The following is a 116,518-nucleotide window of genomic DNA, read 5'->3' as shown; positions in this document are numbered from 1 at the left end:
CCCCCCCCCCCCCCCCCCCCCCCCCCCCCCCCCCCCCTCCCCCCCCCCCCCCCCCCCCCCCCCCCCCCCCCCCCCCCCCCCTCCTCCGCTTATTCAGCGGCTGGCTGAGTCGTTGCGAAATTTTCGGCCCGATTTATAAATGTTAACCCCCCCCCCCCCTGCGTACGCGCCTGATATCAGTCTCATCTCTACCTTCTTTCTCCTTTTTCTTATTAATATTCTTTTACCTAATAAGGTCCCATCTTCTGTGGGATTTCTGTCGTGAATACATCATTCTTCATTCACTCAAAAACACAAAATATTCAGAACATCATTTTTGTAAAGAATATTTGTTCGTTCTTCGCGCGGGAATAGTTCTGAATCAGTTCTGCCATTGAACTTACTGTACTTTAACCTTTTGCACTTTATTTCAAAAGTGCTAACCTTTTACAAAGAAGGGGCATCACTATTCCAAAAGTATGTCATATTCAAATGACACAATCGTAAAAGTTTAAACTATAAACATTCAAAGATGCTATAGATTAAACTTATTTTTAGAAAGGAGGCTTGTATAAGGAGAAAGAATAAAACCAGAGACGTATTGTAGTGATAGCACTCAAATTGTTAGGTACAAGGTTTTATTCTTTTTCAACCATCAAAAACGGCACTTGATATCTGTATTCATAAAACGTCAACCACGATCTTCCCATGCACGCAAATTGCTAAAATACACGCCATTATGTAATTTCATAAAGAGCATGTACCCAATGTTCTGCCCGTACAATATCAGATCGTAAAAGTCTAAATTTGAAGGATAGAGAAAAAGGTTCGTTTCATTTGTCTTCATTTTGTGGTGGAGCGGATGTGATATTATTGAGATGAGGAAAGTGCTGAGAGATGGGCGGAGAAGGATTATCTTAATGCTGCATTTATTGATTTTCAAGTTTTATTGACATGTACTTTTGACGTTCTCATCTTTCGTCGAGTGTACACTCCTCTGTCCTCACAGTCGTAAAATAGAATATAGTGCTGCTGATAGTCCAAATGCAAGCAAGAAAATACTTACATTTAAAAGTACATTTTGTTTAGTATATGATAAATAAACTAGAATAGAATTTTAAAAAAAGAATAAAACATAATAGAATTGAATAGAAAATAAACGAATAGAATAAAATAGAATAAAAGAAAACAAAAAGAAATGAATAGCAAAGCATAAAATAGCAAAGCATAGCATAGAAAAGAATAGAATAGAAAATAAAGTAACATAATACTATTGAATAGAATAGAACAGAAATCAGAATAGAATATATTTCAATGTTTGGAAACGGATTAGATTGAGGTAGATTGTTCGATTGTAAGTAAGGAGTGGATATAGGTGACGAAGAGAGGGGGAGAGAAGGGGAGAGTGGAAATGAACAGTCTGATGACACAGGACGGGGGGGGGGGGGGGGGAAGAGAAGGAGAGTTGAGCAGAAAACCAGGACAGGGGACTGAGATGGGAGAGGAACTATGACAGTGAACTTGTAGCGACATTTTAAACTCTTTGTAAAATCACCAAATTGAATCGAGTCACATAATTCCGATGCAAAGTCTGGCATAGGACGTATTACTCAAGGCATCTCATGGACTTGGGAGGAAATCAAAGGGGACTTGAGCATGTTTATTGTCGCCTATAGACCCGCCTCTATACCAGCTGTCTTTCCGCTTCTACAATTCAAATTGTCTGACGAGTAGAATTCGAATTGACATGTTTGGAAAGTACACGTACATGGAGATAAACTTTTAAAAAGTAATGTGTGAACATTTCGTCTCTTCGTAAGAATAAATTAAAGATGATTTGAGGGGGGTAGTAGCAACATGTGCTGGCATGTTAGATGATCATGTCTGGACTACCACACTACCCGGATATCAGACAGTGGTTATCCGGGTAATTGTTAGGGGAAGGGGGTGGGCCAGGCGCCCTACTCTCTAAAAAAAAGTCGAGTGATCACTGACGTGATTCCTCTGGAGAGTGAAAATGTCGTGAAAATAAAGTTAACATTAACTCTTTTCTTCTTAGAGAGCACTCTAAAATCGATCGATATTCACTCCTAAACAAGTGATCACTGACGTGACTCCCAGGGGAGTGGAAATAGAGTGAACATTCCCTTTTTTCATAGAAATTAGAGGTTCTTATCTATGGAGTACTTAAAACGGGTGATTGTCCTGTTTTCTGTTGGTTACTCATGTAGTAGATCGGGACAGTTTCGGGAGAGGGTTGTTGTCCGGGATAGAAGCCCGGGGGTATAGCCCAATCATCCCATGATCTCACAACCATGTAAGGAAGTATGATTAAAAAATTAGGGGGTAGTTTGAGATATCCAAACGGAATGATTATCTTGCATCATCAATCATGCATCATTTCAGAAGGAAACCTATTTTATTTTATTTATTTATTTATTTTCCACATATGGAAAGAATCATCCTTTTCAGCTAAAAGCTGGTCTTCAAAGGGGTCCATTTGCCTTGATATACCGCTGTATAGTTGTAATTTTATCAGCATTGGGCAGTAACCTGAATCGGCTAAAGATTACTTTACAATAAATTGGTGAGAAAAACATTGCATTTTGCATGAATTGATGAAAAAGAAAAAAGAATACTCTCAAAGATGTCAACAAAATGATTAACAAATCATTACTATATAGGAAGAAACAGATTCGAAACAGATTTGACGTTTGCTAAGAAATGAATCATAATTCCTTCATAGATGGAATGGCTGACACAATCATTATACCACATATTTCAGCATGACTAATTATCATTTATAAGATTTATCCATAAGCAATGGAAAATGAATTCCTCAAAGACTTAGCGATAAATGTTCAGTTAACAACTAAATTATTCATACCCTTACCAAGCCTTTTGGACTCATTTAAAGTTCCAACTACAATTTCTCACAATTTAATCAGTAACTTTCATATAGGCCCATATCCCCGTCAAAACGCTTCATTTAGAAACGGGTAAGCCCAATCTATTTGTCCTTTCATGTCGACCTCAACTGCTTGTTTGATATAATGCAGTCATGCAGTTCATAGCCTTGTTAGAGCTTGACTCTGGACTTTGAATGAGTCCAAAAGACTTGTGGAAAACAAAAGATATCAGAGTCCGTGGAAGGTGATAATCAACACCTACAATAACAACTAAAATATTCATACCCCTTTTAAATTTGATATTTTTGTGTTTTTCGTAACTCAAGAATGAAAGGTGGACTGTTTGAATAAGGGCCTTTTTGAATAGTTTTAGATGTATGCTTAAAATAGGTCACATTCTCAAGAAACATAAATCAGGACGAATCAATTGTTAACATATTTAAAACGAAATGCAAAACTTGGTTAGGGTATAGGACTGTTTTTGTTGTTAATTGTAAATATACAAAGCAAACACTTAAACAATCCATATATATTTTATCAATCATTATCTAAAATTGTGTGATCTGAAATAACAAACTACATACCCTCGATCTTTTTTATCACGATTTTACCTTCAATAAAAACATTATACCCTAACTGATTTTTCTGATCTGAAACCCAAAACACCTTTCTAGTCCTTTGCCAAAAGAATAAATTCATAAAAACATTGGCTGAAACAATGTCCTAATAAATGTTACCCTTTTGTTCTTTTTTCCATTCTTTTCTACGAAAGCTGATTACATCACTTCGTTGTCTATTGTTCATCAATTATGAAGCAAACATAATGTCACATATAATCATGATTCACTTCGTTAGAAGTCAAAGTGACAGCTTTGTGCATGAACTGAACGGATGCCAATTTTATTTGTTGATGTCAACCATTATGATGGGATGAAGAACGAGACATCTTTCTTTTGTATAATAATTTATGTTTTTATCCGATAACTGTTCGCTGGTTTGTTGTATGTCAGTCTAACATAGGACTATGTAGATCCTGGCCGAGTTTGTAAATAACTTCCGTCCTCTCATTTGTTTAGTATTTCACTATTGAAGAGACATAAAATCAGCTCAGATTAGACGCTATTTCCGCTAACACAAAGAAATTTGACAAAGGGTTTGAAGGCTTTATTTGCTTATCAAACTGTGCATGCAGCGGTTTTTAAAAATATACTTCTAACACGAATAAGATTCATAATCCAGCTATGTCACATTTTGTATATATCCAGAGATGTATCTATTAGAGTACACTTCCCTCAAACAATAGTCTGCCATGTTCAAGTTATTAGTCTTCCCGTCCGTGTACCTTTAATAAGATATGTTTGAAAATTCATCTTGGAAATTGATGGGGAACGTGAGTCTAAATGATAGTCAAGGTATAGGCTCGATTTAAAGGATGCAAGAACAAAACAAAACGCACTGAGCCAAAATAACACATGAGAGAAACATTATCGGTGAGCAATAAATCAGATCTCTAGACAGACAGGAATTGAAATATATGAGAGCAGGCGAAGAGTTGCTTTGATTTTTCATAAGCAACTGTTAAAGTACTATGCACTTTTCCACGTCACATTGAACAAAATGCGCAATTTCAAAATGGCTGGAATAAATAAATAAAATGTGCTGATGATATTTCCCCACGGCAAAACTCACTGATAGATAATCATAGTTTAGGAGTGTATAACCATCCTTCTTGGTATAAAAGGTTACCACAGTTTTTGTCATCTTATGACTTGATTATTCTTCTTTTTCGTGGTCTCTTTTGATACAATGCTGGCTTTCTGAACCATTATTTACAATACGCCTATGATTGCAAAGGCATTCGAGAAGTCTGCATTCGACAAATTAAATCAAGGGTAATTTCAATTCCCTTTTGGCCCGTAGATATCATACTCGAATTACGTAATGCGTAATTACAATGATCGCACATGACTGTCTCTAGGTGGTGAACAGGGATAGTGAAATTGCCGTAGGTTGATTTTGTTGAGAAAGTCGTTGCGATTGTATTGATTTTTCAATTATTTAATTTCTGATTTAACTCTTTCATCATTATAATTTTATTCATTTATTTTTGTTTTCGTCTTTAGAAGTATAGAAGCAAAAGGTAGAGAGATATTTCATTTGAAGTAAATATGAGAGGTCTTGTTTATCTCAGTTTGTTTTATATACTTATTTTTCTTTATCAATTGTTTTGCCCTAACATGCTGAACATTCCATCAAGTTTGTGATCACAGTTCCGTTCCGCTATTGAGAAGTGTTTCAAGGAATACTCCCGCTATCTTCCGCTCGTATTAATATCAGTCTCACTGTGGTATAGCTAGGATCATGCCGAGCTAATGGTTACAGTTTGTAACAGGTGTAATGAGGAAAGACTACCATCTCGTCTCTCGTGGTTACACCTACCCCCCCCCCCCCCCTCCCCGCCTGCTTGCTTCTTCTCCCGAGACTCATTAAAGATGAAGTTGAGTTCTGGTCATGCGATTACATTGTGAAAGAAATGGTGTGGAACCGACCAGAAAAGGTTGATCATCTAGCATATAAGAATTTGTGTGTATTGCAAGGTTCTGGAATCATCAAAATGATAAGAAATTTGGCCAAGTCTTGGTAAAGTTACAAACACTGCACAGAAAGAATTATGGGACTACACGAGCACGTGGCGTAATAAGCCGGCCCCCCGATTTTTACGATGTTACATGTATATTTAGAATATGAAGGCATTTGAAGAGCCATGCTTTTCAGGGAACATGTCTTAACTGATGTTCTTCCACACTTGCATAATAAGAATGAGTAATGCTCACAATTTATTTTTCACCTCTTCCCAGAACTCAACCTTCTCTTTAAGTCATCTATTACTCTCATCATAACATGACGAAATATTTTTCTGAGTACCTTTTCTTCTCATGGAACTATACAAGTATGTTATTGGCCTCTTTCCTTGTACTGCTCTTTCCCATTTTTTTCACGTTGTGGTGAAATAGCGTGACAATAAAAACGACTAAAATGTATTTCCCAAATTCATAACCCATGGCAAGGAAATGCATTCCTTCATAATTTTATTAGTTTTAAAGACACGTGGCGTGCTTAACAACTTTTGCAAGAGAGAGAATGAGAGACAGAGAGAGAAAGATAGAGAAACAGAGAAAGAGAGAGAGAGAGAGAGAGAGAGCGAGAGAGAGACAGAGAGAGAGAATGCCATAAAGGCAATTCATAAGGCTGATGAAATATATTTGCAAAAATTACACGTATAACTGTGAAATTATACTCTGCCCCCTCCGGGCCCCCTCTCATTAAACTGCTCTGTTCACTGCTATTAAAATTTTGCTTATTTATTGGGGATTTAAGTCATTCATAGACACATTATTTGTACACGATCCTAACTAAATATTTTATGAGGTTCATTCTCATTTTGGTTTAAGATCGTGGCCTGTAGACGCCTCAGAAACAAGTTTTCACCAAAGCCATGACCTTGATTAAGATTTGTATTTCTTTTAAGATATGACACAACTTGATTGCTAGATGAGACTTTTGCTTTCGTTTAAACTTTCCGACAACGAAAACTTCATTAACGTCATTGCATTTCTTAAAAGTATTTAAAGTATCTAGTAGTGTGTAGAAAAAAGAAGAAAATTGCTTTATCGGCTCTTTTCATTTTATACGAATTTTGATCATGTGCAAGCAAACATCTTTCTTCTTTTTGATGTTTTCTCTTTTCTCATGAAAAAAAAGCATCTTAAAAACAAATGTCAGAAAAAACTGTCTGGTGGTATCAATATGATGTCAATGGTCAAAGTAATAAACTGGTAATGCCAGTCATTCCTGTATCCTTTCGAAACTAAACTTCACACATACTACAGTGCATCTAGCGGTCAAAATCCCAGCCTTAAGAATCGACATGGAATCTAAACTCCATTCCCTAATCCTTCTGAGAATTCTACTATGACGCATTCAATCTCATTCAACATAATTTAAACGAAAATTTATAAATCAAAATTCTTTATATTACTTGCTCTTTATTTCAATTTCGGTTCATGTTAACGATCACATTACTAATACAGTCTGAATCCCAAATTAATGTAATCATTATTTCAAATGTGAGGAGCAAGAGTAGTTATAGTGATGAAAATGTTTGCTGTACAGACACACAACTGAGACGTTTAGCTGAAATGCTGGAGGTAGGAAGCAATCATAATACTCATTGTATATTAAACAACGCTTTTCGCCTTTCGCTACTTTAAAATCACAACAATCGAATCCTCTTAAAAATATCATGTTTGCTGCAAGAATACATAGTTTACATGGTTGACCAGTGAGATTATATTAACAAACAAGAGAATTGAAGCCAACCGGGTGCGTAAACTCAAACAAATTGGATTTGATAGCTAGTCAATTTTCTAAATTCATCCCGTTCTTACGGTTGAGCAAATCTTGCCTGACATGAAGAGTAGCAAATTGAACATGACTCCGTAAATGATGGCTTATTTATCATTGGGATGATATTTGTGAACAGGTGTATGAGATGTGATGTTAAAGATGCAGTCTGATGCGTGTATGGAGAGTTGAAGGTGAGCATCAAGATGAGAAGAATGGACTCTGTGTCATTCATATCTCATACAATCTCAAGTTTGAAGTGTGTAACAAGATAGAGAGAGAGAGAGAGAGAGAGAGAGATGGAGAGAGAGAGAGAGAGACTGGGAGAGAGACTGGAGAGAGAGAGAGAGAGAGAGAGAGAGAGAGAGAGAGAGAGAGAGAGAGGGAGAGAGAGAAAGAAAGAGAGAGAAGGGGGCACTGGTCCGTTCACATCGAAACCGGGCTGACCAAAACTTTAAAAAAAAGCAGAAACACGAAGTTGCAAACCATCCAGAGACTCCTAATAAATTGCGTTACTGATTAATTAATTATATCATTACACATCTTTATTCTCAGTTTTCTTATGTATAACTGATTTTCTTATAAAATTGAAGATATGGCGTATATATACCAACAACAACAACAAGAACGTTCACATCGGTTTGGTGCAGTCTGATAGTTGAAGGTTCACATCAAGATGAGAGAAAGGACATGGGTACGTTCACATCAGGCAAAATTACAGATTATAAATCCTGTTGGATATACCAGTGTTGCTTATTTAAAGCATGAATGATGATGATGATGATGATAACTTCTTGTATAGCGCCGGTGTCCCCCTTCGATGGGTGCTCTAGGTGGTTGCTCTTGAATGTCTCACAAATTCAACGGTCTTAGTCAGTGTTTCAAAATAAGATCATTTTCCATTAGTATCATTCTTGATATGTTGTCGTAGCTGGGAATGCTGACATGAACGTTGACATAGACTCGGCGATCCTGATAGATTGTGGAAGGCTTTTCCACATCTTTGATCCAGAGAAGAACTTAGCTAGGCTCTGTCATCCCAAATGCAATATAGTATTGAGCATGTAGATGGGGGGGGGGGGGGGATCTCCATTGCTTAATTTGGTGGGAGGGGGTGTTTTGGTGTAAAGGCTTTACGTCACAACGAATATCGTAGTCTTAATTGCACTTGTTTGACGGAAGCGTAATACGAATTTACTCTTAATAACAAAAATAGGTGAAAAATAAGTGATTAAAAAAAAAATCGAATATAAATTGATATCGAAAATGTTCGCGATGTATATTCAGTAGATCGGAGCGTTTGATGTTTATTGATTGAAAGAAAATTGCTTCGGTGACCACCTGTACGAAGGGCTTTACTTAGAATTACACGACCACATTTGTTTTATTCTATTGAAACCTGCACAAAAGGAACCTGTCTATAAAGACCACTTTTATTATGTCCTTTGAGCGGTCTTTATATAGGTTTTACTGCATCTTGTCTTTTGCATGGGTATGACTTTAAAAGCAGTGAAAGACTATTCTTGCCATTTGATCGGACTGTGATGTGTAATGCTTGGCGGAAAGAAAATGCATTGTGACGTTTCTCCGTTACCGCAAACTGTGGCATCTCAAGGTTGGAGTAAAATAGGATAACTAATTAGGAAGTTATGATTTTTTTTTCTATGGAAAGCTATGGAACTTAGATAATCACTGCACAAATTGCCAAGATGGTTATCAGTTTGTGACGTCATGTCCTCACTATTTATCAATTACTTTTTATATTTTTATCCCATTAATTTCATTTTTATCCCCAAAACTTGATTTCCCCTTGCCTTTGCCCACGTTACATGATTTGGATTATATTGCGTGCATGACATTTCACAAAATCTTTTATGAATTTGAAGAATAATACTCTTTTCTGAATATTGTATATTCATAATCATTGATTTTTTAATAAATAGTTTATCAAAATTCACATTTCCCATGATTTAACTGAAAGAAATTACTCTATATTAGTGCATCCACACAAAAACATATTACTATCAATATAGCTTGGATGCTGGTGTGAGGAATTTTTTAGGGGGATAATTGGAAATTAAAATTATCAATATAAAGAAAACAGTTGATGAATTTTTGAGTGAGGCGATGACATCACAGACTCATAAGTGAGTTGCTAATTTGTCATATGATTTTCAAAGTTTTTCATGTCATTAAAAATGTTTAACTTTCTTATTATAGTTATCCGATTTCGCTCAAACTTTGTTTTGATTGGTTTGTCTGATTTTTCTGCTTCTATTGAAAATATTTTATTTTTGAGTGGACTTGCCCTTTAAAAGCCTAAAGAGAAACCCCTTCTCCGTCCATCCTTTGCTTCTCTTCTTGATTTTCTTTTTACTGGTGTATATTTAAAAAAATCTTCCCATATTTATCACTCCATCATTATCATCATCACCACCACCACCACCACCACCATCATTATATACATATAATGTACTTAGAAGTGTTTTACTTTTGTTTTAAGTGGCCCAAACATTGTGGAGCGTGTGTGCAGCGCTTTGTAACTGCAAGGAAAAGGCGCTATATCAAATATCTTTTGGATTGGATTTAATCATCATCATCATCATCAAAATTACCATGTCATTACTATCATCGTGTACTTTCTAAGATGGTAGGGAAGGGGCGGGTTTGTCCTTTTTAATACGCTATTGTTATCAACTATATTTTTACTCTGTTGGTGGAGAATACTCTTCAATTTCCATTCGTATTTTTGTGATAATTTGTCAATTTTTTTTGTTGCATTTATAATGTTTTGTTTTTCCTCATATATGTTCCTGCATATTTGATGATAATTCTTAAATGGGTTTTAGTATTACACATAATTTGATTTGGTTTGATTAGTATAGTTGATGAGGGTTTTACGGTACCCCAGGACCTCAAAAACTTGAAGATGTGTTTCTTTGTAAGCTAATCTGCTACAAGATTCTAAGTCTACTCAGTACCCTGCGATATGTCATTGTGACATGTCATATTGAATGTCGCCCCCTGCTGGTTGATGTCTTCCAGGCATTGTTAGATAGCTGCAACCACTGGTCGCTCACTGGACGCGTGCGATCGAGGCGGCGCGTTGACGAGATGACGAAGAGTGACGAGATTCCGCTTAACCCCTTCATTACTTCAAAATACATGAACACCTGTTGAAAAAAATGTCCTTCTATCGATGACTGTAATAAATCATTACAACGAGAAAGGGGAAATAATGATTTTAATGAATAAATCATAGGATACGCATGTGTTTGATTATTTTAAATAGACAGTATATGTTGCCATCCAGCAACAATTGTTTTCCTTCTTCAAATTTTACAAAAATTTTATTCACATGTGATACATTCTTAATACATTAAACATCCCCGTAAAAATAGTTCAACAACAGCAATAAAGAATGATACTTGTAATTACAATTTCTAGTTTAACATATGTCGTCATTGTAATATTCAGAATACTTTATTTAATAGCCTACAATCATATCTCCGTTTCTTCTTACTTGGCCAACCGATTTATTTGTTTTGATTCTGCGAGACAAGTGTCCGATTGTGATGGCAACCTGCCTCTTCCATTAAATAATCAATGTCTGTTTAATCCCAACAATCCAACCTTAAAAGGCTCCTAAAGTCTATTTGACAGAATGAAGAAATCGGCATTCCTTCACGACTGACCTGAACGCAGAACAAAATTACATTATAACCAAGGCATTTAAATCTAATCTCCTTATACTGGCTGAAAATACAATCGGAAATTGGTTGTTCTCAGGCGAAATTATGAGCGTGTTATTAGTACCTTGTGATGTGAGATCTAAGAGAAGTAGCAGAAACAAAACAAATGTCTGAGAGCGACATCGCCATCCGATTATCCCGGGGGCTCGTCGGCGTGTGGATGTCGCTATCGCCGCTTATCAAATTCTATTCGCTGCTGGATATATCGAGGGAGGGATGTTATTTGGGGGAATCTACAGTTACGAATTTCATGAGCATTTTTCTTACTGTCGGTATAAACAAAAAAGATGGTGGTCACCTGTCGAGTTTGAGCGCCTATGGTAATGGAATGACCGTCAGCAGAAGTACCAGGCTAAGAGATGCCGACGGTCTCTATTTTGTTTCTTAGCGGGAACTAAACTATCGTCTGTCTTGTTAGTAAGTGACCTCTGTGACCCCAGTCACATGATTTGTCCTTTTATTTGAATGGATATGGTTATTCATAAATGACCGTAATGATGTGTTCGGAGTTCATTCAGTAGAGGTAAATTTGTATATGATTTCAGGTGAAGGAATATAATTAATTATGATATTTAAAAAAAAAAATTTTAAAGCCGAACCTGACCAATTGCTCCATGATAACTACGAGATTTGTGATGTGAGATGTTAGAGAAGTACCAAAAACAAAACAAGTGTCTAGGAGCGACATTGCCATTCGATTTTCCCGGGGGCTCGTCGGCGAGCATTATAATGGTAGAAATGAGAGAGAAACAGGATTCCTAAAACTTCATCATAGATGATGGACCCTATACCTCTTATTGTAATCAATAACTACATTTGAATCCAGTATATTACTATCAACATTAAATTTGGATAAAGGAAAACAATTACTAATTGCTAGATAACAGCAATAATCGCAATAACATGGGATATCTTTGTTTATAGTCTTCCTTCCCTTTTCTATTTTCTATATGTCGTTTTCGTTTTCGTTTTTTTAAGGGGGGAGGGGTAGCCATTTGATGTGGGGGCGCATGTCCTCAATGCCGCCGCCCCCTAGTTACACCTCTGCTCTCAGAGATCCCAAGTCATAAGAGAACTACATGAGTATGGCTATATGATTTCATTTATATATAAAGATAAACCTATTAACCAAAAATCTTTCAAGTCTAGTGAAAACTTCATCACTAAAAATCCGGAAACATAGTTGAATAACTCGATTTTCTATGGATTGTTAGCTACGACACCCAGGGGAAATACCCGTCGCAGCCAGTGGGAGGTGCCACGTTCTCAGGAAACACGGGTCATGGGAGCAGAGACATGACAGTAACGATTTAAAGAGACAAGAAACACACTATTTATCTTCTTTGGTGATCCATGGCAAGACGGATAACACGCACATTTTTACCACACCTGACAGATCAATGCCATGACATCTGATTCATTTCATATCTTATGAGACCTTGCATGTTTATTGAAATCGGAAGTATAAATCTTTGAAGTGTGGAATCCTTAAAAATCAAACTGACAAATAATAATAATAATAATAATGATAATAGTGTAAACTTATAGAGCGCACACACCGTCCAGGGACGCTCATGGCGCTAGCTCAGCAACAGTTCTCTTTGATACAAGTAAAGTAAACAATTTTGCAATATTCATTTATATAACCCATTTCAATCCTTAGCTCTGCCCGGTGGGGCCCGGTAACAATAACAAGAAAAATTGGTTATTGTCACCATGTAACTCGTTTTTTCTTTCCCTTGCAGATCATATTGATGTCACGATGTGCTGGTCAATGTGAGATGGCTTCATCGGCTGACCCTGTGGTCAGCTTCAAGAGCCATCTACGCCATCCGTTCAAGTACCGATGTCAAAGCTGCCAGGATCATATCTCTATCATGAAAGCTGTTCTGCTCCGTTGCCAGGGTAACGAACGAGTTTACGCCACCTACCGTTACATCCTGTCATGCGAGTGCGCAAGTTGTAAAAGATAGGTAGGCTATTCAGGCTATGTTTTTTTGTTTTTTTTACCACAGTACAGCGATTTTATTATTTCTGGTATGTTAACTCAGTCACACCAACAGACCAACTCCACACCGACTAAAAACCGACGAGATATTTGCCATGCAGGTAACATAACAATTTGTTGTGTCGCTTGACTGTTTGGTATCGATCTTGTCGGTGTGACTGACGTATCATATACTTTGTCGGATATTCCCTTCTTTCCTCCCGACAGAAAGTGACCCATGCAGGACGATAACAATCAATGTTTGACAATCGTCTTGATTCGTGGATGCCTATAGTAGACCAGTTCACGGTTAGCACATTTACTGCAATGACCCTGAATATCCACAGATCTTCAAAACATGAAGAGGTCCCACTTTGTACATTTTGAAATAATCACTCCTACAGCGAAGGAGGTGCTATATAAATAGCCGTTGTTTCCCCTTTTCAAAGAATACTTCTACCTGTTTATCATGGAGTGCACTGAATGTGCATGAATAAATAATGTTACATAACTTCCATGAGCACGTATCCAGTATTTCGACTCCGTGTATTTCAAAATTTGTTCTGCAATTATCTGTATCTGCTCTTGTCCAGACTGCAACCGTGAACTGGCTTATAGTAGTAGCGCCTCCGTGAATCCAGACGCGACGCATATTGCACAAGGACAAAATGTCCAAACCAATCCCCCAAAACAAACAAAAGCAAAAACAAAAACAATTCAAAACGTTTCAAAGCAATTTTTGCTATAGCCATATTGCAAGGATTTGATTCAACTTCTACCGCGAATATGAGAGGAGAAATAACAAAACAATATATTAAGACTGTCAACATGGTTGACTGAAAGAGATTGTCACAGTGGTTTTGGGTGCCAATTAAGAAATGCACTTAGTTAGAATTATTGGTGACATTATGAGACCATGAAACTGTTATCGAAGGCCTGTATTTCTTGGAGAATCGACCTTTTTGTGAGCTTTCAAGAAAAGTTGATGCATTATCTGCATAAAGGTAGATGAAGATGGGGGGGGGGGGAGGATACAAACTATGGATTACTTGAAAGCCAAAGTAATCGACTTTCAGTTCGTGTTTGATGCCTGGTTCCGAAAGCATTTGTGACTGTAATATCATCGAATAAAAACGTTTAAACCTATAGTATTTCGTCGTTTTCTGCATGTTTCGATGAATGCTTATAATTTTCACGTATTCTACCGTTTTCATTTTCAGATACGCCATACGGGAAACGGACACCCTTGGAGGATCAGTGGTATATGAACTTGGAAAGATTGAGTCTGTTATACTCTACGCTTTGTTTGCTTCTTATTAACAATGATCCAGGCATCGTAATCGATATGAGCCCTCCTCTTTCTTTCGGTCTGCCTGTATATTTTCTCCTATTTCCATTCTCTCTACCTTCCTCTCTCTCTCTCTGTCCATCTCACCCACCCCTAATTCTCTCCGCCAATATATATCTCCCTCCTTCTCTCATCCATGTATACATGCCCCCTTCTCTCTCTCTCTCTCTCTCTCTCTCTCTCTTCATCTATCTTTCTCTTCAAATCATATCCTTCTCTTCTCCTGTTCACTTTCCACATCTCTTTGATTTTCATCTGCTGCCACCAATCCTCCCCGTAGGCCAATCATTCTCTCCGTCACTCAGTTCTTCTGATGCCCGTATCATTAATTTTGTACAAAATCTTGGATTAAGTGACATACAAAATAATTTGTTATGATATGATATTTGTTTATGATATTATTGATAAGATTCGTGGAACTGTATTTGACGCCAACCTGCCCTTTTACGATTTAATCGTCACCGCAGCGGAGATGGATGGACGAACGAGGCAATATTGAACTTATTTGTCACATGACTGATCATGTGACTATGTTTGCACTGATCATCTAAAGTGTGCTGAAGGAACATTTGAAGCAGTGACAGAAGAGAAAAGGAGCGACATTAAGAACCATAATAACTTCATAATTATGTGTTGTAGATGGTTATCTGTGACGTCGTTTTCGAATGTTTGAAACCAACCGGGCAAACCGACAAGAACCGATGGAAGTTCTAAATGAGATATTCTTATCTCATTGATTATTTTCTAAATGCATATTAAATTAAAACGTGATTATATCATACACAATGCATGCTATATTTCAATAAAAATCAACGTGTGTTTACAAACCATTTTATTCATGTTCGTGTAATGGAAGACCAGTAGTGTCGTACCTGGCACAGCTGAATATGGGTTATACAGCCGTTTCATTCATACTTATGTATATACTTGTATTGTATGTTTGTTTTTTAACAAACGGAAAATAATGCTACTATTACTACTGAACAGGGGCGGATCTAGCTTTTTGCTAAGGGGGGGTTGACCAATAATGACGATGCAGAGCATCGTCCACGAGCCGCGAAGCGGCGAGCCGATTTTTTTTGGGGTGTTTATTTGAACCCCGTAAGTGATGTTTTCCTGGCATCTATTAACACAATGGAGACCATAAAAAGCAGTGCATGAACACGTCCGTATTACACCCCATGTATGGTAAGTTACCCTGTATGCCAACTTTTTTGCATGATTCAAACATACCTTCCAGTAAAAAAAGATGCGAGACTGGATTGCCGCAACTTCTTTGCCCTGTTTGCTTCCATATTGCTTGTCACTACACTCAGACCAGATTGATAAAAAAGTGAGCAACTTGAACAAGTAATCCAGGAAATGAGCAGCCCAGCTCAGCGTGCGTTGCCAGGTTAAATCTTCACAAAATCCCCACCCAAACGACACTTAAAATATCCCCAAAGTTGCCAAATTTTGACAGAAAATCCCCAAATTCGTTTTTCATAAAACTCAATATTATTTTCATTCCCAAATATTTATTTTTCATCCCCAAAGACTTCAACAATCCCCCAATTTTTTTTTTTTTTTTAATGTGGGGATTTTGGGGATGAGAATCGGCAACGCTGGCCTAGCTTGTCACTTCGGCGGTGGCCCGTGTCCTCAAAAAAGCTGATGGGGGGGGGGGGGGGCAAGGGACTCTGTGACATTTGTTCGCCCAACCCCCCCCCCCCTCCCCCCAAAAAGAAATAATAATAATAATAATAATAATAATAATAATAATAATAATAATAATAATAATAATAATAATAATAATAATAATAAATGAAATAAATACATAGAAATAGAATAAAATAAAATTACAAGTTTAAAAAAAAAGATAAGATTTACAAAAATGGTCCCCGGATTTTTTTTTGGGGGGGTTGCAACCCCCCCCCCCCCCCCAACCCCCCCTCTAGATCCGCTTCTGCTGAATACGCATGTTTGGTAATGAAAAGTGAATTTATTATTTCATTGTTCCGATAGACGATCGAATCAATGTTTGTGTAAAAGTAAAATGTTGCTAGAGGCACGTGACCCCAAATCGAATGTCACACCCCCCCCCCCCCAAAAAAGGGAGGGGGTACAAAAGTGGATCGGCGAGAAGAGGATGACAAGACCTCCCCTAATCGATGGCATTGTTAATTTGCATTTTAATCATGGAGCTAGACTGGTGCCCCCTTCCTTATACATTTTTTGAAAACCAATAAAGTCCAGCTTTGGAGCACAATCATGATTTGATTTTTTTTCTTTTGCTCTTTGTTTTTTTTGGTGTTTGTTTTGCTTTGATGTCTTTCTCCATGGTTCATTGGGATGCAAATTTATTGGAATAGACCATCAAATGTAATCAAATTAACTTCACAAATCTTTGTTAAAGTGCCTCTTTACAATTTATTTCATTCACCTGTTTACGAATAATTGTATTTCAATAGTCAAAATTCGAATTGCATACATCAGTTGTTGCTAAGCAGAACATCTAACAACACGTAATGTATGCAAATCGCATTCTGACTAGTGTTGTCAAATTTGACTGATTCAGCTAGTTGAAGAGAAATACGAGTGTGTGTAAGTGTATGATGATGAGAATGGAAAAGGGGCACTTATCAGAGGTGAAAGGGGGGCTTTTCATCAGAGGTGAAAAGGGGCAGTTGTTAAAATGGGAAGGGGCACTTATTAATAGGGGCAATTCTCAAAGTAAAAGGGCACCTTTACATGTAAAAGGGGCAGCGCCCCGGGAGGGCCCCCTCTGCTGTCGGTTCTTGCTGAAAAGTTGTTAGACAGTTTTCATGTTATTTTTGTCTTCTTAATATACATCCACATCCCTTCCCAGATAGCAAAATATCTGGGGCCCATCTGGGTTTTGTATGGGATGGCTAAAGCCCACGTGGCCCATACAAAAACCAGATGGGCCTTCCCACCCAGAACCCAAGCATATGGGCCCCATGTGGGCTCCATGTGGGTTTTTGGTGGTGAAAATCGCACGTCAAGCATTGGCTGAGCCCAGCTAAAAACCAGGTGTATACCAGATGGGCCTTCCCACCCATAACCCACAACTACCGACACATATGGGCCCCATGTGGGCCCCATGTGGGTTTTTGGTGGTGAAAATCGCACATCGAACACCGGCTATATAGGCCCTGCTAAAAACCAGTTGTATACCAGATGGGCCTTCCCACCAAGAACCCACAAGTACCAACACATATGTGCCCCATGTGGGCCCCATGTGGGTTTTTGGTGGTGAAAATCGCACGTCGAACATCGGCTGGGCCCAGCTAAAAACCAGGTGTATACCAGATGGGCCTTCCCACCAAGAACCCACAAGTACCAACACATATGTGCCCCATGTGGGCCCCATGTGGGTTTTTGGTGGTGAAAATTGCACGTCGAACATCGGCTGGACCCAGCTAAAAACCAAATGTATACCAGATGGGCCTTCCCACCAAAAACCCACAAGTACCAACACATATGTGCCCCTTGTGGGCCCCATGTGGGTTTTTGGTGGTGAAAATCGCGAGTCGAACATTGTCTTTGCCCAGCTGAAAACCAGATGTATACCAGATGGGCCTTCCCACCCAAAACCCACAAAATATACCCAGAATTTGCATAATGAATATGGGGTGCGTGCATATCTATGTTTTTTTTACAATTTATCTGAATTTACAGGATATTTCCTAATTGCTGATGATTTAGTTATAAGCAATTCATTTCGAAAATACTATTAAATGTAAATTGCTAATTATTAGGACATTTCACTACTTTGTATACATTACATTTAATTAAACATGAATTAGGAAAAACACTAACTATGACCTAAAACAGATTCAATAAAATACAAGTATATGGAAATGTCTCATCACCGCAAAATAACCAAATCTTCTTAATACCAATGCCTTTAGATTGGAAATTTTAGACGATGTGTTGTTAATTGCCAATGGCAAAATTAATTAGTACAAGTGCTACATAAATTACTAATTAAGTCTGCTAATTGGAGCTAACAACTGGTTGAAAGTTGTGCCAAATGGTACGACTGGTCCAGTTAAACCCAACTGGTAACCCTGGAAATAGAAATGGGATAAATGAATTCAGCAACTGGGTAAAAATAGAACCCATTTAAACAATGAAGCCCATTTAGAACCACATTGGCCCATACGGGACCATATCAAACCCACTTGGCCCATATGGATCCCATATAAAGACCCGCTTATAGCCCATATGGGGCCCATATAGAACCCACTTGACCCATATATAGAATGTGGTAGGTCCCACATAAAACCCACATGGCCCATCTGGTGCCCAATAGGTAACCCTTGTGTATATTGATGGGCCAATTGTGGGGCCCATCTGGGTTCTACGTGGGCCCATCTGGGCCAAGTGGGTCCAATCTGGGCCGCCCATCTGGGGCCCTTCTATAACCCGGGTGCAGATTGCTGGGCCCCAGGACCCAAATGGGCTAAATGGGCCAAGTGGGCAATAGATGGGCTGGCCCATCTGGGCCAAGTGGGCCAGCCCAGTTGTAACCAGATAAAACCCAGATGGGCCCCACAACATTTTGCTATCTGGGTTAGGTTTATTCCGACCCCCCCCCCCCCCCCCCCCCACTCCGGGAACGGAGGGACCGTCATAGTGTTCCCAAAATCTCAGACTCGTAACAAAGAAAAAGATCTGCCCCTATTGACTTTACACACCGGACTTATGGGGGGGGGGGGGGGCGGGGGTTGCTGAAAAGGGAGGGAACATGCATATGCGTACCCTAAGGGGGGGGGGGGTACTATAGATTTTGTCGGTCAATTGACGTTTGAGTCATTGCATGACCCAAAACAAACAAATACACAAAAAGGAAATTCACCCACCTTCTACCCCACAAACGCACATAATATGGGTGCAACAAAATGCAAGATGCAAGACATGTCAAAGTAACTTTTGCGCTAATTTTTCTATTGCGCAAGGAAGTGCAACTTAAAAAGTAGGCCGAGATACCTTTACAAATTCTTGGCACAGTGTCAGGTATATGATTAAAGAATAAAGGAGTTGATATATATGTAGAGTGGATACCTGGACATTGTGGAATAAAAGGGAACGAGATGGCGGATTTCCACGCAAAGGCCGCATTAGTAAAGAAAATAGAAGTCAATAATAACCTAAATATGTCAGAAATGAAAAGCTTAATTACTACAAGTTCCAAACTCCTTTGGCAAGAAAGGTGGAACAAAACCAACTCGTATTTGAAAACATATCAAAAAGATGTTAATAAACCATATATATGCTCATTAGAGAGACAACATTCAACAATAATACATCGACTCCGCTTTGGAGTCCTTGGACTTAACCAGGATCTCCTCAGATTGGGAATTCATGCTACTGGTTTCTGTAATAGATGCCCCAGTGAAATAGAGACTGTAAAACATTTTTTAGTACATTGCCCTAACTATATTATAGAAAGGGCTATGTTTCTAACAGAAATTAACGAATCCCAACCTGAAAAAATTATGGAATACTTAAAAAAGAGTGAGTCCAGTATACAAAAAGCTATTGTACGGTTCTTTCTCAGAACGAAACGGTTCCCTATCAGGAAGTAATACCTCCCTTGATGAACAGTAAAATATAATACAATATTATAAATATGCTAAATTACACTCAGTACATTAAAAATATAATAACATAATGTAATAAGAAAATAAAATAAGAACAGTAAAACATAATACAATATTATAAATATGTTAAATTACACTCAGTACATTAAAAATATAATAACATAATGTAATAAGAAAATAAAATAAGAATAGTAAAACATTATACGATATTATAAATATGTTAAATTACACTCAGTACATTAAAAATATAATAACATAATGTAATAAGAAAAGAAAATAAGAACAGTAAAACATAATACAATATTATAAATATGCTAAATTACACTCAGTACATTAAAAATATAATAACAATCATAATGTAATAAGAAAATAAAATAAGAACAGTAAAACATAATACGATATTATAAATATGTTAAATTACACTCAGTACATTAAAAATATAATAACATAATGTATTAAGAAAATAAAATAAGAAAAAGTAACAACAATGATAAAAGGTATGATAAGATTACTGAATATAGAAGCTTGTGTAGGTGCTATCTTATATACATATTTATGTATGGTGTGTATGTGATATAACAAATAATCTGCACGTACTGTTAAGAAACACTAACAAAGCCCATGAATGTTTTGCTTACGATATTATTTTACGATACTATCTTAAAAGATAGATAAATATAAAACGAAATAAATGTATTTTTAAAAAAATCCAAAATTGAGAGATATAACACGTGCCGTAAAGTAATTTGGCGACAATAGTCAAATCACTGACTAATCGCCAATAACTCAAAACACAACAACAACAACAACATTACGTGCATGTAGTACACATCAAAGAGTATTATTGGCAAAGAGTCGTTACTCCTGAAACTAAACGTGTGAGCATATTGTGGTACAAGCATCGAAGCGTGGCACGTACAGCCTAACGTAACTTTTTTAGTCTTATTCTCAGCAATCCCCGCCTGCCACCGCACGCCTTGAACCGGTACTTACTACCGAAGTAAGGCAGAGTAGATTGTCTTGACTGTTAAGTCTTGTTGCCCCATTTGCCGCTGAGCTGAGTGAGCTGACTTTCGTAAACCCACAGCCACAGGTAAATAGATGCTAACTCTTTATTTACTGTTGTACGTTTTATTTGGATAATATAAATATTTTTTCTGAGCAAAATCAATGTGTAGCACCAAAACTTCCTCGTTTGCATTATTTGCATGTCTAAATCTTTATGTTAAGTCTAGTCGTGATCTCGCGTCGTCTACTCTGGAACCCACTACCACCACCACCACTCCATTGCCACCTTCGTACCCGGCCTGAGCGGGCTGGAAGTTCAAACAGTTACCGTTCAACGAGTAATACATGCACTAGCCGTTCGAATGCGAATCACGATAGTACTAGTACAAGCTTTATTACTAACTGTTAGTAGCTAACAGTAACTGTTGATTCTGGTTTAAACGTGTGTACTATCAGGTTATGCTGCAGTGTAGATTTCGTTTGAATATTTCATTTGAGAAGATTTTGGGGCCTAAAACACTTTGGGATCCGGTAACTTTGTTTGTCTCAGATTCTGAAACAAAATTCTGGATTTAGCTCATGATGCAATGATAATTATAAACCTTTAGGTCAGTCAGGAATCCCATGACTTTTACAAGCCGATCGCCTGTCTGATTGTCAAGATATTTATGATTGGAATTACAAATTTTGAAAACCGTTCACCTGACGGTTTTCATAACATTGGCGTAACCGGGCTCTGCCGGGGTAGCGTTCTGCCTTGCAGTCTCTCAAAACCCGGTCCACGCTCTCGACAATCAATTATCTCTCTCAGTGGGCTCTCACAAAAGTATATCGTGTAAGAATTAACGTGGACAGCTCTCATTTTACTCACTCCCGCAATCACTGAATGTCTGACAGGAACTCAAGAAACAACACTTGCACAGTATATCTGCAGTTCAAGTAACTTTACTCGTTCCTGGTAACGGATCGACCTGTCGCAACGATCGACAGGTCAACACCAAACTGACTGACATCTCACGATGTCCACATATATATTTCACAATTAACTATAACGCCCTCTACGTCTTACTAAACCATTGGACTAGTTATGCTACAACACTTTTCATAACACTACAGTCTATTGGGGAAAAAGAGTATGGTAAAACCGGTCACTCAAAGATTTTTACTTTTTTGAGGCACTTCTTGATCATTTTGAAGTGCAATTTTTTTAGGGCTTCGATATTACACCATATCACAGACACTGATAACACGTAGGGCCGTGTATCTCAGATTTAACATTGTTAAACGATCCCTTTAAAACAATATTCTCTTAGACTAAGAATAGCCTAGGTCAACAATTCAATATCAACACCATAATTTCTGCAGTCATGACAGTTTTTTGCTGTTTGGAGTGTCCATACGTAACAGAGTTTGTTATTTAATGAGATGTTGAACATGCTGACGGATGCTAAAAAGTTCCCACATAATCCCACATAGTTCTAGGTTTTATTTAAATTGCAATTGTAAATGTTTTAAAGACCTTCTTATTTTCATATATATCTTTCCTAAAAGCAACTTCTTGGCACAATTTCTTTACTACTGGACGCTTCAAAAGACCCATCCCAAAGAAGGCTCTACTCTAAGATACCATCATGGGAGTGCAGGGATTGTGGAGATTGGTAGAATCTACAGGACGACCTGTGAACCTGGAATCTCTAGAGGGCAAAGTGATTGCTGTTGGTATCCTTTCTCAGATGGCACAGTGGTTTGTTATTATAAGCCTGTTCAATCTACACATCATGATCAGACAAGGGGCATTTGTATCAACTTTGTGAAACCAAAGAAATTGATACTGACCAGTTACTGATTAAAGTTATGTAAGCATTATAATTTGTTATACTAAAGGAGCATTCCATGTTACACACGTTGAAGTAATATTTTCAAAACTGCAAAATTAATCATGAAGCATACCTTTCTCGTTGGTAGTGATTTTTATAAATGTGCAAAGAGGCATCTCTCCGTGTTTAATAGATCTGTGGATATTTGGAGTCATTGGTAGGGATCAAGAGGTTTGGCCTAGGGATGTTAACCTAAACCTAACTGCAACCATAACTTTAAATTCACAAAAATTCAAGTTTAATCAAGAGCCTAATTACAATGATGGGGGCTCAATATGCCACATAGCACTGAAATAACCAGTGTCCAAACCTGCAAGCCAGGCAAACAGTTGTAGCTAGATTCCACACATAACATACATGTAAGACCGCTCATGGTTTAAAAACATCAGGGGAACATACAGAATGTCAAGTGAACTTAAGTTAAAGTTTTAAAACAACAAATGCATCCACAAAGCAAAGAAAAATTTTAAGTAATTAAGACCACAGGCTAAACTTAGTTCATCACTTTTTCCTGTGTGAACCTACTTATATCTGTGTTTTAAAAGACCCAAAGAAAATTCTTGATGTTTATCTTTCCTTGACACACTTCCTTTGAGATGTGAGTATCTGGTTGAATCAGGCTGTTCTTGGTGTCCATGGTAACAGCCTGTCTAATCCTCATCTTCAAGTCTTGTTCAATCGTATCTGTAAACTCCTCTTCTATCGTATCAAACCAATCTTTGTCTTTGATGGTGCTCCGCCTCAGCTCAAGAAACAAACATTGGTGAGAAGAACTTTACTTAATTAATGCATGGATGAAAAGGTCTTGATGGTTTTAGTCTGCTACATGATATCCAGCTTTGTTATTTGTTTATATGCATAACGATGCAAGCTGGACAAATAAGTTTTAAAGGGTAACAGATTTAGCTTCAAATGAAGAAATTTCAGATAGTTCTAATATAAATTAGATGAAATGAGTTTGATTGAATTAAAGAGCTTTTTTTTAGTAAAAAAATAAAATGAAATATTAGTAGTCAGTGGCGAAATTGCCATTATTTTTTCTAAATTTAAAATGCAATGCAATTATAAAGTAGTTACATAAATGATAAATTGAAAGAAATCGTTTTGTTAATAGTAAATGGAACGTTGAGCTAAAAAGAAATTTTAATGTACGGTAACATGTGTATATGCTAATTGTTTCATGACTGCCCATATAATACATGACATTCTTTGATTTGTTTGAACTATTAGGCTGCTAGACGTCAAAGAAAAAATCTTGCTGCCGCTAGGACGGAGAAGACCACTGAGAGGATCGTTAAGAACTACATGAAATCACATGCTATCCAGGCTGTGATAGGAGAGAATGGGTAAGGATTCATCATAAGTTTCGTATGTCCACTAGAGACAGACAAATTTAAAATAAACATTACAGGCCAGGGCCCTGTAAAACAAAGCTTAGCAATTGATTGTACAATCAAGTTTTGTGATTGATTGCACATAGGGATCAATGCAATCAATTGCAAGAATCAATCTTACAATCGATTGCCAAGCTTTTTGTAATGTGGCCTAGGTCCTATAAGTCGTGCCTCACCTCATAACCAAAGCTACATACATCAGCAGAAGAGACCACACACTCAAGCTCTCTGTTCCTGAGGCAACAACAATAGACTCCTACAAGTACTCATTTTACCCCCGCACCATTCGCATCTGGAATCAACTACCAGCCACTGCAGTTACTGCCCCAACAGTTGCTGCTTTCCAGATGACCGCCCTCCCTGTCATCAGAGGGTTGGAATCTCCTGTAGGATCCAGAATGCTGTAAACCATATAGCAGCATGATTTTTTTTTTTTTTTTTACTTGCACGTCACTGTTTTACTGTATAAAGAAATTGTACACCCTTTGTTGTCTGCATCTTCACCTGTTGTCACAACACATCCCATCCCAGTATAGCTTGGAAAAGCTGCTTCATGGATTACCTCATCAAGTATCAAGTATGTCTCTGTTATGTGAAAAAGGTATTGAATAATAGTGTTGCAGATTTCAATGCAATCACCTCAAGAGAATCAGATCTGAATGCACAGCTTCCACTTCTTAGCATGAATCATTAAGGTTAGACGTACAACCGAGACATCCAATAGCTTTTAGTTTTACCTATATAATTTGGGACACTAATTTTTAAACAATTTATAGTTGTATTTTCTGTAATCATTATATCGTCGCCTGGCTGGCAGAAGGGCGTTGGCTCGAATTTCAGGTAATAAATGAAGCATTAAGCAGAAGGGCGTTAGCAATAAATCGTGTCAAACTTTCATGAAACTGACTTATTTTCAAGAAAAAAATTGTAGCCGTGTTCTACTATAACATTTCTATTAGTCTTTTTAAGTTTTAAACCAATTTTCGGGACAGAAAGCAGTTTAAATTTAAAACAAATCTTTAAATGCGAATAATTCGGAAAGTAGTTTTCGAGTCGCACGCGCTCTAACGCCCTTCTGCCAGCCGGCAGATGATATGTCAAATGAGACCGAACCAGCCCTTTACTCTAATTCATTTATTTCTCTGTTTGTTTTGCTACAGGGAGGGAACCTCACAGGATCTTCCTCCCCTCTATATTCCAAGGAAGAATGAAACTGATTTATATGAACTTCCTCCATTACCATCAAATGATCTTCATGAGAAGAACAGGTGAGTAGACAAGCTTCTTTTTCATCTTCTTCGTGTTGGTTGTCTTCTTCCTTTTTACTTTTCTTCTCCCTCTTCCTCTTCTCCTTACTCTTCTTCTTCTCCTTACTCTTCTTCCTTTTCATGTTCTTATTATTATTGTTGTTGTTATTGTTCATGTTTTACTTGGAATGTCAACCTCCATCTGACATACCTTCATAATGATAATAATAATAATATTCTGTTTTTTATATAGCGCTCAATACATTGATCCAACGATGTGCCTAAGCGCTTTACAGATATATTATTACCCTGGAAATCGGATTCAAACTTACCCACACACAACGTGTGCACATTTTCCACTCCCTGGGGAGCATTCCAGCCAGTCACCATTTTATAAGCGCACACTTCATGCTGTTACCCTGTAATACAATTCTTGGTAAAAAAAATGTCCTCTTGTGATGCAACTGAACAACAATTTATATAAATTCAAGCTAACGATCATGATCCATTCAACCCCCCCCCCCCCCACTTTATGTGGTCTTTATTACCACTATAGAGATCATGACCCAATGTTCGAACCACTCATATATGTGGTTTGAAGGGATTGTTTAGCAAAGTTCAATCTGAGATGCACGGCCCTACGTGTTATCAGTGTTTGTGATATGGAGTTATATTGAAGCCCTAAAAAAAATTGCGCTTCAAAATGATCAAGAAGTGCCTCAAAAAAGTAAAAACCTTTGAGTGACCAGTTTTACCATACTCGTTTTCCCCAACAGACTTTAGTGTTGTGAAAACCGTTTGGCAAACGCAAAAATTGATCTCGATTTTCAATCATAAATATCTTGAAAATCAGATAGGTGATCGACTTGTGAAAATCATGGGGTTCCTGACTGACCTAAAGGTTTATAGTTATCATTGCAGCATGAGCTAAATCAAGGATTTTTTTAAAGACAAAGTTACTGGATCCCTTTAAGTTAATCACATTTTTCCATTCTCAGTGGATCAGAGGATGAGGAGGAAGAAGACCATATATCCATTGCCATGGCAGCTCATCAGGCCGAGATGGAATCGAGATATCAAGACTTGGGAGAGTTAGACATTGAGTCTGAATCATTCAAGGCTCTACCTGTGGAAGTCCAACATGAACTCATCACAGAGCTCCAGGAATCATCCAAGAAAAACTCCTGGGCTAGGATGCATCAGCTACCTAAGGTAGGCTAACTTCTGGTCCTACAAGCCTAAACCTAATCCTAACCCTAACCCTAGGATGTATCAGCTACCTAAGGTAGGCTAACTTCTGGAGGGGGGGGGGGGTGTTTCACAATTCAAACACAACTGCAACTTGGAAAATTATCAAAGAGGTAATGGGAAAAAAAACGAATCCCCCACCCACGGATAATATCACATTAAATGGCACTAAAATACATGATCCTAGTCTTCATGCAAATTCATTTAACTCATTTTTTATGAATATCGGCCCTGAACTCGCCAGCAAAATTAATAGAACTCACGCTCACTTTAAAGACTATCTTTCCAATCAAAACCAAGAGTCTCTCTTTTTAAATCCGACAAATCCTAGCGAAATTATTAACATTACCCAATCTCTTAACAACTCAAAATCGCACGGTTTTGATAAAATAAGTATGTCTCTCCTAAAAGAAATAATGTATCCACTTGCAAAGCCTTTAACTCACATATTTAATCACTCGTTATCGCAAGGTGTTTTCCCTGATCTATTAAAACTAGCTAAAGTCAACCCCATTCTCAAAAAAGATGATCCTCACGAAATTAGTAACTATCGTCCAATTTCCCTACTTCCAAGAATATCCAAAGTCTTAGAAAAGATTGTTCATAATAGGCTACACAAATTTATCACTAAACACAAAATACTCAATTCAAATCAATATGGCTTCAGAAAAAATTACTCAACTGACTAAGCATTAATTCAAATTTATGACAAAATTACAAGTGCCATAGCTAACATAGAGCATGTTATAGGTATATTCTGTGACTTGAGTAAAGCATTTGATACGCTCAATCACGCTATTCTACTCTCCAAACTCAGTCATTACGGAATTCGGGGTCAGCCACTCTTATGGTTTAAAGATTATTTAACAAACAGAAGACAATATGTTACATTTAATAGTTATGATTCTGATCCTTTTTTAATTCAATGCGGTGTTCCTCAAGGCTCCATCTTAGGTCCACTGTTATTTCTTCTTTATGTAAATGATATTATCAATACATCCCCCCTTCTTTCTTTTATCTTATTTGCCGATGATACAAATATCTTTTATTCCCATAAAGACCTTAATTCGTTAAAAAATACTTTGAATTATGAAATTAACAAAGTATCAGATTGGTTTAAATCCAATAAACTTTCACTTAATACAAAAAAGACTAATTTCATGTATTTTAAACAGAATACAGAAACACCTATATATATTAAAATCGATGGTATGCTACTAGAGAAGAAAACTAATTCCAAGTTTTTGGGTGTTCTTAAAGATGAAACCTTGACTTGGAATGATCATTTACACCAAGTTACAATGTGCATTTCCAAAAGTATTGGAATAATCTCCAAGTTAAAGTTTCTTCTACCCCATGCAACCTTATTCCTACTATATAATTCGCTAGTTCTCCCGTATATAACATATTGTAATAGTGTATGGGCAAATTGTGGTTCGACAAAAATTAATTCTATTATCAAACTGCAAAAGAAAGCCATACGTATTTGTACAGGTTCGCATTTCTTAGCTCACACTGATCCTTTATTCTATAAACTTAAAACACTAAAAAATTTCGATCTGAACACTACTCAAGTAGCAGTTATTATGTTTAAGTACATTAATAATCTGCTTCCACCATCCTTTGATATCATGTTTAGGTTTAATAATTCCGTTCATTCATACTCTACTCGCATATCTGGAAACTTCCATCTTACAAACCCCAAATTATCAATAACACACAAATCTGTTAGACATTCTGGCCCGGACATTTGGAATGATTTACCCGACAACATAAAGTCTTGTTCAACCATCCACTCCTTAAAAGCTACACTTAAACGACAAATAATACAATCATATGCTCCCCTCTCTTTAAATTAGTATAACAAAACTGTGACTTATTTATTCTTTATCATGCAACTGCTCACTGCACCTGCACTTGCACCGCACCCTCTTGATCACTCAGTTTTTCGAAGAGAGTTATGTCGCCAATTCTTTTTTACGAGGCCGCCATCCATCTCCAGCCTAACCGCTCACGATGGTGGTCTCCTGCGTTCCAAATTACCTCTCTAATTTATTGAAAATATTTCATATTTCTTATGTTATTGTATGCTTCGTACATGTTTATCGAATGATATAATTGTACATGATTTTTCATTTAATTACTTTTGTAAACATTGTATTCATTGTATTTGTTATTGTTCGAAATTTTGTACTTTGACTTTGAATTTGTATATTTTTGAATGCAGAAATAAAATCAATCAAACAATCAAACAAACAAACAAAGATTCTAAGTCAAACTTAACTCTAAGTTGGACTTAGACATTATGGAGAGCCATTTGTAGCCTTAAAATAAAATATATTCAAAAGCAAAAAATTAAAGGATTTTAGACTTTTTTCTATAAATCCCTCATCAAGAACATGAAATCTCCTTGATAATAGAAGATAAGAATGATTTAAATCATCATTTTATGCCTTTTGAAATAACTTTTATAAAATATTTTCCTAGATGCTAACTGCTTTCCATAATTGTTAAGTCCATCTTAGGATCTTTGTGAAACACCCCCTAGTCCTGCAAGCTACATCATCTGAAGGGCTAGACTAGCAAATGCTTGGGACACATGGGTGGTTATCAAACTCAATGTCCTTGCCCCTAAAAGTTTAAAAGAAAGGCTGATACATATTATATCAAATTAAGTCGCTGAGAAACAAAAAACATTTTTGTAAAATATTCCCTTTGCATCTCTATCATATCTTCCTATGTATTGTAGAATAATTCTGGATTCCATCATTGAGCATGCACACAAAAAATGTAATGAAAAACACATTTCATAATCCCATATATATGCATTGAGGTATGTCTATGTTGGGTTACACAATCTGCTTCAATCTGTTAACAAACCTGTACTGTTTTATCCTTCAAGGTATCTCAAGATTTCTCCCAGTACCAACTCAAGAAGCTTCTTAATAAGGGCAAGCTGCGTTTGAGACTAGACAATCTCAGGAAAGAAATGAGGACTAAGATGTCACTCTCTATGACTGCTTTACTTGATGCTCAGAGTATGTCAGGTAGTCAGGTATGTGATACTTTTTTTCTCTCTATCTCTCTCTCTCTCTCTCTCTCTCTCTGTCTCTCTCATTTCTACTCTCTATGACTGCCTTCCATAAGAGAAGTTTTCTTCTGTTTTCTCTTTTATTCCATCCATCATAGATTTTTATTCTGTTTTCATGTAATCCTTTTATCTTTTCTTTTCCCTTTCCTTCATTTTTCGTTGTCCTTCTTGAATAACGAATCATATGTGAGTAAGTAATTAGTTGTTGTTATTGTTGTTTCTATGTTATTTCTAGGTAGATGCAGGTCGAGTAGCATCAGAAGACACACAGCACTACATCCTGATGAAGAAAGGAACCAAACCAGATGAAGAGTCTGAAGATGAGAGTGGTGATGACATCGTCGTTGCGTCCTACGCCGAGAGGGCAGGCTTCGCAACTAGTATGGATCTTAAGATGCAGAAGGTGATGAGGAAACGAGGTTCTGCTCCCATGGCAACAACACCATCAACATCGTCAAAGGATGACATAGAGATTGTACTTCTCGAGGACGATTCCACTCCTGCTAGGAAGAAGAGGAGAAGAGACCTTGGAGGTCAGGAAATGGATGAGAGTGAAGCAGTAAGATTGGATGACAAGGCAAGCAAGGATGAGGCAGTCAAAGCAGAATTGAAGAAGTTCTTTGATCAGCTGGATGCCAAGATATCACCATCACAGAAGCAAGAAGGTAGTTCATATGCACCCATCCCTGATGATGTAGTGTGTCTGGACAGAGTACATACCTCAAAAGAAGCCTTGTTAGAAATACAGTCTGCCCAATCTGGGTCAGCAAGTACAATTCAGAGTGTTAGAACGTTAATGGACAATGTAATTGTGGATGAGGGTTCCACTGAGCATGATTTAACTATGAATATAGGAACAGAGAAGGGAAATACAAGTGAGCCTTTGAAGACTGAGATGAGTGATGCTACTATCAGAGATCATCTTCCTAAAGAACCCTCAAAGGCAACAGAAAATTATAGGACTACAGAAGGTACAAACGAAGAGCTCCAAACAAAAGAAGAGAAATGTGAAATGCTCTCAGTGAGGGATGAGAGTAGGACTAGGACCTTAAGGCAAGTTGGAAGAACTGTAGAAATCATTACCAACATAGATCCAAAGACTGTAGAGAGAACTACCACAGATGATTCACCAACTGCTGATGCAAGAAAGGTGTTCAAGGAAGAAGACAGGGCCACGACCCAGAGGCAAGATATCCTGAAGAAACTCATGAAGAAGAAGGAGGATATGAAGATCATAGAGCCAAAGACTGTAGAGAGAACTACCACAGATGATCCATCAATTGCTGATGCAGGAAAGGTGGTGAAGGAAGATGATAGGGCCACAACCCAGAGGCAAGATATCCTGAAGGAACTCCAGAAGAAGAAGGAAGATATGAAAAACATGATGAAAGCCTTTGAGAGTCGGATGGACAACTTCGATATACTAGATGTTCCTGATGATGATTTAGCATTTGATGCTGAATTCACTTCAGGGATTGGCACAGAAAGTAGTAATCCTGTAGAGATAAGTGCAGAGACTCCTGAAACAGATGTTGGCACAAAGACTCTTGATGATGAGGTGAAAGACACCAAGATTGTTCCAGGTTCAAACATTGGTAAAAAGGAAATTCCCGATGCAGAAGTTGGTGCAAAGACTGTCCATGATGAAGACGTTGGTGCAAAGAATACTATTGATGCATTGATTGCTGCTAAGGCTGGTACTGATGCAGAGGTCAACATGAAGAATGATGTTGATCCAGGAAAGAGGGTTGTTGTAGAGATCACTCTTGATGAGCCTATCCAGGTGGATGGACAGAAAGCAGACTCTGGTGAGTGCATCAATAGATGAGGATACACACTTGATTTAATGACAGAAAATAGGCCAGTCAGTCACTCACTAGTGTCTGACAGTGAAGTCTAGCAACTAGCAAGTAAACGGGTTTCCTTGCATAATTTGAATATTGGGACACTAACGTTTAAATTTTACAGATAGGACATACATGACATATTTATGATTCCTGCAAAGTTCTACAGAATTTGATGTGGGCTGCAAAAGGGACATAGACACATTAAGGTAGATAACCATAATTTAATTGTCTTTTCCATCGGTTGCTGCAAAACTGTGGAACCAACTACCTACTGCTGTGCAGACGGCCTCATCTGTGGACCAGTTCAAAAAACTATTTCAGTCACATCTATTCTGCTAGAAATTACTTATTACCAGCCTACATATACTTTACTGATCTCTGAGAAGTGTCTAACTTTTGTTTTTAAGTGGCCCAAACATTGTGGAGCGTGTGTGCAGCACTTTGTAACTGCAAGGAAAAGGCGCTATATCAAATATCTTGAGTGAACATAGAAATTTTTGACAATTAGAAATGTGGTGATTGAGACATTTGGATTTATAAAAAAAATGACCAATGAACAGATGAATTTAAAGCCTGTTTTATACCTGAATTGATAAACTGTCAACCCCCTCCCCCCCCCCCCCCATAAAAAGGGGGTGTTAAAAGAAAGGGAAGAAATGGTGATTAATGTCTTTAACTCTTTGTTTGCTTTGTTCGCCGATTTGCACGGACGTAGGCGTGCCAACTTCGCATTTTTGCACAGATGTATACGAGTCAATTAGACATTCATAATACCGCTCGCAGTGTGTAGCCACGCGTTGCGTTTACTATTGTTTACATTGTATACATCGCACACTTTCCGGTAAACTGTTTTTCTTCATAGTGTTACATTCGAAATTACCGTGTATTTAGCGGTTTTCTTTGGATTTTTTTTACTGATGTTACGATGGCACCTGCTGGAAAACGTCAACGTGTGTTTAGTGTAGAGGAGGCTCGAGATCTTGTTACTATGGAAGCATGGAGCATGGACTCTGATTCCGACGAATCGAGCAGTGACGAAGACTCTAGTGATAAAAGTGTTCCCTGAGAGTAGACTGATAGAATAAGAATGAATAAAAATTAATGAAAGAGCTAGAGATGACAGCAAGAAAGAGAGTAGACTGATAGAATAAGAATGAATAAAAAAAAATGAAAGAAGGAGATAGAGATGACAGCAAGAAAGAGAGTAGACAGTGATAGAATAAGAATGAATAAAAATAATGAAAGAAAGAGATAGAGATGACAGCAAGAAAGAGAGTAGACTGATAGAATAAGAATGAATAAAAATTAATGAAAGAGCTAGAGATGACAGCAAGAAAGAGAGTAGACAGTGATAGAATAAGAATGAATAAAACTAATGAAAGAAAGATGTATCCTGTCTTGCCGTCATCTTTATATCTTTCTTTTATTATCTTTATTCATTCTTATGCTATCAGTGTTTACTCTCTTTCTTTCCGTCATCTCTATCTTATTATTATTATCATTTTCCTATCTATATGTACCCTATGTCTTGCCGTCATCTGTATATCTTTTTCTTATTATCTTTATTCATTATTATGCTATGAGTGTAATACTCTCTTTCTTGCCGTCATCTCTATCTCATTATTATTATCATTTTCCTATCTATATGTACCCTATGTCTTGCCGTCATCTCTATATCTTTCTCTTATTATCTTTATTCATTCTTATGCTATCAGTGTTTACTCTCTTTCTTTCCGTCATCTCTATCTTATTATTATTATCATTTTCCTATCTATAATTATGTACCCTATGTCTTGCCGTCATCTCTATATCTTTCTCTTATTATCTTTATTCATTCTTATGCTATCAGTGTTTACTCTCTTTCTTGCCGTCATCTCTATCTTATTATTATTATCATTTTCCTATCTATATGTACCCTATGTCTTGCCGTCATCTGTATATCTTTCTCTTATTATCTTTATTCATTCTTATGCTATCAGTGTTTACTCTCTTTCTTGCCGTCATCTCTATCTTATTATTATTATTATTTTCCTATCAATATGTATCCTATGTCTTGCCGTCATCTCTATATATTTCTCTTATTATCTTTATTCATTCTTGTGCTATCAGTGTTTACTCTCTTTCTTTCCGTCATCTCTATCTTTTTATTATTATCATTTTCCTATCTATATGTACCCTATGTCTTGCCGTCATCTCTATATCTTTCTCTTATTATCTTTATTCATTCTTATGCTATCAGTGTTTACTCTCTTTCTTTCCGTCATCTCTATCTTATTATTATTATCATTTTCCTATCTATATGTACCCTATGTCTTGCCGTCATCTCTATATCTTTCTCTTATTATCTTTATTCATTCTTATGCTATCAGTGTTTACTCTCTTTCTTTCCGTCATCTCTATCTCATTATTATTGTTATTTTCGTATCAATATGTATCCTGTCTTGCCGTCATCTTTATCTCTTTCTCTTATAATCTTTATTCACAGTAAAGTCCTTTCATTTCATATCACTATTTCTCTCTCATAATGTCTCTCACGTCCGTTCTCCATATTTTATTCATTGCATACTCCACTCGTCAATCATTTCTGATAATAAGCTCTCTCACAATAAAGTAAATGGAAAACAATGCAATATAGTTTATATTTTAAGATTGATTCATTCTTTCTTTGTATATCTATGGCTGTGATAAATGTACTTGAAATCAATTTTATTGAGGGGTAAAGAAGGTGAGAGAACAGATGCGGTGAACATTCATAATGAGACATTTCAATAAGATGCTGATTATGTCATGTATATCACATATAATATATTATGCCTATACCATTTTTACATGCTCATACCAGTGGGCAAAATCAATAACATTCTCTTATTTCTTATTGACTTATCATGGCACAACAAAGAAAAACATCCCCACGACGTCCCTTTTCATGCCCCGCTAAACCGGACATTGACAATAACCTGGGGTAATAGGGATTTCAATGGGCAGATTAGCCCATTGTCAAGGGTGGCTGAGCGGGGTACTTTCAAGTCTCTCCCTATTGAACTTCTTTTCTTCAACAACCTAAATACTAACCTTCTGAATTGTTAGAATACTTGAGCAAGGTATGTAAAGAAAGGTAAGAAGTCCACCTTTCTAATAGATTCGATTTGAAGATGTCTTATCATTGCTAAATAAGAAATTCTAGAGGGATAAAAAACTGCCGTAAATAAGAAAAATTAAACATTATATAATTATGATTATTATAAAAATGATAATTCAAAATATAACAAATGACGGTTCATCGAAAAGCACGTTTTCCGGTCTACAACTTTGCTGCACAATATTTTTCATCATGATCATCCAGTGAAGAGTTATAGCCTCTTGATTCAGCAGAGTCAATAAAGATTCCCTCGAAATGTGTGACCCTAAAAGAATGTGGCACAGGGGGGTTTTTTAAGTGGCGCATAAAGAGTTAATGTTCACGATTTGCAAGAGGCAGTATTTTCAAGGGGAAAGGGGCTGATTTTACATCTGTCAACAATTTACAAAATATACATTTTAGTGAATGGACCATTTTCTTTCGCATTTTTGTCAACTGCTCTAATATCATTCTTGATGCAGAAGATCCTGTCAATACATCTGACCTGTCTTTCATGACACGAACCTCACTGGACTCGGAGTGGACCTCAACACCATACCAGGTTGATAGTGATGATGATGTCCAGCGTGTCTAGTGAGTAATTCTCTGCATTTTATCGTGCAGCAAAGTCTGTTTTGGGGATTGTTAAACTATTAAAAAGTAATGGTGATACATAGTTACTATATTTACTATAGGACTTCAGAAGTCAGGAAAGAAATAGTATGGAGGTAAAATCATTGTTGAATCAATTTTTAACTTGTATGAAATCGGGGGGATGAATTTCAAATGTAAAGTAAGTATCAATTTCTCATCCTACATGACAGTTCAAGATCACATTGTCGTACATGTACAGCCCCAATAAAAAATGTCCATATTTATCACTCATGGCAAAAGAATGCTTTATTGACATGTGATCTTTGTACATAATATAAATAGTTACAATGACTGGTCTTTGTTTTAATAGAAGTTTCACTGAAGTGGGGGTATGCTGTATTTTGACATCAAAACCTTATGCACAAGCTTGCTGTCTCTGTTGACCCCTAGGCTAATATTAGCTGATAGTTTCTTGTCTCTATGTGCCTCCTATTCTTTGTTCAATTGTTATCATTTCGTGTTTCTGAAGATTGGAATTATTGTAAAAAGTCTCATATTGAAGTTTTCTTTTTTTGTGTAGCATGCAAGAATCTGATCAAGAGCCTGAGATAGATGAATGGCATGGAGTATACGTAGTAAGTATTCAAGATTACAGTCCATTTTATTCACCGTGTAAACAAAAAAGAAAAAAGGGGGGGGGGGGTTCGTTAATACCTCAGTTACACCTCAAGCCTGACTCATAACCGACCCCAAACTGAATCCAAACTGACCCCAAACTGACCCCACATCGAATCCAAGCCTACTGAACGGACTTTGGGCCATTGTTCATGTTGTCGTCTAGCGACAGTTTCATCAGTGCGACTGAGTTATAAATGCTGCTGAGTCAACGAACGACGAGGACTTCATTTACAAAGTGTGACTGTGCCCATTTTTAATTTCAAATGGAACTCTGTAGACAAATTACTCAGAGTATTTGATCACATTCAATATGTGTCATTGAATGAAGGATGTATTAGCACTCAGTATCTGCTAATATTCCTGCTATATTTTTTTGAAAATGATATGTCGCAACAAGGGTAGAGCATACTAATACAGGTTGTCAAATGTATGCTCGCATGCTATCTTTACATCTATAAGGATTGCTATCTGTATATTCTCAACTTTTGCTGTTCCAACTTGTAGTCTCTGTTCTTCTGGTAAGAACCTCCTTGTAGCCCAGAGGACAAGGTCATCTCTTGGAGACAGAGCTTTCTCAGCTGTTGCACCATGTTTATGGAATCAGTTACCAGCTCAAATACATTCCTTAGAAACTCTTGATTCTTTTAAGTCTAACCTAAAGACAGTTCTGTTTTTGAATGCATTCAGTACGTGAATGTTATGATAAACACATTTTGTTCTATCCTATCTTCTTCCTAACTTGTTTAATTTCATAATGCGCCTTGGAATAGTTTACTAGATAGATGGCGCAGTATGATTGCATTATATTATTATTATTATGTGATTGTCTTGGTAGGATAAGATGAACGAGATGGAAAAGAAGTTACATACAGAGAGACTTGCTCTGGAGAAAGAGAGGAGGAAGCAACAGAAGAAATCATATTCTATTACAGACACCATGTATGCAGACAGTAAGGTAAGAACAGTAAACAGTCAAGATGATTTGTGGTATACAATCAAACCTGTCTGTAAAGGCCAAGCAAGAGAAATAGGAAAGGTGGATATTGTAGACAGGTTGCCATTCTAGACAGATGGCCAGTTAAGACACGTTCTTGCAAGAAAGTGACAAGGAATGGGATAGATGGCCTTTGTATAATGGTGGAAATTGTTTGGTTTTACCGTATTTGAAATGGTATCAATTTATCATATGGGGTGTAATGCCTCAAAAGTGCTAAGGATAGACATTCATTCAATGCTATTCTCTAATGGATTAAGGTGAGCAGTATTAAACATAACATCGGACTTAATGGCTCAGAGAGAAAGTACATCTGTCAGTTTGGCCGACATGTAGGTTATTGCTGAAGTATGTGTATTTTCTATTTTATTGTCTTATCCATATATTTGTAAGAAATGTTATAACCATATTCTTTGACTTTTCATTTTTTTTTGTATGAATGTGGTGAAGAAATTCAATTAAATTCTGTTTGTTATTTCTCTATCCTTTCATGATGCCACAAATGAATTAAAAAAATTTTGTGGCGACCAAACTACAAAATGATGGTAATGTTTCCATGTACAGGAGATGCTACAGTGCTTCGGTATCCCTTACATAGAGAGCCCCCAGGAGGCTGAAGCTCAGTGTGCTTTCTTAGATCTGACCAATCAGACGGAAGGTACCATAACAGATGATGGTGATATCTGGCTGTTTGGTGGTCGACGAGTCTTCAGACATTTCTTCTCTAAGAAGAAGGACCCAGAATACTTCAGGGTGGGAGACATTGAAAGGCATCTGTGTGAGTAGCTTTTAAATTTCTACAAATCTGACATGCACTCTATATGAAGGAAAGGCATTCATTAGTTTTATGAAAGGATTTTTAATTGTCATAATAATTTAAGTGATATTGCCTTCAGGGCAATACAAAATCTATCGCCCGAACCAAAGGTGAGGGTGATATATGACAAGTCGTATTACCCTGAATTAGGCAGTCAATATTATTATTATCAACCACATCAGACATCTAGAGCAAACAAGAAACAAGAAATAGATGCGCAATGAAAATTACAAAATACCCCGGATGTTGGCTTTACATTATCGCCCACTAGTTTAACACACATTTTACCATTGACTTATCTGATCAGGCAATAATATTCGTTCATTGGTTTACTGTGTATTATTGACCAGCAAACAACACACAAAATCCCATTGAGTTTGCTGAGCGGTCAATATATATTTCACCCGTAGTTTTGTTGGCTTTTTAATTAAACTTGGAGGGTAACAACATTTGAAAATTGCCCTGCTCAGATGTCTGATACGGTTAATAATTGGGAATAGTAAATACAGGTCAAATTCAATACATGCAAATATTCATAAATGATAGTAATAAAATATGAAATTAGTTTAGAAATAATTTAGATGAAGATCATCATTTTTTGGTTTTGCACAATGGTGAAACACCTGTAGAGGTTTTATCAAGATAGTTTCCTTCTTGGATTATGTATGTTGATTTGTGACTTAATACTTCGTGTTACCTAACTGCACCATAAGAAACTGTTCACTCATTTATGTTTCTTTACAATCCTAGTCAATATATGAATTAAATATTTAATTGTTAGAGTAATAAACCGTAAGAAGCGATTGAACTTTGTGTATCTGTACAAACATTTTTGACATAAGTATTGATATTTGAATGTTGCAGTGTTGGACTGGATCTAGCAGGCTAATGCACCTAACCTATATGTACAAGTATAATTAATAGTGACTCCATATTTTTTACTGTTACAGTATTGGACCGCAAGAAGCTAATCAACCTGGCCTATCTGGTCGGGAGTGATTACACCCTGGGTATCCAAGGCATTGGGTCGGTGGGTGCTATGGAAATACTGGCAGAGTTCAAAGGTCATGGGTTGAAGACACTCAAGGATTTCAAGTGAGTTAAGACCCTTTTATTTTAGCCGTGCTTACGAAAACATGGTATTAGAAGCCACTTCAGGGATATCACTTGGTCAAATGACCCACAAACATCCACAGATATTTTACATATGGAGATGTCTCACTTTGTGCATTTAAAAATAATCACTCCAAAGTGATGGAATTGCTTCATGATTACCATTTGTTTGCCATTTTGCTTGTGGAAGAACACTTCCACCTGTATATCATAGAATATACTGCCTGTGCGTAAATGAATAATGATTACATAACTTTCATGAACATGTATCTAGCAGTCGTCCCGATGGGTTTTTCAGTTTTGATCAAATAACCTTTATCTGCCCATGTTCAGATAGTATCTTCTAAGTGGCTAATTGCAAAGAAATATTGATACCACATTGATGTTTTTGTACTTATCACTACTGTAGCATCTCTATGCATGAGGAATGATAAATGACAGCCTTCTATCTATTTATCAGGCTTTAGTTCATCCAGACATTGGACAAAGCCCTCCTCATAACACTTCCATTCTCTTCTGTCTCTAGCTATCCCAGTCCAAGCGGCCATTCTCATGTATGATGTTAGGTCATCTCTCCATCTTCTCTTCTGCCTTCCTCTTCTTCTCTTTCCCATCCTTGGTTGCCATTCTGTTAAACGATTTGTCCATCTATTGTCCTGAAGTCTTGCTACATGCCCAGCCCATCTCCACTTTGATTCTCTGACTTTCTCCATGATGTCTTTACCCTTTGTTTTCTGGTGTTTGACTTTGTGATTGAATGAATAAATAAATAAGTAAGCTTGTAAGATTGAATACCTTGGATTCATTCTTTGAAAAATAATCAAGAAAGTGGATCAAAACCATGAGAATGAAAACCATTGGAGGAGCTTGCAGCTAATGGCAGAGCTTATTGTCACTTTTGAAGCTGACTCATCTCTTTGAAAGATTTTTTTTTTATTAACCCAACAATTTAAATCCTCACTGTTAGGTCATGGTGGACACAGACCCAAACAGAATGAAGGCTAATAGAGGATCTTACAAAAGAGCTAAGCTGAGCATGTCAGCCCTCCTTTTAAGTTGTCTCATATCTTCGAAAGAATAAAATTAGTGTACACCTAACAATTTTGTCTGACAAACTTTCCCATATGACTTTGTTACTAAGAAAGTGGATCAAAACGATGAGAATGAAGGCTAATAGAGGATCTTACAAAGGAGCTAAGCAGAACATATCAGCCCTCTTTTTCAGTTGTCTCATATCTTCGAAAGAATAAAATTAGTGTACACCTAACAATTTTGTCTGACAAACTTTCCCATATGACTTTGCTAAATTAAGAGGGACTTCAAAATACATATAGACTATTTACAAAACAAATAAAATGAAACATATGAATTATATACAAGATCAACATAATTTCTTAATATGATCATTATAAATTTTCTAATATTTTCTTAACTTCTTCATTATCGCAGTATCTTATATTTCTTTGTGTTTCAAATAACATTTCAATGATGAAATAAAATTATTTATACAACACCTACGTGGATCCTTGTCATTTGATTGGAGGATTGTTAGTCACATGATATTCAATAGATGGTATATTGCACGGTCGTGCATTTTTGGTTATATGCGCCGTGCATTTTTGGTTATATGCAGGCTGCTTACCTCTCAGTCGTGCGCGCGCGTATCCCTGCGTGTATCTGACGCCAAGGCAATCCCAATGTAATCGAGAAGGCTTGACTCCAACTTTAATTTATCTTTAATATAAGGAGTATGAAGGGGTGACCAAAGTTCGCGGACATTTTAGAACATATTACAAAATGTGATATTCGAATTACGATTTCTCATATTCTACACAAATTTATTGATTTCAATTATAACCAAAGGGACGGCGAAGTTTTTAACTACAGATTAGTTCAACTAGAAAATTTTATCGTCGAAGGATTTCGGAGATATCGCGATCTAAAAATTCGATGTCCGATCGTTCGTGCGCGCTGCATCTAAAAAAGTCATAAAAACAACGAGACCTAACTTCACGCACGGGGGTTTACAGTTGATTTATCAAAAAGTGTGATCCATCAAAAATAAGGTAATATCATAATTTGCAAGGCAAGATATCATACAATCAGTTAGTACCACTCTTTACTTACAATTTTGAGGAAATCTGCTCTCAAATTGAAGATTTTCAGACCCTTATCGGTAAGTTGATCATTTTTCGGAACGGATGACGCAAAATATTGCAAAATTTGCCGATCTTTTGTCAATATTTTCACAATTTCGTACCCAATTCCAAAGAAAATTTCAATTCTGGGTGATTTTATGTTCCTCTTTCCATTGGTGATATCAGATTTTCGTAATCTTACTGATTTTTTGAGATAGCGAACTTAGGTCACGCGCGAACTTTGGTCACACCACCATAAAGCATAATTTGTTGATTAACGTTCTATTAGATCTTCTTCGATGTTGTATAAAACAAATAATGAATGTTTTTCATTCGTTCAATAGTGCAAATATTTTCATTCGTTGAAAGATTAACGTTAATTCTATTCAACTCGGCTGACGCCTCGTTGAATAGAATGTTAATCTTTCAACTCATGAAAATATTCGCACTATTGAACTCATAACCATTCATTATTTGTATATTATTAACCCCTTTGGATTGGTTGGTACTTCCCCAAAGTTCCGCTTTACGTAATCTCTGTATATCTTTGTTACTATAGATCGTGGTGGTCTAGGACCCAGGACCAAGGTGTGCCATCATTGAATGCCACCAGGTCTAAATGGTGCAAGTTGGTCCTACCAGATGAATTTCCCAATCCCCTGATAGCCAAGGCCTACACAAATCCAGCCATCGATGAGTCTGAAGAAGGTTTCCAGTGGGGATTGCCTGATCTTGGTCTACTCAGAGAATATCCTTTCAAGTTTTCTCACAAAGAAACGTAAAAAGATACCTTTGATTAGCTAGTTTACAGATTTGACAGTCTATACAAAAACGTTTTATAAAGCTTTTGTGAAAGGTTGGTTAAAGAGCAAAGAAACTTTTAGTGCAAAGTATCATTGTTTAAGGTACCAAAGTCTGTTAGAAGATTATTTGTATTAAAAACATTTATATACCTCACTTAAGTAATCCAGCCATCTGATTGGTCGAAATTGCATTCATAAACTTCAACTGTTCCTGTAAAATTCCCGGTAACCATGCATAAAACATTTAATATTTTTAATAACCATGGTTATTAAAAAAAATAGGTCAGCCTCCATGGTTACCCCATAGGTTTACATGTTAAAAAATGGTTTGAGCGATCGAGGATACCGTATGTGTGCGAAGATTGGTCGGTAATTTCAATACAATTGAATCTCGATCGATCTTACCGACAATTTTATCTTGCATTGTTGACATGAAGACGAAAATAAACTTCCAAAAACAAAAAAACAACATCTGCCGATAGATCTTGATCTCAGTTCGTGCCAATATGCATTGCAAAAGTAAAAGAAGGGTGCTTTTGCGAAGCATTCATCACGCCGAAGCCGGTTTCAATCCATTTTAATGTATATATTGTACAAAACTGCCAAGCATGTGAACAGCGCGCGATGGCGGAGTGGTGTAAGGCGTTGGTGTAAGATTCATCACTCATTGTACGCAAGAGTTCGACTCTCACCTTCGACAAAAAAAAAAGTATTTTTTATTTTTTATTTTTTAGTCTATTTTTTTTCGGCATATAAAAGTATTAATGACTGCTTTAATATTCGAGAAATAGTTGTTTTTATACGCTCTCGGGAAGGTTACAATTGGGCTATTCCCCTCGGCACGCCTCGGGTAATAGCACAATTCTAACCTTCCCTTGAGCGTATAAAAACAACTATTTCTCTCAAAGCAGTCATTAATACTATACTGTTTGACAAGTGCATGCAAAAGTGATGTGAAACTTGCTACTGCCTACAAGTTTTACTAATCCTTGTTTTCATAGTTATTTTGCAGATTTGAATATTAACTGTGGTTTTAGTTTTAATCACTTCTGTGACAACTAGCTCTCTAGATTATCACAGTGGACAGCTATTCCAAGCAGAAAACTATTACTGGAAAACTAGTCAAATTACCTATTAAATAGTTGTCAAAGGGTAATTTAAGTAAAGTTCAGGGGTTAGATTTGAGACAGATTAAGGCGAAATATCCAAACTTTGACAGCACTGTTATATGTAGTAAATAGAGTTCTATTCCTTGACTGTGACATTGTACGTTTGCTCGTGAGCGGTTCGGTTGGATGAAGACAAAGTTAGATGAGCAGCTTCTCCCGGTCTTGCAAAGGCTTAATGAGAAACAGGTAAGACATGTGTGTAAGAGAGAAATATCCAGTCACACTGGCTTTAGCAACTACCTGTGTAGAAAGACCACCTGTTACAAAGACCACCTGTTACAACGACAAATATGTTTCCCTTGTCCATTGTTTCTCATTAGGGGGTTTTCGTTTGTCACGTCGACATAGTCGACGTCTAATATGTGACGTCATTTCCGCGATCTGCGCATGCGTCGGGTCGTCTGGCGTCGTCAGGCCACATTTGCGAACCCGTTCATCGATGATTTGAGGTTCGTCAGAAAACTAGTGACCCGTCGTCAGAATGACGTCATCTTGCTACATCGCAGCGTAAATCAGAAAGTAAAAACAGAAAGAGAAAGTAATAGAATGATTAAGAAAACAAAGAATAACATAAGAAAAGGTGATAGAAGGAAGAAACAAAGAATAACATAAGAAAAGATGATAGAAGGAAAAAACAAAGGCTAACATAAGGAAAGACAGAAAGAGAAGGTGAAAGAAGGGAAAAAACAAAGAATAACATAAGGAAAGACTGAAGAGAAAGTGTAAGAAGGAAAAAAACAAAGAATAACATAAGGAAAGACAGAAAGAGAAGGTGAAAGAAGGAAAAAAAACAAAGAATAACATAAGGAAAGACAGAAAGAGAAGGTGAAAGAAGGGAAAACAAAGAATAACATAAGAAAGGACAGAAAGAGAAAGTGAAGGAAGGAAAAAACAAAGAATAACATAAGGAAAGACAGAAAGAGAAGTGAAAGAAGGAAAAAAACAAAGAATAACATAAGGAAAGACAGAAAGAGAAGGTGAAAGAAGGGAAAACAAAGAATAACATAAGAAAAGACAGAAAGAGAAAGTGAAGGAAGGAAAAAACAAAGAATAACATAAGGAAAGACAGAAAGAGAAGTGATAGAATGATAAAAACAAAGAATAACATAAGAGAAGATGATAGAAGGAAAAAACAAAGGCTAACATAAGGAAAGACAGAAAGAGAAGGTGAAAGAAGGAAAAAAACAAAGAATAACATAAGAAAAGACAGAAAGAGAAGGTGAAAGAAGGAAAAAAAACAAAGAATAACATAAGGAAAGACAGAAAGAGAAGGTGAAAGAAGGGAAAACAAAGAATAACATAAGAAAAGACAGAAAGAGAAAGTGAAGGAAGGAAAAAACAAAGAATAACATAAGGAAAGACAGAAAGAGAAGTGAAAGAAGGAAAAAAACAAAGAATAACATAAGGAAAGACAGAAAGAGAAGGTGAAAGAAGGAAAAAAACAAAGAATAACATAAGGAAAGACAGAAAGAGAAGGTGAAAGAAGGGAAAAAAACAAAGAATAACATAAGGAAAGACAGAAAGAGAAGGTGAAAGAAGGAAAAAACAAAGAATAACATAAGGAAAGACAGAAAGAGAAGGTGAAAGAAGGAAAAAACAAAGAACAACATAAGGAAAGACTGTAGAGAAAGTGAAAGAAGGATAAAACAAAGAATAACATAAGGAAAGACAGAAAGAGAAGGTGAAAGAAGGAAAAAAACAAAGAATAACATAAGGAAAGACAGAAAGAGAAGGTGAAAGAAGGGAAAAAACAAAGAATAACATAAGGAAAGACAGAAAGAGAAGGTGAAAGAAGGAAAAAACAAAGAATAACATAAGGAAATACAAAAAGAGAAAGTGATAGAATGATAAAAACAAAGAATAACTTAAGAGAAGATCATAGAAGGAAGAAACAAAGAATAATATGAGGAAAGATAGAAAGAAAAATGATAGAATGATAACAACAACAATAACATTAGGAAAGACAGAAAGAGAAAATGATAAAGAATAGACAATGGAAAGATAGAAGAGAAGATGGAAGAAGGAAAAACAAAGAATATCATAAGAAAAATAGAGAGAGTATAATAGAATAATAAACAAAGAACAAAATAAGAAGTGAAAGAAGGAGAAAGTGAATAAGCGCGTGCGGGGCCATTACGTCATCGTGTAGAGAACGTGTGTCGACTTAAAACGAAAAGGGTTATAAGGTAGTGAACAGGACGGGTGTCTGACGTCAATTCGCATCGTTAGAGGACGTGAACGCCGTCCTCATCCACACAAACAAAAAGCCCCTATTGTAACAATGTTAAAAAAAACAATGCATAAAGACCTGGCTTTGAACAAATGAAATCCTAACACACCGCACGATGAGGAATTCTGGGAAGTGCTTTCTGCCTGGCATCTAATGGTTTTTCCTTGTCACGTTGATAAACAAGGCTGTGTATTTAAGTCATGGTTCATGTGATTGAGCCCATAGACAGCATATTGTGTATGTAGCCTACTAAGATGTGTTTCATATATATGTTTAATCAATGCATTATTTTACTATATATGTAGGTCCAAAGCAAGATGACATCATTCTTTGGTGTTGCTCACCTTGGCAATAGGAAGAAGATTGCCAGCAAACGAATGAGGAATGCATTGATGCAGATGGAGAGATCATCGGATGAAGAGGAGGAAGAAAGCGAGGAGGAGGAGGAAGAGAGCGAGGAGGAGGAGGAGGAAAGGCCAAGGAAAAAGAAAAGGGTTTCTACAGGTTCTGTGAAGAAGAGAGTGAGAAGGAAAAAGAAACTTGTGCAGAAACCTACCCAAGAAGGAGGAGAGGAAAAGAATAAATGTAAGCAGAAAGTGAAGAAGAGAGTAAAGAGGAAGAAGAAAGTGGTACTGAACCAGAACAATAATGACACACCACAAGAGCCCAAACAAGGAGCAGGACAGACAAAGAATGCTCCGAAGATTCAAATGAATGAAGAGGAGAGCGCTTTTGCAGAAAGGACTGAAGTCAAGAAAAGTAAGGCGCAGAATGGAAAACTGAAACCAAAACCCAACCCAAACAAGAGACAAAAGCGTAGAGTTCCTACGGTAGATTACGCTGCGATGATGGAGGACAATGATGAGGACATCCCTGATGAAGTTCTCTTGGATGTTGCGGAAGACATGGAGATGGCAGCATTGATGGAAGCAGGAAGCGGGCATAACGTGACCCATGACCTCAGGAACATCAGCAGCTCCGACTCACAACCAAAGACAGGATCTCTCAACTCTAGCATAGATACAGACTTTGTAGAGGAGAGGAGGGGTAAAGGGAGTGGTGGTCAGAGGGGCGGGGTTGTACCTAGACTCGTTGGTGGTGGTGGTGGTGGTGGTGGTAGAAGAGGGAAAGGTAAGAGGGGAGGTCCAAATAAGGGAAAAGCCATCATGAAGAAGAGACCAGGCCAGGGGGATGGGCCAAAATTGTCTTCCAGTGGAACTGACTCAGATTGATTCCAATTGGATGGATATTCCTCTGAATTGATGAAATGCAGATTTCTTCTGTACAAAGTACTTATTTTCAACAGCCTTTTATCAAACATACCTCAACGTTCACCTTTCTGTGAAAACCATGTTCTTGCTGTCATTATGCTCTCTCTCTCTCTCTCTTGACCTAGCATGCCTATGTTTTAGAATGAATATTAGATCATCACTCCGGTACTTCGCAAATTGCATTGGTTGCTGGTGATGTACCGCATTATGTACAAAATCTTGGTTTTAACTTATAAATCCATTCATAAATTGGCACCAATTTTTCTGCAAGAACTTATCCAGGAATACAAACCCTCACGCAATCCACTGTCATCTTTACAATTAAACCTTTTGTCTAATTTGGTGTCAATTTTTTCTTAATATGGTCAGCGCTCTTTTTGCAAAGCTTCTGCTGAACTTTGGCACATACTACCTTTAAATGTCAAAAACTGTCAAACTGTTAACAAATTCAAAACTTGCCTTAAGACACATTTATTCAAAATTACTTTTGATGATTAACTTGCTCAGTTCACATTGATGTATATTTTATATGTATTTTAATTTGTAGGTTTATTTGCATTTTGTTCAAATCGCATGACCATAACTGGTCTTTATCTTCAAGCATTACAGAAACTTTATTTTCATAAACAAATTATTTGTTGTTGTTGTATTTTCATGCTAGGCATTTACTGGCTCCATGTACTGCTTAATTATTGCATTGTGAAAGAAACGTTGTGGAATCGATCAGAAAAGGTTGATCATCTAGCATATAAGTATTGGTGTGTACTGCAAGGTTCTGGAATTATCAAAATGATAAGAAATTTGACCCAGTCTTCGTAAAGTTACAAGCACTGTACACAGACAGATGTATATGGGACTACGCACACGTGCGCGACACATGCGTTTATCGCTCACACACCAATAGATAAACTAATTTACCAAATATATCAATTAGTAGGCGGTTTCCCGGCAAAAGTTTAATCATCATGTATTAGTCAAAACATACTCTTTCACATGAGTGGTAATAAAAGCTTCCATTTCATTTTTTTTTAAATTGGGGCATTTCCAATACTGGTCTTTACTTTTAATATGTAATTGTGTATCAATGTATTTTTGTTTGTTATAGCGCTTAGAGACTTCGGTGGTAAACGCTTTATAAGCACCGTTTTTTATTATTATTATTTTTATTATGAAATAAGATTTTTTTTTTTTTCTAAATCATTGATAAGCAGATAAAGGAAAGGAATGTAATAAACTGAGCTTTTAAGTTACAAAATCAAAAATTTGGATATACCCTTACTCTTCTTTATCTCATTGCTGTATTTTCAGTGTGTTATGAATATAATTAAGATGACAGAATGGAGTGCAATAATGTGATAACCAAAATACTGCAGCCATATTTATTTTCTATTATATGGAGAATTGTATGACATTTTAGCAATAAATTTGAAATTGAAATATACTTTATTTATGTTTGGTACTTTATTTTCTTATTCTTGCATTGATAAACTGCTATGCGCCCCTACATATTTTCAAATGTAGTAACTGAAGTATTTAGAGAGATGAGGATTGTATCTCAGGAAATTTTCATTGTTTTATTTTGAGTCATTTCAGAAAATATGTCAACAGCACTAACAAATTATATCTAGTTACTCTTGGTTGGTCCTCCAAAATAATCGTCTGAGTTTTAACTGGAGGTGTGGGTAGGGTGTATTAATTTGTAGATGGGGGGGGGGGGGACGTCTGGGCAATTTTTAATTTGACAGGGTCAGTGTGGGCGACAGTCTCCGGTTTAAGCTGGTTCCAATCACGCACTGTTCTCATGAAGAAGGAGTTCGATAAGGTGTCCGTTCTTGAGTGGGTCTGTTGGAATTGCCTGTTATGCCCTCTTCTATCTCTGGTCGTTTTAGGTTGGGTGTAGTCTTGATAGTCTACGTCCAGTTGCCCGTACATCCTTTATAACTGGCCTGTCAGAAAACGTCTTTCAGAAAAATTGCTTTAGCTAGAAGAAGTTGAGGTGAAGACTGAGTGTGGAAGAGAGAGAGAGAGAGAGAGAAACGGGTAAAAAGGGGGGGGGGGGGAATAGTGGGTAAGAATACAAGAAGAGCGTGAGAGGGGGATAGAGAAGAGATGATGAGAAAGGGTGGGGATGGAAAGTGACAGAGAGGAGACAAGGAAGAAAATAAAGGGCGTGAGGGGAGAAAAGCCTAAAAGGTTAGAGATTAACAGAATAGTCTAGTCAGAGGAGAGGTTATTTGTATGCAGTTTAATTTGAAATACGAATCTCTCACTCTCTCTCTCAACCCCCCCCCCCCCCCCCACTCACCCTCCTTTTCTCTTTATCTCTCTCTCTCAAAACACTTGATCTAAATTCCTCATTCCCCTCTTCTCGAAAATTAAATCCTTCTATTCTCTTACTCAAGCATTCTTTCTCGAATGTTCCCTTTCTTTAGCAACATATAAACTGAAATTGGAACATGGGATTAATGTGGCTTTCTAATCCTTCTTTGAGTACACTGTACATTATGTTGACACCCCGGTGGGCAGATAATCCCTACCTTGAGAGTCAGTCCTTTCATGCCTTTTAATGGATCTATTTAAGACCTCTAAACTCTCGACCCACTGCCGTTTGAATATGTTAATCGATTCTCCAACAATAGGGTTTTATCCTGGACTCGATTGTGCTGATCCTGATTCTCAATGAATGCGGGGTGGAAATCGTACAATGGCGCGTCGAGAGTTGTCAAGGAGACGCACTGGTGGATTCTAATCACAAAGTTTCAGATCAGACAGGAAGATTGATAGAGCTTGGTCAAAAATTGTATGAAATGTGTCTAGCCATTGAGGGGGCGCTGATGTCAGGAGGGGGGGGGGGGGGGGGGGGGGGGGGGGTAAACTCTGTGAACTCTGTGAAATGCAAAATAATAAGACTCGAGAGAGGGAAAGGGACATGTTCCGGGTATAATATATTGCTTTACTCTACTATACCCCGCCTCTTCTCTATCTCCCTCTCTTCCCTTAAGTCTCCCCCTCTCTCTATTTTTCTCTCAGTTTTTTTGCCTCTCTCTCTTAATTTTTCTTCAATGGGATGGGGGAGGAACTTATACTCCGTATACCCGCCCACTGCGAATTTCCTTCCTTTAAAAAAAAGTGTTATTCTTTCGAGAACAAGGCAAGAGTCAATAAGCCAATGATGCATATAGTTTTAATGGGTGGATTCTAAACCTAATCACGGTCCGGCCTACATGTTCCGGGTATCATATCGTTTTCCTTTCATATTGCTTTATACCGGCCCCGCCTCTTCTCTCTCTCTCTCTCTCTCTCTCTCTCTCTCTCTCTTCCTCTCTTCCCTTAAATCTCCTCCTTTCTCTATTTTCTCTCAGTTTCTTTTCCTCTCTCTCTCTCTTAATTTTCTTCAATTCGATGGGAGAGGAACATATACTCCTTACCATCCTACTGCAAATTGTCTTCCTTTAAAAAAAGTGTTATTCTTTCGAGAACAAGGCAAGAGTCAATAAGCCAATGATGCATATTATTTTAATGGGTGTAACCTAATCACGGTCCTAGTCTTCTTTGAAGTTGGTTACATTATCGACCCGGAAGCAATGAAGAAAACTTTGGAAACACAATGAATATACATGTACCAGTAAAGGGAATGATCTGTAAAGAAAGAGGATTGACTAACAAGCCGTGTGAAAATATAATGTTACACTATATCTTATCGTTACTCAATAATACGAGTGTAAGCACAAGAAATCAAACTCGAATTTGCTTTAATTTGGTAGTCAACTTTATTTAACTGTATTGATCGTAAACTAAATGAATTCAATTTGTTCTGAAATGAAGGACTAAGATGAATGCTATCTTCAAAGTAATTGTTATACTGTCTGTACGATCGTACATACAGTTATAAATACATTGTTGCCCTTAAAGTTTGAGTAATTTTTCTTATCTTTTTTTTTCTTCATGGAATGATTGAGACAATATGATTTATTTTTGGTAGACAAACTTTATATCTTATCAGAACTTTACAGATCAATGTCTGTGAATCTCGAGATTGATCAATAAAGTTCTAAGAACATGAAAAGTTTATTTATCAAGAATAAATCATATTGTCACAACCATTTCATGAAAGAAGGTATGCCTAATTATTCCAACTAAATGGGTAACAGTGTATATCTCAATGCAAAAAATTATCTTGAGCTTGTAAAAAAATAGCCAAGTAATAAAGCGCCTAAACTATATACCTTAAACATTTACATGAATCCGAAAGCCAAGTTGCCATGGGAATCATATATTTTATTATTTTACTATTATTACTTTATTGTCTCCAAAGCTTATTGGGCATAATAACTTTAGATGTAACGGTTGTTGTAATATATATATATATATATATATATATGTATCCACCTAAAAATCGGACTCTACATTATTTAAAACTCACTTTTTGGTGTTTACGATCATGGGCTTTCCGTTTCTAAGGTATGATGTAATTTGTAAAAGGATTCTAAACTACCTACACTGTATATTCATAGGTCGATAAGTTCGATAGATGACACAATAACAACCAGACACGGGATAATCGGCTGACCGCACTCCAACTATAGCTTTGAAGGATGTAGTGGCTGTAGCAGAACAAATAATAAAAGTACTAGACATTTCAGTACAAACAGAAACTTATTTGTCCGTGTGTGCTCTATCATCAAAACAATTTCTCATACACAAATTTGTTTGCAAATGATTGACGTCTCTAATTATTGAAGTTTCTTTTGTGAAGATGTTGAAGTCTATACAGGATACTGTGTGAATGAAACGTGAATTCTCTTTCTCAAGAGAAGGAATGACACAAGGTCAATATTGTGGCTTGGACATTATTGAAAAGTTAATTGCTTGCGGCCAAGCTATACGTATAGTGGACATTACACATTGATTTCTTTGCTTCTGCATGATGATGTTCATCGTTTCGTCTTCTTCATGTTCTGGGAGCGATAATTCACAGATTATTCATCACTACTGATGTGACAGTTTGGGTTATTTCGTGGATATTTATCAAGTATTCTGAGGTAAGTAACTATGTCAGCAACTTCTGTAAATTGATTTAAGAACATACTAGACAAATACTGGTCTAAAAACCATGATCTTGTCTATTAGCCTGTATTATAGCTGTACAAGCTGTTAATCATTTAAGTATTTAATTTGAAATGATAATGTATAACCGCTTAAGAAGACATTACCGACCAAAGAACAGGCATAGTCCTATACCATCGCTGGAATAAAGTAAAGTAAGTATTGATGTCTAAGCAAACATTATGTGCAAATATTGTCAAACTAGCCATTCATTTCCACACTGAGCGGATAACGCTTGAATGTAACCACTTTCTAATCTTTCTAAACCTTCCCAAGTTTTAACTTAAATTCTGGACGCTTTAAAATAGGCTTGCGTTTAAATTTTGGAGGAGATGGTTGTTGTTGTTGCTGTTGGTAATAGTTCATTCAGTATTGCATATATACGCCATATCTTCATGGTACATGTGTATTTGTATTTTTATAAAACAATTCTTAATGTGACATAAAATCGTTGTTTATGTGTCAAAGATATAAACTGTATACTTATAGTATTTAAGATCCGCATTCCACGGATTGCTGAATCCGCCTCATATCGAAAACAGGTGTATAATGCCATATAATGTTTATGTATTAAAACCACATGATAAAAGACGTTTATGGCGAAAATTCGTGACCTAATAAAACTGTTGGTTTTGAAACATGAATTTCTTTTCTTCAATTTTTTGCATCATATTAAATTATGCCGTCACATGGACTTATTATCGGATATAATGAATGAATGTTTTAAAACAATATATATTTTAATAAATATTTAACGAGTCATTCGCTTTAGATCTTCACATTTGAGAAAGTAGAAGTTGATTTGACTAGAAATAGATTTTCGATACCTTCCTCGATCGAAACGGCTGTCGAAAACAACCGCCCTGAGCTCCACGATACGCCACTGAATTAATGCCTAAATATTTTTATACAAAACTTGTTCTCTTCGCTATAATAATTAAATGCCACCGTCGGGTGTATTCTCGTACTCATTGTATGTGCTGTGCAGGTGTATAGATTGACTCAAAAAGGCCTACACAGAACTATATTACTTTGTTACCTATCACTATAATTGTTTATGAAGTAATCAAGATAGAATGTATTGTGCGGAATATAGATTCAAAGTTTCCTGACATCTAGTAATCAAGAATCATAATGCATTTTCCTAATTTATATTCACTTTATTATTGGGATAAATCCCCCCCCCCCCCCCCACGACATGTTCCCGAAATCTCCGGTACAGAGGTACGACTTTTCACGCAACAAAGTGTGGCTCGTAATACACACAAAAATCGGCCCGGGGTGCTTTCAAAAGGAGAGAAACATGCATAAATGCCGGGGATAAATCCCTGTCAAAAACAATGGGAGAGGAGACAAAATATATTATTTTATAAATCTGGTTGCACTGTTTGCACAATCTAAATCTCTTGTCTTCGTTGATGTTCAAGTCTTCATATCTTAAGATTCCGCTTTGTGATTCTTAAAATGCTAGATGTATCCGTTACAAAGTCCACAGGCAAAACAAATACGATGACAGATGATGAAGCCTGTGGATATTTTTATACAAAGTAAAGACTACTAATTTCCCCAGCCTATACATCTGAGAAAATGGGGTAACTGTAAAGTTTTAAGGAGAGCGAGGTAGATGTAGAACGAAGTCAAAACTTAATTCATTTCGATATTGTAAAGAAACCTGTCTCAGAATGCATTCCCTACCCACACAAATAGAAGGGAGGAGGAGGAGGGAAGGAGAGGGCGAGGGGGGGGGGGGGGGGGTATGTCCAAGGAGTTAGAGAGGAGGACAGCAAGGGAGAGGATTTATTGGTAGATTGTGTTTTAATAAAAGAAAAATTGATAATTTAAATTCTGTATAATAATATGTTGAAAAATATGAAACTCATTTTTTTAATTATTAAGTTGGGATGAAATAACTCTAGTGAGCACTAACACACACACACAAATCATTTTGCCCCCCCCCCCCCCCGAAATTTGAAAATCGCGCCGACCAATATTTCGGTCAGGGGGAGGGGGGGGGGGGGTAGGAAGCACTACAAAATAAATTGCCCCCGACATTTAAAAAATAAAATAAAAAATGGTTTACTGTTGTGTTTTTTTTTTGGGGGGGGGGAGGGGGTCAGCCCAAGTAGGGGGGGGGGGGGTAAACCCCCTAACCCCCTCCCCTAGATCCGCCCATGCCCTGCTCAATCCAGAGAGTCATTACGTATTCTTTTAGATGAAGAATTGAAATGGTCTAAACAAATCGAAAACGTAAGTAAACTTACCCAGAAAAACATTAGCATGATAAAGAGAGCTTTTCCCCTAAACAAATTCTTCAAGTTACTTTATAACAGTCTATAGTGTTGCCATGATTAGATTACTGCTCTGTTGTATGCTCGAACAGATTTCATTCTCATACAACTAAGCTGCAACAAATTCAAAAGAGGGCCGCAAGAATAATATTCACCAAGACATACAGTCAGTCCGCAGGTCCGCATAAAGCGCTCTAGTTTATCGAGGAGGCACAGAGCGTGAAAGAGCGTGACCTCCTCTTGACCTCACAAAAGCACAATGGAAAGCCTGATTTTAGATCGTAATATCTGGCTTAAAAGAACTCTAAATGCCTTAATTTTTTTAGAGTAGTTAGATAAAAGAACATTTGATATGAAAATCCAAACAAATGTTTTACTCATAATGATTTTCATGTCAAATTTTAATTTGACCGGACACCAAAGATTTTACGTAATTCACGTGTAGTTTAACTGCAAAATTTCATTCTTTTTTATCAAAAAGCCGAAATAGGAACTGCATACAGGGAAAGTCATATTATTAAACTGTCCAAAAAACGTGACGGTATTGAAATATATTCGGTAAACGGGTCAGGATCCACCAGAATCTGACGCATGATCAAGAAACGATGTACTATCATGTAGGTTCTTTGCCGCTACAGAAATGGCTACTCTACGCATGCGCAATTGGCCACTGACATGACGTCATTGGTATGACGTCGAGATGCTGGTCTGCTATACCGTTCGGGTTTTTCGAGATAGAAAGGCATTAACTCGGTCGTTTGGACTTATGAAACCGCGTATGTACCCGTAAATATAGTGTTATGTATTAATTAAACTATCAGTTGTCTTCAATGTCTAAAATACATATCTCCTGTACGGTTTTAGCACCAGTTATGATACACTAATTACCCTCTCGAATTTATCCAGTCCCGTTAGTTCAAAATTATGTCGGTGATTGTAGGTTTGTGGCATGCTGCTTGCGCAGTGAAGTCTTGTACTTCAATCAGATATGATCATTTAACCCTCGGTTCCCTCGTCCACCTCTTTCTGTCTCTTTCTCTCCATCTCTCTCTCTCTATGTTTGTCTGCCCGTCCCACTCTCTCTCTATCTGTCTTCTTTCCTCCCTCTCTCTTTCTCCATGAACATTTCTCAAAACATTTCAAATTTTGCATTTCAACATTATACCCTGTTCTCCAAGCACTCTAAACCATAACCCATTTTGAACTGAATATGAGAGCAACTGTGTTGTGAATTGCAATCACAAAGATGAAACAAGTCACAAAGTCATATAAAATCAAACAAAAACACTTTATTTCAAAAGCATAAAAAGCTTAAGACTGTTACATGTACATAGCACCATGTACATGATAACATAAATGTGTACCAAGTATAAGTATTTTCTTTGTGGCAAGATTCAACAGCAATCAGGACCTGGCTGGCCCTATGCATGTTGATAAATACATATATGAGATGACATAAAGATGGGCAAATCCCAACACAACAAAACTGCTTACACTAAACCTGTACTGAATAAGAGCATCTTTAAAAAAGAAAAATTCTTTAAAACTGCATTGCTTATTATCCAACTTAATAAACAATGTTATGCATGGAATGTTTCAAGAAAAATACATTACAACATAAATCATATTTACATGTACAGGTACTAGAAATTTCATTCTGTGGCAAGTTATCACACATTGCAGCCTTGATTGTTGTGACACATTTCAGTTCAGAATATTGTTACTTTTGTCTTTTGCGTTAAAATCTTAAACAATTTAAAAAAAGACACTGTAACACTACAAAGCGTCTACAGGTGGAATGATGAGGTAGTTTAGAACAGTTTTGTCAATGATGGCTACTTCCTGTAACATTTATGTATATTTTGAGCACATCTACAAGATACTTATAAAATACAAAACGGTAAACAAATCTTAGTAAAATTTTACCACATGAATACCTGAATTTAAATCCTATACAACGGAAGAAAAGCGTGTCTTAAAAAAATACATACAAATATAAAAGGTACATAGAGATCATTTTTTGGTCATGTCAAACACATACAGCTGCAATAAAGAATACTATTTCCTCTCCCCGAGGATATACATGAAAGGCAAGAATTGTTATCATGTGAAACATAACACAGAAACAATGATCACACACTTAAATATCACACACTGGCAATGTCCTTTCTAGACAAACATGAGGATACTGTACATAAAAAATATAAAAAATCATTAAAACTCTTCATCAGAACCATCTTCAAAGACATATTGATCTTCCTCCAGACCATCAGTTTCCAAGGTCAAAACTTCATCTTCAGTGATATGAGATGTTGTCTCCTCTTCACTGTCACTAGCAGAATAGTCATCGCCCTCATTTTCACTACATGTATCACTATCATCTAATGTTACAGATGCCATATTTCCACACTCTTTGCACCTACATCCTGGTCCACAATGTTGATTATTTTTCCTGCATTTACACATTCTGTTGCTACATTTGTTCTTTTGACATGAACAGCCTCTTGTTAAATATGCTACGTTATTGCGAACTCTATTAATATTCTCTTCGGAGTCCCACAAAATGTCAACAACTGGAGGGCCCTTATCGGATGTTATCACATAGCCATGCAATGTCAGATTTGGGTATTTAAATTGTGGTTCAGTGCATAGATTCCATACTGTACTCACCCAACAAGCCCTCAACCAATGAAATTGTAGGGCATTATTTGAAGGCAACAATTCATCTTCGTATGCCCCTTTCCATGATGCCTTCCTGACAATATTGAGTGCCTCTTCATGTTGTTCCATAACTGTTTCCCCAGACACACTATTGAACAGCTGAAGTGGGCTATCAAACTCATGCAGACATGCTCTATTTGCCTTAAAATATACAGATAACACTAATCTATAAAATGCAAGTAGGCCAATCTCACTATCTTTGTTCACTGTAGTGCAAGTCAAATTACCGTGTGTGTCTTGATTGCTCTCTCCCGTTATGAAAGACGTATACTGAAAAAAAACTTTATAGAAGGTACTTTTACCCAACTTTGCAAAAAACGATACAAAATCACATCCTGATGATATGTAAAGCATCTGAATACACTTAAAAACATCAATATTCTGTGCAAGTATACATGATAAATCAGAATCTGCTCGAATAGCATCCTGTAAAACATTAATATTGAGGTATTTTTCTTCACCAACTTTTGCATTGTATTGCACACAAACAGACTTGTTCTGAAAGTCTAACGGCAAGCCAATTATACCCACATCTCTGTCAATGGAGTACACTAAAATATTACTACAATGTGAATCAAAGACATGGAGAAAAATTTGGGTGTCACTCTCCTCATGATTATGTATAAGTTTATGATGCTCAATTCCTCTGCTGGAAACAACCATTCCTGACCAGTCTTCTGTTTTCGGTAACCCAACATGGAACCCACCCGAAGTTATAAATACTTGATTCTCCCTCAATTTGCCATCGACACTTTTAACAATCTTGTGTGAGAGGTATCTAATGAGAGTGTGTTTATTCTTACGAACTTTCAAAAAAGTAGACCAGTTGGTTGGTAACAAAGTATCGTCACCTATATTTTCTACACATTCAACACTTTCATCTACTCCATCTCTTCTTGATCTTTCAATATTTTTAGGAGACAATCCTTGTGTATCTACTTGATCAAATAAAATCCGAACTTCAGCAAAACCTTTAGAAAAACTTGACAAAATCCATCTAGCAACCACAAAAGATGCATAGTCTGAAAACGTTTTATAATGGCGAAGTGGTGCTGTGTAAATTATGTTCATGCCCTCTGCGATTAAACATGCACCTTTTAATTCCATGTTTGGTTTAACAGATACTACTTTATACTTTTGTCCATATCGCTTGTCAAAAATGTCATAAATCACATATTTAGCACCTTTGTGTGGCAAATTATTAGGATTGCAAATAGCCCGAGGTTTTTCAATAAACTGGCATAAAGTGGATATCGGGAGTCCCTTTTCCTCTGAAAATGCGATTGTTCGTTTGTAACATAATGTAATCATTTTTTTTTCTTTTTCTAGACTTGTGACTTTTTTGTGGGATATCTTTTTTTTGGCAAAAGTTCTTAGATTATGCCGTCTCAATACAGGTTTTTGTATACTACTATCTTTTAACACTTGAAACTTGCAGAAGTACGAATAAGCTTCTTGACCAATAGTTCTGTATGACATCAGACTTGTTTCCTGCTCTTTTGAGGCATGAGCACCTGTAAACACATGATGTAAAGGAGAGTCTTGGTCAGGCGAAAACATTGTACTTTCACACAGTTTGCCAAAGTAAGCCTTCACATTTGAAAATTCTGATTTCACAACGGAAAAAGAAAGGTCTCTATGTAAAACTGACGCGGAGGGATTAAAAACATTTAATTGTTCTTGAAAATTCTTTATCAGTTGAGCTTGATACTGAATTACTCCAGCAATTTTGTCCATGTTTTTCGGTAAGCTTCTACAGAGTGCCATTTTACAATCTTTATTTATCATCATCTCATGAGCTTCGTCAAGAGCGATACAAGAAAATTCTGTTCCCTTTATATTTGACACAAAGGCACCATTCTTGAAATGTGACAGAACATGCTCTGGTAAACCTTGCATGATACTCAGATGGATAGGTATCATTTTGGAATAATTTTGCCTGTCACAAGCATGAAACATTGGGGCAATTTCCTTAAGCGCAGCATTCCTTAAATCCCAATTGGCAGAACGAATACTGATGAAATACTGAACATATAGCATACAGTCTACGTGTATAAACCTGTTCCAAAACCTGAAAGTTGGAAATTTATCTGACATTTTCTCACAGTATTCAAGAAACTCTTCTTTGAGAGAGAGGAATATAGGCGACATACAAAATTCTTGCTGTTTGGTTTCAAATGTTTCTGTATCAAATCCTTTCTCTCCAACATCAAGTGACTGTACAACAGAGTGAATACCCTCTAAAAAGCTTTCATTACTCAATAGACCTGATGTTTCCTTTCTGGAATCAAGGAAACACTGAAACTGATAAATCAGCAGAGCTTCATGCGCTTGAATAAGAAATTTATGAGTTCTTTTAAAGTTGGAACAAGTGGCAAGACTTTGGAGGGTCATACTTTTGTGTGTTGTTTTGGCAATGTCTTTAAGCCCCCCATCCCAAAATATTTTCATGATAACTTCCTGAAAGTTTTTAAGTAAGTGCCAGTCCCCGATGTATGGAATCATCCAGTCAAGCACATCACCATATTCTCGCTTAATGTCAAGCAAAATCTTGAATGTAGCACCATCACCTGCTACTACTAGATGATTAACACTCTTATTTATCTTGAAAAGGTCATAAAGCATGTGCAAGGAACGTAGTAATGTTTGTTTACAATCAGCAGGTTGATCTAACACATACAAGTATGAAAATTTCGATTGCTCAGTTTTTGTCTCCTCACTTTCAAGAAGCAACTTACATTTGAAACTTGGTAGTAATGGTAATGAAGGTTCTTTAACACAAACATATCTCTCTAAAGCATACACAAGCATTTCATCCCTTATCTTACAGAGAGATTCCTTTTCTGGTTCTGAAGTAATAAATGTCTCCCATGAAATTTGGGAACGAATATGTGTTTTAAATTGGGGAGGCTGAAAATCTTCTTTTGTAGGAATATCAGTGGGATGTGAAATTTTCAGTCTTTTTCTTACAGAAGGTTTGTTTGTTCGTGGAGTAACACAAGTATCCACTGGTAGATCTGGACCTATTTTTTCTAATGTACTATGAAGCATTTCGCTTTCAGGTTTTGGTTGTTGGGCCATTATGGATGTTCCATGCCAACTCCTTGTTTGCTGCGCTGTCACAGCTGCATGGGATGCTAAAACATCAATGTTATCGATTGTGACATGTGTTAACAAATTTACATCTAGTGAGGCTAACGGCCCATTAGCATCACGAACATCTTTAACAAGTTGCAAAAACCTATCTAGGGTACATTCAGAACAAGAAAATCCCAACCTATTCATCATTTGAAGAAGAGCAGAAGAATGTGAAAGCCTCTTAATCACGTTGGCAATGACAATAGGAAATGGGTAAGTACATGTATCACTCAAAATAAACTGTAAAACAAAAACTGAAACAATTCGTTTGATTTTTCTTTGCATGCCAAAAGGTGTGCTTTCATTTGGAAAAGATATAAATTCTTGAGTTAAGCAAACTGGATTTCTCTTGTAGGAACTTACTTCTTCTAAATTAGATGTAATCAAACAAATGATATTCCAAATAAATGGGTCAAAAAGAGACTGTGAATCTACAATGTTGAAATCTTGGACCTCTAATGGATTCTGTGAGTAGGTATCATTAATCTTTCTGGCTTGAACGGTCATTCTTTTATTTCCTTCAATCATCACTTTCTGGAAAGAATGATCCATGCTCTCTGATTGGTCTGAATGTATATCCATTCCTTCATCATCATCAATTTTTTTCTGAAGGGTCCGTATTTTCCACTGAGCATTGTACAGTGCTTCTATAAGCTGTTCCATTGTGACAGAAGACAGATAATACAAAATCCCTCTCTTTCGTGAAAAAGTACGAGTTGAAAGAGAATTGCCAAATGAACTAAATATCCTGACTCGCAGCCATGGTTTTGACCGACAGCAATCGTCAAACTGCTCAGCACTGCAACTTCGCTTTAACTCTTCAATGAAAAAATCATAGGCATCAGTAAATAAAAAACTGAAATTTGTTTTACACCATGAGCATATCTGTTTCAGTGTTTTTTTTGCATGTTCTATCGATTAAAGAATCACTATCAAGAATATTTTCTAGTTCTTTAATCTCCCTATCAATTGATATTTCAATGTCGCCTAAACTATGACGTATAGTAGTCAGACGACTTGGGGAAGTCGCAAAATTATAGCAATGTTTACAAATGACGTCACTTTCTTTTATAACAATGGACTCATTAATCATGTGTATTCTGTCCAAATCTACAGTTTCATTATTATACAAGCTGTATCGCTTTATTGCAGGTTTTAAGGACTGGTTACAAATGGCGCAGATTTTAATTTCCTGAAAGTTAGCAATTTCGGATCTATGTTTGCGACAGAGGGGAACTGGATTAGGTAATGTTTCATAATTAAGGGAAAATACTACATTAAACTCTTCTACATTTATATTGGCTTCTAACTGTGAAAAATTAGTACATAAAAATGAATGTGAGAGAAAGCAAGCCTCTGACCTATCCTTTTTTCTTGTTTTTTTCTGGTGTGTAATTCTTATCTTTAACTTTATTTCTATATTTTTGACGACAGGCATTACATATACAATCACAATCCGTAATGGAAGGATTTTTGCTGAGTATTAAATTAGCTATTTCAAATGATTTTATTGAGAGTAAGTGGGTATATCTTGTTGATGATTTTTCACATATTGCACATGGTCCACACCTAGATTTGTTACATGGTTTTGGAGTTACCCTAGCTGCTGACGTTGATGAAGAAGCAGTGGATGGTGGAGACGTCGATGATGGAGCCGTTGATGATGGAGATGCCGTCGATGATGGAGCCGTTGATGATGGAGCTGTCGATGATGGAGCCGTTGATGATGGAGCCGTTGATGGAGATGTCGTCGATGATGAAGCCGTTGATAAGGATGAAGTTGAAGATGATCTCTGGGATGGTTTCCATGGGTTTACCCCCGCAGCAGTGAAAGCAGACTACATGTAAATCCTGTCACCTACACAAAGCAAAAAAGTTTAACAAAAATAAGGAAATATACTCTAAAGGGGGTTTATTCATCTTTTGACCAATTTGTATGTGCAAAAAGTGGAAAGATTGGTCATTAGTATAAAGTAGAAAAAACATGGATTTACATAATCTGTAATTTTTATAATGAAATACTAAGATCAGTGATTAAAAAACAAATTCTGCTTAAATCCAAGTTCTGTTGATTTTTTAGGTTGAACTGTTTTGAAGGGATCTCTAGAATAATGTAATTCATAATTTTATAATATTACACATGTACAAGTATTATTCTATCCAAAAAATGCTAGATAATTGCACATGTATGTTGGTTTACTAATGATAGACGCATTTCCTAAAACTGATAAGAAATAAACAGTCTATGTACCTTCTTCCGATGCTTTTTCCGTTTCCGAGCCCTGGCCTGTATTCGCTTTCTCTTCCCAAGGAGTTTGCGTTTCAGATATGGTGACATGGGTGCTGGGAGGTCAGACATGGTATGAAAAGTCATGGACGGGGCTGGTAGACTTACATACGGAATCAGCCAGTGGGCTGGGGAATCGGGGATGTATTGATTTGGAGGAAGGTCTGGTGGTCGCGGGGGAACTGCGTATCTACGCGGCCGTATAAATACCAGCGGATCGATGGGTACACTTTCCCTTCTCCTTCTTTCAGCCTCCTTCTCCATCCTCCGCTTCCTCGCCTTCTCCATCTTGCGCTTTCTCTCTGCTTGCTTCCGCTTTCTCTCCTCCATCTTGCGCGTTCTCTCCTTCTCCATGCTTCGCTTTGTCTCCTCCGTCTCTATTTTCTTCTCTTTGTTCTCCTCCATCTTCTGTTTCCTCTCCTTGATCTCATTGTCTCTTCTCTTCTCCCGTCGCTGGGGCTTCGGAGACCAAAGCTTCCTCAGTTCTGGGGGAACATATACAGCCCCCTTAATACGTGGTGTCAAACATTTGGTAATTGCCCCAATAACAGCCTCAGCAAACACAATTTTTCCATAGAAATTTAGATGCAGTCCGTCATAGGCATGCAAATCATCGAAGTTTTGAAACAAATCACTCTGCGTTATATACAAACAGTTCTCTAAGGTGCATGCTAAATTGTTCAGTTTAATATTATAATACAGGCTGCTGGCATAAAGGTCTTCTGAGTCCCATCTGGGCAAAATCGCATTGAAAATAATTGTCGCTGATCGGTATAGTTCCCGCACAGTATAAAAAAGTAGACGATATTGTTTCACATCAATATCCCAGACACTCCTGTTCAAATTGTTAGTGCCCACATGTAAAAAAACAACATCAACATTAAAATTCGGTTCGGTAATAGTTTCCTTGACGCGTGTTCTTAGGCCGCTAATTGTACATCCAGGAAAACAAAATACTTCCGACGAAAACGAGCCGTTAATTATATTTGTCTCCAGACCACGAATAATCGAATCTCCAAAAAAATGCACCAGTCGTTTTGATGAAAGGGGAACCCTGAATGAGGAAGAAAAAAAATTACAAGATTAAATGTTAGAGAAGAAACAAATTTGAGTATTATGGCGAATAAAAACACTCCACAACATCTTGTTGTTCTTTTTGTTTTCCTGACATGACGTTTTAATGGTAATGTTTTTGAATTTTTTCGCATCTTCTACCATACATGTAGTCTATAGATTTGCTAGTATCTCTAGACTACTTTCCCAGTTCTATAGTACTTTTTTTAAAATTAAACATTGTGTTTGGAGACTAGGAGCAAAATTTGTTTCTTACTTAGGGTCTATAAAGGGGGGAAAATAATGGATTTCAATAAAAAACTAATTTGGAAGAAATATATTGAGTAAAATTACCAGAAATAGCATTAAGAAATGCCAAAATTCAACCACTACAAATATGCAAGGAATACGTCAGCCCTTGTCTTGCAGGAGTGACGACTACGTGTATACCCACAGTCAAAGGCACAAAGCAAGTTCCATGGAAAATTCAGAATAGATCTACCTGCCAAATAAGCCCTGTCGTTTGCCTCGCCAAATGAGCAAACAGCCCTCCCCCTGAGAGGCCGAGACTAGGGTGAGAGCATAGACATCGTTGGGCGTGATCTTTTATTTTTAAGCATTGGGTAAATTTAGACAAAATTGTTGCATTATACAAACATGAGATTTGAAACTTCATGAATATCCAAATTAGTTCAACTAGGCCTAGATCTACATGATCTAGGCCTAGAGTCTACATCTGGAATCTACGTAGAATCTACGACTAAACTCAAAATTAGTCAAATAAATATCACCCTTTTTTATCAGCATTGGTCATTGCTAGTTGCTGGTTAATGATAGTTTATAACATCGAATTATAAATATAACATAAGTTATAGAATCCCTTCAATCCCGTGAATTTTAAACAAGAAATCAAAATTCAAATGGCAAGCTTGCAGTTAATTTGCACTCGATTGAAAAAGTAAAGACGTCATTATCAGTATGTGGGACTGGCTACCACTACCGCCAAAACACTCGGAGAACTCGGTCAGTTTCGGTCATAATACTCATTACACGAGTCATGTGTCGCACTTGAGCGTAAATCCCGCGTTTAGCGATAAAAATTGTTAACTTTGAGTCCTAAATTACACATTTTGTCCATTAAAAAGCCTCAATCAAATTGGTATCATCAGAAAGGTTGACATCTCAACTGTCCAGAAAACGTCGTGGTTTTAGCCATAATTTGGTAAACGGGTCAGCATCCACCAACATCTCAACAGAGTCAAAATTAATGTTAAAATACGTTTCTTTCGTAAAATACTCGTATTTCATCGAAATCAACTCATTTTGGAATAAATTTTACATGTATAGAACGACAAATAAACAGCAAAGGTACTCACCCAGACATCACGACGATAAAATGATGTTGCAGCACGTTGGCGCAGCGTGTACTACAGGCCCTAGCCTCGGTTCGTTTTCTCGCCGATCGCGAGATCAACATTTCAGCTACGCCCTCACTTTGCTCTCGATTTATAAATATCGCGAATTTGCTCATTAGCATACGGACCTGCGGACTGACTGCATATGACACACCGTCGGCTGATTTGTTCACAAGGATGACACTAGCTACCGGTAGACAAACGGTTTGAGTTAAGGCGCGTTATGATGATATATAAGTGCGTTCATAACTTAGCACCTTCTTACCTTCATAAGGCTTAATCAATCCTAATGATGTACATGAGCGTCATACAAGGCAAATGGACAGTGGATGTTTACGTGTGCCTAGATTTCACACTGATTGTTATTAGTGTAGCCCAATTGTTTCTTCCATGTGCATGTTCTGTAATATTAACATGACTTATTCACATAATTGCGACTTAATCAATATTTTCCTATTGACATTACTGTTAAACTAGGTTAATGATAATGTTTATTTTGCAAACGAGTATTATTTTTTAACTGTTCTGTATAAACGTTATGCTTTTTGATGTAAATATGTTCATGTTTATTCAGGGCCCCATGGAAATGAAAGACCACTACTTATTGGTGATTGGGCTACCCTGTCAAAAGATTAAAAATAAATAAATAAATAAAAATTCGGAACACTGGCGTAGAGTGGATCTAAACTAGACCATGGTTTTGATTTTGATTTTGGATTTGTTTTTTGTTTTTTGTTGTTGTTGATTTGTTGTTGATTTTTTTTATTTATTATTATTATTATTATTTTATTTTTATTATTATTATTATTTTTTTATTTAAAAGGGGAGCACTTTCAGGGGGAAGGGATAAGGCAAATGTTGTTACTAGGTGGCCATATTAATGTGAATTGACAAGGTCATCATTATTGTGGGGAAAGGGGGAACTATCACCTTTTCACGTTTAATTTCACACCTCTCCATTTCTTTCAATCTCTGTTTGATTTCTATTTCTCTTCTTGTTTCTTTCGCCCTTGACTGTGTATAGGGGCACGTGCCTCCGTGCTCCTATGCCTCTTCTTTTTGACTTCACCAGTGATTCTGATACAAGACCTAGATCAGTCAACCAACTCCTTCGTTCTTAAAGGTAATACAAAGTTTTGGGAAATTTGAAAATTGGGTGGATAGTGATTCTTTACAATTTTGATATATTTGGATGCCTCGGTGGATGTATTATAAGCACTCGAAAATTTTGCCTCTAAAACACTTCTGCTTTCGAGAAAAATTGAATATAAAAATTTACCGGTGCTCCCGGTAAATTTGGATAAATTTGAAATGGCGCCTACGGCCGTACAATGGTAGCTGCGACCATGAAAGTTTCAGAATATGTAGTTGTGATATATAATTTCCAAACGGGAACAGCCAATCGGTCGATTTTAGTCAAGAAACATTGCTTTATAGCTTAATTCATATCTTGACCTTGAGAGGGAGCTATACAGCATAAAGAGTTTATTATTTACAATTTCATAACTTTACACTCGATTTCAACCACGACAACGATCAATGAATATTGTAGGATCGCATATGCTTCCAATATGTTCATTTGAACCAAATTCATGACCCCATACCAAAACATTGTATTACCTTTAAGGGGATGTAAAACGCTCTCGTGATCAATTTTAAAATTAACCACCACTATTCATTCAAAAACGTGTATACCCAACCTCCCGGTGAACATTTTTGTGGTTTTCGTCATTTTTCTTTTTCTTCTCTTCTTCTCTTCTTCTCCCTTTCCTCCTTTCTCTTTACCTTCTCCTTTCTCCTTTTTTTCTTCTCCCTTTTCTCCTCCTCCTTCTTCTTCTTCTTCTTCTTCTTCTTCTTCTTCTTCTTCTCCTCCTCTACCTCCTTCTTCTTCTCTTTATTCTTTTACTTACCGTTTACTTCTTCTTCTTTTATTTTGTTTTTAGCCTTGTTGTTGTTGTTTCTAGTTTTTGCTGAGCTGTTGCTATTGGACATCGATCCCTCGTTTTTTATGGTTCCCCTGAGTAAACTGTATACTACCTCCTCCTCCTCCGCCTCCTCCTCCTTCTTCTTTATTCTTCTTCTTCTCTTTATTCTTTTACTTACCGTTTTCTTCTTCTTTTTTAATTTTGTTTTTAGCCTTGTTGTTGTTGTTTCTAGTTTTTGCTGAGCTGTTGCTATTGGACATCGATCCCTCGTTTTTTTATGGTTCCCCTGAGTAAACTGTATACTACGCACGTATGTACATCTTCAATTTGAATACGATCAAATAAGTAGCTCTTCATCGCTTGGATCTAACTTCATATTGTTCTTCATTTTCTTTCAATAATGCAATCTAAAAGAAGATATCCCTTTCATTCTAACACCCTTTCCTCTCTAATCCGAATGTCAAACGAAAATATCGACGATTAGACAACTACGCCACTTGAGATGTCAGAACTTCAATAAAATAATGCTACTCACCAACAAGAAACAAAACGTTTTTATATCTATTGATCTCTTCGACGTTAATCTTAAAGACGTCATTGCGTTGTAGTAGCTTTGTGGCAGTAAATTGATCTTGTAAGGGGAGATGTACCCCGCAATGAAATACATTTTACAGCTCTTTGGATTTTCATCTTTTCGGGATTACTGGAGCGTTTGCTTCGTCTTAGTGTACTAAGACTTTTTGTGTTGTTCATTCCTTTCCTCTCATTTTTTGGCAAAGTTTCTAATGGACCTTATTTCAATTTTCATAACGGATCTCCTTATCCACCTCTCCCTCCCATCCCTCCCATCCCCTTCCCCTCTCTTTTGGGGGAGGGGGCTTGGGCTGCAAAATAATTGTTAGTTCTTCAAAACTCTTTTTATCTTTTCCTGAACGGTTGTTTATTCATATAGGCAGATTCACGGCGATTCTGAAAGAAGTGTTTGTTCATTAAATATTCGAAACGCAATTTCTGGCAAAATTTCATTTATAGAACTTTTTTTTAGTTTGCTGGACCTATATCAAAAGAGGTGAAGTTGATATATGTAAAAATGGTTATCGTACCGATATATGTAATATCTTGTATATATTCACACAATGTATTACAATCCACAAGTAAATTTCATGGCACGCTAGTATTATGTTTACAAGTAAGATAATTCTATAGATCTTAGAATTGAGGCATATCGACCGCATTACTTCCGTTAACATGATCCAATGTAAGCCGGTCGGTGATTACACATTTTACATCACGTCATGAAATCGATTTCATTTATTTTTCTTCATATGGAGAAATAAAAGAGAAGAGATGAAAATAAAAGTATGACGTGCTATAAACAATGTTTTTGCTCCGAAGCAAAACGGGGGGGGGGGGGGGGGGGTCTGACGGTCGCCATGGGGACCCTGTGGGCGTCGACTGGAGGAGCTTCTTCTCCCCATCTCTATCTCTTTCTCTCTCTTTCAGACACCCATACACATACACACCTTGTTGGCTCACCTTTTTTCTTATTGTCGGTGTTTCTTTGCCAATCTTTCTCTAGCTGTGTCTGCACCCCCTCTCTCTATCTCTGTCTGTCTGTCTCTCTCTCTCCCTCTCCCTCCTTCTCTCTCTATCTCTCTCTGTCTGTCTCTCTCTCCCTCTCTCTCTCTCCCTCTCCCTCCTTCTCTCCCTCTCTCTCTCTCCCTCTCCCTCCTTCTCTCTCTCTCTCTCCCTCTCCCTCCTTCGCTCTCTATCTCTCTTTGTCTACCCCCTCCATCCCTTTTTCTCATGTCTCTCGTGCTCACTGCAGTACGACTATACGCTCTTCTTTTCAAAACGATGATTTGAAAAATAATAACATGGACCTAAATCCACCAATATTTACGGTAATTACCTCATCCACATACCTCATCCCATAGAAAATATCCCTACCAGCTATATACCCCTCGGTGGAACTTTGTGTAATTTGGTATGATGATAGCATCAATGTATATTATATGGCTTCATTCATTACTATAACTCGCACATGCGCACAATGAAGGCAAATATCGATGATTAGCAACAGCTTATAATCATAATGGGCCTATAACACCCTCTTCTATAGAAGCATTCGATCATAGTTACGTTGACTCGACTCATTGATGGATTTCTTATTGGAATATACGAGTACATGTGACTTTTATCAACGTTCTTTCACGAGTGTTGCTGCTTTGGTATTAGTATTTCTTAAGAGAGTGTGAAGGATTCGATTTGAATTAAGCAATGGGTGAGTTGTGACTGATCTAGTCCATTAGGTCGATTTTAACCGTTGAATCATCATTATTATCCTCATCACAAAATAGACAGGATCTGCCGTGCATTTATTTTTGGAACGCTTATTTTGGTTTACCTGATGAGTTTAACTGGAAAACGGTGCTCCATTATAAATTTTACTTTATAAATGACAACAGAATTAAGCAGTTTAATTTTAAATATCTTCATAGAATATTGCCCAGTAAAGACAATTTATTTAAATGTAAGATTAAAAATAATAATCTATGTGATATATGTAAGATTCCAGATACAACTAACCACCTTCTCCTGGCTTGCAAGAAGGTTTCGCTTTTTTGGAAGATTGTATCCAAATTAATTGATACTTCGTTTAATTTTAAAATCTTTTTTGAACGAAGAAATTCTTTTAATAGGTTATGAAATAGAGAGAAGAGAAATGAATCTTGTCAATCTTATTTTAAACTTTGCTCAGTTTATTATCCATAGAAACTATATTAGAGAATGTTTTGGAAGTGAAAAGCACAGGATACATGCTGTATATTTGATAAAAGAGTTAAAGGTGGAAATTCGCACCTATCTCAATAAAAAATGTAATCAAAAGAAATTCGATACAAACGAAGTTACAAAAGTTACAAAAATGTTTTCATTATTTTAGTTAGTGATTATGTCACATTAGTTTCATGTTCTGTACTATGTATGATATGTTACAACTGCATGAATTCTGTATTTAAACACTGTTGTAAATAGCTGTTATTTTATGATATGAACAAATAAAGTCCCTCGAAAGAGGATAAATAGAAGAAAAAAAAATCATCCTCATCACCATCATCACTATCATTATCACCATCATCAAACAAAAGGCATATACATGCTATTATGTCTACATAGATTTTAGTTTCATTTTCAATGATAAAATCCAATCTTAACACAAAATGATGAAGAGATGGAAAATGTTATTATTTATTTTTTTAAAATAAAAAAATAAAAAATAAATTAGGACATTACAGGGATGAAACAATGATAATCATTGTTGGAAGAAGACAGAAACAAGACCCTGATTCAATTTCAAATATTTTGAATAGTCTTATCAGATATAAGCTTCTTTGTTTTCAGTTTATCAAGTTCATTTTTTTTTATCTGAGCAATATTTGATTCTTTGACTGCCATTTACGAACATTATAGATAACTCTGTGCCATTTACGAAGAATGCTATTTCATTTAGTAGCCTTCGTTTGCTGATAAGTTTATTCATCATAATGTATATCTTGTTCGAAGTGCAAATAATTATTGAGCATTATAAGGACCAAAGATCACTTATCATACATTATATTTATCAACCTTATCAAATAATGACTATTATCCTCAATTAGGGATCCGGTTGCTATCATTTTAACAGAACAGTGTAACTGTGTAGGGATACGAAATGAAAGGAAGCTTGGGCTACAGGCCCCCTACTGAGGATTTTGAAATGTCCAATATTCGAGCAAACGTATTAAAGAGCCATGTATTTCTTTGATGTTTTGCTATCTTATCTCATCAGGGTACAAATACAAAATCGAAAAAATGTGCTAGATCGCTCTCAGGATTTCTAAAATGGAAAGTTGAAATAGGGATAAGAACAAGACGTGTCCTCCTTTCTGGGAACACTGCGCCCTTTCGCCTACGGTAATATATGAAGGAAAACAAATATTGAGCGTGCCCTCGACAAGATACGTACATTAAAGTGCATTTCGGCTACATAATTAGCTATAGAGATGAAAATCTGAATCGTATAGACCTATTAAAATGTTAATTCTACGTGTACATGCATGTTTGTCACTGTTAGATTTGATTTTGCTTCATTATATACATAGTTCCCTTTTAACTTGTGATTGAAGCGTTATGATGATATATGACGATAAATGTATCATGTGATCACATAATAGAAAAGCGTGCCTTTTCAAAGTGTCAAATCAAATTTCATAATCAGCTACAAAGACTGTTTAAACTCTAAACTGTATAGTTTCACTATTAAAAACGGATGTATCCTGTCCGAAATATTGCATAATTATCTACTTTTTTTTTACACGCGTACTAAAAATATATGACAAATATGTAAGTTGTTTACTCTCATTATTCATATCAATATGAGTGTGTTACTTATCACTCCATTGATGTTCGTTGTCATTCATAACTTAAAAAGACTTAGTATATCTATCTATCTAAGTATCTTCTCCCGGTTCGGAGGTTGATTGCAATATCTCTCCATTTCACTCTATCTTCTGCCATTCTGGTGCACTCTTGCAGTTTTAGTCCACTCCAGTTCTTAACATTCTCTTCCCAGTTGATTCTGGGTCTCCCTCTAGGTCTACTTCCCGTCCACTCTTCCTTCCAATACATCCTTTAAGAGGCTTTGGTGCCTTTTAACATGACTAAAGTATTTGATTTTTCTCTCCTTAACTAATCCTACTAGTGCAATTTGTTTACGCCCTGCCATAATATGCAATATCTCTTTATTTGTTTTCTTTCGTTTCCAGGATATTTTCATCATTCTTCTGTAGATCAACATTTCAAAAGATGTTATTCTATTTTCCATGGCTAGCTTGTATATATAGACATGCATAATAATTATGAGAGGCTTGTTGCTTAAACACAGCGTACGTACATTATTATCAAAAAACAAGTCTTGAGCAAAATCTTATAAACCACGTAGCAATTTATTCAGACAATAGAAATCAATCAAAAGGCACTGGACAATTTCTTTGTTCCCGTTAGGATTCGAGTGTCTTTCGTAGATCGATAAAGGGATGAATAGTTTTTTTATCCAGCACTTAGTACCGAGGTTGTGATGATTCTATACGAAGCGCGTACATTATAAAGGTGTGTATGTTTATAGAGGTGTCGAGATGGTTCAGTTTGGACTCGCTCTCGAGAATATTGATTTCACGAGCATGGTTTCATATAATTCATATTGTAATCAACAACCTAATGTTTGTGACTTCGGGTGCACGTAATGAAAGTTGAGACGACATTTACTCCTGATGTCCAATATGCTTAACCATATGTTAATTGACAAAGTGAAAGACGTATTGTTTTGTTTTATATACAACACATGCTCCCAGTGATAATGCTCCGCGCGGTCATACCCTAATTCCTATTTCATCTTCAAATCGTGACTATATACTATCGTAATTCAAACCTCAACTATACAAACCTAACCTATAACTCACTTGCACTTCTAGCCCTAACCATTTATCTTTGACGCAACTTGACGTAAATTTTACTGCAGCAAATGTCTGCCAATTAACAATAAAGTTATCTTGTACATGACACCATTGAGGGTAACGCAAAATAACTCTGTTTCAAGCTAAGGTATGCCTATTTCTCTGAGAGTATATTGTAATATTGACTTTATTGTAGTTGTAATTGTTGGGGTAAATGTGGGGTAGTTGTCATACCTTTATAGAGTACTGTTATCCAGGGTGATGATCGACAGTGGTGATAGTCTGAGGATAGAGGGGGCTACTGGAATTTCTGATTCGGGGAACATTTTGGATGTATGACTGCTAAAACTGGAATATTTTTTAATCCTCATAAGATTACATATTCCTTTTCTCCCTTTCCCGTTAATGCCTTTTATGTTATGTCTATCCGTTTCATGTATTTGTTTGCTCCCTTGATATACTATTTTTGCAACTATGACTATAGGGGGCTGCAATCTATACAAGCCCAGCTTTTCAGCAGTCCCCTCCATGACCAACCTGTTTTATATGCCTGTTGTACACTGACCAATTACAAATATATCGTTAAGTTTCAGTGTTGTATTATGTACAATGCAACCCCATGTATAAATATACTTTATTTAATTTTTTTTTGGAAATGAAAAAAAAAAACGAAATAAAATATATTTATTTGACATCTTAATTTTTTCAGAAGACCAATTCGACGAAAAGATGACAAACGCGGACTACCAGGCGCTTCTCTTTTCTCGAGATCGTCTTTCTCTGCTGCAGAAAGGACTGACAGCTGTGATGAACGCTATGCAAGGTGTGCTGGCTGTACAAGATGATCTAGCATCATCAGGAATGATGTCTATTAAAGCAGCTGAACATGCTAAGCAACTTGAACAGATCGTGAGTAGATGACGGAAAACGGGACAACGCATGGGAAATGCATGGGAAATGCAGGATAGTGAGCTCTTCAGTACATCCACATAGGGAAATATGCACAATTACATTAAAAAAAGAAAATTACAAGAAACAATGGTAATTCATTGACATTCATGAGGTAATAATGCTGAAATGGACAAAGAAAAGGATGAAATGGGAGGTATATGGATACAGGTATATAGATGAACAAATATGAGGTTGGATCAATGTAGCGCGAACAATAACAATGAAAGGATAATCACAATAATGATAATAATTAGAAATGAAAAGATCAGGAAAGGAAGAAATGAACAAATAAAGAAACGAAATGAAGAAATGAAGTCTTATTTTAGGGTAAGATCAGGGGAGTGTTTCACAAAGACTAAGTTGGACTTTAAGTTGAACTTAACTATGGCAGGCCATTCATGCCACCGGTTGCTTTCACCATTGGTCTCTCAATTATGAACGTTAGATAGTATTTTTACTCAATGATGAACTATAAAAAATGGTAAATTCTGTAGATTTGTGACCATGAGTTGTACATCCCTGGAGAGATCGATGTCAATAAATGGTGAGAGAAAACAGTGGCATGAACGGCCTGCCAGAGTTACGGCCAACTTAAAGTCGATCTTAGTTTTTGAAAAACACTCCCCAGGAATGCTTACAACGGTCTCTATTTCTTTCGACTTAAAAGGATAAAAGTTGATTGAAAAAGGATGAAAGTGCGTCCCATTTGGCAGGTGAGTCGATACTTTAATCGAAATTTTCTCTAAAAGTAATATCATGAAATCTTTCTCACATACAGGATAAAGATTGTTGGGAAAGGATACGAGTTGAACTCCTGGATGTTTACAAGTCCTTCCAGAAGAGAGCATCTCATCCTCCAGGGTTTGAGATCAATGGTAATGACCTAGCTGCGGACCGTAGCAAGCAGTCTGCGGCTGAGTGTCTGCTCGGGCTAACAGAGCGGATGGACGAGGTCAAGAAGGGACTCGATACAAGGTTAAAGGTAAATATCAATAAGGGAGGATCCAGAATTTCTGTGAGAAGGGGGGGGGGGGGGGGGGGTGGGATTATGAAAACAAAACTCTGAAACGTAAGGGGGAAATGTCACATTTTCGAGTGTCTCAGCTTCTGGCCGTTCTAGCTCTAGAAGTTAAAAGAGCACAATGGAGAGAGGCACGCTTTTTCTTTTTTTTCGTTAAAAAAATAATCTCGGATTGGGTTTTAAAATGGGGGCATGGGCAAGCTGTTCCCATCCCCCAATATATATATATATATTTAGTTTATGTTTAGTTTAGGAGAACTATCTTTTTTCTTGATAAAAATATTATTACAAAATATATGATGATTTCATTTTACATTTCTTTTCAGGTGACGGCCAAACGAGAAGAAAATATGATAAAGGAAGTGAAATTATTACAAGGTATGAAAACAGAAACTAAGACCCAGGCTCTCTCTCTCTCGCTCTCTCTCTCTCTCTCTCTCTCAATCTTTTTCTCTCTCTCCTCCCCCTCTCTCTCTCCCTCTCTCTCTCTCTCTCTCTCTCTCTTTCTCTCTCTCCCTCTCTCTTTCTCTCTCTCCTCCCCTCTCTCTCTCCCTCCCCTCTCTCTCTCTCTCTCTTTCTCTCTCTCCCTCTCTCTTTCTCTCTCTTTCTCTCTTTTTCGTCTTTCCCTTCTCTTTCTTTCCTCACCATCACCCTTCTCCGTCCTTCCCAACTCCACGTCATCTTCTTTAAAAATGATGATAATAGAACAATTAAGAAAATAAAAACGTTACAAAATTCTGTTTGTGAAGTACAGTGACTGCGTTTAGGGTGATGACAAGAAGAGAAATATTTGTGAAACTTTCTACAGTAAATGATCGTTAAGTGGCAATCTATTTTCTTTTCAGAACAACTTTATGACGAAAGACAGCAGAGCGTAGAGCTGAAGTGGAAAGCTCAAGAAGCCACAGAAAATGCAGGAAAATACACAGTACCCGTCTTACAAAAACAGCTCAAAGAAAAACAAGAAGAAATTTCACAGTAAGAAAAAATACCTTAGATCAACATTTTTTTCAATTGGATGAAAAAAAGCTTTGCCGCGATGTACTGAATTTGGTATGAATCTCTACCAGGGGCGGGGGGGGGGGAGTGAAATGCGAGGGATGAGGGAGCATAGTGAACGAGATGGGCGAAGGTGCATGATGAGTGAAGCGATCACCCCCTCACATGTTTTTGAAGTTTTGTTGTATTAACAAATGATATTCCTTAGCAAAATCATAGTATAAAAAACAAGCAACATACTTTTTGCACACTTCACTTTTACTTTGCCGCTAATTATTGTGCAGTCCGAAGGGTTGTAAATATTTAGTAAATAAATTTGAGTACGTAGGGCGCTTGGGCATGGATGGGATTTCTATTTCCCTCTCTAGGCCTCTGTCATGTACATGTATACTAATATCGCTTTGGGGGTTGATATGGCAAATATATAGACTATGTGGTAGTGAACTATCAAAACCAACCAATATTACGGAATACCTGTAACATGCAAAATGACACTTTTGCCCCCCCCCCCCCAAAAAAAAAAAAACCGACTGGTTTTTACATTTCTATAACTCTTAATCTTGTAAACATACAGTGTAAGCTGTGCTTACGTGCCACAACGGAATATAGATTTTCTACAATATTTACTTGTTTATTTTGAAAAATATTATGCGAGGAATCGAAGCGACCGAGCTAAAAGATTTTTGCATTTTTAAAAAGTCTAAACGCTGCACATTTGAGCCCTCCAGAGCCTAAAAGTGTGTTGCAGTCTTTAGTCAGTATTTGCCATACATTTTTTGTTGCACTTTTTCAAATTTTCCGGGGTGATGATCCCCCCTAAAAAATTGAGGGGAGTGGACGTGTCCCCCTCCCCCATCCCCTGGGATCGCCGCCCCTGATCTCTACTAAAATAATGTTACTGCTGTAGACTAGAATGATATATTCGTCTTTAAAGAAACATATTACAGTGTTCATTGCACTGTGAAAATAAACTCAGAATTGCAGATTATTCAACATTGACTTGCTATGGTGTAAAATTCTTCAAATGTTAATGACAGTCAAGGAGCATGGCTGATGTGAATAAAAAGACATTTAAAAATTCACTGATTTCCCTCAAAATGTCACTTAATAATGAATCTATATTCCAATATTAGATAGAGGAGCGCGGTTAGGGCATAGGTTCCGGTTCAATTTTTATATTTTTATTTTTGTTTAAAAACTTGATAGGTGTATTGTATGCTTTTCAACTAAGTAAACAAATGGACACCCCCCCCCCCGACTGGATTTACCAAAGACTACCTCCATGTTTCTAGTGAGACATTATTGCATAATGATTCTGTTCTTGATTCGTATTTCTAAAGATTAAAACGGAACGGCACTGTTCAACTTTGGGATAAGGAGAAGACAAAGCTTATGGAAAGCTCCAAGCAGCGTGAAGAGAAACTTACCAAAGAATTAGCAGATACACAGAAGAGATTTGAAGACATGAAGCAGAAATTGACCGAAAAATTACGAGTAAGTATATCCAACCTTCGTAGCTCCCAGTTTGAATCATATTTTTTTTAAAATCTGTATAGATCAGTAGCGTGATCTTGAAAAGTTGGGTGTTAACAAAAAGCGCACTTGCCTATCTGACGGAGTACTCTGATCCGGTTTCTTAAATTGAAATGCGAGCATCTTTTTTGTTGATGACAAGGATTGTAAGCCCGGTTGTTATCATTAATATTGTATAATTTGCAATGTGACCAGGGGAAACAAAATCTCAAACATTTACATTTAGTTTATGATCAAAATCAATGCATCCGTAGTATGCCTCTGTTCAGTATATGGCTTATAAATAAAGTAAGAAATTAGCAATAGAAATGGACCCCAGTGTTTGTTTCATTAATTATTATTTATTTATCCTTATATACATCCTGCTCCGTTCTCATATAATAGAATATATCTGCTGGTTTGTTCTTATATACATCCTGCTCCGTTCTCACATAATAGAATATATCTGCTGGTTTGTTCTTTATACATCCTGCTCCGTTCTCACATAATAGAATATATCTGCTGGTTTGTCCTTATATACATCCTGCTCCGTTCTCACATAATATAATTATCTGCTGGTTTGTCCTTTATACATCCTGCTCCGTTCTCACATAATAGAATATATCTGCTGGTTTGTCCTTATATACATCCTGCCCCGTTCTCACATAATAGAATATATCGGCTGGTTTGTTCTTTTAGGAATCCGAAGAGAAGCTGAAAATACAGAAGATGAAAGACGTCCTCGATAAGAAAACCATCAACAAAAACGGTATGTATTTATCAAACTTCAAGAAGATTAAAACATATCACCTTGATCGCAGTTTTACATCATACATTATGATCATGATTGTGAAACCTTCTTTAGACGTTTCAATTGCAAACTTTTGGTTGTTGTGTCATCCAATCTACACACGTTGTATGCTTGGTTCATTCACTCATTCATTCATTCATTCATTCATTCATTCATTCATTCATTCATTCATTCATTCACGATGTTCTCCTAACTCATTTGCATTCATCCTCACATGAAGTATCATTCACCTTATTGGAAATCTTACCAATAAAATGTGTCATGTTTGTAAACAGCAATCTTGAGTTCTAATAATCTCGGGGAATAGATCTCACATAATCAAATGCATGTTCGAGACTATAATGCTCTCCAACATAGTTTGGATAGAAAATGGAAAGTGGCGTAGTATTACCCAGGCGCGGATCCAGGATTTCTTAGGGGAGGGGGCCCAACATTCTTCATTTTTGCTTGCTCCCGAAAATTTGAAAATCGCGCCGGCCGAAAAGTCGCTCAGTGGGGGGGGGGGGGGGGGGGGGGGGGGGGGGGGGGGGGGGGGGGGGGGGGGGGGGGGGGGGGGGGGGGGGGGGTGGGAGTGGGGGGGGGGTTAGAGCACTTTTTTTTTTTTGGTCCTCAAAAAATTTCAATTTGCACCCCCCCCCCCCCTTTGAGCGCCAGAGGGGGCCCAACCCCCCAAAAAGGTAAAAAATCACGTGATTTTTACATGATTTTTTTTCTCAAGGGGGGGGGGGGGGCCGGGCCCCGGCCCCCCCCCTGGATCCGCCACTGGTATTACCTAAATAAAGATAAGGAAAGCAAGCTATAGTCCCGACTCACGTTGTGCTTTCAGTGAATGTGATTTGCTGCAAGTTTTTTCGATTTAAGTTTTCTAATTAAAACAACCATCTCATGCATATTAAATATAATTAGAATTCAATCAAACCATTCAAGAATTTCCTAAATCAATGCTATGAGAAGTATGTTGATGCAAGAACACAATTTGGAGTAATACGAAGTAAGGATATCAATTCCTTTAACAATTTTTAAATGATGAATATGCCTACTTTTTTAAAAATTGGATTTCCCTAAGAAACTTTAAATGACGAATGTTATTGGCTCATCAGCAAAAATCTGTTTGATGGCTTTATTGACTGTTTAAAAGTTTTATAAAAATTCTTTTGATTTTGATAGTTTTTAATGTTAAATAGGGAAGGAATAAATATTTATTGTGTTCAGTTTTCAATCATGTTTTGGTTTAATGACATTTGCCATCCCTTCGATTTAACCAATCACCAAACTTTAATTTCAATTCCAACCCAACTAGTTTCCAATCAATGGCATCAATTAAATCATCGGCATCCGACAAGATTCGTCATGAAGGCAGGTTACACCTTAGGTGTTGGTGTTGATGTCTGGTGTTTAGATTGGTGTCTAGTATTAGAAAAGAGTGTAATCCCATTCGGTGCTTTCATCATAGAGGCACCGCTGCAAAATGTTAGTATTTTGCAGTGGTGTATCTGTGTTTAAATGATGTCACATGATAATGGGAATACACTTTTTCATGATTCCAGTCTAATTACCCGTCTATGTAAACTGAACACCAAACATCCTTGTCGGGTGATTCGAATTTTACACCCTCTTCTTGGTGTTATCTATCCGTTCTTGTATGAACTATATCTACATCTATATTTTCAGATCTTATCACGTAGGCCTTACTATAGGATATTTTCTTTTCAGATTTCTGTTAGTATTTTAGTGGTGATCTAAGCTATCTTTAGCTCGTGTTGTGGTCCAATTGATATTTGAACTTGAATTGTAGTTTATTTTTGTTGATTTGTAGTGAAGATAGGAGAGTGGGGAGGGAGAAGGAGAGAATGAGACATAAATTGTAGAGGGAGTTAAAGGGAGTGAGAGATAAAGAGAGAGAGAGAGAAAGAGAGAGAGAGAGAGAGAGAGAGAGAGAGAGAGAGAGAGGGGGGGGGGGCGGTATAGACTGAGGGAGATGGAGAAGGGCTGGGGGAGTTTGAACGCGAGTAATAGAGAGATTCTATTGATTAGTGACATAATTATAATATAACATAATGTAACACGTATAGATAGATCGAAAAGTATATAGATCAAGCATTAATGATATACATGTAGATAAAATAATAGAATAGATTTAGAAGAATGATTTGTAGTAGGAGACAATAAGAGTTTGATATCCTTTGTGACTTTCAGCATTTAGTATGTATATCTGATCATTACATTTTGATAATATATGTTTAGTTCAGTTTCTTATCTTTCATTTTGTATAGCATAGCACTCTTCAGAGGTCGATCTTTTCTGCCTTTTACACCATTTTTTGTTCTCTCTTATTTCAACGTTCCTTTTTAATTGTGCACGTTTACCTCAATAAACTACCATGCAGATTATTTACGATACCTTTGTTATCGTGGAGCATGATGGCTTTCACATATTTAATATATGCAGTGCTAAGAGAGTTTGTCGCACGGTCACTACTGCCATTCTTTGTACTACTTTATCGTAGTATAATACTTTGTGTTTATTTAGATGTTTTTCCTTCGAACTATGCTTAGTGTGTGTTCTTATACACAGTTGTGTGTTTATGTCTAGAACTTTTGCTATGTTGAATGATCAACCTATTAGTAATACTTTATATTGTAATTAGTTCTCAATAATATGTTTAGTGATTATTATTTCATTTGTATTATTTTTCTTTCGTCGTCTCGAAAACTTGACAGGCTGATTTGTGATTAGTTTTAACAAATTCTGTGTTTCTTTAGTTTTTTACGAAGTTTTTGCTGTCATTAATAGATTAATAATTGTCCTTTATTACGCCTCTATAACCCTAAAAAATAAAATCATAGCCATATTTCTTTTTTAAGAATTCGTGGCATTTTATTTTCTTTAAAATGTTCGAAGATAATTTCGGTTACAACAATTAATGATGATGTAGATAGATTCATAAAATCCTTTTTTGAAACAATTCCATTATGGTTTTTAAAGTTTCTATAAACAGAATAAAAACCATAAGGACAATTTGATCAAACCAATCCCTGATCATACATAGAATTCGATATGGTATTATTGACAGATATTGGATATCAAAGCAGCGTAATTTTACAGGGTACTTGTTAGGCTTAGCTGTCCCTCAGGCTTAAACAGATCATTGAGAATGTAAAAGTATGTATTTACATAATTATAAATAAAGTGTGTTTTAATGGTTTTCTAGAATTGGAGTTAGAGATCGAAGGATTGAAAAGAAAGATCTACTCTAAGGAGAAAGACGTGGCTCGTATTGAGGAAGAGATTATCAACCAACAAAGATTGGCTGTCGGCTGCTTTAAAGGCATTCAGAAAGATTTCAAGTGAGTTGAAAGATTGATTATATAATCATTAACTTGATACCATAGGTCATATCATGATGTTGATGATGATGATAGTGGTTGTCGACTACCTCAAAAGCATCCAGAAAGATTTACATGAGTATTGATAAGTGAGTTTGAAGATTGGTGATGGCAATGATGATACTTATTTGTCGCTGCTTTAAGGAAATTTAGAAGGATTTACGTGAGGTAGAACATTATGTATCAGTAAGATGATGCCAATGATGATGAGAATCTTGGTGGTAACATACCTTTTCAGGTTTATGCATGAAGACTTTAAAAAAATGTTTGGAGCCATGCAGTGGCGCAGATACGAGAAAAAAAGGGAAGACTCTTCCATTAAAATTAAAGAGAAAAGAAAAAATAGAAAGAGAAAGAAAGTAAAAAGGGGAAGGAAATGTGAGAAGGAAATGGTAAGAATTCATCCCATAACTTTCCCTCATTCTCTGGAAATGTTTTCATGACAAGTTTCTCGTTAGGTCGCAGAATAATACGGAAGCATACAATTGAATGCTTCAACCGACACATTTCTCGTGCCCCCCCCCCCCCCTCCGGCAAAAAGCGGGTGATCCCATGTTTCTCCCCATTAAAAAAAAATCTGGTCACTCCTCTGTTGTAAATATAAGACCGTGAACTCAACTTTTGTTTTACATATACAAATGTATGATTTTGTCTTTAAAAAAACGTGGGAATACATGAACTTTGAACAAATAATTATGTATCTGCCAAGAACAGAAGAAACAAAAGAATGTGGATCCTAAGAGATTGAACTTTGAACTTTGAACTTAGAATCCTATGTATCTGCCAAGAAACAGAACAAGTGTAAGAAGGCGAATGCTACGAGATTGAACTTTGAACTTTGAACTTTGCACTTAGAATCCTATGTACCCGCCAAGAACAGAACAAGTATAAGAAGGTGGATGCTAAGAGATTTAAGAAGATACTCAACGCTATCTGTATCGGAGCTAAGGATGGTCGACTCGACATCACCAAGGCAGATCTACCTCTCCAATACATCGCATTACCAGAGGTAAGTTTAAGCTTAAGGTTGCTTTCTTGTCTTTGTGTACTCTACTCAAATTAGTATTCAACTAAAGAGTTACAACTTCAAAACATTTGTTTTTGTATGCAAAACGTCATATACCTAAAACATATATAGGCCTAGTTTGAAATGGCTCACTTCATTTGAGTTAGATCAATCTCTTTTACCATTAAAGGTATAGACCATTTCTGGTCATGCGATTGAATTGTGTAAGAAACGTTGTGGATATAGGCATATAAGTATTGGTGTGTACTGCAAGGTTCTGGAATCATCAAAATGATAAGAAATTTGGCGCAGTCTTGGTAAAGTTACAAGCACTGTAACACCGAAAGATGAATATGGGACTACGCGATATCTATCGAGTACGGTTAGATATAACAATAATTACCATCAATTAGTAGGCGGTTTCCCGGCATTTCATTTCATTTTTGAGAGAGGGGACGTTTCCAAAACTGGTTTATACCTTTAATATGTGAAAAGTGTGCATCGATAAGGTTATTGCATAAAGTGTATATATATATATATATATTATCGAATAAGGCAGACTAATAGAACATGGTTGCAACTCCGAGTTTCACGCCTTGCGAGCGATCATCAGGCAACTGGTAGCATTCTTAAAAGTACATGATTACTCTACAATTTGGGTGCAAATACGTTCAAAATAAGACTTAACTAATACAATACAATACAAAACAATAAGATTTACTCATGGGTGAAGGACTATTGTAATTGCTCAGGTACTGCGATGGAATTTTAAACATGTAGGTTATGGGGGGGTATCGCAAAATAGTCTCCATATTTAAAGTCATACTATAATGGCATCTGTATTTTTTTTCTCCATCATGCAGGATCTCACGGGCCCCCCATCAAGAGGAGCTCGGGCAAAGTGCTGTAAGTGAGAGCTTTAATTGGCTCGCTATATTTTGATGAGGAGGAATAATAATGATAATGATAAATAATAATAACAATAATACAATAATAATGATGATAATAATAATAATGATAATAATGAGATATTAGAAAACGGTTAGTACTTGGGCCCAATATACAGCTATTTTCCTATAGCACCCAAGTCATTTCGATAGACTTCCAGCTCGCCGATGCTATCAAAAAAAAACCTTTACATTTTCCTGAAACATTGCGGGCCGCAGATTGATTTTTCTTGTCTTGTTTGTCAACCTTAGAGTGCGACAAACTGACGCAACACTTACCATCCCAATTATTGCATGGTGAATGCCCGTATATATATTTTGCCCCTTCCCCCTAACCCTAACATGGATTGGTGCCCCTACCCACTAGGCCCCGGGCCAGGCACGAACAGAAAATAAGGTTGAATATTTCACGAGTTCACCTCTTTTAATACATACCAAATTGTTCATACCTGCTATTTCCAACATTCTTCTTCTTAACCTACAGGGTTTCGAAGCAGGACATCCGACATCACCTGAGCCCCATAGGTAACGAGGCATCATCACCTCCATCATCACCGGACGCGAGCCCGTCATCAAGCCCGAAGTCGTCGAGGAAGAACATGACGAACGGTGGTGAGCGGAAACTAGAGCCGATAGACGGATCAGAGGAGAATGAGAAGGAGGAGGCGAAGGATGTGATGGAAGAACCCGGGCATGGCATTCAGAAAAAGCTACTAATGTCAGGAAACGAAGAGAGTCCAGAGCATCTTTAACGTTTCATCATGTTCGTAAGTACTTTTGTTATTTTGTTTGTTGTCATTGGGACGCAGTGTAGGAACGAGGACGGTGTGCTCACGGGAAGACCAACCCTTTTTATAACTCTTAAAGACTTTCAGTGCTGATTGAATAAAGGTCGTCATTTTGAATGAAACGTCCTATGGCATTTCAGCCCCCTTTCTGACAATCCTAGCTTCACCCCTGCGTAACAAGAGTTAAAAAAAGTGTGCATGACATTATGAGAGGCCATATCACGACAATAACCCCCGGAAAATTCCCCAAAGACAACCACCGCAAGGACAATTAACCCCCGTGGACAACACCCTCCCACCCCGAGGGCAAATACCCCCACCCCTAAAAATTACCCCTAGAACAATTACCCCCCCCCCCCAAGGATAACCATCCCGAGGACAATTACCCCCCCCCCCCCCCTCCCCCTCGAAAATGACTTCCCCCTGTTCATAAAGGAGAAGTCCCCCGAGAGTAAGTTGATTTTATTAAAGTAGAATTCTTTCGGGTGTAATTTTCCGCGTGGGGGGGGGGGGGGGTGATTGTCCTAGGGGGGTATTGATCTAGAGGGTAATTTTCTGGGGTTTAATTGTCCTCGGGGGTGGTTGTCTTGGGGGGGGGGTAATGCCCCGCTGGTAATTTCCGGGGGGGGGGACTGATTGCCCAGGGAGTAATTGTCCTAGAACCATGAAATCGTATTTGATCCATCTCTTTCTAAACAAACGCGTTTAAAACTTTATATCCAGGCATGGTCAAGGGCGTATCCAGGATTTTTTAAGGGGAGGTGTTTTTCACCCAATTCGTGAGAAAATAGTTAACGGCGAATCAGCCAGCCGGTGAATAAGGGGGAGGGGAGAGGGGATAAGGAGCCCTATTTAAAAAAAAATCCACAACATGCACCCCACCCCCGGGCCTCCTGAGCACCAAAAAAAAAGAGTGCTTAGAAGAAGAAAAAAACAGATAATGGGTGTCTTTAAAATTCTAAACCCCCACCCCCCTAGTTACGCCCTTGGTTATGGTTATAAAATATACCCATGTCGAGAAAACAATTCGAACAATGCTACATCTACCCCTTTACAAACAAAATGTAAAATAACTCAGTATGCATGATATAATAATAATAATAATAGTATTGGTTTCATTTATTTATTTGCAGCACATCCAGACCTAGTCGACTTTAGCAATGCCCATCTGGACATCGAATTGGCATTAAAACAATTTCCAGAGCTTACCGAAACACAGGTAAGATCAATCTCATATTTGGCTAATTTCGTAAAGTCTTGGTCAGTTCTGCTGGTACGAAAACCAGTATGATATAAAGTAAAACGTTTTGCTTTACAGAGAATGATTTTTTTAAAATTGCATCGAAAACGGTTGCCGTCGTTTGAGTCTTCTATTGAACGTTATGTTTTATTTCAATGAAACAGCCACGCAATCATTCTATCAACATTTAAGCAAAACAATAAAGTATGCTGTGACATCATGCAATAAAATGGTTTCATCTGTCATGTAGATGAAAGCGCGCGGGGGATAAAAGTAACCTTTCAGATTCTTCACAACTTATTTATACATTTCCTTTTTTCCTTCTATTTGTGTCCAGATCAAGGACCATTACGATCATTTCAGACGGTATGATACGAGTGGTGATCTTTTACTAGACTTCACGGAAGTGGTTCGAGCTATTCAGTCAACCGTTGGGAACTTTTATTCTCCAGCCCAAGTCAAGGTAAGCCGATCCAAGGGCTCATCAATAAATGTGTTTAAATGTTAGAAAAGGATGGTCACTTACGAAAAGTCTGTACCAAGCAAAAACAGCCACAAACAAATCATCAATTTCCCCCAGTGTTTTATATGGGGGAGGGGGGGGGGGGGGGGGGGGTAACATATATTTGGAAGAGGAACACTTTTCTTCTTTTTTTTTTTTTTGAGGGGGGGGGGGGGTTCTTTGGAGAGTAGAAACAACCCCACACACACATATGGGTTGTAAGGGGGAGGGGCATATACCCTGCACGCCCCCCTCGATCTCCCCCGCGAAGGTCCTTCGACACCATCGCAAAAGCAAACGACTAAACAGAGAAATTGAAAGCAGGGCTTGGAATTATGAAAGGGAATAAACGTTCTATATCATTGTTTCCCATGCTGACATCTGATATATATCTTTTCTTTTGTTCTTTATTTGAACAGGAAGCGATGGGTGAGATTGATAGTGATAATAATGATACTGTGGATTTCTCCGAGTATCTCACCATTGCGCTCATGGTCACGAACAAACGAGGCAGATCCGAAGTCTTCCGAAGTGGAATCGTCAAACATGGCGGACAGTCGGTTTCAAAATTATGTGTCATTCAGTGATGTTCTTGTCTATCAATGATTTTCTTATTTATTATCTTGATTATTTTATTTAAAGTTCGATCTTTTATTTAAAAAAATATAACCTTGAAAGCAGTTGCTTTAAATGAAAGTTTGAAAATCAGAGAAACAGATTTTTGAAAAAGTTTGATCGAATAAGAGATTTATTATTTTTAAAGATGAGTTCACTATAAATCATGCATATTTCAAATCGGCCAATTGGTTAATGGCATTCTGATGTATTTTTAACAGCCTTACAATTTTGCTCCTACACTCGGAATTACTCAAATATGATGTTGTTGTTGTTTTTGTTTTTTTAGCAGAGCAATATTGACGTAAAATATATAAATATATCATATCCATCATTTTTGTGAACAGTCCAAGGAGCAAAAAGAAATGTATATTTCGGTATCCAGTGATTTTAGTTTCGGCTTCAATTTTAGCTTATTGCTGCATGTTTACCACTGTGCGGTACTACTTTTAAAGTGAGTACAGGTGTACAATATAAGCATGATAATGGAACAGATTCGTTTCTAAATGCTTCATTGTCTGATGACCAATTTAACAGAATTAGATTTACATAATTTTATTTAGTGATCTCATCTAGGATAAGCAGATGGTATAAGTTATTAGGTCTAATCATGACCATTATCAGTATTGGACGATTTGTACAAAACATTTTTTTCATCAAATATGTGCCTTGGTTTTATATTCCACTCGCCAACTTTCACTATGTTATAAGACGAATATGAGTTCTGAACTGAGCGCTAGCTAGTCTGCTTCCTCATAGTAAACGTTGTTATATCACTGTCCTAAAAAAATACAACATAAAGGAATTCAAACGGATTCTTAAATGTTTTTATTTGTATCTTGTTTTCAACGAGCGTTTGTTATATATGTGCTTGTTATAATGCGGGGCAACTGTACCTCTTTATAAGCCAGTACAAGACAAAGTGGGTTGAGAGTAGGTCGAGTCCGGACCGGAGGACCTGGATCGACTTGGCCCCGTAAGTCAGAGATCGCGATACACTAGTAGGGAGGAGAGAGGGGTGCAAGAGGGATCTGGGGTGTATGGCACCAGTGGCGGATCCAAGGGGAAAAAATGTAAAAACACGTTAATTTAACCTTTTTTTGGAGATGGCCCCCACCCCTGGCGCTCAAGGGGGGGGGGGTGCATTTTTTCAAATTTTCGAGGGCCAAAAAAAGACAAATTAGTGCTCACGTCCCCCCCCCCCCCCCCCCCCCCCCCACTGAGCGAATTTTCGGCCGGCTGTTTCACCGCTAAATATTTTCTCACGAATTGGGCCCCCTCCCTTGCCACCGGCTGGATCCGCCCCTGTATGGCACCCTTATTTAGTTTATTGAATGTGGAAATTCTTGCATCCCTCTTATCCTAAAAGATATTTTGCCAAAATAAATTCAGAGAAATTCACCTTGATTTGTTATACTTCCCCCATTCCTCGTTTGAAAATCATGTTTTTTTAATGCAGATTTAATCAGAATAGTTGAATTGTTACTGTTATCTCAAAGGCTTATTTGCCGTATATGTATGCGTAGTAAGAATTGCAAGTATTCTTTTGGTTTAAATATAATTTGTTGATTTACATCTTTATAGATTATGTGTAAATAAAGTAAATAAAGTATTATTAAATGTAGCTATATAGACCCTACGTCCCAAAGTATATTGATGTAAATATTAAGTTTCAACAAAAAAGTGTTTGGAGAGCGTTGATAGATAGGGAGGGGAGAGAGAGAGAGAGAGAGACAGACAGACAGACACACACACACACACACATATAGTGATATACAGTGCGTCCCAGAAAAAACAAAACCGAGAATTATCGAAGTTTTATCATAACTTAATCACAATTATAATTAATATATGACACATATTTGTAAAGCGAAAATCCTCCTCTTTCATTCGATGCAACTCATATGATGCATATTTCACGCATGAGTGATTAAAATGAATTTGAAGAGAGGAAACCAAACAGTCATTTGGCGGGCGGTATCTGAATTTCAAGGAGAAAATCGCATTTCTAGAAAGTTGAGGTTCTGCCCTTTCATGTGACACCTCAATCAGGAAAAATGAGCCAGGAATAACAAAGTTCTGTTTGTTTAAAGTAATTCTTGCATTTCCATAATTTGATTAAACGAGTTCGTTTTCACTGGCTGCCTGCCGTAGCAACAAACTGAGTTGACAAAAGACTTAACTCCGTTTCGTTGACAATATAGAGGACACATATGTGTATTATTATTATTAATTAATTAATTAATTAATAAACGGTCACCGTATTTTTTTTTAATATAAAGTGGAGCTAAATTGGTATGATCGGATTTAATATAATTTCACACATTTGGGGGTCTTAAATTACCTTCATAGCAATTTTAGGTCCTAGAAGGGCACTAGAAATGTCATAAATAAGAATAAGAGCAATAACCATGTACTTTAAAGGCATTTTGCGGTCTTAAACAAGAATTCAATTGTCCCTTTAAGATCGCGTGCTCGATCTTGTAATTGAAAACAGGTCAAAAAAGAATCTTAGAACCAGTGAGATCTAATGAGTGCAAGCAAGAAATTTCAAACAACAATTGAAACTTCTCCCAGGAAGCCTGACACTAAGACATTTTGTTTATTCAAATAGCATTGTGGGATGATAAACAAATAAGAATAATAATATTACATCATCATCAATGGTGGGGAAGATCACTTCTACCCCTCTCTACTTATTCCTGCGAACAGTGAAAATAACCGAGTGGAATCAACTGTTTAACAAATTTGTTATGAGTCCCGAAATATATTTATTCGCTACTGGCTGTCATTATAAAAAGCAGCAATCGACGCATTATGTCTTATTCATTCTAATTCTAATGTTTTCTGACTGTTGTCTAGACAATATCAATTTTGTCGGTCATAGTGTTATCTAGCTTTATTTCTCATGGTATATTTTAATGTACTGGTGGATTTCCATGGATAAAATAATACTGGTGGATTTATACGCTGTGAGCATTGTTTCACTTTCAGGTTCATTATTATGATGTATACAGATACAGTATAGGGAGTAGGGAGTCATGTTTCTGTGTGTATCGCATGATGTTCAATGTGATGTGGGTAAAACCCTTCGACCCTGAATGAGACACAATGCTCACAGCCCGATCACTACATACAGCATATTCTCTGTCTCTCCTCGTAATCCAACAATGGCTAATTGGGACATTGTTTCGTTTCGATTGATATTGTCCATCATTCTTCTGCCACATATTAATGGTGTATTAAATATAGATTCAGATCAAGAGGACTATGACACAGGGAGCTCGAGTGTAATTGACATAGGTAAGTATATCATAAAAGGCGTATTAGTTTTAATGGTAGTTCCATTGTTAGCATACCTTCTTGTAGCATTCTCACTCATGTGACAGCATTCAAGCATTCAAGCCACACTTTACAGAGTAATGCTATAGTTTGAGATGGATGTGAAAGTTTTGTCTTTACTTTATTGAGGTTCAATCCAGACTGCCTTACAAACAGGGTGCTCTCTATAACATTGAGAGTTATATATATACATGACAGGTGTAGACACTATTATGACACTTATTATTGCCCATTATGAACATTAAAGGATTAGGGTTTGTGCCAGGCTGCCCGCCATTAACATTTACAGTTGGTCTCCTCCCCTCTTTAGATTAAACATTCAGTAAAATACATGTGTACAATCACTTGGCACTTTTCTTCAAGATACAAGACTTGATTATAAGTGGTCTCGTCTATACATGAACATAATACTAATAATGAGTTTCAACACTCTATTCAAAGGTTTTTTTTCACCTTACTGTTGGCATTTACTGAAATTGTAAACCCTTCTAATCCTCCCTTTTTTCCTCTTTTCTTTTAAACAATGAGTATCTTTTGAACAAACTATAATGGTACATTATGCTGTAATTAGTATCGGTTCTCTATCACGAGTGTTTATTTTCCGACCATTTAATGTTTAAATACTTTCGGTTTAAGTCTGCATGGTGTCAACTTATCAAGCACTATTAACCCTTTACATATCAACTATGACATACAACATTTATGTGTGCATGTTAACATGACAATATATCTCCTTCATCTAAGAATCTTCTAACCGCTATCAATTCTATACCTCTCTGAAGCCTTTTTAACCTCTTGGGTTGTCATCGCGTTTGGTGTGGATTCTTTTGAACAAATTATACTGTTCTGTTACCCTTAGTAGATGTCATAGTGAGACGTGAAAGAGCATTTGCAATGTTGTGTTTCCCTGGGCGGTGCACTATGGTGTAAGTGTAATACAGTATCTGAGTACACCGCAGGCCGCGATTGTGTATCATATAATGCCTCTAGCGGATTTATATTGTCTGTTACAAGTTCAAAGTCTATCCCGTAAAAGTAAATGTGAAACTTCTCACATGCTCACAACACTCCCAAAGCTTTTTGTATTGATTATCTTGATTCTACAATCAACAGTCTCGTTTACAAGAGGAATGTTTAACGGAAAGAGATATGTTGTGTTCAAGTCCAGAGGCGGAACCAGCCGGCGGCAAAAGGGGGGAGGGGGGGGGGGGGCAAATTCGTGAGAAAATATTTAGCGCCGCCTCAGCCAGCCGGTGAATAACCGGGGAGGGGGGGGGGGGGGGGTAAGGAGCACGATTAAAAAAAAAAACTCAACATCCATCCCCGCCCTTATTTTTTTCTTTGTCAACGGGAAAAAATATAAGGAAAAAGAAATTACACTTATATTGCTCTGAGGGGGGGGGGGGGGGGGGGGGGGGAGGGGGGTAATGAGCACTATATTTTTTTTCATTTGGCCCCCTAAAAAAAAAAATCATTTTGCCTCCGACATTTAAAAAAAAAAAAAAAAAGTGTTTGACTTTTTTTTTTGGGGGGGGGGGGGTCGCCCAAGGGGGGGGGGGGGGGGTTATCCCCCCCGTAAATCCGCCCCTGAAAATGTGTAAATTAAATCTTTGAATGCTCATGAGCTCTTTTCTACTTATTATAAGCATAATATCGCCATGAAAAAATGACAATACGCATGCGTAACTATCGACAGAATAGTACTGGGGCGCGGGCGCGGCCGGACCATAATTATATTGACCCGAACTAAAAGTATAGAACAAAGGTCAGAGTTGGGGGGGGGGGGGTAATTAAACCTGATTAAAAGGATAAACTTGGGCGGATTACTTCACTGTCACCAGGATAGAGGATGGAAAGTACATATCAAACAAATAACAAAATATTGCCCCCCCCCCCCCCCTCCTCCTCAGTAACATTTCAATCCAGGGGGATATTTCACAAAGACTAAGACAGGGCTGTCAACTTTGGGGAACTGCTTCGAGGGAGATCGTATGCATTTTTTTTGCTCAATGGGGGGGGGGGGGTGGTGTTGTTGAATTGAAAAATATATACAAACAAAGTTTACAAAAGACTTAACTCCGTTTCGTTGATGATCAGCATGAATCTAGTCTTTCGTATTCTTTGAGCATGGCTGATCGTCAACATAACGGAGTTAAGTCTTTTGTCAACTCTTTGTGTTGCTACGGCAGGCAGCCAGTGAAAACGAACTCGTTTAACCAAATCAAACAAACAGAACTTTGTTATTCCTGGCTCATTTTTCCTGATTGAGGTGTCATATGAAAGGGCGGAAATTGAACTTTCTAGAAATGTGATTTTCTCCTTGAAATTCAGATACCGCCCGCCAAATGACTTTTGGTTTCCTCTCTTCAAATTGCTTTTAATCACTCATGCGTGAAATATGCACCATATGAGTTGGATCAAATGAAAGAGGAGGATCTAAGCTTTATAACATTGAGAGATATATATACATGACAGGTGTAGAGACTATTATGACATTTATTGCCCATTGTGACCATTAAAGGTTAATTAGGTTTGGTGCCAGGCTGCCCGCCAGTAACGTTTAGATAGAGTTGGCCAAGAGTGTCAAGACATTACACTTCTCTACTACTACACATATATTTAACAAGAGAGAGTGCCATATTTATTTATTTTTTTCAAACTTGGCATAGTTTCAAGTTTATTTCACATTTCACAAATAAAAAGAATTTACATAACTGACAAAAATAGAACATAATATGAAATATACTAAAAGTGTCACATTATATAATTAATTCTTTGAAAAGACGTCGAAATTAATTGTAATGAAATACAGAGTGAAATGTGAGGAACCTATTAAAAAGCTTAGCTTGTAGATTATAGGTTCCCATAAATAAAACTAACATTTGATTGAAGTAGTTGTAATGGTAGAGGACGTAACAGTAATAATAGGTGGGCAAGAAGCCTTAACATAAGATGATTATACAACGTGAAACAAGCAAAAATAGCAAAAATAGCAAATACAGCAAGCAAATTAATTTGTTAACAAAGAGATGAGACAATAGTCACTTTAAAATATTGAGGTCGTTAGGTCATTGAACGAGGTCACCCGTGCGAGGCAGTAGACATGAACAATCATGTTACAGTAGTGTATACAATAATGTAGACCGTAGCCCAGACACAATCCTGTTTCCAAAATGCATTCGAATCCACGCACGTCTGCTCCCAGAGAGCCCCAAGGCACGCAAACGCATTCACCCGCTCCACGCCCCATGCCTCCCCGCAGTATCACCTGCACGACTGCTTTTTTTTTTTTCTCGACTGCTTTTTTTTTTTTCTCGACTGCTTTTTTTTTTTCTCGACTGCTTTTTTTTTTCTCGACTGTTTTTTTTTCTTTCTCGACTGCTTTTTTGGAAACTCGACTGCCTTTTTGTAAACTCGTTTGCTTTTTTGTGAAGTCGATTGCTTTTTTGTAAACTCGATTGCTTTTTTGTAAAGTCGACCGCTTTTTTGTAAACTCGACCAATTATGACGGCTGTGGCGTGCCATAAATTATGACGGCTGTGGCGTGCCATAGCAATGACCGATTCATGCCGACGACCCCAGCAAGAAAAACAAGGACGCGGCACATCTAGGCAAGCACGTAATGCCCGAGGGCCCCCGAGAACAGGCGCGCATGCATAAGAACATAAGTATAGGAGAAGGCCGGAATGTACAATGTATAGAATATCATATTAATTGAATTTCAAAGTAAAATTTGGTCATATGAATTTAAAAACAACTGTTTAAGCTTACTCTTAAAACAAATTAACGACGGGGATTCTGTATGTCCCAATTAGGGGTTTAAAATGAAATTACGCCTCCCCAGTCGAATCTTATCTATTCATACAATAAAACCAGGTTTATTATCGCTTTTAATTTAGAACTTATGCCACAATATGAAATGATACACTTAGCTAGACATTACGACTGTTGTTTAACATTTCAATATTTCGACTATAGATTGGACAGCTATCCGACCTCACATTTGGATCCCGAGTACAACAAACATTGGTAAGAATTTTCCCTCTTTAAATTAAAAAAATTGTAGTAAACTATAATTCTACTCATTTTGTATAAAATGTCAATATTTATTTCACAGACTTTCTCTCTTACATCATTATGAATCGCCATTATATTTTTATTTATCTACATTACCCATTTATCTTCATTAATGTCATCCCCACTCCCTTGGAACATTTGACAAGTTGTGATATATTTATAGCCAATGTTATCCTGCCGCATCAGCCCGGAAATTGAAGGAACGGGGCACAAAGCCGATAAGAGATAGTACTGGGGTTTATGTCTGGGTGGTAATGCTAGCTTGGAATAAGAAATGAAACAGCTACAAAAATTGATCGGATAAACAGAGACTTTAACGATATCAGAATTGTTTGGCAATGATAATGATTTTTTTTTAAATCCACATATCGGGAAAAAACTCGTCAAGACATGAGGGGGCTTGGCAACCGTAGTTAATTACACTTGACTTGAGCACACACAAAAGTCAACGAACCTCTATTAAAATGTCCTCCCTTACTCCCGATGTAGGGAGCCATCTTGACGTTCGTGTGGTTGATGGACCAAACAATGCTACAGGTCGAGTCGAGGTATGGTACAACGGTGCTTGGGGAACAGTATGTGATGATGGATGGGATTTGAACGACGCCAATGTCGTATGCAGAATGCTAGGGTTCTTCAAAGCGTCAAGTGCACCAGTCAGGGCTGAATATGGTCCGGGTTCTGGAGACATTCTTCTTGATGAAGTTGAATGTACTGGATCAGAAATTAGCCTCGAAGACTGCATCAAGAGTGAATTTGGAGTCAATAATTGTGATCACAGCGAAGATGCTGGTGTCATCTGTACAGGTATGATGTAACCCTGTTTGTGAAATTCGAAAAGTCTTTATATGTATTACGTAAGTCTTGTTTTTTTTCTCCATTATATGACTTCTCCATATCCCTCTTTTCACTCCTCATCTCACTTCTTCCCTTTCCTTTCTCTCTCCCCCCCCCCCTCTCTCTCTCTCTCTCTCTCGCTCTTACTCTATCTAATCGTTTCTCTTCTTTTATATCTGCGTCTTTGTCTGATAGTGATACCCTTGTTCTCTTCCATACTCAAAACCTGAATTCATAATATATCATTGTATTTCAGATCCTATCTCTCTTGATGTTCGTCTTGTCGATGGTCCAAATAACAACTCGGGAAGAGTTGAAGTGCAAGAAAATGGATCTTGGGGAACTATCTGTGACGATGGCTGGGATGCAAAAGACGCTAATGTTGTATGCAGAATGCTGGGGTTCTTCGGTGCAGCATATGCACCTGTGCAAGCTACATACGGTGAAGGGGTAGGAGACATCTCACTCCGTAATGTGGATTGTATTGGGACAGAAATCAACTTGGGAACATGTTTCCACGATAGACCTGAACCTTTTGACTGTGCTCATGGCGAAGATGCCGGTGCTGCCTGCTTGGTTCTTATCCCAGGTATAATGTGAAACGAATATAATAGTCCTTAAATCTATCAATATGCAAATGTGTACTGCTCTTATAGTTTGAACAAATGTGAACAAAACTATACATGATACATATCTGAAGATAATTTTTAAACAATGTAAGACATATTTGTTTTGCTCAGTTCACCTACTTAGGTTTTTGTAATCCCCTCGCCGACTAGCAAATGATAGACGGCGCTATATAAATGCCTATTATTATTATTATTATTTATATATAGCGCCGTCTATCATTTGCTATTCCGAGGCGCACAAGAAAAATAGAAAGAATGGGGAGTTTGGATGAGTGCCAAGTACAGGTGTTGTTAAAAAAGATAAGATTTCAGCTTGGATTTAAAGGCCCACTGCACTACTTGTAGCTACTTGCGCCCTCTATATAACAAACAATGCTTAATCGGTGACCATTGGTCCCCCATGATCCTCTTTTTCTTATGTTAACTGAGAGCTGAGTTGATGAGATAACCACATGTCCAGTGACCGTGTAGGGTGGTCTAATCCCTCCTGTAAACTATGGCAGATAAGCTTTAAAGGTCTCTAAGGAAGTTATGATTCTCAAATTAAATGGTAAATTATTCCAAAGAGAAGGTGCTGCAGCTGAAAAGGCCCTCTCACCACAGTACAGGCTACCCGTGTCTTGAGGATCTTAAGAAGATGCTGATGTGATGATCTTAGACTACGAGCTGGTGTATAAGGCATAACAAGGTCTTGTAAATAGTTTGGTGCCAAACTATTTACAGTCTTCCAGGATTTTGAATTATATGCGCTTGCAGATTGGTAACCAGTGCAGCTTTTTGAGAACAGGAGAAATGTGATCATATTTAGATGTCCCTGATAAAACCCTGGCAGATGCATTCTGAGCATGTTGAAGTTTGTCAAGATTGCGTGAAGTAATATTGAAAAGAAGAGCATTGCCAATATCTAATCGAGATAAAAACAAATGCATGTATAAGCATAGCAGCATAGTAACGCTGCCGTCCGTCCTTCCTTCCGTCGCGTCCGTCCGTCCGTCCGTCACAAATTTGGATTCCGATCGATAACTTCAGTAATGTTTGAAGGATTTTAGTCAAATTTGATATGAAGGATATGGTATCAAAATACAGGCTAAGTTCGGTTTCGGAGTATGTAGGTCAAAGGTCATAGCTCATTAAATATGCGAAAAATACAAATCTGGTTTCCGATCGATAACTTTAGTAATGTTTGACGGATTTTAATGAAATTTGATATGAAGGTACATGGTATTTTCAAAGCACAGCCTAAGTTCGATTTCGGAGTTTGTAGGTCAAAGGTCATAGCTCATTAAATATGCGAATCTGGTTTCCATTCGATAACTTTAGTAATGTTTGACGAATTTTATTGAAATTTAATATGAAGGTACATGATATTAAAATACAGCCTAAGTTGGATTTCGGTGAAAGGTCATAGCTCATTAAATATGCAAAAAAAAATAATTATACATTTGAAAATTGGTCAACTTCCTTGCCTATTAATATAATATAATAGTCTAATGGAGGTAACTTGTTCTGACGTATATAGGCCATTTGTACTAAGCTTGCGAAAGGATGCTACGCTTTGCGTTGATTTGTTACATATATTTCAATACCTACGTTTCATTTGAACAGATGATTCTGTAAGCTCGGCATCATCCTGGAATGGTAAGTAAAAAGAGAACAAGATAATCGAATAGCTGATAGTGAAATGCCCGCTCAACATCTTACCTTTTAACAAATTGATGATACAAGAGCTTTGATATCATGACATTCAACAGTGATCAGCAGGAATCTGTGTTCTATAGGATAGACTTGTCTAGTTTAGCCATAAACGTATGATTATATAAATGAGTTAAGTCTTTTGTTAACTCCGTTTGTTGCTACGGCAGGCAGCCAGTAAAAACGAATTTGTTGAATCAAATGATGGAAATGCAAGCAAATACTTTAAACAAACAGAAATTTGTTATTCCTGGCTCATTTTTCCTGATTGAGGTGTCATAATTATGAAAGGGCAGAAAATGAACTTTCTAGAAATGTGATTTTTCTCTTTGAAATTCTGATACCGCCCTAAACATGACTTGTTGGTACCCTATCTTTAAATTGTTTTTAATCACTCATGCGTGAAATAATTATATGCATCATATGAGTTGCATCAACTGAAAGAAGAGGATCTAAGTTTTACAAATATGTGTCATTTATTTAATTATAATTGTGATGAAACTATGATAAAACATCGATCATTCTCGGTTTCGTTTTTTCTGGGACGCACTGTATATATTTCTTCGAATCATAGTCTGATACTTGTTTTAGCTTGGTTCACCTATATTTTAACACTTCTCTTTCATTGTAATGTGAACAGATGATTCTGGAAGCGGAGAATCGTCCGGGGATGGTAAGTAAATAGAAAATGATTCGAAAATCGAATCGAATTACTGATAGCAAGAAGCCCGCTCAACATCTTACCTTTTAACACATTGATGATACAAGAGCTTTGATTCATGATAATCCAACAGTGATAAGCATGAATCTGTGATAGGAAAGACGTGTCTAGTCGGAGCCATAAATTATATAAATATCAAAGATTCCAGAAAGAATAGGACAGGGGGGAGGGGCGGGAAGAAGTCACATTGGCCAACTAATACATCAGGCACGCATACTGCTATCTTAAAGAATGACAATATATATATTTTTTTCGAATCATAGTTTTATTGTTTTGGCTTGGTTCACCTATTTGGGTTTTATGCCTCCGCCACCGAAGGTGGTGCCGGAGGCATCATGTTTTCGGGTTGTCCGTCCGTACGTCCGTCCGTACGTCCGTCCGTCCCGTTTGACCGTTATCACAATATCTCAAGAACCATTTAAGATTTAAACTTAAGACTCGGGAATAGTATTTATCACCATAGGAAGACGATCTGATTAGATTTTGGAGTACGTAGGTCAAAGGTCACAGGTCACAGAGGTCAACTTATGAAATTCCTTGTATTGAGTTTGTTAGCGCGATATCTCAAGAACCATTTGAGATTTAAACTTCAAACTTAAGGATAGTATGTATCACCATAGGAAGACGATCTGATTAGATTTTGGAGCACGTATGTCAAAGGTCAAGGGTCACAGAGGTCAACTTATGAAATTCCATACATTGAGATTGTTATCATGATATCTCAAGAACCACTGGAGATGTAAAAACTTCAAACTTAATGATAGTATGTATCACCATATCATAATATCTCAAGAACCACTGGAGATTTAAACTTCAAACTTAATGATAGTGTGTATCACCATAGGAAGACACTGTGATTAGATTTTGGAGCACGTAGGTCAAAGGTCAAGGGTCACAGAGGTCAACTTATGAAATTCCATACATTGAGATTGTTATCATGATATCTCAAGAACCACTGGAGATTTAAACTCCAAACTTGTTTAAATTGCTCTATGGCGGAGGCATTATTTTCGACTGCGCGCAGTCAAAATTCCATCTAGTTGTTACATATATTTTAACACTTCTCTTACATTGTCATTTGAAAAGGTGATTCTGGAAGCGGGGAATCCTCCGGGGATGGTAAGTAAAAAATAAAATAAAAGTATCGAACAGCTGATAGCGAGATGCCCGCTCAACATCTTACCTCTTTACAAATTGATAATACGAGAGCTTTGATTCATGACATTCAACATTGATAAGCAGGAATCTGTGTATAGGGCCTACTAGGATAGACTGTCTGGTTGAACAATAAAAGTATCATATCAAAGATTCCAGAGAGAACGGGACAGGGGGAGGGGGAAGGGGGGGGGGGAGAGAAGTCATATTTGCCAACTTATACATTAGGCACGCATACTGCTTTCGTAAGGAATAATAATTCTCTTTTTGAACTCTAGTGTGTGTATATTATGAATTATGAGCTCATACTATATGTTATCAAGAGGTAAAACTAATCAGTATACTGTAATTTAAATGTTAATTTTTACATTGATTATGAAAATGAAGGAACATTCTGGCTACAATGTCCAGACCTCGTATCAAGCACGGATAAAGGTCTTACTACATCATCTACTGTCATCATATCTCCACGCGTGCATGCTGGTTCCGCTGACAATCAGGACTTCTCTGTGGGCTGTACGTATACTTCACATGATGTATTTGACTATGTAGACACTTGGGTTGCCTGTGCTGCACGAGATGATCTAGGAAACTACTTGACATGCGATTTCACAGTCACCGTTACAGGTATGTAACAAACAAAAAGAAGAGAATTACAACAACCATGTCATAAAATTGTGTCAGCAATTCAGTAGGCACTCTGACCGAGTTATAGAGTTTTTCGGGAATAGGAGAACGTTATGTTATGGTTTGGACGGGGGTGAGCCGCTCAAGCTTCGAAATCCCTACCTTTTGTTAGTGGTCACATTGGGGCATTTTTCCCGAAAAAGACCCATTTTTCACAATTTTCTGGTGTTTTTCTGGTGGTTGCCAGAAAATTTTGAAAAAAACGGACCCATTTTTAATGGTATTTTTGTTAGAAGTGGGACCCATGTTTAGGGATTTTTTGGTGAAAAAGTGACCCATTAGAGCGGCACACCCTGCATTTCCTAATATGTGAGTACCTCCCCCCCCCCCCCCGGGTGTACCGGTAATTGAGTAATGCAAGAGACCACAACCAAATTTAGAGAGAATGTGACAGGGGTTGTTTAACTTTTGTTCAAAAAATACATTAAGCTTGGCCGTTTTCTCCTTCTTTGTGTGACCTTTACACCTTGACATTAACTTTGTGCCCCATGTATTAGGCCACCACTCACTTTATTTTTGGATGTCACATAATTTGTATTTCAAGATGACGACCCTCCTCGTTTGGACTGCCCTGACGTAACTTCCACCACGGACCAAGGTCTTCCTACATCCTCCCACATCACCATCAACCCACGGGCATCAGACAATACTGATCCTAGTCCGTATGTGATCTGCTCTCATACATCTAGTGATGTCTTCCAGTTTGGAGATACCAATGTTTTCTGTGATGCTACGGATGAATCAGGAAACATTGGCAGGTGTCTGTTCGTGGTTACAGTACAAGGTATGATACAACTTTCAATGATATACGTTCGTTCAGGTACCGTGAATAAATAAGCAAAACAAGGAAGTTGAACTTAACATTCATTTAGGATTTAAGATGCTACGTACACTATAACTCTTAAAGCAGTTTTAATTGTCTTGTTTTCCGCAGACAACGAGCCCCCTAGTTGGGAATGCCGTGACCAAACATCAATTGCAGATCATCTTTTAATGTTTTTTTTTGGTTAGAAGTGGGACCCATGTTTAGGGATTTTTTGGGGAAAAAAGAAACCCATTAGAGCGGCACACCCTGCATTTCCTAATATGTGAGTACCTCCCCCCCCCCCCCCCCCCGGGTGCACCGGTAATTAAGTAATGCAAGAGAACACAATCAAATTTAGAGGATATGTGACAGGGGTTGTTAACCCTTTTTTTAATACATTGAGCTTGGCCGTTTCTCCTTTTTTATGTGACCTTCTCACCTTTACATCTTTACATCTTTATATTACCTTTGTGCCCCATGTATTAGGCCACCACTCACTTTATTGTTGGTTGTCCCAAAATTTGTATTTCAAGATGGTGAACCTCCCCATTTGGACTGCCCTGACATAACTTCCACCACGGACCAAGGTCTTCCTACATCTTCTCGCTTCCCCAACCCTCAGGCATCAGACAATACTGATCCTAGTCCGTCTGTGATCTGCTCTCGTACATCAAGTGATGTCTTCCAGTTTGGAGATACCAATGTTACCTGTCATGCTACGGATGAATCAGGAAACGTTGGCAGGTGTGTGTTCGTGGTTACAGTACAAGGTATGATACAACTTTCAATGAAATATGTTCGTTCAGGTCAGTGGCGGATCCAGGGGCCGGGGGGCCGGGCCCCCGGCCCCCCACCCCTGGCAAAAAAAGGGAAAAAAGGGGAAACTTGAGCTGTTGGAGCCATGATGAATTTAATAAATTAAAAAATTGCTCATAATGACCGTGATTAAATGCCCTGAGCTTCCGGGGGCTCTGCCGCTGGATTTCACCTTGACCCAAAGTCAGGCATCTGGATGCTCATCCGACGGTAATTTAATGTCTAAAACCCCTGAGCTCCTAGGGGCTCTGCCCCTGGACCCCACACCAATAAGTGACCTACCAGTGCCAGAAATAAGGTATCAAAATATGCTCATCTGACCGTAATTAAATGCCTAAAACCCCTTGACTTCCAGTGGCTCTACCCCCCGGATGCGTTATTTTTTTCTGCGGCACAGCTTGGGGTTAGGTGCGTGTTGAGCCTATGGGAAAGTTTAGGGTTAGGGTTAAATCAAGACTTCTTTTTAAAAAAAAACTCAATCTGTGCCGCAGAAAAAATGACGCCCCCCGGACACAAATCTAGGGCCCTAAAGCGGACGCGTTGATGCTAATCTGACGGTGATTTAATGCTTAAAACCCCTGAGCTTTTGGGGTTTTGGCCCCCTCCCCTGGACCTCACGCCAATTAGTGTCCTACCAGTGTCACAAATAAGGTGTCAAAATATTTTTATCTGACCGTAAAACCCCTAAGTTTCCGAGGCTCCACCCCCTCGACCTTAGGGGACTCCGCCCCCTGGACCCCACGCCAATTTGTGTCCTGCTAGTGTCACAAATAAGGTATAAAAAATATGCTCATCTGAACGTAATTTATCGCCCAAAACCCCTGAGCTTCCGGGGGCTCCGCCCCCTGGACCCAACGCCGACTCGTGACCTGCCAGTGTCACAAAATATGTTATGCTGATCTGACGATAATTTGATGTATAAAACCCCTGAGCTTCTGAGGGCTCCGCCCCCTGGACTCAACACAAATTTGTGTCCTGCCAGTGTCACAAATAAGGTTTCAAAATATGCTCATCTGGTCGTAATTTAATGCCCAAAACCCCTGAACTTTCGGGGGCTTCGTCCCCTGGACCCCACGTCAATTCGTGACCTGCCAGTGTCACAAATAAGGTATCAAAATAATGCTCATCTGACGGTAATTTAATGTATAAAACCCCTGAGCTTCTGAGGGCTCCACCCTTGACCCCCGCCGAGAAATGTTCAGTGGGGCCTGCATGTAAGAATGGGGTGATGGGAATTTGATTTGGGATAAAACACTCTTTCATAAGATGTATAATAATTTTCTGTTCATACATGATCTTTAAAATAATTAGCAATTGTCTAGGTGTAAACTTTTTTTTGACTAACTCGGTATAACTTCTAATGTTGTAGTTTTGTATTGTTTTATAATAAACCAACTTGATATTTGTGAAATGTTTGTTCTTACTTAACCAATATCTCCATGGCAAAAGATGGAGTAAGTTCTAAAAGACATTATTGGCTAAAAATACCTGTATCTGTTTTTCTTCTTATAAGGTCATTGGCTTGTCACTTTTTTGTGATTTCCTAGTTGATTATCACTACCTAAAAGGAAGCTGATGATTGACCGAATTTTGGTTGTCTCTTGATTCTTGGGGGGGGGGGGGGGGGGGGCTGTCAGGCGCGGATCCAGGAACCCATTTCTATCGGCCCGGCTATGGCAACCCCTTTGTGTAAAAACTAGATAAACTCTGTTTTTCTCAGATAAACTCTGTTTTTCTCAGATAAACTCTGTTTTTCTCAGATAAACTCAGTTTATCAACAGATAAACACAGTTTATCAGAAAAACTCAGTTTATCAGTTGATAAACTGAGTTTATCATTGATAAACACAGTTTTTCTGATAAACTGAGTTTATCTAGTTTTTACACAAAGGGGTTGCCATAGCCGGGCCGATAGAAATGGGTTCCTGGATCCGCGCCTGGGGGCTGTAGCTCTCCACTCCCTCATCTCCATTCCTGCTTTATATGCCTACGTTAATTTTTTATCTCTCTTTCTCCCTTTCTCGGGATAAAAAATCTACAGACCCTTGTATGGTTCATGATCCGTGTATCAATGGTGAATGTAGCTACTATATCGGATCAGGACAATACCAATGTGACTGCTATGATCAATACGAGGGTACTCATTGTGATGTCATCCCTCACCCCACTCGTGAGTCTTTACTACTTTTCAAAATATTGTGTCTATCAAGTAAAAATGTAATAGAATGAAATCCATTCAATAACATTTTGAATTTTGTAATTGATCAATTACCTATTGGACGTGGCAGGTTTAAAATGGCGGGTTCCAGTAAATAATAATAACATGGGAGTCATATTCGGTTGTTTTGTTCTAGGTTGGATCGAGAAACAAATAATACACAGTTTTCGTTTCATTTGCTGTATTCTAGAATGATTTAATCCAGTTTTTTGATAGAAATGCAAGACCATCATCAGAACTCAAAACTGTCTCATTTCATCAGTAACAATTTCTTTTGTTTTTCTTATATTCATGGATCCCAGCGATCTGTAAGAATACGACATGGATGTCATCGCGTTTTGGATTAATCAGTTTCCTAGAGGGTGAGAACGGAACGTGGGCGAACTCAACTGAAGTATGTCCATTCAACACAACAAACGGTAAATTAGGATACTTTCCATGCACGTTCTACCTGCATCTATCTATCTATCTCTATTTAAATGAAATTAGTTATTCTGATTCTGATTGACTTAAATAAACCAATGGGCCACTCTAGAAGACGTATCCCCCTAAATCACACAGCAGGGATTTGCATTAATATATAGGCTATGAACATTAGAGGATCTAAGTTTTTACAGCTAGACATTTGATTTTCTAATTATACGCTCTTGCCATCATTATCCACATGCTTTTTTCAAGACATTTCCCATAAATTATAATTATTTCATGAAATTCAATAATGGTACGGGGATAGTAAATTGTTGTGAATTTGTTTGATAGCTGATCAACCAATCGGTCGTGCCATATGCGTCGGTGATCTGATTTCACAGAGTACGTGGCTTCCCGATCCCACGGATAACTGTGGACAATTCAGAAATGCTGGAGATTTACTTGGCCAGCTTTCAAAGGTAATTTCAATATTGAGATTTCTATTTCAGCCGCTTCAAGAAACTTTTCTTGAATTGTCAAAACACAGTCACGAGACCACTCATTATGAATTGTCAGGGACTGAACACCATCAATTTCCATCAAGCCTATTTCAATGTTATAGCTTTGAATTTTATTATTTATTGGACACATCCTAGAAATAAAATAGCAATTGTAACATCCCAATGAATGAAATAGAAATGAACATTCTGTGATAAGTTGTTATGCTCAGAAATGAAAACAGATGGGCTAATACTTTCTCTAATAAAATGAAGGCAAAATGTATCTAGGCTGTCTTGTGAGCAATATTTAGAGATTAAAAAGTAGATCCTGCCATAAAAGTGGACACCCCTGGTCCCGTAGAAAGGAGACGGTTGTAGAGACATAATACGACCATTTTGTTTGAATGACTCTATAGAACAATAAAAGCAAACACAATCTGACTGATATTCAAATCGTTTGTTTCAAGGTTATCGTTTCAGATGAAAATGTTGCTAAGCTCAGTGAAGACGTCAGTTTGGTGACAAGTAACACTGGTGATATCTCATCTGATGACATTTTTTCGATTGCAAATATAATTTCAAATATAAGTGCTCGAACGAACAGTGAAAAGGTATGTTTCTTAATTTAGTCTCGCGAATACAACACTTTCCAAAAATATCTAATGTAATTCGTCTCTTAAAGTTTTAATTCAATTTGTTGTGAAACGTGTCCAGTAAATTCATACATATACAATTATTACGACTTAAGTGTTTATCTTTTTACTGGCCAAGCGAATCCGGCTATATTACTAAAATAAAGACCATTTAATTGTAGGTCAATTCATTGTGAAAATAGTATTTGCCATTTTTTTTAAAGATCTTGTCAAATCCGACTGTCCAAATGTTATCCAAAATCACACCTGTATTTAAAGTTTTTATTTCATACTAATACTGCTATGCTTTCGGAATATGTAAGTGAACGTATTTACTTGATTTTGAATAACAGGTTACTGCATCTATTGTTGCCATAGTGAGTAACATCGCTGATGTTGACACAGAAACACTTGAATCAGCATCAGCCTCTGTTATTGATGTCGTTAAAGTATTTGAGCAGCAGATCAAAAGTGTACCTATAGAAGACGGTGACAATTTCAGCATTCAACAGAAAAATATTGCCGTGCAGGTACGTAGAAGTTTTGATATTCTATGTCGAATAAAATGCTGATTATATCCGAATTTTCCCCCTTGGCAGGGCAGCAAAGACCAAAATTTATGTACTTACTGTGAATATAGTTGACATTTACTAGCGCTCCTCAAAATAAGATATCTGTCAATGACACGTGCAAAGAATACTATGCCTCTTCATGACCAAAGCAACGTTCTTATTTGGCTGTTTTTCCAATTCTGTTTTTCTGAACTTTTCAGGTCCAAAGCGTACCTACCGATGTCATCTCAAATGGTTTAGTCCTCTCATTAGCAGGAGACACCAATTCTGATCTGAAGAAATTTGACACCAACATCCAAACTTCAAATGAAAATCAAGCTGAAGCTACAAAACCAGATACCATTGCTATTGTCAACATACCATCTGCGATTTCTTCCGCTTTACCGTTGATATCTGGAGGAAGTTCTAATACTAACGGCTTTGTTCGCGTGATCTTTAGTGTCTTTTCCACACCAGCCCTTTTCATTTCTAAATCATTGAAAAACACAAGTGTAGGAACCAACCGATCTGCTAACACGCCTGTTATATCACTGAGCATCGGGGACGAGAAAATAGAAGATCTGACAGAACCCATCAATTTCACTTTTACCACGATAGAGGTAGGCCCTAAAGGAATGTCATTTTCAAAGTTACTTCATAGATATAAATATATGTGCATGACTGTGCATCTTAATTGTCATCTTTGAGTATTATTTCCAATGTGTTATAATTATTTCTGTTTTATAATCAATTTCACAGTATACAGTGTATCAGACAAGGACATGTTATTAGCATTAGTTGACCACCTATGAAAACAACTATAGTCGTATGCACTATGTTCTCAATTTGAATTTTCTCACAAGACTGGTCTGACGAACCCGTCGTGTTCATACTGGGATATTGGCTTTAGTGACTGGTCTCAAGAAGGGTGTCAGCTTCTTTCGTCATCTGGAATTAGCTCATCCAATGATAACAACTGGGATCCTCCTCCATCTGATGAGAAGGAGAAGATCGTTTGTGGATGTAACCATCTCACCAACTTTGCCGTCCTTATGGTAAGATCTTTCTTTCTTTTATAGTAGTATGTCTTTTATTTTCAAAGCACGTCGCCTGGGAATCACATGGGATTGCATATGTTTTTGTTCTTCTTCAGTTGTAGCTAATTGATATAGTTATCTCTCCCCCATTTGAAATACTTCGATCTCTATTGTTGGAAGCTGCAGTAAGAGACTTCCCCCATTTAACCAAAGATCCCCATCTTTGGGAAAGACCCGCTATTATCTCACTATACCAAAGATCTTGTAAAGACAAAATGTAATCTCTGTCTATGTAATTTTCTACAGTTCTTCTTTAATGTTAAAGATAAAGCATGTAGCGACCGATTGAAGTGATTCCATTTGTGAATAGTAAGAGCATTTTCTGTCCTGTTCCTTGTATTTTTCTCTCTTATCTTTTTCCTCAGTCTTTTCCCTTTCTTGTTTTTAATCTTAGAAGTGGAACTTTTTTGGGGGGTGGGGGCTGCTCACATGGTGACTAACTCCAGGCAAGTCGAATAACACACTCACTATGCATACTCATTAATGTATTATAATATGTCGGCGACAAATTAATGACAGCAATATCACCAGAGCTCACACACACATGTTAGGTTTTCATATAGCTCTATATGTTATGGTTAAGTGTAGAATGAGCTGGATAATAAATTTGTGATGAATTTATTCTATTTGTAGGATATTTCCAGAGAGGAAGGGTCTTTTGAGCAAGAGCAAGCATACACAGTTCTAACGTACATAGGATGTGGTATTTCAATAGTTAGCCTACTTGTCACCCTCGCAACATATCTATCAAACAGGTAAGAGTCATGTTTATCTCAATTTTTATGATTATCCATCTCATAAAACTACTAGATTATATTAAAGCATATAGATCATGAAATTCCTTCAGATGTTTTGTAAACATGATACGTGATCACATTGTGTCAGGAATTTCATTTGAATATCCATTTGATAACTGAATGAAAAAACAAGTATTTTGCCAAATGATGGCATTGTCTCTGCTCGTATGAGTTACAGCCTAGTTCACAGTATGTACTGTTTTATTAATACTATCATTTGATCAAAGGTTAAATCAAGCTAGTGCAGCTAGGTCCTGGGATCGTTTGTTTGATGCATGGGAAATATTCAAATTTGACATGCTGAATATATTGCTACCGCCTTAATTAATCTATAAACCCTAGCACCAACATTTTTATTACTAAATAATGATATATGCACTACATTTATAAATGTATTAATCAAATACAAATTTATGTTACATTTTTGTTATTAAACTGAAAGAGTTCTGAGGGGAAAACAGACCAACCAGATCTTCATTTGCCTGTGCCTGACGTTACTCTGTCTCTACCTATCGTTCATTGTCATGATGTCACTGGAGAGCTCCAAAAGTCAATACCAAGTAAAGGCAGGTCCATGCGGGTTCATTACGGCGCTCGTTCACTACTTCGTTCTATCTTCGCTCACTTGGATGGGTGTGGAGGGATACAATACTTATCTCATCATCGTCAAGATCTTTGATACCTACATTCCACGGTTCATGCTCAAAGCTGGTGCCGTTGCATGGGGTACAACCATTTCAAAATTGTTATCAGTAATATCGAAATTGATCCTTAAAAAAATAATGCGTTTTTCTAATAGATAAAGAATATTTATAATTTCGAATGATTTCGAATGATGATAATACATGTAAAATAAACATCAACCACCATAAGATTACATTGCCAGCATTTAAAAGAGTGCAATATGCATGATTTCTTCTTCGTGAAAGGCTTTCATCCCCATTTAAAAAAAAAGATATTCCACATTTCGGGGCAGACAAATTGATATTTGAGAAGGAAAGGGTAAATGTTGCCAATACTATCGATATTTAATTTCCCATTAACATGGTTTTACAAGGTAAATATTTAAGCTGCATGGTTGCATCTTGGGCAGGATATTTTGTTGTCTACTTGTTCAAAACAGTTTTCCATCTAAAAAAGATCTATACAAAGATCTCTCGAGTGATTCACAAATTGATCGTAAAGTTGTTTCTAGAAGAGGAAAAAATACAAAAAGATCTATCTACTTCTTAAAGGTAAAGACCAGTTATGGTCATGCGATTGCATTGTGAAAGAAACGTTGAGTAATCGATCAGAAAAGGTTGATCATCTAGCATCTAGCATCTGCAAGGTTCTGAAATCATCAAAATGATAAGAAATTTGGCCCATTCTTCGTAAAGTTACAAGCACTATACACAGAAAGATGTATATGGGACTACCCTATATCTCTCACAGACCATGAGAGAAACAAATTTTCCAAATATATGAATTAGTAGGCGGTTTCCCGACAAATTTTTTATCATCATGTATTAGTCAAAACACATTCTTTCACATGATTGGTAATGAAAGGTTCCATTTCATATTTTGAAATTGGGGCATTTCCAATACTAGTCTTTAGCTTTAAGTGAATGCCTGTATGTATGCATGCCGCATTCATGACCGCCGTTGCTATGTCATTTTAGCGATTGTACTATATCAATCGCCATCTTCATCCTTTCCTTTCACTTTGCTTAAATCACACAATGGCAATTGTGAACATTTTCTCTTATTCTCCTGTTAGGGAAAGGCTTTAATACTGTCAATTGACACGTGAAAATATAATGAATCATAATTGTCTTCCCCTTTTAAAAAAATAAATTCAAGGTATTCCTGCACTGATTGTCATTGTAACTGGAGCCATTGCCGAGGACAAATATGCGCACGGAGATGTGTGAGTAGTCTGTTAACCTGTTAATATCATAATCTCCAAACCGAAATATATTTACAATGTTTTGTAGTTTTTTATAACATGATCAGTTGGGCCTTTAGGTGACAAGGTAAGGGTAAACAAAAATAGAGCCATATCACGACAACAGGACGGAGCATAGTGCTAGGAAAATTTCTTGTTTATATTTTTGAACCAAAATATTTAAGCAAATTTAATTGTCATACAGCATTTCATCTCCTTTTATAGAAATTTCGCTTCACAAAACCGTCTCAGTCTTGTATGGTTCACTTAATCAAGAAAGTAAATTACATGTATTTTAATTTCGAACAAAAATACATGCCACATTACTTCAAATACCTGTGTACATTATGAGGAGGTGAGTTGGCTCAGTCAGCAAAGCATCTGCGTGTAGTACCAAAGATCATGGGTTCGAGACAAACCCAGAGGCGGATGACTGAAGCCTGTGTTGTAAGTTAACGAGCCCCTCCCCTATTTCATAGACGCATGCTATGTTACAGTGGAGAACACTCCGTCCCTCGGGTTGGACGTTAAATGGAGGCCCCTGTACAGGAGAATCACCACCTTTGCACGTTAAGAACCCACCGCACTATTCGTATTTGAATATGGGAAACCCCGGTGTTGTGGTCCACCTTCACACTCCCAATTAGATGAGACCCATGGATTAAAGTGATTCAGTTCGCTTTTTGCATGCCAGGCATAGGTGATGCCAAATACTTAACAGTAATAATATTTGGGGTGTACCGAATGTTAGTGTATTATGACATTTTGACACTGGGGGCACGTTTATTTTGGAAGTGGTTAATGATTTCCATTTTTTCCCCCTACATATTTTCTTTTTTTCACAATTTCTACCGGATCTCTAGATGTTTTCTCGAATTGTGGGCTCAAATCGGTGGTCTCCTTATTCCCATGACAATCATTCTCCTGTTCAACGTCGTCATCTTTGCCCTCATCGTCCGTCAACTTATGAAGTCTTCTAATCTCGCTGGTCGGATGAAGAAAGAGGCCAAGGTGGAACGTAGAGAGAACATCAAACGGGTTCAAAATGCAATCTGTATCCTCCTTCTGCTTGGTCTTACATGGATCACTGGATACTTCCTGATGATCCGAGAATTCAGTCAGGTGCAGTAGAAAGAACAATATCTATATTATAGAAACATAACGTAATTGCATTTTTCTATTGTGAAACTTGTGAAAGTTTATAGGATACTGTGACCAGAAACGTAAGAAATTTCATTGAAGTTGATATACGTGTATATATACAGTTAACCATTTAGTTATTCATACCCATTGTAAATTTGATGTTTTTTGTGTATTTTGTAACTCACGAATGAAAGGTGGACTGGTTGAATTACTGCCTTTGTTGAATACTTTCAGATTTATGCTTTGATATGTCTCATCCTCAAGAAACATAAATCGGGACAAATCAATTTTTCACAAACTTCGAAAATTACAAAACTTGGTAGGGTATGAATAATTTAGTTGTTAACTGAATGTGTGCTCGAGGTTGTGTGTTTGAACAGGGAACCGTTTGAGTATAAAGACGTTATGAAAGTTTCAACCGCAACATTTTTGTTATGATTATCTTTATTCTATTTTATCCCAGGTGGTTGAGCCCATCTTCATTATACTGAACTCATTTCAAGGACTCTTCATCTTCCTGCTCTACTGTGTTCGTAAACCAATAGTTCGTAAGCGGTGGGGACTGACCTGTCTGGATAGAGTCAAGAGACAACAAGACGCTACCACATCGAATATCACACATAGCCCTGAATCTAGGCCCCTATCAACTTCTTTGGACGCGAAGCCGCAAGAGAAGAACAACGAGACAAGTGCCATGCTTTGAGTTTAAGTATTCTCATTTCAATAAGATTTGTGTATTTGTATCTCACTTTATAGGTTATGTAATTTTGATTGTTGTGTCATTTGTGTTATATGGGAAATGAAATACAGTGCACTTGGAAAAAAGATACATAAAAAGAAATTCTCCAAATATTCTCACCATGTACAAAGGTGTGTAACTTGCTTTAGTTGCCATTTTGACTCAATATAGGTTGGGATATCAATCCAGCTGTACAATTACTTTTTATAATTTTATATTGGGAGAAAAAAAGAAAAAAACTTCCATGAATACAACCGAATTTGCGAATCTTACGCTCGGATACAAAAATGGCCAACATGTATATATTTCATAATTGGGCGAATCAACAATTTCATCGAAAATGGATGTATATACCTACATTCCAAACATATCAACAATGAACATATGATTTATTCAAACGTGTTCCAGAGTAAAACTTTTTAGAGAGCATTCCCCCCTCATAAATGGATATAAAAATTATTATAAAACCGGAAGAAATCTATGTTTGATAATAATAATAATACATGAGATTTATATAGCGCCATTATCCATTTTAATTAAATGCTCAAGGCGCTTCAAAATATTAGGAACACATTACATCATGACAAAGAATCGGTACATTTACATAAGAAAGAAAATGCAAAAATGAAAGAATGAATGAATGAATGAATGTCTGTCTTCAAAACGCGAAATTAAACAAATGGGATTTAAGGTTGCTCTTAAAAGATGTTGAAGAGTCGGAGTTCTTCAGCTCCTGTGGAAGTGAATTCCACAGGGCTGGTCCGGCATGAGCAAAAGCTCGTTCCCCCCAAGATTTCTTTGAAAGCGGTATGTGTAGAAGACCAGAGTTGGAAGATCGGAGGGTACGTGTGGGTTGGTAGAGGTGAACTAAAGACTGGTTGTATTCAGGAGCTGTTTTGTTCATGATTTGATGAACTAAAAGAAGGATTTTGAAAATTATACGTTCTTTTACAGGCAACCAATGGAGATTTTGTAAGATGGGAGTAATGTGACTATGTTTGCTTGACAGAGAAATGATGCGTGAAGCTGCATTTTGTAGTTTTTGTAACTGTGCAATTTGTGAATTTGGTAAATTATAGAGTAAACTGTTGCTGAAATCCAAACGTGAAGAAATAAGTGAGTGAACAAGTTTCTCTGTTGCCGAACGAGTCAGATATTTCCGTATGAAGCCAATATTGCGCAATTGATAGCGAACTGATCTGGAAATGCTTGTGATTTGTTTGGACATAGACATTAAGCCCGAGGTCTCTGTCTTTTTGTTGTCATATAACTCTATCCCTATAGACCCTGTACAATACCTTGTATCTAGTGGTACCATGGATGGAACGTTTTAATTTAACAAACTAACATCAATCCTTTAAATAGATTATGTAATGTAACAATTCCAAAATATTATTTATATTACCTGTAAGTATTAAAAAAAGTGGGATATATCATTATGGACTGTTTGTTTTAACCCTCCTTTTGCTTTCAAGGGACAAATAATAGCTTGATCGTGGGAACTGTTCCTGGTGAGGTATAAATGATATGTTTAAGCCCAGAAATTATCCCCAAAGAAATGTACATGCATTAGGCTAGACTAGGTTTAATGTTTCACTCTTTCGTCTTCACTGAACTTATTAATGGTAAATTATATAGCTAATTGTTAAGTTTTTTTATTGGATGTTTTCTTGTCCAAAATTTCAAATATGAAAAAATAATCATTTTGCACAGTACTTCATGAAATATTGAAAATGTGATATGTAGAATACAGATGTTTTTACATTATAGAATCGTCATCGTTTATTTTAATGTTGAACTTACTTGGAAACCATTGTAAGGTACATAGTATACATACAGCAGGTACATAGTATACATACAGCTAAGTGCTCCACTACCCTTTTGTAACTTCCTCCCTTAGAATATTAACATTAGCCGATTGTATTGCAGGCTATATTTCAGGGTCGTAAAATTTCCACTTTTCGTTTTTTCTGGGGTTTTGGGGGTAAATATTTCGAGGATAGTTATCCTCGAAGTCGAGGCCTTATTTAAAAGATAAGGTGTAACTTGCTTTTGTTCTTCATATCTATTCTTATATTTTTAAAAGTGTCCACAATGGTACATTAATTCATTTTCCTTGTTAAAGAGAAGGATGAGTTCTGGGAAAGGCTGGGGAAAATAATTCGTGAACCTTTTCATTCTTTTTTATGATATAATGCATATAGCTACATTATATACAGATGAAATATACAGATACAGTTACCGCACGAGAAAAAAATATACATGATGTACAGTTAAAGAGGTTAAAAAAAGACAAAGTAGGGAGTAGATTAAATAAGAAAGAATACAGTATAAAGTATCCAACAAGTGATTAAAACCTTTCTAAAGTTACGGTTTGTTATATCTAAGGAAATCCATATTTTCCTGTGAAAAACATAGATTTGCTATAAAAAAAACAACACAACCGTTCTACTTTTTGGCAAGTGATAATCATTAAATTGTCTAGTTTTGTATGTAAGTAATGTATTGTGTTTTTGTTTTTTTACTTCTTCAAGACAAAAGGTATGCTATTCTTATCAAGTTTGTATTAAATTGATATAACTATAATGGATAATGGTCTTTTATCTTAGGAATGTGATTTTGGCGAAATAAAATATCAGCTAGTGCTCTACAGGAGGTATTACACTTTATTCCCGAAACTTGTTTCTGGAGCAGTATAATAATCCTGACATCAGATGGTTCAACGTCGAATAAACAAATTAGTTGTAAGAATTACCTTGACAAAAATGTAAATTCACATGTTGATGTTTATACTAGGTACCCTTTTACCCTCTCCCCCCCCCCCCCCCTCTCTCTCTCTCTCTCTTTCTCTTATCTCTTATTTTGTCTTCTTTCATCTATACTATCTCTCCTTTCTATGGTGCCATCAATGTGAATATGTCTTGTAACACTGTCTCTCATTTGTCTTTCATGTATTTAAATATACATTTAAATATACATTTAAATATACATTTAAATATACATTTTATGTAAATAATTGTTAAGGTATTAAATATTTTGTAATTGTAATGTTATTGCATTTTTAAAAAAATATTTCTTTTTGAAAAACTGTTTGTATATACAACCTTGTGTTATCTTTTTGTATGTCTATGCCTTTATTGAATTTGATTTTTGTACCTTGCAAGAGTTTTCAACTCCAGCTGATTGTGACAGTGATCATGGTCCTATAGAAGCATACTACTCATCAGATGAATATAAACAATTTGTGTCAGTTACATACTCACCAGATAGCATTGCTAAAATGTTTTCATGTAAACTGTAGAAGCCTATGTCGTAACTTTAATAACTTCTTTGTTTTATTAGTTCTTTGTCAGTGAAATCTTCTGCTATTGGTATATCTGAAACGTCAAATTACGATCAATCTCCGTTATCTCTGTATAATCCTGAAAATTATGACTATGTAAATAATAATATTATATATAGAAAGAACACGCATGGATGAAGTGTTGGTAGTTTTATTTGGACTGACATCAATTACAAACAACGTCCCGATTTAGATTTGAACACCCCTTTATCTAAAGTCTGCTTATTAACATTCAAAATCGTAACACTTCTATATTACTCGGTGTCATTTATAGACCTCCTATTTAACAAACAGATGTTTTTTTCATGTTTAGTTACTGATGTATTTGAGATAGTAATTAGAGAGAAAAGTATTTTTGTTTATTCATGAATACACATATGACACAATAATAAAGATATGACATAAAACCCAGGACAGAGATTTGAATTGCATTGGATGCATCTCAGATAGGGTTACAATGACAATACACAATAACAATGACGGAAAAGAAAACATTACAAAATCAGTTTTTAAACTAAAAACATTGAGACTTCCTAACTAATAACAGTATCATAATCATTACAAACTTCAGAATAAACCCTATTAAATTACACGTATTTATATATGATAGCAATAAAATTGAGAAAGAAAGAGAGCAATAGAGTAGTAGTTAAAGAAAGAGTGGAAGTAAGAATGAGAGCAAGGAAGACGCAGATAGAGAGAGGGGAGTGAGAGAGAAAGAAAGAGAGACAGAGAGAGAAGGTAAGAGAGAGTAAAGAGAAATCAGAACTCCCGGTATAAACATAATTATGCCTACCAACTTAAACTAAACAAATACTCCTCCAGGCATATTTACGATGGCTGATTTTAATATATATATGCATGTTGGCAAGGTTCGCATTGTAACAGAAGTTTTAGAAATGTTAATGCTTTACTCAATCTGCCTCTGTACTTGATGATATAATAACTAATGAGGCAATGATACTTGTGCGCAGGCGCGTACGCAGGGGGGGGGGGGGGGGGGGGTTGGAGGTTGAACCCCCCCCCCTTTGATTTTGTTTTATGTGTGTGTTTTGGGGGAAACCCCCCCCCTTTCATTAAAAAAAAAACAAAAACAAAAAAAACAAAATATATATATATATATATATATATAAATAAAAAATTGTGATAATGGGTGACCCCAAAAAGCTGACCGTACCCCCCCCCCCCAAACGAAAGAAAAATCGAACGGCCAAATTTTCAAATTTTGGGACAAAAAAAATATATGAATGTCCTCTTAGGTTGCATTAAGAAAACGTTAAATGTTATAAAGTTTCCCACGGCCATGATAGAGATAAGGTGAGCCCCCTTTGTTGGTAAAGTGGAGGCATTATGACTGGATACTCTTGTGTTTGACCTTACTATTGGGATACTCTCTGTAATCGACCCTAATATCATTAGATTTTTTTTACCATAGCGTGACATCTACATGCATAGCATAGATCAAGGGACCACCTGATATTGTTAATGTCGATGTTTAACCCTCAAGTAGACTAGGTATATTATTTCATGATAGACAACAACCTGACTTGTAATTCTAAATGTGTATGTATCGGGAAAGCATCATTGAAAATAAGATAAGATTAAAGATAAGATAATTTAATGGGTTTCCACGATATCTCATTTTACAAAGAGTGTAACAACATATTGAAGAACGATTATAATATAGGCCTACATGTATACAATACCGGTACACACTATTCTGAAAATCGTCCTTCAATATTGTGAACTTAAGAGATGTAGCGGTGGAGCCTATGGGGGAAGCAGAGCATGTTGTGGATAGGCTCCTTAAACTACAAATGACATAATTAACTAAAGAAAAGTTTATAAAATACAAAATACACGCTAAAACAGGGAAAGGGAGATTACAGGGATACATGAACCAATATTCACAATTAACTACAAAAGACAAGGGAAAGGGAAGGGAATGTATCTTAACATAAGAAAAAAAAGGATCATGGGGGACCAACATGCACCGTTTAGCCATCGTTTTCTATATAGAGGGAGCAGGTAGCTACAAGTAGTACAGTGGGGCTTAAAGAGCTAATATTGAGTGGTTGAAATTATTTTTGCCCTCCCCATCTCTCTGTCTCTCTCCCTCACCTCCTCTCTCTCTCTCTCTCTCTCTGTCTCCCCCCTATCTTTATCAAAATTGTAACTGATATATGCTATTACTCTCATAACAGTATTAATGCAATGAGAATGAGATAAAAGCATTCAATGATGTCTGCATTGGGCCAAGGATGTTTTCACAATTTCAATCATAACAGCAATACATGTACACCATAAAATACTGAACATAACACACTGTATTTCTCATTTTTATGTTTTTTATTTTTTTATTTACAGACCATGAAGAAAAATAATAAACAGCAATATCTTTACCCAACTACAGCAACACCTGTAACCCTATGTCAAAACTGCTTAAGGGGAGCAGTCTTTATATGCAGGTGGTTTTTATTTACAACCTAATTTAACAAAGGTTCCAGTGAATGAACAAAAAAGTGCAGAGAAGCAACAAATCTAGTCTTTATAGACTTCCCTTGCTTACAGGTCG

At 37.0% G+C, this 116,518-nt stretch overlaps 3 protein-coding genes across 5 annotated transcripts; all 3 read left to right on the top strand.

Moving 5' to 3' along the window:
• Window positions 1-20,947: 20,947 nt before the first annotated feature.
• Window positions 20,948-46,756, top strand: LOC585414 (DNA repair protein complementing XP-G cells). Of its 2 annotated transcripts, none has more exons than XM_030982474.1 (16): window positions 20,948-21,081; window positions 22,548-22,715; window positions 23,470-23,636; window positions 24,104-24,219; window positions 25,428-25,535; window positions 26,513-26,726; window positions 29,665-29,817; window positions 30,089-31,661; window positions 35,304-35,412; window positions 35,993-36,047; window positions 36,926-37,045; window positions 37,649-37,862; window positions 38,852-38,996; window positions 41,712-41,900; window positions 43,226-43,310; window positions 45,660-46,756. In XM_030982474.1, exons 2-16 carry the CDS (start codon window positions 22,628-22,630, stop codon window positions 46,584-46,586), a joined length of 4,263 nt encoding a protein of 1,420 aa, XP_030838334.1. In that variant the 5' UTR covers window positions 20,948-21,081; window positions 22,548-22,627; the 3' UTR covers window positions 46,587-46,756. The 2 variants fall into 2 exon arrangements, with proteins under 2 accessions (XP_030838334.1, XP_030838333.1); XM_030982473.1 differs by having other exon boundaries at window positions 35,301-35,412.
• A 4,415-nt stretch (window positions 46,757-51,171) lies between these two features.
• Window positions 51,172-86,643, top strand: LOC100893169 (stress response protein NST1). Of its 2 annotated transcripts, none has more exons than XM_030982471.1 (14): window positions 51,172-51,667; window positions 72,760-72,959; window positions 73,780-73,983; window positions 74,349-74,400; window positions 74,868-75,000; window positions 76,362-76,515; window positions 77,233-77,302; window positions 80,556-80,691; window positions 81,586-81,739; window positions 82,600-82,642; window positions 83,168-83,450; window positions 84,605-84,690; window positions 85,049-85,174; window positions 85,633-86,643. In XM_030982471.1, exons 2-11 carry the CDS (start codon window positions 72,780-72,782, stop codon window positions 83,197-83,199), a joined length of 1,158 nt encoding a protein of 385 aa, XP_030838331.1. In that variant the 5' UTR covers window positions 51,172-51,667; window positions 72,760-72,779; the 3' UTR covers window positions 83,200-83,450; window positions 84,605-84,690; window positions 85,049-85,174; window positions 85,633-86,643. The 2 variants fall into 2 exon arrangements, with proteins under 2 accessions (XP_030838331.1, XP_030838332.1); XM_030982472.1 differs by lacking the exon at window positions 51,172-51,667 and adding an exon at window positions 65,479-65,756.
• Window positions 86,644-88,499: 1,856 nt separating this feature from the next.
• LOC578355 lies at window positions 88,500-111,102 on the top strand. The gene is made up of 22 exons (XM_030981505.1): window positions 88,500-89,131; window positions 93,149-93,199; window positions 93,737-94,054; window positions 94,341-94,673; window positions 96,319-96,351; window positions 97,046-97,078; window positions 98,213-98,245; window positions 98,669-98,908; window positions 99,513-99,752; window positions 100,307-100,543; window positions 102,630-102,758; window positions 103,109-103,225; window positions 103,566-103,693; window positions 104,182-104,325; window positions 104,700-104,876; window positions 105,119-105,517; window positions 105,761-105,952; window positions 106,628-106,749; window positions 107,234-107,517; window positions 108,634-108,700; window positions 109,582-109,840; window positions 110,325-111,102. Exons 1-22 carry the CDS (start codon window positions 88,930-88,932, stop codon window positions 110,562-110,564), a joined length of 3,978 nt encoding a protein of 1,325 aa, XP_030837365.1. The 5' UTR covers window positions 88,500-88,929; the 3' UTR covers window positions 110,565-111,102.
• The last annotated feature ends 5,416 nt before the right edge of the window (window positions 111,103-116,518 follow it).

This window comes from Strongylocentrotus purpuratus, unplaced genomic scaffold (genome assembly GCF_000002235.5).
Source record: "Strongylocentrotus purpuratus isolate Spur 01 unplaced genomic scaffold, Spur_5.0 spur5_scaffold_12, whole genome shotgun sequence".
In the NCBI taxonomy this organism is placed as follows: Eukaryota; Metazoa; Echinodermata; class Echinoidea; order Camarodonta; family Strongylocentrotidae; genus Strongylocentrotus; species Strongylocentrotus purpuratus.
The sequence above is the reverse complement of the archived record's forward strand: the minus strand, read 5'-3'. Positions and strand labels throughout refer to the sequence as shown.

Excerpts from the sequence above, each read along its gene's own strand:
- LOC578355 (XM_030981505.1), top strand. The coding sequence starts at position 88,930 with ATGAGACACAATGCTCACAGCCCGATCACTACATACAGCATATTCTCT. Across the intron at positions 98,909-99,512 it reads TTTCACAGTCACCGTTACAG|ATGACGACCCTCCTCGTTTG; the intron begins GTATGTAACAAA and ends TTGTATTTCAAG. Across the intron at positions 102,759-103,108 it reads TGTCATCCCTCACCCCACTC|CGATCTGTAAGAATACGACA; the intron begins GTGAGTCTTTAC and ends CATGGATCCCAG.
- LOC100893169 (XM_030982471.1), top strand. The coding sequence starts at position 72,780 with ATGACAAACGCGGACTACCAGGCGCTTCTCTTTTCTCGAGATCGTCTT. Across the intron at positions 75,001-76,361 it reads AAACAAGAAGAAATTTCACA|ATTAAAACGGAACGGCACTG; the intron begins GTAAGAAAAAAT and ends GTATTTCTAAAG. Across the intron at positions 82,643-83,167 it reads AGGAGCTCGGGCAAAGTGCT|GGTTTCGAAGCAGGACATCC; the intron begins GTAAGTGAGAGC and ends CTTAACCTACAG.
- LOC585414 (XM_030982473.1), top strand. The coding sequence starts at position 22,628 with ATGGGAGTGCAGGGATTGTGGAGATTGGTAGAATCTACAGGACGACCT. Across the intron at positions 31,662-35,300 it reads TGGACAGAAAGCAGACTCTG|AAGATCCTGTCAATACATCT; the intron begins GTGAGTGCATCA and ends TTCTTGATGCAG. Across the intron at positions 36,048-36,925 it reads AATGGCATGGAGTATACGTA|GATAAGATGAACGAGATGGA; the intron begins GTAAGTATTCAA and ends TTGTCTTGGTAG.